We start from the raw sequence: 144179 nt of genomic DNA, 5'->3' as shown, positions 1-144179 counted from the left end.
AGACAGGACGTGTCAGTTACAGAAACATAATATGAAAAGAATAACCAGAAATATGCCAAAGGTTCAGAACCAGATGAACTACACAGTAAAGAATGAGAACCGAAGAAAAGAATAGATACTAGGTGGAGATGAAATCAAGAGAGAGTCAGGTCGTCAAGAAAACCGCACAGCATGATGGGAGTTGTAGTTGTGCTCCAACTGGGGAGACAAACATTGGGGAAATTGGCACAGTCATCTCTCCTGTCTCCTATGCCTGACCAGAGCAGAATGATGCAAGCAACATAAATCACTTTGTCTGCATCATAGGGGAAGGCAGAGTGTTTTCTCACCTTGGCCATAACTTCAGTAATCAGTTGTATTGGTATCTTAAAGAAACATCTGAATCCAGGGAGAGCCCGCCGGAGTTGGTGGGGGCCATAAGGTGCACCACTGCTGCACCTTCTGTAATTTAGGGCATGGGCCCTGGACCTCCACCTTTCTACCAGGACTACGTGCTCCCCCCCCCCCCCCATTTTTTTCTCTTGGATATGTCATGACAGTAACACTTTAATAACAGTGACATATTGAGGTGGTGGAGATACGTTCTCGTTACTTCCTTACTTCCGTCGGCTGCGGGGAGCATCCAAATCTGGCCCACATGTAGACAACATAGAGGTGGCCTATTACTGTGAGTACAACCATACAACGTGTCATGTAAAGTCAGCGTTTTAACTACTATAGTTAGCTTTTGCTCAATTTGTAGCCACTTCTTGTGGACGTTGCCATAACTATCCAAACACATGTATTGTTACTCTTGAAGAAGTAATTGTGAAGGAAACGTGTCGGTTATGGCTGGGGTTCCTTTTCTCTTTATCTTAGACACCTGCACTTTATAGTTTTTTTGGTCTCAGGTTGGAATTCGTAGTTTATATTTGAGGTTTTTCATTGCTGTTTACTTATTGTGGCTAGGTTTGGGACATTGAGGTAAACCACCAACTTTGGTTTACATATATCTGCCCATATTACTTGTTGTGCTCTATTATGCAGGCCATATAGACAAGAGGGCCCCAATCCTTTTCTGTTGCTACCAGGCTTCCACTATATATGTTTGTTGTATTTTTTTTTTTTTTTTTATGTATGATTCAATACATATATTACTTTTCTCCTATGTTTTATATCAAAACAGCTGGAGGCAAATTTCCTTTAATCTCCATCAAGAATAAAATAATAGAAATCTAAATAATAAATTATATCAGCCTATTTCCAACACGGCAATGACTGTATAATTGCATTGGGCCGTATAGTATGATATATAACAAAACTTCTTAAAAAGTGATGTCGTTGTAATTACATTAAATAAATATAAAATGTGGCTTTAGATTATTATCGCTGATACGCATTACCTTACTCCAACATTGGAATTTAATACTCTTGGAAGTAAAACTTCAAAAATAAATTGAATTTGCAGATTTACATAGATTGTCTTTTTGAAGTATTCTCTATGATTTTCCAAGATATATGTGAGAAACCTGCCGGTAAAATGAAAAGGCCTGTAGATTAAAAACAAATCTTTCCCCCGTTTCAGCCTTTGAGGAAGTTGCTAGGAAGAGAATGTAATACATTTGCATGAAGCATGGAAATATAATTAAATTTTAAATATTTTAGAACTTGTCAAATGCTGAGCTGATAATAAAATGAGAAAGCAAGTCGAGCAAAGACTCCAAATCAAAGAAAGGTTAATATATTGTAATATTTGATAGTAGTATACTCACCCTACTGTATTCCTGCTGCTTCCCCCAGTCCAGATGGCACCATATGTGTGCAGCATTTTAGCCAATTGTGGAGGTTGTCAAACAATCAATAGGCAGATCTGGCTGGCAACCAATCAGGAGGCTTGGTCAGTGGTCAGGGGTTTGGTTAGCACAGCCAATCTGTGAGCTGCCTCTATTTGAATCTGCTCTGATCTTCTCTCCTTTCCAGTTATATGTTTAGAATAGGATTTATTAGAACTACTCATTAGATTGATGTAGTAGCCCAAATATGTTTGGTTCATATCTTATAAAAAAAGATAGATAGATAGATATCTCATAAAGCTTTTCATATTATATGTTGTACAAGTGACAGGTTTTCTGAAAGACTTCTCTTCACTACTCCCTGCAACCATAGACATTTGGCTATAGAGACTAAGAGACCTTTTAGACTGGCTGTCCCATTCTCTTAAAAGAATTCTGTTCTTCTATATTGGCGCATGATACAAGAGCCTGTAAGAAGCTCCACTATCAACAAAACACTTGTGGCATCGTTCATGCAGCTACTTCCATTATTTTATGGGTCGCATTAGACGGCCTGATATTTCAGAGCATGCAAGCGTCAACCTGTTAGGTCAGTGTTCACTTACTCCTCGTTCCCTGCTAGCTGTCAGTGCTATTACACACACTGACAGCAAGTGGAGAGGAGCTGGAAAGGGGGTGCGGGGCTGCCTGGATGATCCTTAGATTGTCCAAGTGGCCCATAGGAGAGAGTGGCAGTCTGTTGCTGCCGCACTATCGCTATTGGGATTTTAGGTTATGCTTTAAATCAATGATCAGCCAACATAACCTATTACACAAAAAGATTATGGTCCGGAACGACTCGTAATCAGCAAAATATGGCCTATAATCCCTCCGTGTAATAGTACCCTATGGCTTCACATACACTATTATATGGGGAGATTTGTAGCCAAACAATTATGGCTTTTTACCCACTAAAAGGATGAATGAACATTGCCTTGTTCACTGGCTGATCACTGCACTTGGGCTTATTATACAGGGCAATAACAGCCTTATTGGTCGATAACTGTCCCATGTAACAGGGTCCTGAAATCTGTCCCTATTAATTGTGTGGGGTATCCCTGTATATAAGAATGGTAGTTTACCTCTTGATACATGTGAATCCTGCCTGATATAGGGCTATGTATATATGGACAGTAATATAATGCATATTTAATAGTGATGAGCGAACATGCTCGTCCTAGCCTGGTACTCGTTCGAGTATTATGGTACTCGATGGTACTTGTTAGTCGGACGAGCATCTCGCAATACTCGAGAAAATCTCATCATCCATTTCCTGTAAGTTTTGGTGCTTTTTATCAGTCAATAAACATGCAGAAGATTTTTTGGTACATCTGGCGATCACGTGGGACCCATACATGTCGATAGGTTGGCCAGATCAGATGACCTTGCCATATAAAAATCACGGCCGCCGAGGCTCGGCTCACATGCATGCTGGAAGAGATCAGGAACAGAGCTGCTGCTGGTCAGGGAGAGCGTTTGGGAGGGAATTAGCGTTCCAGTAGGCAGGGAATACTAGCGAAACAACCAAACAGCCCTTGTAAGGGCTTCAAATTGTTTTAAAATTGTATTACTACATACTGCTGGCTGGGACTTGCAGTGCAGCTACCATGATTTTAGCAGCACACTGTGGTGATCAGCTGCTGGCAGAAAGGGGACATTAGGTGTTGCATACAGACCCCTAAGAAGTGCTTAGTACTATTTTATTGGGACCTCTACTATATTTTCTGATTTCTGTATTTCTTTCACAAGGCATATCTAAGTTCACTACTGCTTGCTCAGTGTAAAGGGGGTGTCACAGAGTGTATAAAGGTGCAGCCACCAACAGATTGTAACCCACAGCCCCCTAAAAACTAGTGGGCCCTCTACTATATTTTCTGATTTCTGTATTTCTTAAGCAAGGCATATCTAAGTTCACCACTGCTTGCACAGTGTAAAGGGGGTGTCACAGAGTGTGTAAAGGTGCAGCCACCAACAGATTGTATACCACAGCCCGCCAAAAACAGTGGGACATGACCACCAGTAAATTTTCTTATTTCTGTATTTCTTATTGTGGGCATATCCAAGCTCACTGCTAATTGCCCTGTGTAAGTGCTGCTATACACCATATAGCAGCACTTACACACAGACTCAATACGACTACCTACAAAAGTAGTCTGAGTAATATATTTCCTTGGCTTGCTGTGATCTGTAGAGCAGCTATTTCAGTCTTGACTGTGCAGTGTCCATAAAATGGTGAAGCCCAGGGGTAAGGGTCGAGGGCGTGGGGTTCCAAGAGATGCAGTGGCAAGAGGCCGTGATTCTGGGCAGGGTGACACATTATGCAGGGAATGTTACCCCAACTACTACAGTCAAATTCAAAGTCAAATTTAATTTAGCATTCTTGTCTTGTCCAATTTCGAACCATATTATCTGTGGATGTCATCTTACGGGTGTCCTCTGCTGTCCTTTCACCAGTACCTTCTACCTTTTTTCGATGTTGTAGCCGTTTTTAAGGCAGGATTGACCAGGCCTTTTACCAGTAGCTTCTATCCTTCCTTGGATGTTGTTGTAGCCTTTTTGAAGGCAGGATTTACCAGGCCTTTCACCAGTAGCTTCTATCCTTCCTTTGATGTTGTATTAGCCGTTTTGAAGGCAGGATTGACCAGGTTTTTCAATAGTAGCTTCTATCCTTCCTTGGATGTTTTAGCCTTTTTGAAGGCAGGATTGACCAGGCCTTTTAACAGTAGCTTCTATCTTTCCTTGGATATTGTATTAGCCGTTTTGAAAGTAGGATTGACCAGGCCTTTCACCAGTAGCTTCTATCCTTCCTTGGATGTTGTATTAGCCTTTTTGAAGGCAGGATTGACCAGACCTTTTAACCCCTTAAGGACAGAGCCAATTTCGATTTTTGCGTTTTCGGTTTTTCCTCCTTGTGCTTAAAAGGCCATAGCACTTGCATTTTTCCATCTAGAGACCCACATGAGCCCTTATTTTTTGCGTCACTAATTGTACTTTGCAATGACAGGCTGAATTTTTGCATAAAGTACACTGCGAAACCAGAAAAAAATTCAAAGTGTGGTGAAATTGAAAAAAAAAACGCATTTTGTTTATTTGGGGGAAATGTGTTTTTACGCCATTCGCCCTGGGGTAAAACTGACTTGTTATATATGTTCCTCAAGTCGTTACGATTAAAACGATATGTAACATGTATAACTTATATTGTATCTGATGGCCTGTAAAAAAATTAAACCTGTAAAAAAATTAAAATTAAAATTCAACAAATATACGACACTTAAAACCGCTCCATTCCCAGGCTTATAGCGCTTTTATCCTTTGGTCAATGGGGCTGTGTCAGGTGTAATTTTTTGCGCCATGATATGTTCTTTCTATCGGTACCTTGATTGCGCATATACGACTTTTTGATCGCTTTTTATTACAATTTTTCTGGATTTGATGCGACCAAAAATGCGCAATTTTGCACTTTGGGATTTTTTTGCGCTTACACTGTTTACCGTGCGAGATCAGGAATGTGATTAATTAATAGTTTAGGCGATTACGCACGCGGCGATAGCAAACATGTTTATTTATTTATTTATTTACTTTTATTTATAACCTGGGAAAAGGGGGGTGATTCAGACTTTTATTAGGGGAGGGGGCTTTTTACTAATAATGACACTTTTTTTTTTAACTTTTACACTTATTCTAGAAGCCCCCCTGGGGGACTTCTAGTATAAGTGCTTTGATCTCTCATTGAGATCTCTGCAGCATAGATATGCTGCAGAGATCTATGAGATAGGCACTCGTTTACTTCCGGCTGCTGCAGCCAGAAGTAAACGAGTGCCGAGCCGGGGACGGCGCCATCTTGGAGCGGTCCCCGGCCGGCTTCAGTTACGGAGATCGCTCCTCCGGGATAACATCCCGGAGGAGCGATCTCCCCACTAGACACCAGGGATGACGCTGCGTCCGGTAATCGGATGCAGCTGTCATGTTTGACAGCTGCATCTGATTACTGTATTAGCGGCCACGGCGATCGGACCGTGCCCGCTAATACCAGCGGTCCCGGGCTACAAGCGGCACCCGGGACCGCCGCGGTTCACAGCGGGGTCCCCGCGCGGCCCCGCTCTGAACTCCCTTACCGGCATCAGGGCGTAAATTTACGCCCGATGTCGTTAAGGGGTTAACAGTAGCTTCTATCTTTCCATGGATGATGTAACAGCCTTTTTGAAGACAGGATTGACCAGGCTTTTTAAGAGTAGCTTTTATCCTTCCTTGGATGTTGTATTAGCCTTTTTGAAGGCAGGATTGACCAGGCCTTTCACCAGTACCGTCTACCTTCCTTGGATGTTGTAGCCTTTTGAAGGCAGGATTGACCAGGTCTTTTTAATAGACAGGCTACCGCACTTTCCCTCTCTTAGAGACTCTTTAAAGGATTGAAAGTGTATTCATTCGATCAAATCAAATTCTGGGGACTCTTAAGAAGACTGTATTGTTATTCTTCGTCCCTACCTCCAAAGATATGCCTGTCACGCACAACTGAATGAGGGTGTGAGGCTAAATCTAGCCATAATCCGGCTATTTTTATTGGATGATTGTATTGTCCATCTTGATCTGGGTCTGTGGTGTCAGGCTAAGTTTTTGGGTGCTTCATATGCTACCTGTGTTTGCATGGTTCCCTGTGTCCTTACCGCCATGCTGTGTCAGGCTAAATTTTGAGGTGGTTCATACGCTACCTCTGTTTTTAATGGTTCTCTGTGTCCTCACCGCCATGCTGTCTCAGGCTAAATTTTGGGGTGGTTACTATTCCACCTCTGTTTTTAATGGTTCTCTGTGTCCTCACCACCATGCTGTGTTAGGCAAAGTTTTCGGGTAGTTCATCATATGCTTCCTCTGTTTTAATGGTTCCCTGTGTTCTCACTGCCATGCTGTGTCATGCTGTGTGCTCTGTTTTAACGAGTCTGTTGCCCAGAATTTGGCATAATGGTGCAATTAGGCAGCCTCAGAGGCATCCATATATGCTGCCTCTGCTGTTTCCTGTCTATTTCCGTGGTGTTTCCATCATTTTCTGAGGTTGACAGGTTTTCACACGACCTTTCCTCTATCGAACTTAGGTCCCCTGCAAAAATTGCTCTAGTTTTCCATTGACTTTAATGGGGTTCGTTACTCGAAACGAGCACTTGAGTATCGGGAGATATTCATCTCGATTAACAAGCACCCCGAGCATTTTAGTACTCGCTTATCACTAATATTTAGCAATGAATAGGCTATACCACAGGTGTCAAACTCATGGCCCCCCAGCTATTGCAACTACAATTCCAATTATGCCTGGACAGGTATGACGGGATTTGTAGTTTTGCCACAACTGGAGGACCACAAGTTTGACCCCCCTAGTCTACACTGTGCAATGTTCAAAAAGAAAAATAAGAAAAAGAAAAAAAAGAAATCAAGATCAAAAAACGGACACAGTAAATTTAGCCTATTTGATACTGGGTTTATACGGGGTAAAATATATAAAGATGTGAAATCCAACGAAAATATGTGGCCATTTTTAGAGAACATCCTTCATTTCTACTGTACAAGAGGATTACAATCATGTTATTTGGATTGATCAGGGCAGCGGAGTGAGCGGTGTTTGCTGAGACCTCAGCTGGCTGCATTTGACACAAAAAAGGGTTTTGTCACATACCTAGTGGAAAGAGCCTTATCAGAAAATGCTGTAATTGCTTTGAGTTAAGTCCTCGGTTCAAAAGTGCTTTACACAAGAAGATTAATTTGAAATAAGCATTTTTTGGTGTTTGTTTTTTCAAGCCCAGCTGTTTCAGGGCTCAAAATGCCTTCCAGCTGCCGCTCTCATGGGGCTGGCTATTAGCCTAATTGTTAGGCATGGAGAGATGTTCTAAAGACAGATTAATAGGGTAAATTACCATGTACTATGGTGTGTAATTTTAAGGAAGCTTTAGCTGTCTGTGCTGGCGTGTGTATGTACGAGTGCTCTTTCTTCTTGGAACTAGTACTGTATATCCTTTTCAGTATTTCAGTGGCAAATAAAAGTCTGTCGTCAGTTATCGCCCTACGTAAAAAAAAAAAACACAAAGATACGTGGCTGAAATAAATGTATCTGATTAGGGGAGGAAACGTCTGCTGTGCTTCACCATGGGCTATGTCTGGTACTGTTTCTTTTAATGTAAAACAGTCTAAGGATATGTTCACACAACTTATGTTTTGTATAAATCACGGCCATTGTTGCAATCAGGGGCAGATTAACTTGACCATAGGCCCGGCTGTTCATCAAGCCTGGGTCCCCCACCAGACAGGCTAAGAATGTGCCATATTTAGTCTATGTTATGATCAGTTACAATAAATGTTACTTTTGTGTAGGAAAAGTCATCAGTTTCAACCAATGGAAGTCATCCTTTTTCTTTAGCAGTTAATGGTACAATTATAGAGTTTAGTTATAGATCTTACATGAGATCAAAATAAAATCTTTCTACATAAAAAGAAATGGTGTTCATATTGTAACATTCAAATGTATTTCCTATTGTACTAGCTTTCAAATGTATTGTTTTATTTTATACTTTAAAGTGTCCCTGTCATTTAGAAAAAAAACAAACTTTGGCATGTTGTAGAGATTTAACCAAACAATAGAAACAGCACCAAGGACTGTGGTCCAAAGCAACTCAAAGACCATAGTGAGTGGATGCATGCCGGAGAACCTCATATCCCAGAGTAGGTAAGAAGTAGAGTTGAGAAATGTGCTTTATAAAGACCCTTGCGGTTAAAACGTTGTATTCTTTGTACCAGATCATGTAAAATAAACATCAGTTAATGATTCACAAGGGATGCTGATGGATTCTGCTCTTTCTTATGTTGTAAAGGCTAAAGTTTAGTTGGTTGGTGTCCAACTTTCGCCCAATCGCACGATTAACGATTTTGAATGAACAATGTTTTTTTTATAACGATCAGCGTTTAGACGGAACGTTAGATCGTATGGAAAAATCGTTATGCGATCGTTTTGCGATCGCTTAAGCCTATCTCAAAATTAACGATTTCTCGCTCGTCACTTGATCGTACATGTACGATTATCGTTCGAATTCGATCGTTATCGTGCAAATTCGAACGATAAATCGTTCTGTGTAAAACCACCATTACATGCCATCCGCCCAAAGAATTGACATGTCAATTCCTCACTAATTCCGTAGTGTGAACGGACTTTAATAGCCTGTTACTTGGTGGAGTGCCATCTTTGAGACCCTGAGCAATCCAGAAAACGAAAGGTAAACAGTATTAGATTAAAAGAACCAAAGACGCAGAAAAAGATGTGCCATATAGTAAATTAGCACACCAAATGTCATGAATAAATTTAAATATGTAAGTACTTTATTCCAACAGGTACAAAAAATGATACATTAAGACAGTCCCGAGATTAAAACCACAGATATATCATGCACCCTGTTCCAATACAAAGCGGGTACAAAACAATAGTAATGAAAATCCTGTGACTATAAACTCAAATAAGTAATGTGTAGCAGTTACCGAACATATAAAGTGAAACCCAAATATATGTAAAGTTATCACCAAAATCAGCTGGAAACAGGAACAAGACGGGGTGTCAACTGTAGTGCCTCACGTGTTCCGTTCACCCAAACGGACTTCCTTAGTATTAGATCAAAAGTCGAACACTTAACGGCATCGGGTCTACTAATATATATTTTTTTCAAATCATGGGGAATCCAAAATACATTTTAACAAAATCATAATTTAAAGGTCATAAGGACCCAAAACACATCATAGGTAATGTTAGTTTGAGTAAGCTTTATTTCTGGATTGATTTATCAGGTATTTGTTAACATCAGTCGTGAATTGATGAATGTCATTGGTTCATGCAGAGTTCATCTGATAATGCTGCTAAGTGGAGCATAGCAAGGAACCTTCAGAAGTCTTAAAAGTCTCAGGCTGTGGCATTTCTATTAATTAAGAACAAAACGGAACAATCAATTCCAGTAATGTTACCTACAACATCTATGTTCACACAAAGTATTTTGCTCAGTACTGTGGTCAGTATTTTTTCAACCAAAACCAGTAGTGGGTATAACCTTTCAATTATATTTTTTCTGTTAGTTCCACTCCTGATTATGGCTTCAGATACTGACCAAAACACAGACACATATACTGACCAAAATACAATGTGTGAACATAGCCCAAAAGGTAATTACTAGAATCTTTTGTATATTTTTTGTGTGCATTTTACAACCACAGAATTTTCTTTAGTTTTCTGCCCTATCCACTTTAGGTTATGTTTGCACACAGTATTTTTGCTCAGTATTTTGGTCACTATTTTGCAACCAAAGCCAGGAGTGGCTTGAAAACACAGAAAGGCTTTGTTCACACACTGTTAAAATTTAGTGGATGGCTGTCATTTAATGGCAAATAAAATCTGTTATTTTAAAACGAAGGCCATTGATTTGAAATAACATCTGTTATTTGCCATTAAATGGCGGCCATTCACTAAATATCAATAGTGTGTAAACATAGCCTTCCTGTGTTTTTAAGCCACTCCCGATTTTTGTTTCAAAATATTGAGCAAAAATACTGTGTGGGACCATAGCCTTAAAGGGGTATTCCCCCCCCAATTTTTTTTTGCATTAATACGTTGCCGACCCGTAGCTTTCCATCTTTCCAATATCAATTTATTATGGATTCTGCACAGTTTTGCTGTTATCTAGGTGCCCCCACCCCCACGGATTGCATAGAATCATCAGCTCTCAGTCCAACCCGACACTACTCCCTGCTCCTGGCCCGCACCCTCCGAGGCGGCATCACGTGTCCTCCATCTCTTCAATGGGCTGGCTTCTAACCCTGCCTATTGAAGTGAGGGAGGACACTGACAGCTGCTGCTGTCTCCCGGCTGCCTCCACGCAGGTCACCTGTATGCCCCCTTGCCCCTGAGCTCACCTGTGGCCCCCACACTGTGCCCCCTGACGTTGCTGCCCCCCCCCCCCAGATCACCTCGGCACCCCCCCCCCCTCTGGGAATCACCTCGGTACCCCCCCCTTCCGTATCACCCGCAGCACATCGGCAAGCCCCCCCCCCCCCCCGTCTCACCTGCGGCACCTCGGGACAGCTGACAGGGAGCAGCGGTACCAACCCCTCCCAGACCCCACACAGTTCAGCTATGCAGTGTTCAGTAATCGATCTGGGGGGGTGCTATACTGAACTGTGTGTGGTCCGGGAGGGGTTGGTACCGCCGCTCCCTGTCAGCTGTGTGGTCTCTCCCAGCGGCCGGGAGCCGCTGGGAGAGTTTGTACTGTGTCTCACCCCCTCCTTACCCCCCAGGCCTTCACCTCCTCTCCCCCCCTTCACATCTCTCCCCCCCTTCACCTCCTCTCTCCCTTCTCAATCTCCCCCTTATCACCTACTCTCTCCCTCCCTCCTCCATCTCCCCCTTCACATCTCTCCCCCTTCACCTCTTTCATCTCCCCCATCACCTCCCCTCTCCCTCCCTCCTCCATCTCCCACCTTCACATCTCTCCATCTCCCTCCATCACCTCCTCTCTCCTTCATCTTCACCTCCTCTCTCCCTCCCTCCCTCCTCCATATAGATATATAAGATCATTGTACTTCGCAACCCACCAGCTGCACTACACGCAACCCCCCCAGCCTCCCCCCGCAACTTAACCCGCGGCAACCAAACCCCCCCCCCGGATGGCTCACCGGTTGACCTGCGGCCCCCCTCACTCAACTAACTCAACTCTGCTATGCAACACTCTCAACTCTGCTATGCTATGCTCTCAACTCTGCTATGCTACGCACTCGACTCTGCTATGCAAAACACTCAACTCTGCTATTCAACACACTCAACTCTGCTATATCTAGTGGATATCAGCTCTGCTACATCATGGGCCAATCAGATGTAAGCATTGCATGATGGGAGATGTAGTTTTCTGGCCGGTGCCATTTTGGATATAGTTTGGCTTTCTAAAAAACTTGTAACTCAGGAATGGAAGCAGCTAGAAAGACGGGAGACAGCTCAAAATACTCAGGGGGACTTGGTGAGGAAGACCAGCTAGGTTTGGGAGCATTTTATTTTTTTACCTCTTGGGGGGAATACCCCTTTAAGTACAATCTGTTAAATGACACAAATCTAGTTTCTATACATTTTAAATGACGTTCAGCCGCCTGCCATCTCCGGTGATCCACCTCTAGTGGTATCTTGTATATCTGAAAATAAAGGAATCGGGCATCCTAAAATCCAATATCTGCTGTCCGAAAGTTATAAGATGACTATATGCCCTTGCTGAATATGAAAAATTATTGTTTATTTATAAAGTAGGACAGATAGGAAGATTACAAGATCAAAAACACATTACATAAAGGTGCAAACTGGTACATGGGGAAAGAGGACTGACAGACTGGTACATGGGGGAAGAGGGCTAACAATCTACGAGGTAAGGTTAGAGAGACACAAGGTAAAGTGCAGCCAGTCAGTGTGATGCAGAACTGTTGTAGCTTGTAGCTTTGTTTAAAGAGATGGTTTTCAGGTCACTTTTAATGGTCTGAATGGTGAATGAGAGCCGGATGTGTCAGGGTAGCAAAGTACGAAAAAGAAGGGAGCGCAAAAGGAGGTCATTGGAGGAACAGAGGTTGCGTGAGGGACGGTAGTGGGATATCAGGTCCGAGATGTACGGAAAGGAGAGGTTGTGGACGGCCTTGTATGTCATGGTCAACAATTTAAAATGAATACGTTGGGGCCAGTGAAGGGATTGTCAGAGGGGAGAGGCAGGGGTGAAGTGAGAGGAAAATAGAATGATATTTATTTTATTTTCTTCATCATTTAAACCCTGTAATTGACATAATACATGCATTTAAATAATAAAACTAATACCGACATATAACCTAAAACACACATTTACAGTTTACACCTACAGTACATAACACTAACACAATCTCAGGTTTAGAACACTGAACGATTACATTCTATTCTCCAGCTTGTATACCGCCTTTGAAAACAGAAATGTCTTAGCATCTGTTTGCTTGCTTTACTAAAAACAATTGTTTTGCTTGAAAGGCTTCCTATGGGGTAAGCAATTGGAAGCAATGTGAGCTCTCTAAAATAACAGATTAAGGAAAATAACTGGAAGTGACTTGTGGAGCAATGAGCTGAATCATTTTCACAGGTCAGCCATGGGTCTTTGGGATTGCACATGACTGTTGGAACCATGTTGTTAGCTCAGAGAAATAATTTCCTCATATTCCTTAATTGGAGAATATATGTGTCTCCTGCACTCTATACAACCCTGATAGAAGTGTGTACATCCTTAAAGGGGGTTTTCAGGCAGACAAATAGTTTCAGAATAGTGTGTGTGGGAGCTTTCAAAAAAGAGACCATACTCACAGATCTCCACAGCTTCCATTCAGACAGCTCTTAGTTCCTGCTGTGACGCTTCATTCCTGCAGGAAATGCCTACACTGTTTCTTACAGGAACAAAATACTATACCCATGTGCTTTGCCTGGCATCCAACGGCCCATCCCTGCTTTCTTGCTATAGTGTATTATCACTTACATGGAGAAGAGGAGGGTCAAGGCATACAAGGTACAGGAAGAAGAAAAGCCCCCTGTTCCTCTTCCTCTCTTAGTATATACTACTACTAGACCTGCCATGGACCATATGATGATAAAATGCCGATGTACGGGATGTATGCTGTGAATGGAGTGACATACTGATAAAGGGGTGCATAGTGTGAATGGAGACTTGCTAATGGGGGAGTTACAGGGTGTGGATGAGGGACTGCTGTAAATGAGGTGACATGCTGATGAGTATATATGGTGGATGGGGGAATATACTGATGAGGTAGGTGCATGCTGAGGATGGGGGACATGTTAATGAGGGAGGTACAGAGGTGGATGGGAGACATGTTGATATGGAGGGCACATCATAAGGATGGAGGACATGCTAATAGGTTGATAAATATTACAGATGCGGGATATGCTGTGGTGGATGGAGAACATACCGTAGTGAAGGGGGCACATGCTGATCAGGTTACATGATGAGGATAGGTGCATAGTATGGATGGGAGCAATGCTGAGAATTGGGGACAGTCTGTGAATGGGTTGATACATGCTGATGAGGGGGATGCATGCTGTGGATAGAGGACATGCTGATAAATGGAGGTACATGGTGTACATGGAAATTGTGGTTTTGTTGTTAGCAACAATGTGTGGGAATGGGTGGATGATCCAGTTGACTTTAACTAAGGGTCCTATTAGTTGGCCCAATAAAGGAATGACGATCTGCTAGATCGGTGCTCGTTTACTAGTATTATTACACGGCCCGATGATCGTTTAGCAAGGGATGCACAGACATTGTTAGTAACATCTGTGCAGCGCTTCCCCAAACAGTTAATATATTACCCATCTACATTCCTGGTCTTCATGCGGCATGCATGCGTCTGAGCTGGTAGGCAGTTCAGCCAATCACTGGCCACGACAGCCAGTGATTGGCTCAGCGGCCTGTCAGCTCAGACAGGCCGCTCTGAAGCTGCAGCGTTCCATGGCGTGATGCATGCAGAGCGCAGGAGAAGGCTGGGAACATGGATGGGTAACGTATCAACTGTAGTTAATTTGTCAGCCGTTGGCCACACATCACTATTACAAGTAGTGATGCGCAGTTGGAAGCCAATGATTTTACATCTGCACCTTAACAAATGATCAGCCAATGATCGTTTAATCAGCTGATCATTGTCTCTATTTCACAGAGTGATTATCGCTCCATGTAGTAGGGCCCTAAGCCTATAACTATATGGTGCGGGATTGGCTGCTATGGTCAAAAAAAGAGATAGCAATAAGAATAAAGGAGGACAGGAGTGGTCCGCAGCCATCAGCTGTATATAGCTTTATTGTAATAGTTTACATCCACTGGAGAAAAGTCTCAAGGACATGACCAACACAGTGTCTCAAGAATTTAACTGCCTGGCACTGAAATATTACAATACAGCCATTTACAGCTAATGGCTAAGTGTTCAGAAGCATTCGTTTGTCCTTTGGATAGAGATGGGCCTCTGGTTTGGCTGATAAGTCATGTTTCAAGGCTCTTTGAGGGGTAAGAATATGTAGAATTGTGTTCCCATCCTGCACAGCACAGATAAATGACTGCACTTTGTCATTATGGCATATACAGTATCCTACTTGTCATTCTAAGTACACATTTAGAGTGTGCTGTAATAGTTCCCCATTGCTTGAAATGCATTATCAGCCAAGCGACACTTCCAATACAATCCATACATCAATAGAGATGGAGCACAGCCATGTCATCTATGGTGTTTTACATTGCTTTTCCCTGGCAATTAATGGGCATTGTTGCTTAGATGAATTGTTTGAAATGTCGCCTATTATCAGTCTTGTGTGAATACTCTGCTCCATTTTATGGGGTCAATAGACTCATTAGCAGACAGCAGCTTATAATTTTACTAAAAATCAATGTGTACATAAAAGATTGACATTAAGCCACTAAATGTAACAATTCTGAACGTAAATGACTCCAGTAATGGAACTCTTAGCTTATGACTCCGGCAACTATAAATTCCTCTAGGACTTAATGTTGTGACAGGTGGTGAAAGGGTAGAAAATACCCCCCCCCTCCCTCCAAAGGGATGCAGACTTAGAACAAGAGGTCAAGAAAAGTCCACAGCGTTACAGTAGTCAAGAGCGAAACAGTAGGTAGGTGCTGTATTGTTCATAGACCATCTAAGACAGGGGTACTCAACAACTTTTAGTGAAGGTCCACTTACCGGGGTCTTTTGTCAGTTGGAGGTCCAAGCTGAACATCAGTAGTACACGTGTTGTTTTGTTAACGTTTCACAAACGTTGTTGTACTATTTACATACAAAATTGATGCTTATTAATGGCATTTTTCTCTATCACCAGCCCTTATATAGTGCTCATGTGCGCTCTCCCAGTAGTATATAGCCCCCCTGTGCGCTCCCCCAGTAGTATATAGTCCCCCTGTGTGCTCCCCCAGTAGTATATAATCCCCTGTGTGCTCCCCCAGTAGTGTATAGCCCCCTGTGCTCTCCCCCAGTAGTATATAGACCCCTGTGTGCTCCCCCAGTAGTATGTAGCCCCACTGTGCGCTCCCCCAGTAGTACATAGCCCCCCTGTGCGCTCCCCCAGTAGCATATAGCCTCCCTGTGCACTCCCCCAGTTGTATATAGCCCCCCAGTGTGCTCCCTCAGTAGTATATAGCCCCCCAGTGTGCTCCCTCAGTAGTATATAGCCCCTCTGTGCGCTCCCCCAGTAGTATATAGCCCCCCTTTGCGCTCCCCCAGTAGTATATAGCTCCCATGTGGGCTCCCCCAGTAGTATATAGTCGCCTGCTTTGTGCTCCTTAGTAGTATATAGCCCCCTGTGTGCTCCCCCTCCCATATAGTCCCCCTGTGCGCTCCCCCAGTAGTATATAGACCCCCTGTGTGCTCCCCCAGTAGTATATAGACCCCATTTGTGCTCCCGGTTTGTATAGAGACCCCCTGTGTGCTCCCCCTGTTTGTATAGAGACCCCCTGTGTGATCCCCCTGTTTGTATAGATACCCCCTGTGTGCTCCCCTGTTTGTATAGAGACCCCCTGTGTGCTCCCCCCATTTGTATAGATATTCCCCTGTGCTCCCCTCTTTTGTATAGAGACCCTCCTGTGTGCTCCCCCGTTTATAAAGACCCACGCTGTGTGCTTCCCAGTAGTATATAGCCCCCCTATGTTCCCCCTCCCGTATAGCATATAACATAAACAAAACAAACACTTATACTCACCTGAATCCGGGCGTCTCCTCTTCTTTTCACTCTTGTGGCCGCACTGTAGCGGACACAAGAGGCCACTCTCCCCATGTCCTGGCGCCGGCGTGGGGACTTCTCTCGAGCGCCGGCACCAGAGGCAAAGTGCGGCCTCTTGTGACCGCTGCAACCAGTGAGGGGTGACTGACAGGGAGGTGCTTTGCCTGAACATTAGGGAAGCAGTCAGGGCGGTCTGTCAGTGTTGGGCTGCCATGTCTGCATAATATAAGACACGTGCACTTTTTAGCAAGTTGATTTCTTGCTAAAAAGTGTGTCTTACAAAGCCAAAAATATGGAATATATGTATAGATTTTTTTTATGTATTTTTATCACTACCATAGGCTGTATGCAGATGGTTAACCTGTAAACCCAGGTATCCCTCCATACATGCCTACACCTGCCTAACTGCACAGTCTACATACTATATACATGCTAATATATATCAAAGAAAATGGGGGGTTCTTTTCCCTATTTGTAGCAGATGGCTGTTCTTTTGTCGCTTTCTGGGTCATAGTTAAAGGAAATCTGTCAGATGTAATTCAATTTTCAAACTGCTGACACTGTTAGATATGTTAAGTCAAGGAGACCCATGGTACCTTCCCCATATCTGTCTTCTTCCATAACATAGAAGAATGCATTCATTTTCTGGTGCAGAGTGTCAGAAACTTTGCAAAGCCCCTGAAGTGCTGAGGGCTGTAACATCTCCCCATGCCCTATCCTATACCTGACCCTGCTTGGGGGTCAGGTTTCAGTTGACTGTCAATGAAGCATGGATGGGGATGGGAGAAGGAGCGAGAAAGCCTCTTTGACACTTTGCACCAGGGAATAAAAACATTTTTCTATGTTATGAAGGCGCAGCTGGATATATAAAAGATACTATGTGTCTCCTTGCCCTAACAGCAATCTAAAAGTGTCAGCAGTTTGGAACGTGAACTGAAACTACGGGCGTGGGAAAAATCGACATGTGGCCGGATGCGTACGCACCGCAAACATACGCCCGCAGTACAGTTATGCTTCCCTAGCTTGTTTCGAAGCGATCTGAGGCAGGTCATTTACTTGGAAATCTTCGCCCAGCCCCGTAAACCACACAGAACCTTTTGGATCGAAAAATCAAGTTCAATTTGGCTGAAATAAGTACTTCGTACGGGACTGCATGGAAATCCACGGCCGTGAGTTTCAACATTTCCGTCCTCAAACAATGGTCTTGTTAATTTTTCACGGCGCCGTATACGATTCGGCCGTAAGCTCATATGTAGTGTGCATTGTGCGGGTGTATATCGTATACTTTCAAGCAAACGCATCAACCTCAAAACTACGTGCGTATATTCGCGGTTCGCACTACGGACGGATTCATACGCAGTGTGAACATAGCCTTAAATTGATTCTTTAGTGTGGCCACCAAACAGTGGTGAGGGCCAATTCCAAGATCCCGTACTGTGGTAGGATTAACCTAATTTTATTTATTTTGGATTTATCACATTTTACTTTACTACTACTTTACTTTTACTTTACTTTACTATAATTTATAGCTAATGTACCCCTTAGTGAAAGTTTTTTTTTAATTCACTATTTGGTCGTCGCCAGTACGAAGATCCTGCAATTTCTGCAATTTTTTGCAGTTTCTGCATTTTGTGCCAGTTCCTTCATGTGCACCGGCCCTCTTTATGCAGTGGAGAGAGGCCCAGCACCCCCTAGTGTAATGACGCAGCCAGAGTGGATTCTAATGGAGATGCATCACCAAGGAGAATTAATATCAATACACTTGGGTCACCGGGCTGCCTCCAGTGCATAGAGCGGGCAGGTGCCGATTGCTAGAATTTGGTGGTGTTTTGAAAAAAGGACCGCAACAACCGGGATCTCTGCGCCAGCACAGACCAGGTAGTGGGGAAAAAAAATGTAGTAAGCGAACTGGTACATTCGCTTTAATTTAATGTAAATTAGAAGAACCTATCTGAACACTAAAATGGTATCAAAGGAACATACAACCATAAACAATAAGACTTCATACAGCTACATGGCACAAAAATAGAAATGTTATGACCACTGGAGTGTCAAGAGTTGAAGACAAGACAATTTTTGTATATGTTTTTTGGCTTGGTGTTCATAGGGTTAACAACTGAGTATTGACAAACAAGTTACTTTTGCAGGAAACACAACCGAGAGGATTAGGATTGTATGTGTTTTTGTTGGGGTAGCATTAGTTTCATGCAGTTTTTGGAAAAAAAATAAAGCACTCGGCATGATGCTTGTTATGACTATAGACAAAAAAATTAGAAACAATATTTATGTTTCCAAAATGTTCTCAAAAAGAAAAACACTGGACCAGCTAAACCAGTGTATTGTGAGAGTGCGCTTTAGCAATCACAGTCAGCATGACCTGGGGCATGGAAAGTGCTTTGTACAATCCCAGCATGGCCAGTTGTATTTCCAGTGTTACACTTTGTTCGGAGTACAGTACTTATTGAACAGAAAGGTTTACCTTGGGCTGATGTCTTGTCGCTTTTCCTTTTTTTAGTCTTTCCAGTGTTTTTTATGAGCAGAAAGCTTGCATTAGAAGTTTTTGCACCTAAGTGCGGAGGCGGGCCTGAAATTGCAGCTGCCTGTTTGAAAAGCCTCAGAAGGGTGATGATTAAAGAAGGAGTCAAGGAGGTCAGATGCTGCTCTTTAAATTTTGCCAGAAATCTTGTATCCTGCTGCTCAGTCCTTTAATATCCCACATGTGACAAATGAAATAGGAAAGGTATGTTCAAGTCATCAAAAATTAAACAAAAACAAGGTTAATTATTTTTGACTCTGCCCTGGAAAACTCTCATTTATAACAGCAACAATTAGCATCAAACGACAGAAAGACAAGATGTATAAAATTACAATATTAGGCCAGGTCATGCTATGTTAAAACAACGGTTGTATTTCATAACATCCGTTTGTGAAACAACAGCCATTGTTTGCATAACAATGGCCACTGTTATGAAATACATAGGTTTTTACATAGTGTAAACCTGGCCTTAAAGAGTTAATAAATTATGAATTAGAGTATGTTCACACTGAGTAAATATGATGGAATTCCACCTGTCTCAGTGTCCCATAGTTTGTCTATGGGAGGGCTCGCCTGCCGACGCTCTCCGTGCAGAGAATTGACATGTCAATTCTTTGTGGGGAGAGAGGCTGGACCGGCGGCGCGCAAGTCCTCTCATAGACAAACTATTGGACACTGAGACAGGCGGGATTCCGCAACATTTACTCAGTGTGAACATACCCTTAGGGGATGCTTTATTGCTGTAAATATAGAAAGTCCTTTCTTATTGTCAGATTAGATCACCAAACAATTGATCATCACTTTTAATTTCCATAAATGGGGTTGTATCAACTGGAAGCTTGAGGTAGTGGATGTGATTCAGCACTTGAGTATACAGATTTAGACCCCGTTCACACAGCGTAATTTAACAATAAACAACGGCCGTTTTTGTATGGAACAACAGCTGTAGTGTAGATACACTGTATACACTACGGCCATTGTTTTCTGACAGGTCTATTATGTGCGACCGTTATTCAGTGAACAGCAGCCGTACAAGATCCTGTGCTCACAATGTAAAGTACTGATGCTTTTTCATGTGCATCCTACAATGTGATCTTAATAATAAAGTGTACACGATGCCCCACAGGAATCTACCTTGGGGAAACAAGACAAATTACAGACTAGAATGAATTTACATAGACATACAATAAAAAGAAGTCTCAACACCCCTGTAGGCCAACATTTTTCAGGACTGGACACCGGAATAACATATTTTAAGGTTATTGTACTCGAAGGTCACTTACAGAGTGACAGAGAGAGGAAAGTGTGGGAACTCAAATTGATAAAAACCTTCCAGTCTTTACCACATGGACTAAACTTGGCCCCTGGATTTATGACCCACTACATGGACACACTCCACACATCAGACTGAACTGACCAAGAATCTTGGATTTCTAAATAAGCTTTTATTTACAACAAGTCCTTTTTATTGCCCTGGCTTATCTATGTGATGCAAAAGGACGCTGGTTGACCTCAGGCAGATCAACCAAAAACACCACAGAAACACCATCACATGTCTCAATGTTAGTGTATTCTAGGACATTGCCCCCTGTGAAATTAAATCCTTTTGCATGCACTTACTAGCATCGCAGCCACTAGCCAGGATCCTACTCCACACTGATGAGGGGCAAATACCCCGAAACAGCTGTCTGTGGATGGATACCTTGCTTGGGTGGTTTCCTTGACTGGAAAAATTCCCTGGCTTGGTTGTTCCTTCCTGGAGGAAGGTCTGGCTAGCTCACTACGTTGAGACGTTAATGATGTCTCTGGAGTTTTTTTTTTTGCATTATCTATGTGATGTATATCCATTCCAGCGGATGAAAACTGAAGTTTCCTATTAAAGAGATACTCCAGTGATTCCCCCCCCCCCTTTCAAATAAACTAGTGTCAAAAAGTTATATTGCTTTGTTAATTACTTCTATTTGAAAATCTCCAGTCTTTCGGGGGGTTTGCCCCTCATCAGTGTGGAGTAGGTGTCTGTCTAGTGGGATCAATGACTAGTAAGTGCTTGCAAAAGGACGCAGGTTGACCTCAGGGAGATCAAGCAAAACACTGCAACGACACCATCACGTGTCTCAACGTCAGTGTATTCTAGAACATTGCCCCCTGGGAAATCAAATATGCAAAAGAACACTGCAGAGACACAATTACGTGTCTAGACATCAGTGAACTAGCCATATTTGATTTCCCAGGGGGCAATGTTCTAGAATACACTGATGTTGAGACACATGATGGTGTTTCTGCGGTGTTTCGGTTGATCTCCCTGAGGTCAACCAGCGTCCTTTTGCATGAACTTACTAGTCATTGCTCCCACTAGACAGAAACCTACTCCACACTGATGAGGGGCAAAAACCCCAAAACAGCTGTCTGTGGATGGATACCTTGCTTAGGTGGTTTCCTTATTCGGAGACATTCCTTGGCTTGGTTGTTCCTTTCTGGAGGAAGGTCTGGCTAGTTCACTGATCTCGAGACACGTGATGGTGTCTCTGCAGTGTTCTTTTGCATATTTGATTTCCCAGGGGACAATGTTCTAGAATACACTGATGTTGAGACACATGATGGTGTCTCTGCGGTGTTTTGGTTGATTTTCCTGAGGTCAACCAGCGTCCTTTTGCATGCACTTACTAGTCATTGCTCCCACTAGACAGAAATTTACTCCACACTGACAAGGGGGAAAAACCCCGAAACAGCTGTCTGTGGATAGATACCTTGCTTAGGTGGTTTCCTTAATTGGAGACATTCCTTGGCTTCCTTCCCGGAGGAAGGTCTGGCTAGTTCACTGATGTTGAGACACATGATGGTGTCTCTGCAATGTTCTTTTGCATATTTCAGTACTCATCAGCTGCTGTATATCCTGCAGGAGGTGGTGGCTTCTTTCTAGTGCTCTCTGCTTATATCTCTGTCTGCGAGGGGAACTTTCCAGAGCAGTATCCGCATATAAAACCTCTCCTTCTCTGGACAGTTCCTGACACGGACAGAGGTGGCAGCAGAGAGCACTTGGTTAGACTGAAAAGCACTTCCTGCAGAACATACCGCAGCTGATAAGTACAGAAAGATGAGATTTTTACATAGAAGTAAAGTAGAAATCTGTATAACTTTCTGAAACCAGTTGATTTAAGAGAAAAATATTTTCTCCGCAGTTTCGCCTAGCAGACATTGTGTAAACCCTAAAGAATTTAATCAGAGAGTAAATTGTAAAATTTTATACAAAATATAACATTTACTTCCTTCAACTGAAATAACCGCTTAACAACAACTGAATAGAATGTTTTATTCAGCAAGGCCAATGCTTTGCTCTGATAAGTTTTACTACTTTTGTAATTATTATACTCAAAGAGCGATTTTATCCTGAAATATCTATGCTAGTTAATAATGAAAATGGAACATTTCGAGACTGGTACATTCATCTAACCTTAGTATACTGATATAAATTATATGGCTGGGTTATAACTGTGATGTATCTGAACCTCTGAGAGAAGCATAACATTTCTTAATGCTTCTTTCGATATTACTGAGAATACATTTGATGAAACATTCAATAAATATTATACCTATTATATGAAATAAAAAAAACACACACTAATGGACAGTATTAGGGATGGTCCGAACCTGCCGAGGTTCGGGTTCATACGAACCTGGACTCTCAGCAATGATTCCAGCTGTCTTAAACCTCTGTGGAGAGGGTGGATAAAGCGGGAAGACCCCCTCATGGCTGTGGCTGTATCCCGGTTTTCCAGGAGGTCCTCCCACTTTATCCACCCTCTGCACTGAGGTTTAGGACAGCAGGAATCATTGCCGAGAGTCCGGGTTTGTACGAACCCGAACCTCTGCAGGTTCGGACTATCCCTAGACAGTATGTCTAATGCATTAAACAGGTTATCTTAGGATGACTGAGAACATTCAACAATCAACTACTATTGTGGGTGTTGTTGGGGGAGGGGGGAGTGATGAGTTTTGTTTCCCTGCTGTGGCTGCTGCATGGGAAATTACATTTTACATGCTGGTTATTCAAGTGGATCAGCTCAGTCCTGTAGTTAGAAATTTACCTAAAAGTTAGGAACTTAGTTACTAGAGATAAGCAAACCAAAATTCCAACAAAGAGATTTGCTAGGAACTTATTTATTGAAAAGCGTGTAACAAGTTTTTAAAGTTGGCGGCCACTCATGTTGCTGTACTTAACAGGGAAGTGATTAACCATAACCCCCCTGCAGCCGGCAAATCAACTGCAAGTCACCCCCCTGTGACATCACATATTTGCTTTCAGTATATATACAGGAGCGCCATTCAGCTCGTGGACAATAAACAGAACACACATACAGTATTCAGAAAGTAAAGGAGCGAGACAGAGTCAGGGGGGCTCTTCATTCCTTTAATAAAAACGTGTCTGGCAGTATAATAACTGTGATTGTGCGTTAGTGATCCTCCATTGATGGTTTGATTTAACCCTTTTGATCACTGTCCAAGTTATATCTTCATTCATTTAATAAAACCGGATCTGGCAGCATAATAACTCACATTATATGTCAGTGATCCACCAATGTCCTACTGCTTCCACCATTAACTGGCTGTTCTAGGCCCAACTGGGTTGACAAGATTGCTGCCACTGCTACTGTGTCCACCTTCAACTTTTTGACACTGTAGCTCATGCGGCCAAACCTTTTATGGGGCAAGTAAGGGTAAATGAATCTCACGCCTGTTTGGCCCTGTGAGGTCACTGACACCGCTGTTACCACTACTTACTGCTTTCTGTAGTTTGTAAGGATTTGTTCACAAGGTTAAGAAAAACACACTTTTTTGGTGTATTTTTGGTATTTTTTTCCACAAAAGCACTTTTTAATACCTGGAATAGGCAGAACCACTCCTAACAAGTGACATGTCACATTATTAACGCTTTTCCCATTTAAATAAATGGGACAGAAACACTTGAGTATTTGTTGTAAAAAAAAAAGCATTTTTGACATGGTTTTAATGGCAAAAGGGCCCCTATAGTCCCACTATTGTAGTTGCAATCAGTTATATCTTTTAGTGCGGTTCGTTTAAGGTTTGGTTCAGATGGACTTAAACTTTATGTCAAAGTTTGGTAAATCTACAAATCCAAACGTTTGAAAAGTTACTTCATCTCTATTAGTTACCCTCTCCACGACTCAAATAAAAAAGTTGTGAGTGGGGACCCACATCCATATGTTCTTTTACAGCACAAGATTTATCAAGCAGTCTTTCAGGGAAAAAAAAGAGCTTTGGTGACCATAGCAAGCAATCACAGATCGGCTTTTATTTTACCAGAACTCATTAATATTTGATAGCTGAGCTGCGATTGGTTGCTATGGACAACAGAAACCCATTCCTACTTTAAGAATGCTTGATAGAGTTTAAAGAAACAAATATAATTGCAACAGTCGGCAGTTTTTGCCCTCTAGTTGGAAATAGTTGGGAAAGAGAAACGGCATAAAATAGTAAAAAAAAAACATTGACTGTAAATGTCAGGAACCAGACAGCAAGGACAAGACAAGACAGTGAGCCCTGACGCTGAACCCACCAACTGTCCCTACCTTTTTGCCTCAAACGGCCCTAGGCAGCCGTGGACAACCACAAAGACGTTCCCTATACTAGTATAGGTGCGCACAGAATAAGACAGACAAACAAACACGATAAAGAATAGTAAACAGTCTGGGTCACAACAATCGGGCAGCAAAAGTACAAGATCAGAATCCAAAAGGCGTAGTCAAAGTCCAGCCAATATGGTCAGGGGCAAGCGGCAAGCAAGGGAGGTCAAAGATACAAAGGCAAAGATCAGGAGATGCAAATACACAGAAGACAGTAACAGGCAGAGACAAGCTCAATAACCAGCAATGAGTGCACAGACTGGGGTTAGTTATATAAGAGGCCAGGGTTCTGATCCAGAACGTAATTGGACCATCCCCCTGATCTCCAAGCACAGACAGCTGAAAACAAAACAGATCACTGGCAGGATGACCTGTCAGTCCCAGCAGAACCAAAACACAGATTAACCATGACATGGCCAGACAGAAATTAGCAGGTGAAGTCGGGTGTGTCCACCAAACAAAGTGAAGAGATAAACCAGTGTTCAGACACTGCAAAACAAAACAGAGAAACAGAATACAAGAAATCAGCGCCTTCTCGGCCGCACAGCACGAGCCTAGGGGCGCATAACACTCCGCAGAGATACAGTCCTGACAGTATAACATAAAAAATGCTGTTTTTCACACTGATTTGTATGCAATTTCTCTTTGCAAACATTGCAGATTTTTCTACTGCTAAAAAACTGGGAAAAAAACAATATATCATTAGATTATCAGTACAACCTACAGTATGATAAAAAACACTAAAAGAATATTTTTTTATCCATTATAAATAATTCAGTGCTGCATTCTCACAGTATCATATGCATGTAAATTCTGCAAATTTACCCCATTGCTCATACGACCACAGCTGCCAGGCTCAGTGACAGAGGTCAGGAAACGGTAATTGCGGCAGACAGGGAAATAGACAGGTGCTTAATGATTTCTGTGAAGGTTGATGAAATTGGCCTTTTTAGGTCCTTCTCCATCATCTCAGGGTCCCACTTCACAATTCTTATTGCTCATTAGCCAGTATATCGGTTTATTTCATTACACAAGCGAGTATCACATGTGACGTCTGTCAGTAAAATTGTAAATGGGCTTTTTTAAATTGTAAATTTAAAATCATATATCAAGATTACAGATCATCCCCTAGTTTATTATAGGGCGAGATTTATCAATAATGTCCCGAAATGCATTAAAATTGCACTGAATTTTTCAAAATAGCAAATATAGTATGATAAAATGATGCAACTAGCTAGACACATTAGATTTTTTTTTTTCCATATGCCATCTCATGACCGACATACAGTAGTTTACATGTGTAGCTTGGGTCAAACTGACAGTTTGCAGGATTATTAATCCCCTCATCCATCCCATTATTTGTGATCATGATCACCCATGGGCAACCGTGGTCACAGCCATTTTTTATTTTTAGGCTTTGTTTTTTCCCTGGTCCCATTCTAATAGCCATAACTCTTTCATTCCCATCTACAGACCCATATGAGAGTTCATTTTTTGTGGAACTAATTTAAATTTGTAAGGACACCTTTAAAAAAATTATTTGGGTGATGTTGAAAACCTTTTTTTTTTTTTGGAGGACCCTAATATACTATATATGTATAAATAATTCATGGTATAATATTTCACCAATAGTACCAAATGTGTTTACTTTTTTTTCACGTTCATTAATTTAAAAAATTGGAAAAGGGGGATGATTTAAATTTTTATAAGGGGGGGGGGGGGTAAAAATATTTTTAAAAACTTTTTCAAAAGTTTTCTTTCTAGTTTCCCAAGGGGAGTTGTGTGTCAGGCCACCATGACAGTGGATTAGCTACCTGAGATTGCAGGATCCAATCTTTCTGCCATACCGCTAAGTATTAAACCAAATTACACTCAAAACAATATTTGAAGTTTTTGATTTTTGTTGCTATTAATAGTAACAATAGTCATGTCACATTTACACGATTGGCCATGACCACACGTCTTTTTCTTTTTGGCTGTTTCATGGTTGCCTTTTTGAAATAATGTCGGTTATTTCAAAATAACGTCATTATTTGGCCTAAAAAAGACGTCCATTAAACAGCCCAAACAGTCCTATGATCACTGCCTAAAGCTGACTGTTACCTACTTTTAGTCATACTTTATAAACTCCTAAAAGCCTTCACCTTTATATTATTACATCAGAAACCCATAATTTGCCTTAATGTAAAACATGCATCAGGATAATGGCAGAAACACTCTATATATGGGACCAAAGGGTAATGTTTCCTCATGAGGTGAGTGCCAAAAAGACGTATAGACACTTATTGGTCAGTCATGCTACTTTGTGATTTCTGGGAACAAAAGTACAGTAGGTAGAGCAGCTCTCTGATACCACCTTTTGGGGGAAATGTTGCCTTCAACTCAATGTTTGACTCCTTGAAGAAGACATTACTGGAAGACTTCTGGGGGAGTTCCTGATTTAGCTTATTAAATATTAAATCCCCAGTCATGTTCTAAAGATCCTTTAGGAGTCATGCACTGATGGCATACCCAATGGTGTTCTTTTTACCCAGCATCTCCACGCCATATACTACAGCTGTTCATATTTTGACTGTTAAGGCTGGGTTCATACTATTTTTTATGTACATTTCATGTTTTTTCTTTCAATTTTTTTGTATACAAAAGGATAGCATACAATAGCATTTGTTTTTAGCATCTTTTTAACATGTACATTTTTAGCCTTATCAACAGAATAAAACCTATATGTTAAAAATACACAAAACCGTAGTATAAACCCAGCCTAAGATTTTATTTTTCCTTCTGTTCCACTGAAGATTCTAGTACAGCAGTCAGATTAAATGCATAGAGACAGGCTTTTAAGGACAGACACGTGTCAAGATGTTCTTTACATAGCAATAACTCTGGATTAAGCTGGATAGAAAAATTAACCTCACCCAGAGATACAGTAGAATATAAAGCAGTCAGCATCTTCTGCTATTTCCCAAAATACCATTAATATTGGGGTGTCTCATTAAGCCTATCCATTGAATTGCCACTGTTTTCTTTTGACTTATACTAAATCTAGGTCCTAGTACACATTAGTTACGTGTTGGCTGCACCTGCTGGCTTTAGCAGGATTAGTTGGCTTTCTAATGTGTATGTGGTCATTCCGACTCTCCCTTGATAGATGATAATGTGGAAGAGAAGGATAGGTTATATTGGATTTCAGCATGTCTGCCCTTTTTTATTAGAAAGATAAGCCTCCGCAAAAGGAGTATGAATGTTCATTCTGTTTTTTTACTGTCTGCAATAAAAAATAAAAGGGGTACACCCATCTGCAACACATATGGCATAAATGTCCCCAAGATGTGTGTCCTACCTGTTCCCAGCTGCTGGAGGTAGATTGGAAGTTAAAAATAGCTAAAGCTAGTGAATTATGCAATTTTTATAACCCCTATTGACTTTAAGGAGAGTTTCAGGAATGGCATAACCCAACAGCTACACTGTTTAAATAATTCTGAGAGTTATGTAAAGACAATGGGAGTTAAAAAAAATTGTGTAACTCCCAAGCTTCTGCTGATTCTGCCTTCTCAACCACCTATGGGAGCCAGGGAGGCTTTAATTTAAAGATAAGTGCTGTGCCGGAGCTAGGACCCTCATCTAGGGAACACTTATGACATTAGCGTCTCAGATGGGTATACCGTATTTAGTTTTTATTTCATTTCATATTAATTTTATATGTATCTTTGTATATATTTTATCTATACATTCTCTAAATTGTCAGCATGGGTATCAATGGCTATGAACCAAGCTGGGATGAAAATGGACGTGACCTCCATTCTGACCCAATAGAGGTTGCATGCGTTTTAGTTACGGTGTGGGTCGTAGCTAGAGATGAGCGAACCTCGAGCATGCTCGAGTCCATCTGAACCCGATCACTCAGCATTTGATTAGCGGTGGCTGATGAAGTTGGATAAAGCCCTAAGGCTATGTGGAAAACATGGATATAATCATTGGCTGTATCCATGTTTTCCAGAAAACCTTAGAGCTTTATCCAAGTTCAGCAGCCCCCACTAATCAAATGCTGAACGATCGGGTTCGGATGGACTCGAGCATGCTCGAGCTTCGCTCATCTCTATTCGTAGCCATGGCACCAGCTATCGTGAAGCTATAGGTGCAGCTAAAGAACCTCTCTATCTTTCTGTTCAAAGAAATTTAGGACTGATGTAAAAAGAAAAAAAACCTTAAACACACACACACACACATATATATATATATATATATATATATATATATATATATGCAAAGAAGGGGTCCATGGAGTCTCAGTTACGAGTCTCAAAACACGGGAATAGCCTGATATCCCTCTCTCTAGAGAAGGAAGGTCATTGCCAAGGGGTGCCTCCTAGTGGCGAGAGCACCAAACCACCCTGATACGTAGTCCCTCAGGTCCTCACTCTGTTGCGAGCTTTGGGACCTAAATAGGGAAACACCAGGGTGGCCCCTGTAAGTCAAAGTCTAACTCTGTGGTGAGTATAACGACATAAGACAAGGGTTACCAAGGCTAGGCATCCACCCACAGACTACAGTTTCGGGGTATTTGCCCCTCGTGGATGGAGGGGCTAATACCCCTTCTTTGCATTTTCAAATTTTGTAGGGGGTAATCAGTGGAGACTCGTAAATGAGTACTCCATTAGATTTTTTTTGCTGTTCTCCCTGAGTTCAGTGATTATTGTGTTTTGTTGGTATGTATATATATATATATATATATATATATATATATATATATATTTATATATTTATTTATTTTGACCAGAATTCTTTCAAAATGAACCTGTTGGCACAGGTTCTGAAAAAGTATTACAAATTGGTTGAAAAGGCGTATGAAATAACATGCTGCAAAAAAAAAAAGGAAAAAGTAAACAAAAAGGCACAATGGGGATCTGCAATCCATTAGCTGCAATAAGTGGTAGCTATTGAATTTTCTTTAGGAGTTCCTTAAATGGAACCTGTTCGGGCTATGTTTTTAATAATATGTGGTTGTACGTAAAATATGCAATTACTAAACAGTTTGAAGCTGATCCAAAGGACTAGCTGATGAAATACACAAGATTCGGGAGGCTCACAATAGACGTGTCATTTTCTTAATGGTTAAGCTGTCAAAACCTTTCAAAAATAAATGCTTAAAGAGACTTTAGCTTTTTCTTGCAAATTTCCAACCCATCTTGACAGAAGACAACTCCGCACACACTTTAGTTGTAATATATCCTTTATTTGATTTCTAAATTCATAAACGTACATGACAACCGTGCTTTTCTTGCAGATAGACACCATTAAAAGACATTTAAAATGTATCTTATATTACATTTGGTCCATAGAACAGGTTGCAAGATACTAAATATAAAGGATATTTAATTATTATTTTTTTTTATTCTGTTAACAAGCTCTGTATATAGTTTTACTATGTATATGTTACATTACATATATACTTTATATATAGAGATAACTTTATTTGAGTCTTGACATAATATCTTATTGCGGGTAAGCTTATTGGATGATAGAATATATTTTCTTTAAGGGAAGATACTACAAAAAGATACAGATATTCACAATTGAAACACAGTAGTTCCTACATCACTATTCTGCTAAAGTAGATATTTTGTATATAAGATTGCTAGAAAGCATATCTGTCCATTTTCTTCTGTATGTATGTGTGGTATACAATCAAACATTTAAATACTGAATTTTTTTTTTTTAGAACAACATTGGACTGTAGTACATATGTTAAGCAGCAGCCAGGTGCCAATGGCCCATCGGCTCCGACGCTGCATGAACTCCACAAAGAATGATAGGAGACATTGTATACAAAATAAAGTTTCAACAAGACATTTTGCCTGGTTGCACTACAGACATACATCATTATAATTTCGAATATGTTACAATTGATGTGAGACATTTCAGGATCTACGAAACGATACGGTCGTACAAATTCCGTTAAAATATTTGTATATATTTTTCTACAATAGATGTGCTTGACATTCTTAGAATATTAATTTATTGCAATAACATATATAGATAATTTTTTTTTTCACTCTTTGGACAAAAATGACAAACCAAACTAACATCCACGAGAAACATATCACCTAATAGTTCTAAAGTATGCGCTATAGAACATTTTTTTCCTTTAAAAAGCACAAGACTTTGCTAAAGAGAAAGTTCATTGTGCAACACAGTCATCTATCACCAATGTAGGCGTTTTTATGTTGTGCCTTAAATAGACCAAATGCAATCAGGCGACAAGTATTTGTTTCTTTTCCTTTGTTATGTTATATTATGGAACATTGGAACACTTTTACCATTTACAAGGTGTGGTAAATCCAACCAGGTGTGTTGCGTGGCATAAGGGTGTATCAGTGTCCTTTATCCCTAACACATTGGAAATTGTAATTTCTTCTAACATATCATCTTACATTTTTAAAGAGTATCTGTAATTGAAAAGAACTTCTGACATGTCATCAAGAACATCAAAAGTTATTGATTGCAGCAGGTCTCACTGCTGAGACCTGTTGTGATCAGGAGATATAACCAGGGAAAGAGCACAGTGTTATATACTCGCTAATTCCGACAATGTAGCCTCATAGACTTACATTGTCAGAATTAGCCTATGAGGAGATACAATCAAAGAGTAAATGGCATAGCTACTGTGCTCTCTTCCCGGCTATATCTCCTGAGCACAGCAAGTCTCATCAGTGAGACCCGCTGCAATAAATTACTTTTGACATACATGATGACACGTCAAAAGTTATTTTTACTAACAGTGACTCTTTAACAATTTATGTGAATTCCCCTTGTTTTTAGGAAAAAAACTGACATGTAATTATTTAAAAGATTTAAAATACTTTAAATCTAATTAATAATTGATTAATTAAATGTGAAAAATACATTTCTAACAAGACGTACACCGAATCGTATAATATTTTTTTTTTTTAAGAAAAGGCTGGTATCCGGCTTATAAATGAGTACTCTTTACTTAAATATCTCTGCCATAAATGTATATGTAAATTTGGTCCCATGAACTTAATTTGTGCTTTCATTTCTTTAATAAAAAAAATAAAAAAAAACCTTTGAAAAAAAAAAATAGACAATTTTCTACAATAATTGAAAAACTGAAAATCCTTTAAACATTTGTGCTATCCGTCCTTGTTCTGTAAAAATGCTAAGAAAAAAAAAAAAGAGAGAAAATAAGCGTTTTATGGAATTTATTCAAAGTCTCGGGAGCTGCCTCTAAGAAATATTTCACAATTAAAAATCAATCACGCAAAACCTCTGATCTTCGTTGCCAAATATAGCTTTAAAAATGGTGATTTTTTTTTTTTTTTTCGGTTAAAAATTTAACTTTTTGCAGTAACAATAAAAACATTAACAGTCTGAATTGCCTGAACACGCAAACCATTCATGATATTCCACAAGACAGTAAGAAAATAACCTAGTTGATTTCCTTGTGCTCTACTGGTGATGGTCCCCTTTTTGCCACTGGAGGTAGGTAAATTCTTTATTCCAGATGTAATTATGTGGTCATGTCAACCATTTTGTGTTTAGAAATTCAAAACATCTGCACTTCCTTAGTACAGTGTTTTTATATATAGGCTTCCTTGTTGGCAGAGTTACTCTTTGACAACTGTTCGGGCCCATTTTCATTGTGAACAACGTCATCACTTGGCTGAATCATGACTTGAAGACGCTGAAGAAAAATTAAATATAATATTATTTTACTGTAATAAAATATATCTGTATGTGATTTGAAAATGTATAGCAACTTGATTATCATGGAATCCTTTTGCCCTCTTGAAAGCTTTACTTTTACTAAATACACCAAGCATTAGGCTATGTTCCAACAATGGGAACGGCATGATCATTATTTGGATATTTTAGCACTTTTGTTTCTGTCCGTTTTAACCCTTTAAGGACATGGCCCATTTTCGTTTTTACGTTTTCGGTTTTTCCTCCTTGTGTTTAAAAGGTCATAGCACTTGCATTTTTCCACCTAGAAACCCACATGACCCCTTATTTCTTGCGTCACTAATTGTACTTTGCAATTACAGGCTGAATTTTTGCATAAAGTACACTGCGAAACCAGAAAAAAATTCAAAGTGTGGTGAAATTGAAAAAAAAAACGCATTTCTTTTATTTGGGGGAAATGTGTTTTTACGCCATTCGCCCTGGGGTAAAACTGACTTGTTATGCATGTTCCTCAAGTCGTTACGATTAAAACGATATATAACATGTATAACTTATATTGTATCTGATGGCCTGTAAAAAATTCAAACCGTTGTTAACCAATATACATTCCTTAAAATCGCTCCATTCCCAGGCTTATAGCGCTTTTATCCTTTGGTCTATGGGGCTGTGCGAGGTGTCATTTTTTGCGCCATGATGTGATCTTTCTATCGGTACCTTGATTGCGCATATACGACTTTTTGATCGCTTTTTATTACATTTTTTCTGGATTTGATGCGACCAAAAATGCGCAATTTTGCACTTTGGGATTTTTTTGCGCTGACGCCGTTTACCGTACGAGATCAGGAATGTGATTAATTAATAGTTCGGGCGATTACGCACGCGGCGATACCAAACATGTTTATTTATTTATTTATTTGTTTACTTTTATTTAAAACCTGGGGAAAGGGGGGTGATTCAGACTTTTATTAGGGGAGGGGGCTTTTTACTATTAACAACACTTTTTTTTTTTTTTTACACATATACTAGAAGCCCCCCTGGGGGACTTCTAGTATATACACTGTGATCTCTCATTGAGATCTCTGCAGCATAGATATGCTGCAGAGATCCATGAGATCGGCACTCGTTTGCTTTCGGCTGCTGCAGCCGGAAACAAACGAGTGCCGAGCCGAGGACGGCGCCATCTTGGACGCGTCCCCGGCCGGCATCAGTAACGGAGATCGCTCCTCCGGGACAAGGTCCCGGAGGAGCGATCTCCCCCACTAGACACCAGGGAAACGTTGCCTCCGGTAATCGGAGGCAGCTGTCAACTTTGACAGCTGCCTCCGATTAGCTAATTAGCGGGCACGGCGATCGGACCGTGCCCGCTAATAGCGGCGGTCCCGGGCTACACGCGGCACCCGGGATCGCGGCACTTCAAAGCGGGGCCGCCGCGCGGCCCCGCTTTGAAGTGCTAATGAGGACATAGGACGTACCGGTACGTCCTATGTCCTTAAGAGGTTAAATGACCTCCGTTATTTTGAGGTTAAAATGACACCCGTTTGGCCTATCCATCAGTGCAATAACAGCTGCTGGTACATTATTTTAGTTTAGGTGGACTGATTGGCCTTTGGTTGTGTCCTAAATTGAAAAGTCAATTGAATTTAATAGTAAAGACAATAAAAAGACGGTGAGAAAAGAAGAACTGTGTACAACTAAAAAATAATATCCGCTGTTTGCAAAAAAAGCCCGAATAAATCGTCATGATCATTATTTTGACGTCCGTGCAGACAGCGTCCATCATTTTATACACTGTGTGCATTAGACGCACTTAGTTTGTACATAGCCACTATCTGTAAAATTGAGTGAAAACAAATAAACGAAAACAAAAAAGGCAGTTTTCCCAATTTAATAATGTTTTCTATTAAAGGCTATGTTCACACAACATCAAAAATAGAGTGAGGGAGGCTGATTTTGATACTTAAAAAAATTTCCGTTTTTGCCATGATTCAACTGACCGCAATAGCAATATATTGAAGTCAATGGAAAGATGGAAGTCCAATGCACACAATGTAGTGAATAAGAGAAGTTTTTACCGGGGACGTCAAAATAATAAACATGATGATTTTTTTCGGACGTCTTTTGCAAACTGCTGACGTTTTTTATTAGTAGTTCACACAGTATTTCTTTTTTCACAGTTTTTTCTCAGTTTTTTACTATTAAATTCAATGGACTTTTCAATTAAGCCCCACCCAAAGGCCAATTAGTAAACGCAAAATAATGTATTAACAGCCGTCATTGCACTAAGGGAAGGCTAGACAGCTAAATGACGTCCGTTATTTTAGACTCAAAATAACAGACATCATTTTAAACAGAGCTGAAAAAACGTTGTGTGAACATAGCCATAGGCTGTAAAAATTACCATTAGTGCACACAGTACTGAAAAAAAGGCCATAACTGAGTACAGGAGTTCTGTCGAGGAGGAAGGTAAGAGACATATGTTTCTCCTCCGCATCCCGAGCACTATAGGGGGCTATCAGCAGGTTATATTTGTTTAAACTACTTATAGTTCCTCTTTAAGACTAATTGTAAAAGTAGGTGAAAAAAATTAAAGGGGTATTCCCCCCAAAATCATTTTTGCATTAATACATTGCCCACCCGTAGCTTTCCATCTTTCAAATATAAATTTATTACAGATTCTGCACAGTTCTGCTGTTATCTAGGTGCCCCCACCCCCACGGATTGCATAGAATCATCAGCTCTCAGTCCACTCCGCTCAGACACCGCTCCCTGCTCCTGGCCCCGACCCTCCGAGCCGGCATCATGTGTCCTCCATCTCTTCAATGGGCTGGGTTAGCGCTTCTAACCCAGTCCACTGAAGTGAGGGAGGACAGTGAGACGCTGCAGCTGTCTGCCTCTCTGACAGCAGCACCGCCCACTGTGTGCCCCTCGCCCTGGAGCTCACCAGCTCTATGTAACCTCCCCACCCTGAGCGTACCCACAGTCTGTGCCCCCCCCCCCCCGTCTCCCGGTGGCCACTGGCAGCCTCCGATAAGTGCAACTGTGTAGCGGCGCCCCCCACAGAGATCACCCATATCATGCATCTCTCCCCCACACACACACTGTGTGCACAACCCCTTCACTTCTTCCCTCTCCATCAGGCTGTGCATTTACCCCCGCTCACCCGGTGGCTGCCTGCAGCGCTCCTGTGCCTGCAGCCCCAACTATGTGATGCCCCCAGCCCCCTCATCCGCCCGCAGCCGTCTCATCCGCGGCCGCCCACAGCCATCTCATCCGCGGCCGCCCGCAGCCCTCTTGCCTGCAGCCTTCTCACCCCTGGACATCTCAGCTCTGCTACATCGTTCTCACTATCTCAGCTCTGCTACATCGTTTTCCCTATCTCAGCTCTGCTACATCGTTTTCACTATCTCAGTTCTGCTACATCCCCTTCACATCTCAGCTCTGCTACATGGCCATCACCTTCTCAGCTCTGGTACATCATCATTATTATCATCATCAGGCATAAGCATTGCATGATGGGAAATGTAGTTTCCTATCTTGGATATAGACCATCTTTTAGAAAAACTTGTAACTCAGGAACGGAAGCAGCTAGAAAGACGGGAGATGGCTCAAAATTCTCAGGGGGACTTCGTGAGTAAGACTAGCTAGGTTTGGAGGCATTTCATTTTTTTTTTAGCTCTTGGGGGGAATACCCCTTCAAATCCCATTGAAAATGAATGGGAGACTCAAGCATTTAACCTGGTGTTTCCTGCTCAGCATATAACCAGGTGCCCCGTGGAGGTTTTATAGTGGATAATCACAGTCCTTACCTGTTTTAAAGACCCTTTAAGAGAGAGGAACAAATAGATCATGTAACCGGGAATCAGCACCATTGAAGACAAGGCCATGAACCAGCCAACTCCTTGTCCCCAAGAAGGGAAAACATAGCTGCCCATGGTAAGTGGAGTCATTTGGATAGCACTGAAAAGGAACACTCCCTGCAACAACAAAAAAAAAACACAAAAACATTTATGATTCATAGGTTTTTTTTTAGTTGCTCCAAAAAGTCTTGCACAGTAAAGCTGCTCAAGTCAGAAATGAATTAGTGTTGAAAAGGTCACAAAGTCAACATCAAGAAAATTAATGCAAAGTACTTTCAGTCTGGCGTCAAAAGGGACAGAAATAGAAGCGGCTGTAAAGCTATTTCCTAAGGGAAACTTGTTGACATTTCATTAATCAGTGTATTACAAAGTGGTTAGTGAAAGAACAGTCAAGTTTATTTTATATTTGTCAAATCATGTGGGTTTAAAAAGAATATAGAGTTAAATTTTTTTGCACATTTTTTAGTTATGAACAATTGAGATGCATTTCCTATTAATTTTTTTTTATTTATACAGCTAAATAAGCAGTGCAACAATGCATAAGAGATCGCTGTTTGTGAATATATATATATATATGTATATATATATATATATATTCACAAAATCCACACTGCTCCTTGTCACAAAAGCACAAATCAGCTCACCGCGTAATAAAGTCCCACAGTCCCACCAGGTGTATGGAAGAATAAGTGGGGAGAGGTGGGCACTGGCTTACACTCATCTTTTGATTTCAATGACACCTGGACAGTCCCATACTTGCACTGGTAGTCAGACCAGGTCATGTGAGTTGGGAGAGAATAAGCTAAGCTTGTACTACTTCTTCTAGCTTCTTCTCTTGATTGGACGAGATCTGAACACTGAGACACTGGACGATCTCCGTACATATGGCTCTGTCATATAAATGAGCCCTAAAATGGACTGTAAACTCATGTAACAAATTATTTGACATCTGATCCTTATATCATTTGCTTATATACTGTTTTTCTAGCTTTCTTTCATTTTAAAACAAAGCCAAAATATTAAGTACTGTGTAACAATAGTTTGTCTCTTTACATTATACATTATGAAATAGTTATTATATGTAACTTACCGCTACAACAATGGGTGTAAAGAATGACCAACAGAGTTTCCACCAAAGACAAGGTCTGTAACCAACCATTTCTTCTATGTTGTCATAAAATCTGTTAACACCTGCGTAAATATAAATGTTTAAGATTCAAATACTTCAAATCTGAAGCATACCCGTCATGATGTACTCAATCAATGTGCAATCCATTCTGCCGCTGGAAGTGTGGGTATCCGTAAATATATAACCACACCGGTTGGTACTGTGCCCGAGTCCCATTCTGATCCAAGAAAGCTGAAGCAGAGAACTTACCACGTGTAGTCATATCTATGGATACCTGAACTCCTGACGGCAGAATGGATTGTGTGCCAATATGATCAGCGTACATTGAAGCAGTTTTTCTAACTATATTTATATATGTTTTATGAGACTATATACTGCATATAGCATTTTAAAAGGTCTTACTGTATGGAAATAAATGTTAAACAGAAAAACATTTCACAGTTTCTATTGTATTTTTTTTGTGAAAAGCATTATACTTTTAGTTTTCTTTCTTAGGTGTCCTCAAGTATGACTTACAATTAAGAACAATGGCCCAGATTTCTCAATCTGGGAGAAAAATGTGGAAAGCAACCAATCAAAGCTCAGCTTTCATTTCTGTAAATGAGCTGTGTTGGTTGGTATCCATCTGAAACAAAAGTCAGACCAGAGATTTTTAAAATTAAAGGGTATTCAGCTAATTTTAAACTTTCAATGTGTTGCTGCCCTGCCGGAGAACATAACAAACAGGCTATTTTTACCTTTTCGCGCTCCCTAGGTGTCCTCCTGCATCATCTTTGGGTCCCCTGCTGAACGATGCTTTCTCCGCTTCTGAGACAGACTAGTCTTGGCAGGGACAGCCCTCTCAGCCAATCACTTACTCAGACATGACAGTGCCACGGCCAGTGATTGGCTGAACGGGTTGTCACTGCCGAGAGGAGTCGAAAGTGAAAGGGGTATCATTCAGCCTGGGACCTGAATGTGATGCAGGAGGACACCGGAGGAGAACAGAAAGGTGAGAATAGGTTGTTTATGTTCTCTACCGAATTAGCAACATATTAAAAGTTTGAAATCAACAGAATACCCCTTTAAACAGTTAATTTCTGTGGCCTCAACAATTCTCAACACTTTTTCTTATATTTTCAACCAAAACCATGCCAATAGGCTCCTGGGCCATCAGCTGGTTTATGTGTCATCCATGAAGATGTCACATGATATTACAGCACTTGCCAGTCATCATACATGACATATCATGCGATTGCAGTTGCCAATTGTAATATTCAAGTTGAGTCGTTCATGTTTGACTAGTGCTATATTACCAAGTGACATCTTAACATGATGGGGAATTCCTATCCCAAGAAGTTATCCTGCGGATAGGGGCTAACAAGATGGCTGATGGGGATGTAACTGCTGCGACTCCCACTGATCATTTTAATAGAGGTGAAATATCCCTGGAATGAACAGAGCGTACAATACATATATGGCCAAGCACTCTATGAGGCCTTAAAAAATTGATTAGCATTGGAAGCTCCAAAGTGAATGAATGGAGCTTTGGCTCTACCTATCATGGTACTTAAGTGTCCTAAAGTCTTGGGCAAATAAAAGCACCTTTAAAGCGGTCATACAAAAGTGACAAAGTGCTATACTTACACCTGTGAGTACAAATAAATAATAATAATAATAATAATAATAATAATAATAATAATAATAATAATAATAATTTAATTAAATATTCGTTTAACTAGTAAGTGGACCTTGAAGAGTTACACCAATAATTTATATTGTTTCATGAAATAACTCTATAACATCTTTCTTAAAATTCTTTCTTTTAATTTGTTATTCCTTTATAAAAAATTATAAAAAAATTTAAATAAATAAACTAGGTATTACCTATTGAGAGGCGTCCCTGCACTCTCTGATACAAAACAGTGCTGATGATGCCTGACTATGCAGGAACACTCAAGGGCAAGGGGAATGGTAACACCTTGTTGTCATATTGTTCATAAATGATCACAAATTATAAGGGGGATCAGGGAGACGGTGCCTTAGCATTGTAATTTCTTGGGGATTACACTACTAAATAAGACAAATCAGGAGACCTTACTTGTTTGTTTTACCAGTTTGAGACAAATCTATTTTTCCTAAGATTTCTTACCATAACACCATGATATTGAGATGCACTCAAAGAACACGAGGAACAAAAGGCTCATTCCACTGGCTGAATAATAATCAAAAAGTTTGAACACATAAATTCCACCCTGTAAAAAAGAGTAACATTTAGGTTATATGCGTAATCTTTTAAACCATGACAAATAAATGATGTACCAGGTGTTGTTTAAAACATGACATACCAGAAGTGCAAAAAACTACAAATCATGTAAATGTTCTATAGATTGCTTGGATTGATGATCTAGGTATGGAACACTTTACCCACAGTAGACCATAAGCACAATGTGCGACCAAGCTTTTTTGGTATTATATTAGACAGGGATTACTGTAAGAGCGTAGAGACCTCTGGAGCTCTTCACCAGAGAGCATAGGGCCCAAATGACTTTCTCGAGTGTAATAATATTACATGTATACTGTAGATATTAGCTTCTGGAGAAGAGTCATTGTTCTAGGGGGTCTATTCTTTTTGGCACATAGAGGGTAGGGAAGCTTTATGTAGTTTTTCTTGCTTTACCCTGGATCAACATTGCAGTATAATAGGTTGGATTAGCTTTCTTTTGAGCCTTATGATCTATGCTACTATTAGAGATGAGCACAACTCGAGCATGCTCGAGTCCACTCATTCGGCATTTGAATACTTGTGGCTGAACAAGTTGGATGCAACCCTAGGGAGTCCTGGAAAACATGGAATAATTGGACTCGACTCTAGTTACTATGTTTGGATGTTTTGATGGCCGATTTTTTTTTTTTTTTTTAAAGTTTGTGATTAGCCTTTGTCTTTTTGTGGGTTAACACAAGAAGAGTTTTCATTTGATGGACTTGTGTTTCTTTCTACCTTACTACATTATTAGACATGTTTCATTCTGCTAGTATACAATCTCATACAAGTATGCTTACCTGAGTTATGTTGGACAAACCAATGAGATATGAAATAACGCACACGACTGCAATAAATATCTCTCTTCTGGTACGTAACAGTTTGGGAAATTCATCCACAAGAGCCGTTATAAACCCTTCAACTGTGCAGAACTGCAAAAGAAGAAAGAACATTATACCAATTACTGTATGTTCGTAAAATCTTCGAAATTATCTATTTAGGAACAATATACTCTAAGAACAAATAGATGGCATACTTATCAGAAAATGACTACCACATTCAAGTGTCTCATAAGTATTCAAAGCAGCATTTTATTTTCCATCTGCCGTCTGCTGGAATTTCTTATACCACGTTAAGAAATGTGCATTCAAATTGGTGTGATTGTAGGTGAGATCTGTCAACGTTTCATAGCTGGAACCACATCAGACTTTATTGCTTTATCTGTTGTGGTTTGTCTATTTATATAGTGCATCTATATCTCCTCCTGATGGGATCAAAGATTAAAAGAACCTGAAGTGACTGCTCTGTGCATTGGCATGTAAATTCAAGCTTCAATGACAGCACATTGAAATCCCTTTATTATGGCTGCACATACTAAAGAAACCCCTGGAAGAAGTGGATCACATGTCAGTGGGAAGGGCAATAATAGGGTTAGCTCAGCACAGATAAGCAGGACCGATATGTCATTGTAATAGAAGGATTGGTGACTCGAAAGGAAGATTTTATAGTTTTTGTAGTGTAATGAGTGTAAGAAAGATGTCTTTCTGAAATGGCATGGCACAGGTAAAAAAAAAAATCTTATCCATATATCCCTTATATTTGGGTAGTGTTATGGGTAGTGTTATTTTCTTTTTATTTTTTTGCACCACGTTTTGCACTGTGATCTTTTCTTTTTTTTTTTTTAAGTTGAATTTTGGTGGGAGGAGGATGGTTCTCCGTGGTCTGGCAGATTTACTAGAACTTTCTCTGTATATTGTACATAAATGAGTGCTGAAAGCTCCTAGCTGACATAGATTTTGGTTCACCACCACACAAACTTTTGGTTTTGGTAAAAAATTCTGAAATAGTTTAAAACAACTAATAGACAATCTAACCTGAGCTACTTTGACAAATCTGGTGCACTTAAGGACCATGGGGGGAGGGGGGATTTATCAAGACTGACCTACCTGTTACACCTCTTAGTAAATCTGGCGGATCAGTGACTGCTGCGTGACACGCACAGAAAACTACACCTGCTGTGGAGCAAGCATAGGTTTCTGCCATAACTTACACCTACTAGCAAAAACCTGAGCTTAATCCTTGGCATGCGCTAGGCATATTATTAATAGATTCCCCCCATCTGTCTAAGTTTGCACTAAGGCAGGCATTTGGCGTTTGCACTAAGGCAGGCATTTGGGCAGTAGTAGTAAATTTCTTCCAAAATACATTTTGGCAAAGATTTATGACAGCTGTTCCTGTGGTGTACGCCAGGGAGAATGCGCAGATGCGTCCCTTAACCCCTTTAAAACCATTCATATGGCTATATATTTTCCTACTGCTAATACTTGCAGTAGGAATTTATAAATCAGTTTCTGACATGAAGTGTAAGCAGTCCCCACAGACATTAATGTACCAGGAGCTGGGCATAATGACAGGCAGCAGCGATCACACTACTGCTTGTCATTAACTCCTTAAAGGGGTATTCCACCCAAAAAGATGCAAAAAGACAGCTAGACAGAGTCCTCTCTGTCTCATTCCTTTCTCCTGGCCCCCACCGTCCAAGGCATGGGATGGTTTAGCGTGATAGAGGACATTTGACCCACTGACATCACCTTCAGTGGGCCATGCCTATAGTATGCTGAGCAGAGTAAAGCCTCCCCCCTTCTGTTACCACTTTTCCCCACCCCCGGCAGCACTCTTTTACAGCAATCCCCAGACAGCAGCACCATAGACGATCCCCCCACCTGGCATTAACACAAGTCCACACCAACGTCTCAAGTCATGCCCCCCTGAATGCCACAGGGCAAACCCTCTGGGGCTTGCATAGGCATAGTCATAGTCACCGGCCTAGTCCCCCTTTCAAAAATTCCCATGTATGCAAATATGATACCAATAAAATGAACCTCCAACCAGTCCTGTAGATGAAAAAATTAAAGCATTATGGCTTTTAGAAGGAGAAGAGGAAGAAGGTTTCAGTGTGACCTGGAAATCCGTCCATTAGCAACCTTTGATTGTGAAGGGGTTAAAAATATATTTGGTTAAATCTTACAAATTATTTAATAAAATCCAACTTTATTCTTCAGCATCTGGATCTGTTTTCAGTTAAAGTCTATGAATACCCTGTCAACATTTAATATAAGAAAAGCATCTTGATAACATAAGCTTGCTGCTGGGATACAACACAGCTTATTCTTACTATGAATTTCCTCTACTATTTTAAAACTGAAGCAACATCTCCATCCTCTCCCCTCCTGCATTGTCAGTGCCGCAGGCACATAGCCCGAGGACAATCTTTGACTGTTTTATGATTGCTCGTCCCTGCATCCATCTAAAATAGTAACAGAGAGACAATGCCTTCCATATAGTACTATTTAAATGTGAAAGGTGCATTGAGCTGAAAGACATTTTGTATGAGCAAATATTGTATGAAGCAGTAACTGCTTGCAAAGCACTATAGAAGAATAGAGGCAATATGGACATGTCTACAATGTAGCATTATGCATTGAGTTGGGCAGGCAAAGCCATGGTTCCTTAAGGGATGGGTATATATACATCTAAGCTATTATGAGGATATTCAAAGTTTACACATTTATGGCACAGACACAGAATGTCCAATATAATTAAAAAATAAGGCATGCTTACACGTACTGGCTATATATGGTGGATATATTTGTGAAATCTAATAAAAAAAAGTGGTGTGAACTGTATTACCAGTTCTGCTGGTTACTACAGGAAGCAGTCAACAACTGGCAGATTGTCAGGATATATGGGACCAGCAAGACAAAGAACAGGTGCAGCCCAAACACTGGCACCCGCCCCGCTGTCCCTGCCTACTTGCCCCAACAGCCCAGACAACCGGACAGCAGACAACTGGTGGGCGGTCCCCATCCTATATAGTGAGAACAAGGGAGATTTATGAAGGTACTTGTGTATGTCAGTAAGTTCCTATTACATGGAAAGATAATTGGGCAAAAAGTTGTTATACAAATTTAAAGAGTCACTGTTGTTAAATTTTTCTGCAGAAATCAATAGTCCAGGCGATTTTAAGAAACTTTGTAATGGGTTTATTAGACAAATATGCTTTTATCTGCATTTAACTCTTTGTTTTCCTGTTTTGGTGTCTACTTCCCCTCTCTCCATAGGAGAACAATGAAGACAGGGGGAGAGTTTCAAACTGCTTTTTTATGATAAAAATTCATTTTTTCGGCTAACAAACCCAATTACAAAGTTTCTTAAAATCGCCTGTACTATTGATTTCTGCAAAAAAATTTTTTAATAACAGTGACACTTAAGCGATAATCTTTCTGTGTGTAAGTAAGCGATAATCTTTCTGTGTGTAAGTATGCAACGATCAAAAGACTGACAAAAATTTGTTGGTATGTCATAGATTGCATCTTTAGGGCTATGTTCACACTACGTATTAGACCAGCCGTTCAGTGACCCCAGCCGGGTAACGGAACGGCCGGTCCCTGGCTGGATCATCTTGGCCGGTACTTAAGTACCGGTCGGGTCATCTTTCCGGCCGCGGAGCTCTGATGCGGGCGCATCAGCGCGCGCCCGCATCAGAGCTTACCATAGCCCACAGTGAAGCAAGCGGCCGGAGCCGGTCACTTCACTGTGTGAACTGACAGGTCTTTCTGGGGCCGGAATTCACTGAGTTCCGCCCGCAGAAAACTGACCTATCAGTTTTTTTTTTCGGCGCTGCATAGGATCCTGGCCGGAGCGTATACAATGTGTGTACGCTCCGGCCGTGATCCCATTGCACATAAGGGTATGTCACACACCACAAAACTGCCATAGTTCTGCGGCGAGAACTACGGCCGTAGTTTTATGTAGTGTGAACATAGCCTAAAGCTGAATATAAAATCAATCAATTGTTCTCTAATTATTCACAAATCTCAAATTATGCAGTGATTTACACTGGGAGTAAAGTGCAGACAGAACCAGGGCCAATGATGCCCTAACTCACCAGTGTGACATTTTGAGTCTCTTGCTTGACTTACAAGCAGTAGGCCAGGTTGTAATACTGGTGTAAGGGCGGATTCACACTACGGAATTCTCGGGGACAATGTCTGCGGAATTCCATCAGCTGTCCGCCTGCACGGGCAAGCGCTTTTCCGCCGGCTCCATAGACACCATTCTATGGGCCGGCGTATTCCGCGATCCGCTAAAAGAAGTGACATGACACTTCTTTCAGCGTATGGCAGAATACGCCGGCCCATAGAATGGTGTCTATGGGGCCGGCGGAAAGGCGCCCAGATGTGCGGCCGGACAGCTGGCGGAATTCTGCGGACATTGTCCGCGAGAATTCCGTACTGTGAACCCGCCCTAAGAATGTGAACATTTGCTTTACTTGACATTGGATAATTCCATAAACAAAGAGCACTTCTGCTCTGGTATTAGAGGTGGTCAAGGGTCTATTTGGTCTACTTGTTGCTGTTCTACTTTTCATTGCCCCCGTTAGCCAGAATCCTGCTCCACACTGACGAGGGGCAAATACCCCAAAACAGCTGTCTGTAGATGAATGCCTGGTTTTGGTAAACCCTTTACATGTTGCAATACTCGCAACAGAGTTAGATTTTGACGCAAAAGGGGTCACTCTGGTATTTCCCTATTTATATTCCAATACTCACAACTGAGTGGAACTTAAGGGGTTACATATAAGTGTAGTTTCGTAATCTTCCCACTGGGAGGCGCCCCTTGGCAACAGGTTTTTCTTCCCTGGAGGGATATCTGGCTATTTAGTGTTTTTAAACTTGCAGCTGAGGCTCCACAGACCCCTTTTTTGCATACTTTTATAAGGGGCAATGTATTAATGAAGACTCTTGAGTGAGTATGTAATTTTTTTTTTCACTGAGTTCAGTGATTGCTGTGTTTTGGTGGTCAAGGGTCCAGAGGACATAAATATTATGCATGGCACATGGTAAATTCAATATTTCTATGTGGAACATGCAGAAACTTAAATACATATATGATGATGTGGATGAACACTGTAATCTTCCAAGGACAACATGTGCAATCACTAATATGATTGATGAGACTTGTCATAGTGTATTTAGTTGCTGTTGGGCATATACTGAAATCTACTTTTACTTGGTTTGTTATACTTAGATCTTACCATCGGTAAGCAGCAACAAATGTACAATGTATAATACAACTTTATCTACTGTTGAGTCATTTACAAATAGTCCACATTCCATAAAGACCTAGGACTTCAAAAGACTTTGGATAATATTTACTGCAGACATTATCATTGAAATATTTTTCTCACTGATCGTTTCTCAGTCCCTGAGGCGTATAGCGACCTACTTTCCTCGTATGACTTGACAACTATTCAGAAAATGACCGCAGCACTTGTCAAGACTGTGCACTCATATGTAAAGCAGTGGCATGGTCACTTTGGAGCACCGGGAATCGTGATATTACAATCATTTTGATACCTTAAATCTTAATAGCAGTTTTTTTAACCTCTTCATGATGTCAAGGGGGATATAAAGTGGGTTCAAAGTGTGGGTATAAAGTGTTATTTACAGCTGGCAGTCACTGCTAATGACCTATCAGCTATCAGCGATCAGCGATCAGGCTCATGTCCGTCATTTAACTATTTAATTGTCAACTGACAGCAGCTTTTAAACTGTACAGCTGCGCATTATTGGTGTTATTAAAGGCAAGTAAAAAAAAAGAAAAACACCTGCATACTCACTTTCCTTGCTTTCCGGCCACTGTCACTGAGCTCCAGTCCTTAATGCACCACACATCCAGGAGCAGGGTCAGCATGAGCCATTACCCACGTAGCCAATCAGTGATGTCCCACCTCACCACGGATTGGCTGAGAAAGCAATGGCTCTTGCCACCTTTATCATGGAAGTGTGGTACAGTATATTGGAGACTGGGGCTTCATGACAGCTGCAGCAGTAAACAAATTAGTAAAAAAAAAAGTTGATAGTAGAATAATCCATTTAAAGTGACAGGGGACAAAAGGCCAGAGGGTTGCTAAAGTGGAAGTAAGCCAGCAACACATAAATAGTAGAGATGAGCAACGCAGACAGAAATTTGTTTCGTGAGCTTCGCAAATTTTGGGCCAAATTTGTTACTATGCACAAATCGAATCTTAACAAATTTAAGCCATACTATAGTAGTTACAGTACAGGGAGTATTACAGAAGTAGGACTTTAAAGTATATTCTTGTAAAGGTGTCAAACATTGGAAAATCACAGTTTTAAATCCAGCCAATCATCCAATCTAATGAAACACGGTAGGAGTGGAGTGCGAGCACTTATTATGGTCCCAGTGAATTCCTATAGGCACCCTGTTACTTGATAAACTGGAAAATTGGTTGGCAGCTACAACAACAACAAAAAACAACAAAAAATCACCCACAATCAGCCCTCCTGTCCTCTCCTCTTAGTCTCTCCCTGCTCTGCTGTAACTTCCTGCAGCCATCCTGCTCTCTCCTCCACACACAGCCGACTGGCCACTTCAGTTAGCGAACCGCCTTATATAGAAGGGGAGGTGCTGACATCACAGAGGGGCCTGCAGCTAATTGGACGGGGGCTAGGGATTATGGTTAATTTCTTTCTCCCGTCCAGTGATGCTCCAGACAGGATGTGCGGCCGCTATTTTGTTTTTTTTGTGAATTTGGTTTTTGATTAGCCGGATTTGCTTCACTCAACTCTAATAACTAGTATAACAGAGCTGACATGCTTAATAAGACTACCTGGAACATGCAAGGTAGCATATAGGGTTAGGGTTACAACAATTCATATCTTCCTTTTTTTTTATTGCTCAAGAAAAACGGCTGTTTTATAACATTTAGGACATTTTGCATACAGTACATTGTGGCAGCTACTATTGTGCTTGGACCTTTTTGGAATGCCTTTCCTTTCCAGCATACAAGTTTAGGGTCAGTTCATACTTGCCATCTGGTTTATGTTTATTATAGAAACTACTATGTATAGCCATATTTATTGCATCATACATAATACCATCATCCAGGGGACTATACAATGTCCGTTTGTTTGTTCAATCTAGGTATCATAGCAGATCTTAGGAGCGAGACCTACTGGTCATTTAAATACTTCACATTAAAACTTCACATTTTAATGCTTAATAGATACTAGATAGTTACTAGAAGACAAATCTTCTTTTTTTTTTTTGCATTCTGTTGTAATATACTGTACAGTGTCGGACTGGGGTATCTGGGGCCCACCAGAGGAATTGATCCTAGGGGCCCACCAATGAAGAACTAGTAAGAAACAACATGTCAGTCAATGTTACTGCAGGTTCTAAAGCTGGGGGCCCACCGAAGGATCCTCTTGTCCTCTGGTGGGCCAGCCTGACACTGGTAATATGTATTTTGAGACGTCATACCTGGCTGTCAATTCCAAGCATCAGCAACATGGAGAAGAAGAGAATAGCCCAGAGAGGTGAAATGGGCAGCTGGGTAACTGCTTCTGGATAAGCTAAAAATGCCAGTCCAGGTCCTGAAAAAACATAATAGTTAATTATTATAAATGTTACACTAAACTAGAAGCACCATTTAAGGAATTAATTTTGGTTAGAATTTATATCATATCTCCAGTAGCCATAAAATAATCCATACATCAAATGTAACAACATAATCAGCAACATACTGAACTGTTGAAGTGCACACACATACATATACAGTCAATAACAAGGGAGACAAATGTGGTTTGGCACTACCGCTCAGTTCATACACTATAGAGCACGCTCAAGCCAAGACCCAGAGGTAGATAGTATATAGCATGACACTGATGGTGCTCAGCTGAAATAGTCGCAATCCAAACAATATATCAGCATAGAAAATAGAAGCGGCACTCACCAGCAACTGTTGTCTTGCTTTATTGTAGAAACAACAGGAAATTCATGATGGGAACAAGTTTAGGTGAGGGAAGACAAAAACACAACGCATACCAGCGACGGCCGTTTCGGTACCTAGCCGTAACGAAGTTTGCAAGCGCGCGAAACGGCCGTCGCTGGTATGTGTGATGTGTTTGTCCTCCCTCACCTAAACTTGTTCCCATCATGAATTTCATGTTGTTTCTACAATAAAGCAAGAAGATGACAGTTGCTGGTGAGTGCTGCTTCTATTTATGCTAGATATATTGTTTGGACCCATACATATACACATTTCTGCTATATACACACATTATCCACCTTAGTCTGGTACACTGTTAAGCCATGTATTATAGGTTGTTTTATTTTTAGTAGTCCTTAAAATGTATTATATCTACAAGACCCTCTCTCACGCTCTCTCTTACTCCCTCTCTCTCTCTCTCTCTCTCTCTCTGAGAGAAATAAACACTAAACACACACACACACAAACACACATATATCTTTGCAAACAATACACATACTTAGGGTCCTATTACACAGGCCAATGGGGGCCCGATAATAACTGTAAACTAGCACCAATCTGCTAGATCGGCACTCATTTACTGGGCCTATTACACGGCCTGATAATCATTTAAGAAGGGCTGCAGGGACATCGTAACCGATGTCCTTGCAACCCTTGCTTAAACTCTATACATTACCTATCCATGCTGCAGGGCTCCTTTTGCGGGCTTCTTCTCCCCGGGTCCTGCATGCTGGAGCTTCAGAACGGCCTGTCTAAGCTTAAAGGCCACTGGCTTATTACAGCTACTGTAATTTAGTGTAGCAAGCGATAGGAATACAGTATCGGGTTCTGCCAGTGATTTAGGGATGATGTGTTCATGCATATGTCACTGTGTGGTGCTTTATAATATACTATGGTGAGTAGACCAGCATGGTCTTTCTCAGAGGGGAGGAATAGCAGTCAAGGGCACCGCAGGAGAGAAATAACAACCATAAAACCAGGGGCTGTATTAAAGGAGTTATCCCAAGGTTTATACTTATTAACCCCTTCAACAATCAACCAGGGAGCCTCTGAGGCTTTAAGCAGTGCAAGGTCTCATTTTGATTATAGGAATCCACTTTTTATTGCTCTAAAGCTATTAAAGTATAGACAGGGCCCAAATAGAAGTGAGTGTAAGGCCAATTGAAAGATCCCCCTTTCCTGTGGGTCACTCTGACATTGACAAGAAGTCATTGGTAGGGGTAAAGGAGACCATTACAACAAGCAGAAGAGAGTGTTTAACGTATGGCAACGTATTGTTTTGTTATCAGGATCAGAAAATAATTCAGTCCTTGTAGTCATGTAAAGATAATAGAACAACAAATATACAACCAGAAATAATAATCGTACCTGAAGCTGCAACTTGTGCTATTGATCTTTTAGTCACGTGTGCCATAAATCCAACAATGGAAAAGATGACAAAACCTGCAAACATACTTGTGCCAGAATTGATGCAACAGACAATAATCGAGTCTCTAAAAAAGAGAAATCACAACATTCACAACATGTTACAAAACATAGTACGACACATGACTTTTAATCATTTATGGGGTTATCCGTTTTGCTACTGCTCTGGACAGGTCCCGTCATGGACAGAGGTGGCAGCATAAAGCATAATGGCAGACTGGAAAGAATACACCACTTCCTGCAGTGCATAGAGCAGATGATAAGTACTGGAAGACATGAGATTTTTTTTAAAATAGAATTTACAAATCTTCATAATTTTTTGACACATCGATTTATGAACTCTCTGGAGTACCCATGCTTTTTAATTTTCGGTAGATGCCAATTTGGCAGATGTTTATTTGTTGCCTATTTTATCTATATATGAAAGCTTAAAACATAAAAATCTCCTTAACATTTTTTTTTCCCCAAAATAGACTAATGAGCTTATGAGTCACTGATGGGAGACTGCCAACACCTGGCACCCATGCCAATCAGCTGCTCAGAGCCCGCACTGCACAGTGATCAAGGCCGGAGGCAGTTGTCTCCATTCACTGTGTAGTGGGCATGACCTGAAACTGCAGCTCAGCTCCTGTTCAAGTGAATGGCTGATCGGCACAGGTGACAAGTGTTGGCCCCCTGATCAGGGACTGATGGGGTATCCTGTGGATTGCTCATCAGTTTATTTTGGCCAGAATACCCATTAATGTCACAAAGCATTTTTGACAATACATATTTCATACAAACAATAAACAATTTAAACAATCTAAAAAAAAATCTGAATATTTTACTTGCCTGTAAACATTGTTGTGGAATGGATTGTAACTTCCAAGGGCAATTAAGGACCCAAGTCCCAAACCATATGAAAAAAAGATTTGAGTTGCAGCGTCCAACCACACCTGTGCCAGTGATGAGAATTGCATCAATTAATTGCAAAGATATTGCGCTGATTCGTATCTAAGAAATTAATACATGTTGCTTTTTTTTACCTCTGAATCTGAGAGTTTACTAAAATCTGGGGTGATGTAAAATAAAATTCCATCCACGGCTCCAGGGAGAGTAACACCTCGGAAGAATAAGATAATCAGCATAATGTAGGGGTATGTCGCAGAAAAGTAGACCACCTAAAAAGGAACAGATAAACAGATATTTTTGTAATCAGAATAAAGGATAATTTTAAATAAAAAGAGACCTTGTCTTCTATTGACAACAGTAATACAATAAGCTGCTCAAATTGTCACTTTCTAACAGTTTCCCTCTATTTGATAGCCTACATGATTCCCAACATATTTTTTAAATAGTAATTTACAAAACGTGATTCCTTACCCCTGCTCTAAAGTCTTGGCCACTAGAAACCTCAGTTCTGTGCGATCTGCGATTCATGGCCTTCTATTAGGCTCAGTCCATCTCTAGTAATAGAGAGACCAAGATGGAACACAGAAAGTGGGAGTTGGCTTAGCTAAAGCTAGGTATATGTAGGAGGGTGAAGGGGAGCCTGGGCTGTCTATCTGCAATCTGTGAGCTTGTCTCTATCCTCCAGAAGATGTGCACCGTGAATGAAAAGTAAATCAAGGCTTCTTTCTCATGTCAGCAGCAGTTACTTCTTTTATTTCTGTTCACATAGAACCTTGCAAAGCCAGTGCATGAGAAACTCATTCTTCCTTCGCATGCCATCTATACCAATATACTGTAAATCATTTTCCCAGTACAATGCCAGCCTGTTCAGTTCATTCATGGCATAACAATAAGAGATAGACAAATAATGGAAAGGAAGTCCATATATATATAATTATTATTATTTATTTATTATTTTTTTTTTTTTGAGACAAAACAATCTGTACTTAGAACAAACCTTACAAATGCCTTATGGTATTAATGGTGCATTCACACGTACGAAGTTCGCAACAGATTTCACAGTGCAAGTTTTGTAGTAAAATCTGCTGCTTTACTCGGTACCGCTAGAGCTATTTTATTTCCACTGCAAGAATTTAGTAACCCACGTGGGTAGGTAAGCATGGGCTATTTTTATTTTTTATTTTAAGCAGCAGCTAACTAGTTAAATAAGGCTGTTACTATATTCTTGCAGTGGATTGAAAATCTGTTGCGAGAATGCAGGGCCATAGGCTACAAAGTTACTGAGTGTCGCAGCCGATTTCTCTGTGAAAGTTAGCAAGCAATTACATAACAAATATATTAAAACATATATTTTTGCAACCTCATGCATCACAGACCTACATATGAAATAGAATAACACTTTATCCAAGATTAGAAAAAGCAATTACTTTCCTGCAAAAACAGAACCACCCCTGTCCTCAGGTTGTGTGTGGTATTACAATTCATCTCAATTCACTTTAACGCGTCACAATCATTATAACTTTTGAAGTCTAAATCAACAGTACTGTATATGCTGTAAAACAAAGCTATACTTACCAGAAATCTAAGTCCAGTGTCTTAAAGGCAGATTTTTATTCTTGTGCTGGTTGCAAAAAAGAAACTAAACACATGAAGTCTTATCCAGTACAGAATGTCACAGCTCCATGCATTCATCTATCAAATTACTGCTTTCTCTGTGAGAAAGCAGACGACCAGGACTTCCTGCATTTAGTCTTTTTTAACCAGCACAAGACTTCAAAGCTACCTTCAGGAGACTGGACCTGGATTTCAAGTAATTATAGCTTTGTTTTAAAGCATAATAACTAAAAACAAATAATTCATGTAAATTGCAAATGCTTTATTTCACTTTCTCTGTTGATTTAGAATTTGGAATTTATAACTAGAGATGAACAAGCCGAGCCTCCCGAAACCAGATGAGTTCCGAATACTTCAAAAAGTTCAGTTCACTACTGAACCAAACTTTTCGCAAAGTTCGAAACAAATTCGGGAAGATGCTGGCCGCACATCTAAAAAACAACAAAAAAAAGTAATTTTTACCTGTCTGCGCTCCCCAGTGTCCTCTTGTTGGTCATGTTGGTGATGTTGAATGATGACCCACTCAGCCAATCACTGGCCTTGGTGCTTTCCCTTCCCAGTTAATCAGTGATTGGCTGAGCGAGCTATCACCAGAGAAGACAGGACCAGAAAAGGACACCAGGGGAGCACCACCAGGTATGTATGATGAGTGAACTTCTGGAACTGCCTGCAATCGTTTAGCTGTTTAAGTGCAGTTTGTTTAAAGTTTGGTTCGGACGAACCTGAACTTTACATTAAAGTTCGGCGAACCTGCCGAACTGAACTTTTAAAAAGTTCACTCATCTCTCGTTATATCGACAATGAGACTTTAATGAAACTCAACTGCAAAACCATGCCCAAACTGAAGACAAGAGTGGTACTGTTTCTGGAAGAAAGTGGCCATGTTTTTCTAGGCCTGGATAACCCCTTTAATTAAATTTTTAAAATATACATAACATTTATTCAATTAAAAAAAAAAAAAAAAAAAACTGCCAGTAAACAACCCAAACTAGTAAATTACCTTTCCAGTCCAGCCAACTCCTTTCCAAATGCAAAAATAGACCAGCACCCATGCAATGGCTAAGGTGATTGCTAGTGGCCATCTAATTTGACCTGGCTTCTCCAAGCCATCTGTCATTTGATGCATGTTACGTCTGAAATATAACAACACAATGGTTAACCACAATGGAATAGCTTTGTTTTTCTATACTTAGAAAGCAAACAACAGAAAGAAAGAGATTACAATATGGATCTCCTACCTCTGATATCTTAAACTGTTCTTGTTCTTTCTTTGTGAAAATAAGCATTTAATGAACAATAATACTGTCCACCTTATTCATTTTTTTTACTGATTGTACACTTTTTTTTTTTTTTTTGAGGGGGTTAGGGTGGGGATCCATATGCAATACAGCACACCCCATTGGAATAGCCATAGTTGATTGAAAAAAGACCAATTGACTTCTATGGGAGAGTTTTCTGGACATGCTCTGTGACCTGTTCAGGGAGCGGATAGGGCTAGACTCTGACAAATACATGATTGTGACTAGTCTTGTCCTAATTTATATATTGGTGCCATTTTTCAATGTAATCCTGTCTGTCGAATTATTAGACATCTATAAAGTGTTCTCCAGCAAGAAGTGTCAGTTTGCCACTATGCTTAGTGGTCAAAATGGATAATTAGAAATCACATCATCCAAAAAACCATCCAAATAATAGAACAATCATAACAAACTTGATTTAAATAATAGGCCATTTTTTAAAAAACACTTAGGGGAGATTTATCCAACATGGTATAAAGTAGAAGTGGCTCAGTCGCCCCTACCAACCAATCAGATTCCAAGTTTCATTCCTCGCAGATTCTTTGAAAAATGAAAGGTGGAATCTGATTGGTTGCTAGGGGCAACTGAGCCAATTCTACTTTACACTGATTTGATAAATCTCCCCCATCTGTAACTCTGTTTTTAGTAAACCTAATACTAGTTCTACTGTATTAGTGTATATTTTGAATATAGAAGGAAAACAGAGTATCCAGAAAAAAAATTCATGCAAACACAGATGTTGTGTAGGTTCACATAACCCCATCACTCCAAATCTAGTTAAAAGGTGAATTCTTTATTTCATAAAAAGCTAAAAGTTCATATTGCTGCAAGCCAGCGGTCACTTGCAGCAACATGGACTTTTAAATGTTCCTTTTTGATATGAAATAAACAGAGATGAGCGAATACTATTCGATCGAACAGCTATTCGATTGAATAGTGCGCTATTTGAGGTATTCGACCGCAGTCGAATATTTGTGCTAAAACGCAGTAAAAATTCACCCTCCTTCATCCCCTGGCGCTTTTTTCCAGCCAATAAACATGCAGGGGGTAGGGACAGGCACTAGGAGTAGGCAGGACTTTAAAAAAAAAAACTCTAACTGTGATTGGCTGGCTAAACCATGTGACCTCTTGAATAAAAGAATAGTGATTTGAGATTTGCGTCACTTGCTGGTTGGAACTAGAGAGGGACAGTCTGTAAAGCAGGGAGAGGAAGGTTTTAGGTGAAGTTAGGTAGGAAGGGACCCACAAAAGCCCTTGTTAGGGCTGAAACTATATAAAAACAGACATTTGCAAGCTGTTGTGAGACAGGCAGTGTGTCTACACTGTATAAGCTGTTGTAAGACAGGCAGTGTATACACACACTGTATAAGCAGTTGTGAGACAGGCAGTGTGTCTACACTGTATAAGCTATTGTGAGACAGGCAGTGTATACACAAACTGTAGAAGCATTTGTGAGACAGGCAGTGTGTATCCACTGTATAAGCTGTTGTGAGACAGGCATTGTGTATACAGAGTGTGTATACCCACTGATAGTGTATACAGCTGTAAACTCTAATTGTGGGATAATATCTTTTATCTTGCTACCACAAATTTGTGCAGTCTGCGTCCAGTAAAGGTGCTGACCAGCCCTTTATTTCTATTGTTGTAAAAACAATTCTATATCCAATATACGGCTGTATATTAAATAAGTTGTCCGAGTATTTTTTCCATTATACAAAGCGGTTATATTGTGTTTGGAGTCTATAGTTGATAGTCTGTGATAGTGGCGTAATACTGAAAGTGGATATATCTATATCATAAAAATAAAAGTCTGTCTGTCCCATATAGACTTCCAAACGCCTGAACCGTTTGACCCCAAATTTAGCCCACAGATACATTGGGTGCCCGGGAAGGTTAGAGCGAAGGTCCCGTCCTTGCCAGATGTACAGGAGAGGAGGGGGATGCGGAAGACCGCTCCATAGAAATGAATGGGAGAATGTCCACACTGCACACATAGGTGACATAATTAGCTGCAGCTCTGCCCAGCAGTAAATGGCAGTTGGGAGCCTTAGCAACCAATAGGATTACTACTTTCATTTTCACAGGAAGCTATGGTTGCTAGGGCAGCTGCCTCACAACATCTGCAGAAATAACTGGTAGACTCCATACTCCATCTATACAGTACAGGTATACAGGACACTACAGGTATGCAGGACCCCCTACTCCATCTATACAGTACATGTATACAGAGCAGTATTACTAGCTGCTGCTGCCCTTAGCACTAAACCTGAGGATGCCCCATCTTCACTCACTAATTAGCATCATGATAGATTGGTAGGTAATAGCTCCAGAGGTCACATTTAACACCACCATATCAGACCTGACCAATACGGCCACACTGACTGCCATACCAGACCTGACCAATACCGCCACACTGTGACTGGATAACACTGCAATACCAGACCTGACCAATTTCGCCACACTGTGACTGGATAACACCGCCATATCAGACCTGACCAATACCACATACTGTGACTGGATAACACCGCCACACCAGACCTGACCAATACCGCCATACTGTGACTGGATAACACCGCTATACCAGACCTGACCAATACCGCCACACTGTGTCTGGATAACACCACCATAGCAGACCTGACCAATATAGATGATATTTTCTGGCTGTTTACTCACACAAAGGTGAACTGTTTACAGCCCTGTTTTGGTTGTGTAGTTTGGTTCAACCCTAGGACCGTAGCTCTTACAACTAATTCACATTGCTATAATTTTTGTTTAAGAGTATGTGCACACTATGCAAACCGTGCGATCACCTGCTCGCGCTTATGCGCATCTCCGCACGTGGAATAGACTCTGTGTTACCTCTGTCTATCGCTCAGTGACTGAAGGCATCCTGCATGCACTTGTCTCGCTACAAGTGGGTCATTCATCCCTCCTCTTTCTGGTGCCTGCTGACAGTTTTATCTAAGCGGTTTGTCCCGCTACTTAATCATATGCTTGAAGTCCAGACACTGTTAACACTTTGACTTATGAGCATTTTATATTTACTTGTAAAATGAACATCCAAGTGCTGCACAGAACAGCGACAAAGTTGTATACAGAATGTATACACTGCGGCCATTGTTCCATAGGAAATATTGTTATGTCAGACTTTCAATAAATAGTGGCCAGTGTTGCAATCTGCAATAATGGCCGTTATTTATAAAAAAAATAAATAAAAAAAAAGTTGTGTGAACAGAGCCCAAAGGTGTATTCTCATGAAAAAACATTACATCTCATTCTATACCCTGAGGCGCTCTTGAGTGAGATACTTTTATTTTGATGGCACATCTGCCCTTTTGCAAAATATAAGTATCTTGAGGTGTGAGTGCTATGTTTAGGGGGATGTGAGCCTGATACATACCCCCTCAGCCCCATATATTTACATGCTGAGCCCACTTAATACTTCCCCAGCCTTATATTCACCCTCCTCAGCCTTATATTCGAACACTAAACCGATTCATACCTCCCCAGCCTTATTTTCACCCCTCTCAGCCTCATATTCACACCCTTAGCCCAAGTCACACCTCCCCAGCCTAATATTCATTCCCTGAGCCTGATTCACCCCCCACTGGCCTCATATTCACACTCTGGGCTTGATTCACCCACCACCACCACCACCACCGGCCTCATATTCACACTCTGGGCTTGATTCACACCCCTTTATTCAACTTCACCCAACAGAGTTTCCAAATATTTCCAATGTTTATCTATGCCTGGGGCAAGGGACGGAAAAAAAAGAAAAAAAGAAAACGTATACTCATGTCTCACTTGCAATCCAGTGCCACCATGTCTCAGGAGTACCTGAAGGATGTGACAATTTGACAGTCTGAACACTTGCAAAGGGTTCTGCAGTGTTTAAGGATCTGTACGACCAGGTTTGCTGTGCAACTACTAATCGTATTTTATGGCTATTTTTCATCAAGCTTTTTAGTTAAGGTTGTGAATAGGAAAAAATCCATCTGTTTAATTGTTGCAATTATTCTTCTAGAAGACCACAGCAAGCCCCTTACAAGTAAATATAAAATGCTCATAAGTCAAAGTGTTAACTGAGTCTGAACTTCAAGCATATAATTAAGTAGCGGGACAAACCGCTTAGATAAAACTGTCAGCAGGCACCAGAAAGAGGAGGGATGAATGACCCACTTGTAGCGAGACAAGTGCACACAGGATGCCTTCAGTCACTGTGCGATAGAGGTAACACAGATAAAGGAGCTGGGTACAGCCGAGGGACTAAGAGGATCATTCTGTTTAATTCATAGATGAAAAGAACTCATTCTGTCAGATATCATACAAAGTAGGAGCCCTGCAACTCTAAAAACTAAAGCCTATTAGGACTGTCACCTGAATTTATGCCAGTTTCTATCTCTCAAGGAGGACTCATGCAAACGTATTGCTGCATTTTAATTGAACAATCTATTGGCAGTTAACTATAACAATAACCTTAAAGGCATATGTATTCTCATCACACAGAGAGTGATAGCATATATAGTAGCTGTCATTTACTATTTCTTTTCAAGATTGGACAGGAACAAAAGGAGATGCCATCTGACTCTATGATTGACCTATGATTGAGGGGGCCACAGCACCGCTCTATCACTGCAGTCTCTGAATAGTAGTGGCCGCAGCCCCCAGCTGTACAGTATATGGAACTGTAGCATGGACCGTGTAAGGAAAAACTATAAAGGGATCAACTAAAGCTGTGCTGTCACCTTTTAGATGCATTTGGTATTACACCAGGGGCATAATTGGAAAGGGTGGGGCCCCATAGCAAATTTTTGATTGGGCCCCCTGACTGACCACTAAGCCGTAAAGTGTAGTCATAACTACATAACTGCAAGCGCTGGTCAGGAGTGCAGGGACATTTGCAAAACCCGGGAGGCCAGCAGGGCCACCTGGTGCTGCAAATAATGATGGCTGAGGGGCCCCAGTGTATTGCAGGAGCATGTCATGGGGCCCCCTGATGTGGCGGGCCCCATAGCAGCCGCTATGGCTGCTATAGTGGTAGTTACGCCCTTGTATTACACCAATCACAAAGTAAGGCTGAGTCCACACGCTGTAAGACAGTGGCCGTTCTGTGACATGGCCATGTCACAGAACAGCCGCTGTTTGGGATGTTCACCTAGGCCGGTACTGCCGATAAAATTCACTTTGTGTTAATTGTAATGCAGGCACATTCGGGTGTGCCCGCGCTCCAATTATCCATAGCAAACAACGCAAGTACGGCAGTTAGGCAAGTTTTTCGTGCGGCTGCACAGAACAGGGACCAAGGTGTATATACTGCGGCCATTGTTCCATAAGAAATATTGTTATGTCAGACTTTTAATAAATAGTGGCCAGTGTTGCAATTTGTAATAATGGCCTTTATTTATCTTGTTTTGTGAACAGAGGCCAAAGGTGTATTCTCATGAAAAGACATTACTTCTCATTCTGTAGCCTGAGGCGCCCTTGAGTGAGAGGCTTTTATTTTGACGGCACATCTGCCCTTTCCCAAGATATTTTGGGATGTGAGCCTGATTCATACCTCCTCAGCCTCATATTTACACCCAGTGTCGGACTGGCCCACCAGAGGACCGGAGGATCCTCCGGTGGGCCCCCAGCTTTAGAACCTGCACAAACACTGATTGACATGGCGTGTCTCACTGGTTGTTCATTGGTGGGCCCCCAGGATCATTTCCTCTGGTGGGCCCCAGATACCCCAGTCCGACACTGTTCACACCGTGAGCCTGCTTAGCACCTCCCCAGCCTTATATTCACCCCCCTCAGCCTCATATTCACACCGTAAACTGATTCACGCCTCCCTAGTCTTATATTAACCCCCTTGAGCCTCATATTCACACCCTTAGCCTAAGTCACACCTCCTCAGCCTAATATTCACACCCTGAGCCTGATTCAAACCCCCTCCCCCCACTGGTCTCATATTCACTCCCTGGTCCTGATTCACCCCCCCCCCCCCCCACACACACACACACACACACACACACACACTCACTGGTCTCATATTCACACGCTGGGCCTGATTCACACCCCTTTATTCAACTTGACACAATAGAGTTTCCAAATATTCAGCATACTCATACATTTGCCAGAAGTCAGAAATGCTTAGAAGGGAATAAATTTGATTTATTCAACCCTCAAAACATCATGTAGCTCCCCTGCTGGTTTGTACAGCGCCTGGTCTTCTCCATAGTCCTCTTCTTTACTAGTTCTATTAATGTCCTGTGTGGGCAGGAAATGCCCCGTCAGTGCCTGATCCCTGTGCTGTCAAATATAATCTTGATTTTAATACAGAGGTACCTTGGTTTAAGAGTAACTTGGATTACGAGCGTTTTGCAGACGAGCTTAGTTTTTCAAAATTGTAACTTGGTTTAAGAGCATTGCTTTGGTTTAAGAGCTCCCTGTACTGGGTGGAAGCAGGATCGGGGGTAGAGGCATTGCCTGCACAGGGTAGTCTACAGCCCTGTATGTACTCTGACCCAGGAAGTCTCCCTCATCTTCCAAATCATGGCAGATCTACTTCAAGCTGGGGCTTACATTAGGTGACGGGACTGTGGAGGTAATCTCTTTATAGCTTTAACCCCCCTCTCCCTGGACAGTAAGCACTGCATTTATGTGCCTACATTTGCCCTGCTAATTCCCTCTACTCCCTGCAGTCTCTGTCAGCACTTGTGTTTCCTATTCCTTCCATTCCTGCTATAATGTGCCTGCGCTCACACTCAGCTATACACACTGCTGCTATAAAGTGCCTACACTTATACTCAGCTATACACAATGCTGTATAGAGAAGTTTCTGTCACTGTCCTCCTGCACAGCTCTGTGATTCTTACTTCCTGATTGGTCCATGCTGAACACACACCCCTTCCCCAATGCTCTATTCTAGCCTATTGTACTTCGCTACTGCATTATGGAGATCTACATGTCTATCCTGTATCCACAAACTGCGGCAGTTTTTTCAGGTTTATGCAGTTACTATACATTTATACTCCACATGCTGATTGCTATACTGTACAGTAACTTATATCACATATTCAGATGGTTCTAAATGTTTGTTACATCTGTTCTTGTTATTCAGAATAAAAAAAAAATCATTATTTTTGGGGTGCAGAACAAGTTGTCTGAACTTCAATTATTTCTTATGGGAAAATTTTCTTTGGCTTAAGAGTGGATTTGGATTACAAGCACGGTCACGGAACAAATTATGCTTGTAATCCAAGGCACCACTGTATATATCAGAAATTCCTCTTGTTATACATTTACAATCAAAAAGTTTGCACTTTAAACAATGCATAAAAAAACAATGGGAACATTATCCTCAGTTCAGATCATACCGATCATGTGAGCATATGTAAAAGACACAGTGTGGTGCCTGGTGTTTATAACCCAGTCCATTTTGTCCATGGAACTATACAGTACATTCAGCTTTTAAGTAAATGTATTGAAAGCTGCTGCTGGAATAACAAGCTCACAGGAAGACATGATTGAAAAAAGACATTACAATCTTCAGTGTCTGAAAGAGCAATCAAGTGGTAATTATTCCATTGATACTGAGATTTATAGATATTTGTGCACAAGGCTGCAGACATATATCTGAATGAGCTGCAGTGCAACTCGAAGAATGAAACAGATGCTGAATAGAGATGAGCGAACCGGGTTCGGGTTCGAGTCGATCCGAACCCGAACAATCGGCATTTGATTAGCGGTGGCTGCTGAACTTGGATAAAGCTCTAAGGTTGTCTGGAAAACATGGATACAGCCAACGACTATATCCATGTTTTCCACATAGCCTTAGGGCTTTATCCAACTTCAGCAGCCACCGCTAATCAAATGCCGAAAGTTCGGGTTCGGATCGACTCGAGCATGCTCCAGGTTCGCTCATCTCTAATGCTAAACCTTTATATAAAATAAAAAATCAGACTGGATTATAGGATTAGCCTGGTTTATAAACATTATATGAGATATGTGCTTAATAAGATATGTTTTATTTAATTTATTATTAATTGCTCATAACCAGATGTATCCACTCTTACCTTGCCTCGGATTTAGGTACAGAAGAAGTCCAGCGGGGAAGTAAAAAATCATTATGGCCAGGGGGTGGCAAAAAAATAAAAGACATACTATGCTTACGGCCCCCGGAGCCTGCGTTCCACCAGCTGACATTCTCTCTCTGCTTCCAGGTACGTCATGACAAGAGATCCACGACAGACTGGTGGGATTTAGCTAGCTAAGTCAATCAGTGACCGCAGTGGTGTCCCACCCCAGTCACTGACTGGTTAAGTGGGGTATTCATCAGCTGGATGGGAGCTCAGAAGAAAGCTGGTGGGGTCCAGGAGGTGGCTGTGTGTGGGAGCTGGGACAGATGACTATAATTTGACCAGACAGGTGACTATAATGGATGCCTTGCTTAGCCAGTCACTGACTGGGGCGGGACACCACTGCAGTCACTGATTGACTATATCCCACCAGTCTGTGATTCCTAGTCGTGACATACCCGGCAACAGAGAGAAAATGACAACTGGTAGAGCACAGGCTCCAAGAGCGGTAAGCATAACATGTTTTTTATTTTCTTCCAATCCCCTGGCCTTAGTGATTTTTTACTTCCCCGCTGGACTTCTCCTTTAAAGGGACTTTCAAATGTGAAGAAGCTAGATAAGTCAAATCTCACCTGAGGCAGGTTCCTGGCATCCCATAAACACTTCAGTAACCCAAACTCTTGTGCTAGCTGTTAATCTCACCTGAGTGTGCTAAGTGTACCCTGTATCTATATCTAAGAATCTCTATAGCTGGTTATCTGATCTCGTCTTTGTACCTCTGATTACTCTTTGGATTCTGATTCTGTACCAAGTTTTCATTAGGTTTGACCCCAGCCCTTACCACCATCCCTTGATGTTTTGTATGTCTTGTCTAAGCTTTGTGTTTTACACCTTAGGAACAGGTTAGGGGATGTTGCACAGTTGCCCACAGTCACCTAGGGCTGTGTTGAAACAAGTAGGTAGGGACAACTGGGGGGGGGGGGGCAAGTCCAGGGCTCACTGGCCTTGCCCTCCCTGTATCTTTCCTGGTGGTCCTGTGGCAACCTAGCTGACAATACCTGATCACAATGAGGGGTTAAATGTAAAAATCCCTGTCTGAATCTAAATGTGAAGTTTAAGGCATAATGTTCTGGAGCTTTTTGCCCTGGTGTCTCTGTATTATCAGAGAATCCTAATTCTTGTGGTATACCTTGTTTCCATGGTCTATAAACCAGTTTGATCCTTTTAAACACCATTGATATAAATATGTAAGCCAATCCTTAGTGGTAAACATCAGTGTCTAAACTCACAAATGGTGTAGGATAAAATTATCTAAAACGGCAGATAGACCTATCAGAAAGATGAGTAGAAAAATAGAAAGTAAGTTTGATAATAATTGTCATGATATTGTTATATGATACACAACAACATTATGTCAATGGACTTAAAGGGATTATCTAGAGATTAAAAATTATCCTCTATCCACAGGAGAAGAGATAGCTAGCTGGTCAGCGGAAGTTCATTTGCTGAGACCCCCACTGTTCAGAAGAACATTGCCGAGCACTGAACCTCAAAAGTCCCATTAACATTGTATGGACTGGGGGTTGAGCATGTGAGCCACCACTCCATTAATTTGGGGGATTTCTGACCTCTGTTTTTATGACTGTTGGAGGATCTCTACTGATCAGCTGTGGATAGAGAATAACTTCTAATCTTGGAAAAACCCCAATAAAGGGGTACTCTGGAGAAAAATTCGAATCAACTGGTGCCAGAAAGTTATACAGATTTGGAAGTTATATCTTCCAAATTTTCAAAAGTTTGTTTGGATCGGACTTGCAGATTTTTATGAAAAGTTCAGTTCGATCAAATTTCAGATTTCTTCGGATTTCATAGTTTAAGGCATCTATATGATATGGGGATAGTGTATTTGGTTGAATTTAGGGCTCTGCATGTCAGTAACATCATAATCTTTTCAATATCTCAAAGTCCATTTTTTTTTTTACTTCAATATTCACCATTACAGAGTCTATGCAGGAAATTCACCATTACAGGGTCTATGCATGAAAAAGGTTTTATTCTACACACATGTACGAGGTATATATTTGTGCCTCAGGAAAACACCTACGTCATATACACTCTTTCAAGGGTCCAACTATAGTACCTGTATATCTGTATAGCACTTTTTTTAGCGTTTTATTCTACACACATGCACAAGGTATATATTTGTGCCTCAGGAAAATACATATGTCATATACACTGTCGCAAGAGGGGAAGTATAGTACTTGTATATCTGTATAGCACGTTTTGTTCTGTGCACCCTTTGCTCTCCTATGCCTAATCTATCTACCTATCTATCTTTCGCCCTCTCTATTTTTCTCTCTCAATCGCTATATGTTTCTCCTCTCCGCTTTCCTAATAATCTTTTTGTTTTTGCTTTTGTACAATGTCTTCTCAGTGCAGCAGCGTTTTGTCACTGACGAGCTCTGTGCATTGCTATCAGTCTCCTTCCTCTCTCTGTGCAGACTGTGTTGTGCGGTCATGTGACCGCTCCTCTTAAAGCAATACCGACGTCACACAGGGGGTGGACTAGTGCAACTAGTGCTGATTGGATGTGTTCTGGGCATCATGGGAAAGAGCTTTTCCCGCCCAGAACACTTCCTGCTTTCTAAGATTCGGAGCGGACTTCCAAAAGTCCGGTCGGATTCGGATTTTTGGAAGTCCGCTCCGAATTTTAGAAAGCAGGAAAATAAATCCGAACCGGATCCCATACCAGCCGAACTAGTTCACTCATCTCTAGTTATATCTATTTTAAAAAAAGGCATCCAGTACTTATCAGCTGCTGTACAAGAAGGCTTGAGATTTTTTAATAAAATTAATTTACAAATCTATATAACTTTCTGACACCAGTCAATTTAAAATAATTTTTCCCCCTCCTGAGTACCCCTTTAAGAGAATAAAAAAAGAAATGTGGTCACTTAAAGAAGTATTTCCATTTGGACAAGTTATGTCCTACAGTATCTACAGTATCCACAAGATAGGGCATAACTAACAGATGGGGGGTATCCAACCGCTGGAACCCCTGTACAGGGATCCCGAAACCCTGGTTGAAGAAAGCTGCAGGCCGCCAGAGATAGATGATTGAGGCCAGAGATAGATGATTGAGATATAAGGATTTTACACATAATGTGGTTTCCTAACAATACACAAATGCTGCCTGTAATCATTACTAGATTGTCTGATATGCCTGCTTTACTTGGTGCTGTGACTAACTAAAAAAACCAAAAACCACTCGATATAAAAAGTAAATGTATGATATCTGAAGAACAGCAAGGGATTTCACAACTAATTTATAGGCCTCTTTACACTTTAATTTTACTGGCCTCCTGCCGACATAAATAATGTGAGCAGCATCGGCAGATACTCTTTATGGCAGAGTTGGTGCCGAACTAGTGATTAGTTAACTGAACTTTATTACAGCGCTTCATTTGTCTGCCTGTTCTGACCTTCTTTTCACAAGATACTTTATACGGAACCTTGAAGCTATAAATTCCGTTTAATAAGGTGTCTGTCGACTGCTTTGCCTTCTCCACGAGTCATTTCCCACGATTCTCTTTGCTGTTTTTTTTTTTCTTTTGGGATTCCTACACAGACTAATTCATAAAAGAAATACCCATACATTGTGACCCATATATCAATTTAGCACAGTGAAATGTGTGAGCTCTGGGCTTATTACGTAGAACCCATGAAAGAGCTGAGACTGTTGGAGTGCCTATTATAGTCAGTCTGATATTGTCTACTCTAGATGTTAATACCTACTGCAGGTACTGTAAACCATAGGAAATGTAACTACGATTTACGAATATATATATATATATATCAGTAAACTAAAAAGATTTCAGTATCGATAGTTGACGGACTATGGTACTGTAGTATACACTTTAAGGCCAGGTTCAGACTATGTAACTTTGCGGCTGTATTTGCGGCTGTAATTGTGCGGCGGTATTTTTGGTGGTTCATGCGTACGCTGGAAAGTATAGGATATACGGCTGCACAGTGCACACTATGTATGAATCTACGGCCCGATCGTAAACGGACCCGTAAAAAAATGAACAAGACCATTGTTTGCGGCTGGACATGCGGCCGAGGATTGACAGGCGGTCCGTACGGAGTACTTCAAAAATAGCCGGCAATGATGCCGAATGCCGATGCCTCTAATAGTTAATATTTTAAATTAATAAAACAGATTTTCTTTGTAATAAAGTCCCTTTCGTTGGTCAATAATTTAATTCTAACGAATCCATCATTTGGCAATTAAATATACTGTCAAAAAATAAATATATATATAAATATACATTTATTTATATATCTATTTATTTTATCAGTATATTTAATTGCAAAATGATGGATTAGTTTAAATTTAATTAGTGAACAACGAAAGGCACTTTATTACAACGAAAATGTGTTTTATTATTTTAATAGATTAACCATGAGAGACATCGGCATACTGCAGAGGATCGCAAACCCCGGTAATAGCAATTCATGTAAACTGTGTTCCCTGCTTTCCCAGATGCATCCAGAGGTGTTTGCATCACTTTCTTAAGATTTTATTTGTTATTTTTAGTTGAACCAGATTTCCAAGTAAATGACCGTATGTTTTGAGCCGCATGTCTATTTTTTCCCACGGCCGGAGTTTCATCCGCACATTTACAGCCGCATAAAAAATACAGCCGCACAGTTACATAGTGTGAACCTAGCCAAAGGGATTATCTGGGCTCATAACATTTTTGATATTTTGCTGGGGGCAAAACAAAAATAAAAAAGGAAATCCCTACCCTGGTCCCCTACATCATCCTGTCCCCACTTTTATCTCCTTTTTCTGCTTCTGAGTTAGCGTAGTCTCAGCAGGAATTGCCCGCTTAGCCAAGCACTGGACTGGATGACGTCTCACTAGGGGAATATAACTTTTTTTTAATTATTATTTTTATTGTGCCCCCATCAAAATACCATACATTTTATGCACCAGAATAACCTTTCTAAAAGGGATTTCTAGGATTAGAAAAACATGCCTACTCCTTCTATATTTTACTCCAGAGACACGCTACAATCCAAAGATACAGCAGGTGGGAAGTTCATGACAGCGCACATCTCTCCATGGCTGTCAAACTTCACTTTATTATAGTCTATGGAATGAATGATTTGGATGTCCTGCCGATGCACTGACACTCACTCCTTCCGGCAGTGGGTCTCAGAAGTGAGTCCTGGTGCGACCAGTAATTTTTAACGTGTCTGTGGACATGTCAAAACAACTGCAAATTACAGTAATGCTTTAAAGGAAATCTATTAGTAGGTTAGAAGCATCTTTGGTGCACTAGGGAGGGGGCTACCATTGCCTTGTCCTGGCTGGCCCGCTCTGCTGATATTCATTAGAAAGGTTGGGCCAGCCAGGGCGGATCAGTGCACTGAGGGCAGTAGTCCCGCCCCCAGTGCACCAAAACACCTCATTAGCATATTAAAAGAATGGCTAATATCCTGAAAATGGATCCAAAGATGTACATTAGAAACTTACTTTCATTTTCAGAGCCCCGTGCAATATATGGACATATCAACAGGTTAGATGCTTCTAACCAGCCGATTGTTTCCCTTTTAAGATTCTGGTTTCAACATCACAGATTTCATGCGTTTTGAGCACAGATAAACTCTTTTTAATGGGGCTAATCTGGCAAAGTTGAAATTCTAAAATAATGCAGTTTTCAGTCTGGCCAGTCAGCCATCTCAATAGGCTGAAACTTCCTGCTTCAAAAAATACAGGATTAGACTATGTTCTATGTTCACCATTTTTCTTTAAGTGAGGAGGCCTGCTGTTTTTTTTTTTTTTTAACTTTAAAAAAATCACGTGTGAACATGTATACATTTCTATCAAAAAATAAGTTCCAGGATTACCCTGTCCTTGGTATAAGGTGAGAATATTTTTTATTCAACAATTAAAAAAATGTAAGCCCTTTTTCCTTCAATGTTCTGCCCCATGATTCTGCATGGGTTGAGCAATGGATAGTGTGACAAATTCTCTATAGAATTTAGCAAACAATATAAATAACATGCATTCGCCTATAGCAACCAGTTATTAAGTCTATGCTATTGTGTGATGCTTAGAGAGAAAGCGTCTGACTGGTTGTTCTCTGTTACAGCACAATTATACTTTTCACCCTGCTATTAGAGGAGCCCGATGCTGAAGGCTGTAATTACTCGAGATGGAAGTCTGTTTTGCTGATGATCTATTATAGGTACATTCACATGTAATCTCACCATTATATAACAGGTGCTAGAATCTGAATCAGATTATATATATATATATATATATATATATATATATATATATATATATACTCCATGTAGTAATAAAAGAGGCACTTACTCCCAAAACTCAACCACAGCACTGGTCATGTTTGTTGTGTTCGCTATAGAATAATTGGAGAAGCAACGTTCTGTGTTCCATGAATTGTCGCAACTTTTCCAAGGCAAATTCTACAAGGTAGGGAAAAAATGCGAAAACAATGTTTTTTTTTCTACTTTAACAAGTTTTTTTAGTATAGACGCTAAATAATGGCACACTGAGTCCCTATGGGATCATTAAAGGGAACCTGTCATATTTAAAATCTGCAGACAGCATGTTACAGATCAAGAGGAGCGGATCAGATTGATATATAGTTTTATGGAAAAAGAATAACCTGTCATCCATGTAAATCTCTGCTTGCTCTGGTCTAAGTAGTCAAGTGGGTGGTGCTACACAGTGATTGGAAGCTCTCTCTCTATGCCAGGTGAGTAGGCATGGGGGTGGAGCCACAGCAGCATATGGTCACACGCCCACTTCTAAGGTACTCATGCTTGCTTATTATGCTATGTGCATTCATTTCCCAGCACTTTGGATGCCAATCAAGCCTGAATAGCTGGAAGGAGGGTGGAGGCAGTGTGACTATATGTGACTATACTGTGGCCCCGCCTCCATGACTACCGGGAGGTGGGATTTTCCGGGAGGCATCGGGAGGTGGGATTTACTGGCAGAACCATTTTGAGCACATCACATTTAGTAAATGCAGGGTCTATAAAACGGGTCCTAGAATACGGAACATTATGGGTTATATGACCTACAAGTGAATATATAGAAATACTTACAGTTGTGAATGAGTTATATAGATAATATATAGCCCAGGCTATGATAACAATATAGTATATATTTAACCAGAAAGAAAGAACAGCAGCTGCAAGTCCAACTCCTGCAGGTAAAAGAGAAAAAAATTATGTGTGCAATAATGTATCCGACAAGTAATAACAATATAACAATACAACTAAATAGATACAATCACAAGGGGCACATATATTAAAGTCTGCGCCTACCACAAATGGTCAGTAAGTCACTCATTTTTGCGCAAAGCCCTGGCATTGTACAAGGGGAAGCGTGTCCACCCCGTGCAGAGAGGCGTCAATTATGCCTTAAATCTATGCCAGCTCGGAGCCATGAGGCAGCCTCAGATGTGCAGGATTTATTAGAGTAAATTAAAGGATTTTACATGCTGGAAAAATGACCGGCAAATAACGACCGTTATTTTAGAATTACAGCCGTATTTTACTATTATTTTACTGTCTTTAAACATGCATGTTTTAGGCAATCTTAGCCTATGCTACTACAATTACCCCCCCCCCCACACACACACACACACACATACATTTTTATTATACTGGATTTATCAGCAATATTCATTGTTAAATGACAGCCATCCAATAAAAAAGTCAGTCATTTTAAAGGTGTGTGAACATGGCCCTACTAGTGTTTTTCGGTACACTTTTTTTTCAGTTCCCTTTTTCGTTTTACAAGTCATGATTTGTGCATGATGTAGTTTAGGCATTTCTTATAAAAAAAAAATGTAAAAAATATCACAAAGTATGCAACAAAATAAAAAGTACATTTACATCTGTGTTTTTTTTAGCTGATAAAAAACAGCAGTTTTCTTGAGACAAAGCAAGAATTGGATTCAACAGTTGGATTGTTAGATATAAAGGAAGGACCTAAGGCAGTGGCGTAGCTAGCATGGAGGCAGACCACGCAGCTGCTTTGGGGCCCCATGAATTCTAGGTATGCCCCTGACCTAAGGTAAGCTCAAATGGGAAAAGAGAAGTGCCTTGGTGAATAGTCATTAGGCAGGGTAGGAAGACCAGCCATGATGTTCCCAATGACTTCAGTAGGATCCTCAGCTTTGACATATGACATATATTTTCAGTGTGTTTCCCTGCTTCCAGAATTAGAAAAGTCAAAGTTACTGTTTTTTCCCCCGAAACCAGCCCCACCCCTGTCCTCAAGTTGTTTGTAGTATTACAATTCAGCTTCATTTACTTTAATTCAACTGAGCTGCAATACCACATGTGAACTGATGACTACAGCGGTGCTGTTTCTGGGAGAAGGCAACTATGTTTTTCTAAGCCTGGACAACCCATTTAATTAGTTAGAATGTTTTGTTTCTGCTGCATAAAAAAACAAACCTTCCATATCAAAAGCTGTTCCCTCTCTTATATGAATGTATTCATAGCCTTACACTTTTTGCTGGATCCACTTTTGACTTTGACTTAAAGCAGTAGGTTCAGGGCCATAAGTAGTGCAACAGAGCATTGTCTTTGGAAATCAGTGGTGGTCCAAGCTTGCAGAAAACAATGATGTTTTACACATACCTTTAAACATTGGTGCAAGTCTCCAAACTCCAAGACCTCCAATAGATGTGTATTGTCCCAGAGCACACTCCAAGAGGAATAGTGGAACCCCCGCAAAAAACAGGGTTAAGAAATATGGGATAAGGAATGCCCCTAGAAGAAAACAATGGATGTATATAATTGTAAATTACAAAGACATTTAACAATGGGGGAGCTAAATAAAACAGTGTGCACCAGAATTTTAGTGCAAAAACTTTGCAAAAAAGAATAAATTTGAAAATGAATTGAGTTGTGTGCCACAGTCAATGAAGGGACATGAGGGGGAAAAGAAACCATAACCTTTATATACCTATACCGAAAAAGTGATATACTATATCTACTGTATCAATCAAGGCTGGTGGGATGAAGAAAAGGCACTAGAAAAGCCACTGGGGACCACCCCAATCACCACCGGTTAAGGGCATGTGCACACTACAAAATCCGGGCAGATCACACACGGCGGATTCCACAGCTCGCCCCTGTTCACGGTTGCGCACATTTCCGTCTGTGCCATAGACTCCATTCTATGGTCAGGCGGATTCCGCTGTCCGTCCAAAGAATGAACAGAAGAATGAAAGAAAAAGCACATGGCCGTTAGTGGGGGCGAGCTGCGGAATTCGCCGCAGGTGATCCTCATTGATTCCGCAGTGTGCATAAACCCTTAGGTAGCATAAAAGTGATGAAAGGTTCACTTTAGGAGAGGTGGATACCCTTTTCAGAATTTTTACCTCTTGACCACAGTGGAGATCAACTACAAAGAGTATCTCTCACTCTGAAGGACATTTCCTGTCCTGCATTACACAGCTATGGAGCCTAAGTAAACACTATTACCCCAAATGATAAGATTATATCAAATTTGATTCCCTTATGTAGATGATTGTGAAAGACACTAATAATAAGAGTTTTTTTATCGACTTAACAGGAGTTGCAATAATTTGAGATGAGCTAACCAAACTTCCTGAACCACAATTCGTTGTGAACTTTGCAAAAGTTGGGAACAAGTTCTTAAAGATAATGGCTGCACATCTTAAAAACATAACAATGGTTTTCTCACCTGTCTGGGCCCTCCCTCCCCCAGAGTCCTCCTCTGGGTCTCTGGTATATCCAGCTGCTTCAAGCCCATTCAGCCAATTGCTGACTGAGACGAGAGAACGCCTTGACAGTGATTGGGTGGGTGAGCCGTCACTCTTGTCTTAACCAACTCATCCAGTCACTGGCCACAACACTGTTAGTCAGTAATTGGCTGAATGGGATTTTGGCGACTGCAGGGGACACCAGGCACCGGAGAAGAACGACACCGGGGGAGCGCGGACAGGTAATTATAGATGAGCAAATTTTTTGAACCGCACTAAAACAACTAAATGGAAATCACCATAGAAACTACAACTAAATCACCATAGAAAATGGTGATTTAGTCTTCTATGTGGTTCAGACCTAGTTTAGGTCGAGACATTTGGAACTTATTGACACTTTGGGCCATGGGGGCAGTGCCACTATGGTCAGTCCACACCTATGCAATAATGTTATGACAGATAAGTTGACAGTTTAGCTACTTTCAGTGGTTCCACTAATTTTACTAAGTAGTATAGGGCAACAAAATAGGGGCATGACCAATCAATGATCAAAAATTAAATTTTTCACTCGAATCTAGGATTTACTTATTGTTCATCAGTTATTTATACTATTTGTTTTAACAAAGAAAACAAATAGAGAAGGGGAAAAAAAAACAAAAAAACAAGTAAAGACAAAGGAACACCTAAATCAAGCAGGTACAAACCATACCAAACATGAACTAGTTAAAAGTCCTGAGCTGTCTCATGCCCAGTTGGGGAGCTTATGGGATAAACTGGAATAACAGCAACTACTGCTTGATGCATAGGGTCACCGGTTGAGGGACCGTGATAAACAACTAGCCAAGTATCCATACGCCATACACACACTCTCACTCCGCCGCTCCGGACCCCCTCCCAGCAAAGCCACCAGGAGAAAACTGTAATCTGGGGCGTGCCCGTATCAGGCACCCAATCCATAGACCATATTTTATCAAACTTTCAGGGGCAGTTTCTCTTTTGATAAAGGACTTTATATAAATGGAAGATCCGGGTTAACAAGTTAATCCATTGAGTAAGGGAAGACGTAACTGTTGTTTGTAGGTGCTGAACACTAGTGTATCTATAATTCCAAATATACAGACTTGGGGAGGGAGAATTCTCGGAAAATCAAAATGCTGCATGAATAACAACACTGATGACCAGAGAGGTTACAAGAAGACTGAGTGTAGAAAGGTGCCTGTGTCACGTTTAATATCGAAACAAGTATAATCCGAGGACATACCAAGTAGCTTTAGACGAGCTAGATAAGGAGCACCTAAAACTGAGGACAGGAAGTCATTGATGACAACCTCCCAGTCATCTGCTGACAGTTCAGGAATACCCCCCAGCCATTTAGATTGAGCTCATCACAGGTCCAACATCCCATTACACAAAATCTTGTGACGGTTCATGCCAAAGAGGGGTCTTGGGTGACCAATAAGGAGGAAAATTATTTAGTCATCTCTGAGCCAAGCACACGCCACCACCCTCACTGGAAGGAAAGGAGCGTCTCCAAGTCTCCTAAAGAAGTGTTAGCTAGACCCTCATAAGAGCCGATAAGTGCCCCATATAGAGAAGATGCCGCATTGCTGTAATCAACATCAAGCCACCAATGGGTAGTTTGTCCATCACTTCACATATGTTAACAAGGATAAAGTTATATCCAGCTCATATCCTACATTTAATCTTAGTCATTAGGATAGTCTTGGTGACTAATAATGCTGTAATTCTCAGATTACTGCTTTCCCACAGTGACAACATTGAGGAGGCAGTAGTCTAAGAAGCTCCTTACATTGTGCTGACACCAGTAATTTGTCTGTTAACTGTTCAGAAAAACAACACAGTTAGGAGAAGATCCAGTTGGAAAGGGGAAGGCAGACCGCAGAATGGGCAACTCCTCAATGATTTCCAAGCAAACCTTTCATAGTACCAGACAATGGCCTGATACTTGTTTCCCCCTATACATTACACAATGGATATATGAGACACACCATGCCTTATACTATATAAATATATATATTTTAAAAGGAATATATTGTCAACAAATGATCTGTTTAAATCAAATTATATTGAACTTTTTTTTGTGATGTTATTCTCTAATTTTTAATTTTACCATTTATAATTTGGTAATGCAGTCAACTCACTGTGTTAGTATACACCGTGTGTTCATATGCTCACTAGCGCTGTATACAAAAATATATAAATGCTGCTAGGTGTGTGGGGGACACCCTATATTCCCCCAATTATACCGATCATAAACTAAACATATAGATACACCCAGCGCAGATAATTAGTGGGTCAGTCAGAATAAGGAGGATTATATAGGTGACAAATACCTGTATAGAAATCCAGCTGGAAAGGTGAATATGTCACTTGCCCAAATGCCGATATCAATGGAGTTCAGTCGAAGTCCACATCCAGCTTTTATGCAGTGTAGAGAAGTTAATCAATGGGAAGAAATCTTCTGAACTCGGCAGATGCTCCGGTCGGTAGTACTGCACGTAAGTTCACACAGTCCAGTTTTCTGTGGCAAAAAAGTGGGATCCTGAGTGATGTCACTCTCCTTAGGTGTGGATCCTAGTGTAAGCCAGAAGTTATCCTATGCATTTCAGTGTACACGGACACCTTCATCAGGGATAGGGATTTTCCTTGGATCCTTTCCAGCCCACTTATTGCCAGGGTTTATTTACATTATGGAGAGCACTGTTCAGATTCCTTCATGTTTTATAAAACACATACGTGTAATGTGTATTTGAAAGTCCACATCAAATAGTTTGTTGTAAATAATGACCCTTTGCTTATACTTGTGATGTAGATCTAGAACTGTTTGCCTTTTTGTGAAATGATACAAAACAAAAACAGGCAGTGAAAAAACAGCACTGACACATTGTAGCAAAAAAAAAGGGGTGGGGATATGTAAATGATCTGATGAAATACCATACAATCAATGCAGATTGAGAGAAGAAACACAAGTATAAGCAAAGGGTCATTATTTACAACAAACTATTTGATGTGGACTTTCAAATACACATTACACGTATGTGTTTTATAAAACATGAAGGAATCTGAACAGTGCTCTCCATAATGTAAATAAACCCTGGCAATAGGTGGGCTGGAAAGGATCCAAGGAAAAGCCCTATCCCTGATGAAGGTGTCCGTGTACACTGAAATGCATAGGATAACTTCTGGCTTACACTAGGATCCACATCTAAGGAGAGTAACGTCACTCAGGATCCCACTTTTTTTGCCACGGAAAACTGGACTGTGTGAACTTATGTGCAGTGCTACCGGCCGGAGCATTTGCTGAGTTCAGAAGATTTCTTCGTATTGATTAACTTCTCTACACTGCATAAAAGCTGGATGTGGGCTTCGGCTGAACTCCATTGATATCGGCATTTAGGCAAGTGACATATTCACCTTTCCAGCTGGATTTCTATACAGGTATTTGTCACCTATATAATCCGCCTTATTCTGACTGACCCACTAATTATCTGCGCTGGGTGTATCTATATGTTTAGTTTACCATTTATAATATAAAACAATCTTGAAATCCTGCTGGTTTTATGTTTGCCTCTAGACCTAATAATAAGCGGATACCTCTTATTCTATAGAGAATAGCAGTCTCATCACTATCGTCACAGACAGGATTACATTGTAAGATGACACAGTTTATAGATAAGACAGGATCAGGCTATTTATAAAAGGTAATGGTCATGGCCCCCTTCCTCCATCTGCAAAATGACCCCTACCCAGGTCACAAAGCATGCCTAGAAAATTTTTCTATGGATGTCATTAAGTCTCCTTTAGCCTATGTCCATGCAGCTGCTGTAAAGCATAGCTCTGAAGGCTGTAAAAAAAGAAGACGTTTAGGGTCCCTTCACACACACAGATATCTGACAAATTTTTTAAGCCAAAGCCAGGAAGAGACTATAAACAGAGAACAGGTCATAAAGGAAAGAGATTTTCTCCTCATTTCAAATCCATTCCTGGTTTTGGCTTCAAAAAAGCTGTCAGATAATATGTGTGTGTATTATAGGACCTTTGGCTAATAGGGTTGTGACCACCTTTCAACTTGGAATTGATGTTCAAAGGGGGGTGGGGACGGGTGGGGGCAGTATTCACTAGAATGATTGATAGTTGGGGGTGCAACATTCCAGTTCTGCTGACCTTGTGCCCTGCTCGGTGCCAAATCTTTGTATATAAGTATCAATACTTACTCATCGCTGCTTACTTACATTTTACATTTTAAGCACCATGGGCAGAGCATATAGAAAAAGGGACTTATGTCCTCCTCTATGTGTTGCCCCCCCTTTTTGTGTGACCTAATGAAGTTAAGCAGTGATGCTGTGTATTGGCACTTACATTCCTTAAAGTGTACCTGTCATGAAGTCTGGATGGGGTGCAGCGGAACAATCCATTTGCAGACTGAACTTAGGCACAGCCACACTGGGTCAGTACTGTGCGCAACCCCCATTCTAATCCAATTGGGATCACATGCATTAATGACCCTGTTTGGTCATCTCCATGGATACCTGGACTTCCAGAGGCAAATGGATTGCCCACCACTTCGCCGCCACACATTTCGTGACAAGTGTGCTTTAAATACACTTGGCTTGACGCTCTGTACCTGGCCCACAAGGTTATCTCCCTAAGGACAAAATAATTGGGCAAGTAATTTTCAACAAGCCTGCTCCTACTCTTTCTTGACATTCGATGGTAGAAGGCTGCCATACACATTAGGGGGAACTAGACTCGTACGCAGATCTCAAATTAGGCCCCGCCCCAATTGCTCTGCCAAAATGCTTGCCCCACCTGAACATCTTAGTGAATCCAGCCTGACCTGTGTCTCCTGTACTGCAGGCTCTGGGATCTTTACTTCTCCTGAGCAGATGCTGCACCCCCTGCCCTCCTGATGGACAAGCGGGGGATATGCCTGGTTCATGCCAGGGAGAAGGGGCAAATCTGCTCCTTCTCTCTGGCATACACCAGTGGCACAGCTTTCATAAATTACCCCCTAGATGTTTAGCTGGTCCTGCATCAGCAGATTCAGACAACTTTTATGTGATTTGTATGGTCAGCTTTATTGTACAGCAACTCATGTGTGGATTACGGTATATGTGCTTTTGTATACTATATACAATCACTGCATACGTTGAAATATCTGCATTTGGCTCATTTCCTCCACATGCTGTATACTGTTTCGTTTAGGACTAAAAAGTACTTTAGATCATGCTTTTCAGTCTGACACAGAAGCAGAATACATTCAGGAAATGAACCAAACATTAGTAGTCATTAGTAGTCTACATTCAGTCCCTGAGTTGTGCAAATTTGACAAGTTTACTTGTGCAGACAAAAGGAAATTATAGTAGTCAGACCAATAAGCTGAAAAGAAATCTTCATCATGAGCATCAGGGGCTATGTCATCTCACTACCCCTGTGGTAGAGGTGGTTACATTTTTTCTGTACTACGTCAGTAGTGAATGAATGCAGGTGTGCACACCTTACATATGTCTTAGGGGTGCATTCGGCAGTGATTATCTGTGGAATACAGACATTGTTCCGTGTAATAAAGACAACCATCAGCCAAGGAACCGATCACCGGCTGATCGTTCTCTTGCAACATATTTAAAAATCAGTGGCCGCTGGCTGCTTATCGCTACGTGTAATATTGATGCATGGCTGATGGCTGATGGTAGATAGCTGATGAAAGTGTAAAGTAAAATAATAAAGTTCATACTTACCTGTTTTCTGCTCCCTGCAGCCACCATTGACACTTCTGGCCCCAGCTCATCAGTGACAGGCAAAACAGTAGCCAGACTGTCCAGTTTCGGTCAGTAATTGGCTAAGCGGCCTGTAACTGAAGAGACAAGGCCAGAAGTGTCATCGGTGGTATGCAGGGAATATTGGGAAGAAACTGCATGTCACAGGGGGAGCGTGGGTAAGTATTAACTTTATTATTTTCTATGTAAAAAGCAAGGGCTGCACGGACATTGCTCTCGATGTGTGTGCAGCCTTCATGCATAATTATTGAACAGTGTATAAGCTTGGTAAGAAAGTGACGATCTAACAGAGTGGATATATTATGGCTAGTGATGAGCGAATAGTGAAATATTCGAATGTTCGATATTTGTTCGAATATGTCCCCGATATTTGAATATTCGATCGAATATTCGATCCCATTAAAGTCTATTGAAAAACATCTATTCGACCACTTGGAGGTTTACCAAGTCCACAATGACACTTCAGGAAATGATACCAACACCACTGAAATACAACTGGGACAGCAGGGGAAGCATCTAACACACCAAAATCGCAGTATAAACCGGCTAACATTCGCTAATGCGTGCGTATAAACGTACGGTATGTGTACGAGTTTTGGCCTCCTAGTGTTGCGTACGAAGCGTACGCAGTATACGTAGCGCACGAAGTTCGTGCGACGCCTTCCTGACATTCATGCGACCATCACACAGCATCATACAGGAAACATGGCAGAGAGAGTAGCAGCCTTTACTAGGCCTGAGTTAAAGGTCATGGTGAAAATTTTTGATGCTGGGGACTATGATTTGTGGCGGGGAAGGGTAAGAAACCCCAACCAGCACAAATCTAAAATTATTAATAAAGTGCAGCGGGCCCTTCATAGAAAGCTGAACGTGGAGAAGACCAGAGGCCAAATACAACGTAAATGGTCGGATTTGAAGCTAAAGAGCCCTGATATCCTGACCGAGGTTTGGAGAGAAATACGTTGCGGTGAGTAATATGACTGTATACCTCACAACTTTCTGCATGGTCAAAGAGGGACACTTTGGCTAAGTTCACACCTAGTGATGAGCGAGTACTAAAATGCTCGGGTGCTCGATACTCGAGACGAATAGTATACTTGGGTGCTCGTTTCAAGTAACAAACCCCATTGAAGTCAATAGGAGACTCGAGCATTTTTGCAGGGGACCCGAGTTTGGTAGAGGGAAGATCGTGTGAAAACCTGTCAACCTCAGAAAATGAGGGAAACACCACGAAAATGGACAGGAAACAGCACGGGCAGCATGTATGCATGCCTCTGAGGCTGCTAAAGGCACCATTATGCCTAATTTTGTGCAACAGCCTGGTTAAAACAGAGGTAGGCATAGGGACCACCCAAAAACTCAGCCTGACACAGCATGGCAATGAGAACACAGAGGTAACCCATTAAAACAGAGGTAGCATATCATGAACCACCCAAAAATTTAGCCTGACACAGCATGGCGGTGAGGACACAGGAACCCATGAAAACACAGGTAGCATATGAACCCCCCCCCCCCCCAAAAAAAAAAAAAAAAAAAAAAAAATGGTGACAGCAAGCAAGTTTACTGGGTGTTTGCATTCAGTGACAGCAAACTAGGTTACTGGGTGTTTTGCCAGTGACACCAAACTAGGTTACTGGGTATTTGCATTCAGCGACAGCAAACAAGGTTGCTGGGTGTTTGCATTCACTGACAGCAAACAAGGTTACTGTGTGTTTCCATTCAGTGACAGCAAACAAGAGAACTGGGTGTTTGCATTCAGTGACAGCAAACATGGTTACTGGGTGTTTGCATTCATTGACAGCAAACATGGTGACTGGGTGTTTGCATTCATTGACAGCAAACAAGGTTACTAGGTGTTTGCATTAAGTGACAGCAAACAAGGCCACTGAATGTTTGCATTCAGTGACAGCAAACTAGGTTACTGGGTGTTTGCATTCATCAACAGCAAACAAGGTTACTGGGTTTTTGCATTCATTGACAGCAAACAAGGTTACTGGGTGTTTGCATTCAGTGACAGCAAACAAGGTTACTGGGTGTTTGCATTCAGTGACAGCAAACAAGAGAACTGGATGTTTGCATTCAGTGACAGCAAACAAGAGAACTGGATGTTTGCATTCAGTGACAGGAAACAAGAGAACTGGGTGTTTGCATTCAGTGACAGCAAACAAGGCCACTGGGTGTTTGCATTCAGTAACAGCAAACTAGGTTACTGGGTGTTTGCATTCATTGACAGCAAACAAGGTTACTGGGTGTTTGCATTCAGTGACAGCAAACAAGGTTACTGGGTGTTTGCATTCAGTGACAGCAAACAAGAGAACTGGGTGTTTCCATTCATTGACAGCAAACTAGGTTACTGGGTGTTTGCATTCAGTGACAGCTGCTATCGACATGTATGGGTCCCACGTGATCGCAGGATGTACCAAAGAGTCTCCTGCATTTTTATTGGCTGAGAAATAGCGCCCAAACTTACAGGAAACGGATGATGAGATTTTCTCGAGTATCGACAGATGCTCGTCCAAGTAACGAGTACCATCGAGTACCCTAATACTCGATCGAGTACCAAGCTCGGACCAGCATGCTCGCTCTTCACTATTCACACTGTGTTTATTGCATCCATTTAACATACCATGATATTTGCTTTAAAGGGTACCTGTCATTTGGATAGTTTTCATTCTTCCAGCCAGAGTTAGCAACAGCAAGGGAATGTCCTAACACTGGCCTGTAAGAACAGGGAACTGTTAAAATGACATATAACCTTTAATGTACAGTTTGGATCGAGACCGAATTTCTGGAGCAATGTAAAACCGTTATTGATACGAATAAATTTCACAGGTCAAAGAGAGTGAAATTTAATGAACAAAGGGTGACATGGGTCAATAGAAGGGACTGTCCAAAAAAAAGACACTTGTGAGTCCGTATACTGGGATGTTTTATTTTCTGGGGACGTTTCTGGGCCCAAAATATGAGCACCCCTTTCAAATATAAACCACATATATCACATGTTCCCTCCACTAGACATGTGAGCAGACACCATATGACCCTCTTCTCATAGTATAAATATTGTACTTTATAGGAATAAAACCGCTTATAGTGACATGTAAACTGAATTTTTTTCTAGAGCGACGTCGGGACAAGAGGGAAAGGGAGAGAGAGAGACAACAGGAGCCTCTGCCTGCAGATACTGAGGAATCTCAACCCTCTAGTAAGTGTAACCATTTATATGTATACCTGTATGTATATGTATACCATTTATAGTATTGCTCCACGTAAATCACAAGATCACTCCACATATAACCAAGTCTGTGTAGTTTCCCAAGGACCTCTGCACAAAAATAAACTTTTAAACACTCTGATTATTATCTCTACTGCCTAAATGCAATAAACAGTCTTTCTTTGTTATTGCATTGAAATTATTCATCGTATATCCAAATTTTCTGTATTTTTAGTCAACCTATCTACATATATTATCTATAGCTGCACCTCCACCAGGGCCTGGTGGGATTGGTAAACATTTTATTTGATTCCTTGATTTATGCTTTTATTTCAGATTTTTTGATTACTGTATTGTATGATGTATATAGATTTATTTATTATTTAAAATAAATTGAGTAATATTTTTCAAATTAAATGTCTATGTCATTAAAACAGGTCCAACTTGCCCCCTTGTAGTCCATCCACACCTTTTTTCTGATTTATGTTACATTTTGTACACTAGGTATAGAGTGTTTTTGTTAGGCTTGGACTCAGGAGTAAGGATTTTGTATTCAGGGAGCTCCGCTCCAAACTTATGCTGCGTTTACACGGAACGATAATTCGCCCGATCGTACGATTAACGATTTCGAAAGAACGATGTGTTTTTTATAACGATCAGTGTTTAGACGGAACGTAATACTGTTTTCAATTATCTCTTAGTGAAGATGACTGTGCTCAGAAAATGAGCTGAGAAGAATGGAGGTTGGAGGCTGGAGAATGAGTTTCAGTACATAGGAGACCTATTTTACTAATATTTAATATAAACAATAATAACCAAGAGGTGGAGGTTCAAACATGAGAAAGAAGTTATGAATTTATGTTTTTATTGTTTTTTCTTAAAGCTGCTGCACCACAGAGGAGCCCACCACCTCCCCAGTTGGATCCTGTGAGGAGCCTACCAAGCTCTCCCACAGGATCTCCACAGAGGAGCCCAGTTCCTCCAAGGCCATTAATGACCTTGTCACCGGGAACATCCAGTGAACCTCAGTTCTCTGCCCCTAATTGTAGGTCAAATACAATGTGTTAAGGATGGACCCTCTTTATACAAAATACACGTTAATTTGTTGTAATATTTTTTTCAGATCCAACCCTCATGGAGTCTCCAGGGGAAATCCCCACGGACTTAGTAGAAGTGGTGGTCATGAACTCTGGTAAGAACAATACCCTAATCCACAAAACTTTTATGCGTCAAAGCTTTAGTGATCATGGCACCTGTGTGTACACATTATGGTCTAAGGCAGCTTAACCCCTTCCCCCAATATGACGTCCAGGGACGTCATGAAAAGCAGTGCCAGAACGCATCATGACGTCCCTGGATGTCATGCTTTCCCTGCCTCCCCCCACTGTCCCTATCCGAGATCGGGAAGCAGGAGGAGGCTGTGTCACACAGCCTCCCCCTGCTGCCACTGCCCGGAGGGGAGCCGTGCTTCCCCCTGGACAGTTAACCCCATAAACGCTGCGGTCATTGCGACCGCAGCGTCTATGGGGAGATTCTGTGCAGCAGAGATCAGGTGGCGGGAGGAGGCTGCAGCATGTTGCCTCCTCCCGCTATCACTGCTGTAATGCTCCCCCAGGCACCCCTTCCTTCTCCCTGTGTCCGGCCGTGCTCCCCCCACCCAGATTCAGTCCCTCCCATGCTCTCCCCACTCCGATCCAGCTTCCCCCGTCCTCCGATCTGTGCTCTCACTCCCCTTGTCCCCCGTCCCCCGATCTGTGCTCTCACTCCCCTTGTCCCCCGTCCCCCGATCTGTGCTCTCACTCCCCTTGTCCCCCGATCTGTGCTCTCCCTCCCCGTGTCCCCCGTCCTCCGATCCGTTCCCCCCCCTCCCCCCGAATTCAGCACACTCACCCTATGCTGCTGATCGATCGGGTCCCTGCACTGATCGTTTGAATCAGCTGCAGGGACCTGATCGTTTGAGTGTCAGTGTGTGACACTGACACTCATTCACTCTATAATGCATTACAGCACTGAATATGTGCTGTAATGCATTATAGATGTACCTGCAAAAGTAAAAAAAAACAACACACACACAAATACACAAATAAATAAATAATAATAATAATAATAAAAAGAAGAAATAACAAATAAATTGAATAAATCAATCAATAAATAAATAAATTAAAATAAATATACACATTCCCCATCCCCCTTTATAAATGATCCCCTAGAAATAAGATGCACATATTTGGTATCGCCTTGTCCGTAATGACCCCGTCTATTAATCTGTTACATTAATTATACCGCCCGATTAACGCCATTAAAAAAAAAAAAACTAACCAAAATGAAATTTTTTTAATCCCGCCCCTAAAAAATATAGAAAAAAGCTATCAATACAACACATGTACCCAAAAGGTGTACCACTAAAAACGTCAGCTAATGCCGCAAAAAAAAAGCCCTCACATAACTCCATTGGCGAAAAAATTAAAATATTACAGCTGTTACAATTTGCAAGACACAAACAGTGTTTATAGTATAAACGCCATAAACTATAACAAAAGTTATATAAAATGGATACCACTGTAATCGTACCGACCTGACGGATAACGATAACATGTCATACGTAATGTATGGTAAACGGTGTACAATAAAATGGTGAAAAACAGCTGCTAAATTGTGTTTTTTATTCGTACCACCTCATAAAAAATTTAATAAATATTGATCAGGGTGTCACATGTCCCTCAGAATGGTACCAATGGAAACGCCAACTTGTCTTACACAAATATTTTGGCACCACAAGTCCTCTGTGACATGGTATTATGGCTGTAAAAAAGCTGAAATAAAAAAAGACCCCGAAATTTCCCAGGTCTCTGTCATGTCTGCGGCCTGTGGTTGAGTCAGGTGATGCACTGCGGCCACATATGGGGGATTTCTAGAAACATTGAAACATGGGGAATAAATAGTGAGTTCCATTTCTCAGTTAGTATTTGCTGTGTTAGAGGAAAAAAATGGATTAAAATCTGCTAAAAAAATGTAAATTTAAAATTTCCCCTCCAACTTGCTTACATTTCTGCAAAACACCTAAAGGGTTAATAAACTTATGAAATGTTACTTTGAATACTTTGAGGGGTTTAGTTTTTACAATAGAGAGATTTATGGGGGTAACTAACATACAGGCCCCACAAATCCACTTCAGAACTGAACTGGTCCCTAAATAAATCTGAATTTGAAATTTTCCTGAAAATTTTAAAAATCGCTGCAAAATTTTGAAGCCCTCTAACATCCTTACAAGTAAAAGGACGTTCACCAAATGACGTCACCATAAAGTAGACATGTTGTAGATGTTGCATTAATGATTAGTTCATGTGGCATGACTATTTTTCTCAGTAAATGAGAATTTTGAATATAAAGGATTGTAAATTTTTCTAATTTTTGCACAAATGTTGTGGTTTTTTTACATAAAACCATTGAGTGTATCAACCAAAGTATACCACTAACATAAAGAGGAATATGTCACAAAAAAACAATCTCAGAATAACCACGATAGTTAAAAGCATCGCAGAGTTATTACTACATAAAGAGAGACAGGTCAGATTTGCAAAATAGGCCCTGGTCATTAAGGCCAAAACAGGCTGCGGAGGCAAGGGGTTAAACACGAGCGCTGTAAGGCAGCGTGTTTTAGCCCGCACTGGGCGATGCGCGTTTTGTTTAGAATGGTGTCTATGGAAACGAAGTGTGTTTTATGTTAGTGTTGAAAAGATAGAACATGCGCTATCTTTTCAATGTTCACAGAAACAACGCATCGCTTCCATAGAGCCCATTATAAAGAAAACACACATTGGCGCGCGTCGGCCAGTGCGGGTTAAAACACGCCTGCTGCACACGCTCGTGTGTAAGCAGCCTGAGTGCTTAGTGAAGCTCACATGTAGTGTAGGACTAGGGATCATTCTTAAAGTGTAACTCCAGAAATATTTTTTTTTCCATAAATAAGTAGTACTTGTAATAACTCACTCACTCACTTAATTGTTGTAATAATTCACTTTTTTGTTGTCCTGCAGTGCCATTATAATGCTTTCTCCCACTAGTGAGCCTCCGAAGTTGCCGCCCGCCATCCAGTTGTAAGGACTAAAAATCTGGCTTTTTTTTAAAACGCCTGACAAATTCACTTGTCGGCACGACACGCGCCTAGCGCCGCTCCAGAGTTCCTACCCAGGTAAGCATCTGCCAGGATACATCCCTTTACTGCGCATGCGCTGCTGTTCCAATACAACAGTCAAGTCCGTGGGCAATGCGTGTGAACGCGCATTGCGCAAGGAATTATGGGCAGGAACTCGGGAGTGGCACTAGGCAGTGCGGCTGTGCGCCGACAAGTGAATTTGTCAGGCGTTTTGAAAAAAGCCTGATTTTTAGCCCTGACTTCGGAGGCTCACTAGTGAGAGAAAGCATTGTAATGGCACTGCAGGACAAAATAAAATTGTACTATTTAAAATTGTACTAAATAAAATAAAAAGTACTATTTATTTATGGAAAAAAAATTTTTTCTGGAGTTACGCTTTAAACAGCAGCAGTCTTTTGATTGACGTTAAATTAATCAAAAAACATTGTTTATAGAAAACATAACTCTAGGTTGATAATTTGTGCACAAACAGTGAAATCAACTGTGTACCTTTTAAAAGGTACCTGTCTTTTGAAAATTTTTCGTTATTCCGGACAGTGTTATAACATTCTCTTTATGTTGGGCGGTCATTGTTGTTATGGTTCCGACTAATGCCCACCGGCCGTGAGTCGTGGGCATAGCAACAGCGACTGCCCACGGTGGACAGAATGTCCTATCAATGGGCAGAAGAATGGAAAAGTGTCTAAATTAAATGAACCCTTTAGTTGTCTCTTTCTCAGCAGCAGTGGTCAGTGTGAACACATACCAAAATTTATCTGTAGTCTCTGGTCATATCATATGACTTTTAAGCAGACCACAGTTCACTTCATACAGGTACACAAAAGTCAACACTGTGAAAAAAAGGGAACCACACCCTCTGGGTTCACTTGACCTTGATGGCTTATATTTCCCAGTTAAGTCCTGGCCTGGACTGTGGGAGCAGTCATCCCACCCTGCACTTTGACTGCTCCAGTAAAAGCCGTCCCGTAATAACTGCTTGCAGCAGTTATAATTGGAGATGAGCGAACTTTTTGGACTTTTGGTCCGAAGCCCATGTTTATCCTTGCGTTCCCAGGAATATGTGGCCAGGATATTCCAGGGAATGGATCAATTCCTTGGAATATCCAGGCCACATATTCCCGGGAATGGCAGGATGCATCCGGGCTCGCAGGATTATAAATTAAGCGCAGATGCTGTCGGACCAAAAGTCTGACGGTGCGCTCATCTCTAGTTATAATAACTATAAATGAGTGTCAGCATCTAATTGCTGCTGACACCACATTTAAGTGGCTTTTACTTTACCGAATGCAGGTACTTCGGTGACACGTAACTCATGTCAATCACCATCCCGCATGGCCTCTTACAGTAGTCATTATTATCTGATATTCACATTCTCCTGCTTTCAAAACAATACTTAGAGAAAGTTAAATCACATCCGTCTTTTGTTATCGGCTTAATAAAGGAAGTGAAAGGAGATGAACATTTTAGCTGTTCATGGAAAAAAATCATATAACTCCTTTCTACCTCAACAGAAACCAACACCAAGGCCCAGCTCCAAAAACAGATAAGGGACCTGAGGAGAACGCTATACGCTGCCTCCAGGCTGATACGAAATGCCCACTTGGAACTGTCATCTATCCAGGAGAGAGTCGACAGCCTCCCTTAATTTTTTATTTCTTTTATGTTTTATATTTTTGTATACATTTTATATTTTCCTTTTCTTTAAAAAAAAAAAAAAAAGTTATATATGTATGCAATGTTTCTAGTCTTTATTTATTGCATTTTATTAATCCACCTGCTACATGTGTTTCTCACATAGCCTAAATGATCCAATCACATGTGATGTTGTTAAGTTGAGTAAAATCTATTAAAAGGCCCCCAAAAATTGCATGTAGGTAGGCCCTAGAGGTGAGCCCCCCCAAAAATTGCATGTAGGTAGGCCCTAGAGGTGAGCCCCCCAAAAAATTGCATGTAGGTAGGCCCTAGAGGTGAGCCCCCCAAAAATTGCATGTAGGTAGGCCCTAGAGGTGAGCCCCCCAAAAAATTGCATGTAGGTAGGCCCTAATGGTGAGTCCTCCAAAAAATTGCATGTAGGTAGGCCCTAGAGGTGAGCCCCCAAAAGTTAGCATGTAGGTAGGCCCTAGAGGTGAGACCCCCCAAAAAATAATGCACTTACGTAGGCCCTAGAGGTGAGCCACCCCCAAAAAAATTATATGTAGGTAGGTCCGAGGTGATCCCCCAAAAATTGCATGTAGGTAGACCCTAGAGGTGAGCCCCCCCAAAAAATAGTATGTAGGTAGGCCCTAGAGGTGAGCCCCCCAAAAAAATTGCATGTAGGTAGGCCCTAATGATGAGCCCCCCCAAAAAAATTGCATGTAGGTAGGCCCTAGAGGTGAGCCCGCCAAAAATTTGCATGTAGGTAGGCCCTAGAGGTGAGCCCCCCCAAAAAATTGCATGTAGGTAGGTCCTAGAGGTGAGCCCCCAAAAAATTTGCATGTAGGTAGGCCCTAGAGGTGAGCCCCCCCAAAAAATGCATGTAGGTAGGCCCTAATGCTGAGCCCCCCAAAAATTGCATGTAGGTAGGCCCTAGAAGTGAGCCCCCCCCCCAAAAAAAAAAATTGCATGTATGTAGGCCCTAATGGTGAGCCCCCAAAAAATTGCATGTAGGTAGGCCCTAGAGGTGAGCCCACAAAAAATTGCATGTAGATAGGCCCTAGAGGTGAGCCCCCCAAAAAATTGCATGTAGGTAGGCCCTAATGGTGAGCCCCCCAAAAAATTGCATGTAGGTAGGCCCTAATGATGAGCCCCCCCAAAAAAATTGCATGTAGGTAGGCCCTAGAGGTGAGCCCGCCAAAAATTTGCATGTAGGTAGGCCCTAGAGGTGAGCCCCCCCAAAAATTGCATGTAGGTAGGTCCTAGAGGTGAGCCCCCAAAAAATTTGCATGTAGGTAGGCCCTAGAGGTGAGCCCCCCCAAAAAATGCATGTAGGTAGGCCCTAATGCTGAGCCCCCCAAAAATTGCATGTAGGTAGGCCCTAGAAGTGAGCCCCCCCCCAAAAAAAAAAATTGCATGTATGTAGGCCCTAATGGTGAGCCCCCCAAAAATTGCATGTAGGTAGGCCCTAGAGGTGAGCCCACAAAAAATTGCATGTAGATAGGCCCTAGAGGTGAGCCCCCCCAAAAAATTGCATGTAGGTAGGCCCTAATGGTGAGCCCCCCAAAAAATTGCATGTAGGTAGGCCCTAATGGTGAGCCCCCCCAAAAAATTGCATGTAGGTAGGCCCTAGAGGTGAGCACCCCACAAAAATTGCATGTAGGTAGGCCCTACAGGTGAGCCCCCACAAAAAAAAAACTCTTTTTATTGAAAGGCCCCTTTTTACAGTGGTTTAGGAGGAAGAGGAGGAGAAAATTGTGTATCAGAGTTACATGGCATTACTTCACATTTGGCTGCTTTCCACAGGTGGAGATGCAAATTCTGGATCAATCCAGCTCCTGTTCATTTTAATGATCGTCAGTCGGTCTGCACAGTGGATGCCCCCGTCTGCACTAAAAACTCACTCAGAAATAACACTGGCGGCAGGGCATGCCAGGACCTCCATGGCATACAGGGACAATTCATGCCATGTGTCCAGCTTGGACACCCAATAGGTAAAGGGCTGTGAGGGATCAGGGAGGACAGGGTTCCGGTCAGCCAGGTACTCCCGCAACATCCGTCGATATTTGTCCCTCCTGCTGGTAATAGTAGCCCCCGCAGTGGTGGATGTTTCCATAGGGGGTGACATAAAATTGTCCCACATCTTTGAAAGTGTTCCCCTGTTGGACTTGGAACTTACGGCTGTTGTCACACTCCTGCGTGTACTCTCTTTTCTAACAGCAGGGATGGTCGGTGGGAAGATCTCCATCATATTTTGAATGAGTTGCCTGTGGTATTCCCCAAGTCTACTGGTCCGCTCCTCTGCTGAAATAAAGGAGGAAACCCTATCCTTATACTGGGGGTCGAGTAGTGCATAAATCCAGTACTGTTTGCTCTCCATAATTTTAACAATACGTTGGTCTCCTACTAAACAGCCCAACATAAAGTCTGCCATGTGTGCAATACTCTGATTCGGCATGACCTCGCTGCCCCCTCCGGAAGAATCACGCTCAATTTCCTCCTCCTCCTCATCTCCCTATCCCCGCAAAATCAAAGGGAGGCATGCAACTTAAGTGCTCCCCTCATGAGTATAGGCGCTAGCCTCCTCCATGTCCTCATCCTCCTCTTCCTCCTGCATTACATGCTGAGAAGCTGCCCCAACTGTGGAAGGAGTGTCCACCTCACTTAAGTCTCCCTCTATTCCAGCCTCCTCTGCATTTAAAGCATTATCCCTTGTGGAGATTAGAGACTCTTTGATGATACACAGTAGTGGGATGGTAAGGCTTATAATGGCGTCACCACTGCTGACTCTTTTGGTGGATTCCTCCAAAATTCTCAGCACCTCACATATGTCGGCCATCCATGGCCAGTCCTGGTTGGCAAACTGAGGGAGCTGAGTTTGCGGCACCCTTGGATTTTGCAGCTGGTACTCCATTAATGCTCACACAGCCTGTCCAACATATAATACGTGGAATTCCACCTAGTGCTGACATCGCACAACAGCCGGTGTTGGGGCAAGTTCAGGCGTTGCTGCAGTTTTGTGAGGCAAGCAGAGGCTGTAGGTGACTTGCGAAAGTGGGCACACAAGCGCCGCTAGGAAATCAGCTAAATCTGGGTAACTCTTTAAAAATTTTTGTACCACCAGATTAAATACATGGGCCAGGCATGGTACGTGTGTGAGTTCACCCAGCTCCAGAGCCGCAACAAGGTTACGTCCATTGTCACACACGACCATTCCTGGTCCTAGTTGCAGTCGTGACAGCCAAACATTTTGTCTGCTGGATTATGGCGTCCAGCACTTCTCTGGCGGTGTGCCTTTTATCCCCCAAGCTTAGGAGCTTCAGCACAGCCTGCTGACGCTTCGCCACGCCAGTGCTGCAGCGTTTCCAGCCATCTGCAGGGGATGATGTTGCGGCAGAGGAGGAGGAGGGGTTGCCAGAAGCCGTGTCAGAATTCTTGGGTGGGGCTAAAAGGTGGGCTGTCCCTGTTTGCAACCCTTTCCCCGCTTCTACGACATTCACCCAATGTGCTGTTATGGTAATGTATCGTCCCTGCCCGCAGGCACTTGTCCACGAGTCAGTGGTTAGTTGAATCTTTTTACTAACCGCCTGACTCAGTGCCTGTACAATATTACGGGACACATGCTGGTGCAAGGCAGGCACAGCACACCTGGAAAAATAGTGGCGGCTAGGGACAGAATAACGGGGTTTCGCAGCCGCCATCAGGTCCCGCAAGGCCTGTGACTCCACAAGGTTGAACGGCAGCATCTCTAGTGTCAGAAATTTAGAGATGTGGCAATTCAAGGTTTGTGCATGTGGGTGTGTAGAGGCATACTTCCTCTTTCTTTCAAATGCCTGAGAGATAGACATTTGATGGCCACTTGGTACAGGCGATGGGGCAGAGACAGGCAAAGCGGAAGCTAACAGAGGAGACCCCAAAGCAGAGGTGGAGGTGTCATGGCTGGTGGTCTGCACTACACTGCACACAGACATATGAGCGGAAGAGGCTGCGGGGGCATCGCCGGAGGATTGCAGGCCACTCTGCCCGGTGCTTGGCTTCCATGTGTCAGCGCAGAGCTGTAGTGGTCAGGTTGCTCTTCTCTGATCCCCGACTCAATCTGGAATGGCAGATTGTGTATATGGCACTATATTTATTATCTGCGCACACTTTAAAATAATGCCAGACCAATGAGGTACTTGACCTGGATGGGTGAGCATTGCTCGGGGGGCTGCTACTGGCTTCAGCTCTGCTGGGTCTCGCCTGCCTTCTCTTATCCCTGCCTCTGGCCATCCCTCTTCCCACATTTGGCAGTGCTGCGCAGACCTGAACTTCGGGACTGCTTTCCCTGCTGGAAATCACCCCTGCCCAGGTCGGGTCGCACACCTCATCGTCCAGCACCTCCTCACTCTGCTCCTGCTCAATGCCACTGGACATAACAACATCCTCCCTTGATAAGATCTGTGTGGAATCATCATCATCATCGCTTAATTGTGATGGGGGATGCTCCAGTGGTTGTGAATCCTCACACAAGATATCCTCTGGGAGCTCCTTATAGTCTTCCAGGCCTGGATAAGGGCCAGAAAACAGTTCTTCAGAGTGGCCAATCTGAGGAACTACTATCTGTCCAGAGTCTTGTGTAGCGTCTGTGGACTGTGAGGATGACTGGGTGGTGGGCGCTTGAGTGGAAGCACTCTGTGCAAGCCATGTCACCACCTCTTCCTGCTGCTCTGGCCTAGCAAGTTTTGTACCCTGCCCCCTGCTTATGCGGCTCAAAAAAGCAGGGATTTTTGCTGAACTTTTTCCTTGCTGACCCCCAGCAGCAGGCATTTTTTGTCTGTTCCACATCTGCGGCCCTGTCCTCGTCCCTTTCCGCCAGCTTTATACATTGTGTAACCTTTATTTACCAGCCGGTAATAAAGTCAAGAGTCGAGAGTGCCTTATTAAGTAGCACAGCAGACTGCTTGCGTGTATTCATGTATATCAGGAGCACAAAGCACTTGGTGTACAGAGTGCCTTACAGTAGCAATAGCCTGCACTACTCTTTCACAAAGAGTCTTTCACAGAGAGTGCCTTATTAAGTAGCACAGCATCCTGCTTGTACCACCCTGTGTATTTATGTACTAGTCTCTTCTTTTAGATCTAGCACTCTATCAAATATCAGGAGCACATAGCACTTGGTGTACAGAGTGCCGTACAGTAGCACAGCCTGCACTACTCTTTCACAAAGAGTTGTTGTATTAAATTGAATATTAATTCTTAAGCCCTCAGCAGCCTGCTGAACTGACCTGTTTGATGAGCCCTGAAAAGGACTGTTGTGGGTTAATTAACTCCTGCCTAAGCAAAAGCTAAATCACTATCTCTAAAAGTTATCTCAAAGTTCTCTCCCTCGTTCTCTCCCCCAGAACCAAATCGCATCTGAGGGCAAAACAGCAGGGGCTATGTATATATGTTTAAGGGCCATGTGATTATGCCATCCAATCATTGTTATTCTCGTTTCTCGTGATGCTACGCACACCAAGGGACTGTGGCAGCCTCCCTGCATGTTGATTGGCTAAAAAAAAGAGGGAAGGGAGAATTGAACGCTCATCGAATACCTTACTATTCGATCGAATATCTATTCCAGGGGTGGGGAACCTTTTCCACGTCGAGGGCCGGTCGGGCCTTAATAAAATCATTCGAGGGCCGCACTCAATGTTATACCGTGCGCGGCAGTTAGTAGCGGGGGTTTGCAGCACCCGAACAAGGCAAAGTATTGTTCCCCTAATGCCCCTGCTATTGTAGTTAACCCTCTGTGATGCCCCTTGTACCTGATTTGAATCCTTAGTGATGCCCCTGGTAGCCTAGTTAACCCCCCAGTCATGTCCCTGGTGGCCTAGTTAACTCCTCAGTCATGTCCCTGGTAGCCTAGTTAACCCCCCAGTCATGTCCCTGGTGGCCTAGTTAACCCCCCAGTCATGTCCCTGGTGGCCTAGTTAACTCCTCAGTCATGTCCCTGGTAGCCTAGTTAACTCCTCAGTCATGTCCCTGGTGGCCTAGTTAACTCCTCAGTCATGTCCCTGGTGGCCTAGTTAACTCCTCAGTCATGTCCCTGGTAGCCTAGTTAACTCCTCAGTCATGTCCCTGGTGGCCTAGTTAACCCCTCAGTCATGTCCCTGGTAGCCTAGTTAACTCCTCAGTCATGTCCCTGGTAGCCTAGTTAACCCCCCCCCCCAGTCATGTCCCTGGTGGCCTAGTTAACCTCCAGTGTCTGCCCCAAATGAAAAAAATAAACATCCCACTCACCTTTCCTCCGCTCCCACGCTGTCCAGGTCCTCTTCTCCCTCCTCTCTTCTGTGCCGGTCTTCTCCTGCAGGCGGCGCGCGATGAAATGACGTCATCGCGCGCGGCCCGCAGGAGTCAGAAGACGTGCGCCGCGCTGGTGAGGCAGGAGCCGGCATACAACACATCTTCCTGTGTCTGTGCCAGCTCCTGCCTCACCAGCGCGGCGCACGTCACAGGAGGGCAGGAGACAGAAGATGTGCACCGCTCTGAGGGGAAGGAGCCGGCGCTCACAGCATCCTCCTGGCAGCTGTCACAGACACAGGAGGATGCCGTGTGTGTCGGCTCCTTCTCCTCCAGAGCGGCGCATGTCACAGGGGAGCCGCGGGCCACATCCGGAGGTGTCAGGGGCCGGATGCGGCCCGCGGGCCGGAGGTTCCCCACCCCTGATCTATTCGATCGAACGGTATTCGCTCATCACTAATTATGGCCCTTACATTACTTTCATTTAATACTGCTGGTGCAAATTAAATACTGGCACCAGCATCCAAATAGTAATACGGGCTTGGACGGTGATTTAACATCTGGTTGGCACTCCTAGTTACGTTCTTATAATAGCAGTTTTAATACTTGGCCTGTTAAGCAAAGGCTTCCGACTGATGCTAATAACCTTTAAGGACCACTCTCTATAGGGGTATTGTATATTCAGGCAAGTTTACAGGATATAATTGGTTTCTGGATGAGAGAGAGGTGGACACCAAAAATAAATGATCCCTCTCTCTTCTCGGCACCATAAGAGGAAGGCAGTTTTGATCTTTGTTCTTTACACTGCTTGACAGATTATTCAGGTCTTTGGGTAAAGGAAAACTACTGAGGGCAGAAATAAGTCATGGAGTTTCAGCAGCTATTGAAATGTGCTTTTTTTCCCAGTAAAATAACATTACCATGTTGTCCATAGTGACTTCACTGCTGTGGCCGGCAATTGGCCTTTGCAGTTTTGCGTCTGGAAACAAAATTAATCCCATTGTGAAGACAATGAATGCAGCAGCGGATGCCAGAACTGATAGCATGAGGAGGGCATGGCATAAAGCATGGAAGATTACCATGTTTTTTAACATAAAAATATTTTCGACACTAATTTAAAAGATACTCTGTCAGCAGATTTAGGCTGCCCTATCTCAGGGTAGCATGAACTAGTGACAGAGGAGCTGAATAGAATGATGTATCTCTTACATTGTTTTGTGCAGCTGATTCAGAGATATCCTTCTGAATATCATGGACAATAAGTAGTCCTCTCCATTATGTGCTTGAGCCCAGTAGTCCTGGATATTCATGAGAAGCAGCAAACTCCACCCACCAGCTGCTGATTGGCAGTTATCTATCTATGCTGTGTATAGGCAGTCAACTGTCAATCAGCAGCTGGATGGTAATAGTGGCAACAATCCTATTCTCTTACATATTAGAACAGCTTAACAGAATCAGGTAAGTAATACACTGATTTCTTCAGCTGTCTTCATTTAAGAAATATATTTAAAAAAAAAATAATTAAAAAGAAGAACCATGCATTAAAAACCAGGCATTATCACCGCGGGATGAAGGTTAGGAAACACATGTCGGGGTGGTGGCGTCTCGGAAAAAAAGCCTACAAAATATTTTTATAAGTAACAACTAGACCTAATCCTAAACCATGTAACCAACTAGACCTAATCCCAAACATTTAGTTAGGACTATTTTGGGTCCAATAAGGATATGAAACAACATTACCTTTTGCATTTTAAGGCCAGTTTCTTTTTACAATGGCCATTGTTTAATGACATTGGCCAATCGCTTTAATTACTATGGAATTCAGGCTGAAGTGTATACACACTGTATACCCTTCAGTCGTGATTTCAATAGCCGCGCACAAAGTTGACTGTGCAGACAATGTAAAGTGCGGCTCCGGCCGCACTTTACATTGTCTGCAATGGCTAATTGAAATGCAGGCACATCCAAATGCACCTGTATTCTAATTTTAAAAAGTTATGTTCATCCGGGGTTAACTTCACAGACAGCGGCAGTTCTGTGACACAGCCATGTCAGAAAATGGCCGCTGTTATACAGTGTCTGAATGTGGCCTATATCTGCAATTAATATCTGGACCTTTAGTAATAAGTTAATGTTTGTGTATGGGATATATATCTATTGTAGGGATCTTCCCGGGGGAGGGTGTGTTTGGACACAGTTCAGTCAGCAAAACTTGGACTTATAAAAAACAGCTTGGTGTTTATTTGTATCATAAACAGTCCATAACAGAAAATAGCGATACCGTGCTTTTCAGAACAAACAAAACAAAAGGTCCTGCCCGTCCGGGCACTTACTAACAACCGGTCACCTATCTGGCACTTGGAAAGCAGAGTCGCTGAGTAAGCCCCCCAGCAGCGACAGTATCCTTTGCTCGCAGCAAACCCAGCCTGCAGGCTGTTCACTCCTGACTGAGAGCAATCCCTTTCAGACTGACTAGAGCTTTTGCCTTCTCAGGCTGATTGGGATCAGAGCTCACCTGATCCCAAAACCCACACTGGATCGAGGGGGAGGGAATGGCAGGTCCCACTACCAACCTACCCACCATTCCAGTAAATCCGGCCCGGAAAATTTAAAGAACAACTCAGCAGCATATCACTGCTGAGTGACAGGTCTCTTCCAGATTTACCATCTCCCCATAAGCAGTAGTCTGGGTGAGATGTACCTCCCCTCGAGCACTTTTCCTGTGACATGTCCACATATCCCCCCCCTCTTTTTCAGACCGGAGGGCTGAGCATTCTGTCCCCACAGACAGTGTACCCTTGATAGGGCGTCAGCATTTGCCTGTAATTTCCCTGGCCGGTGTTCCACTGTAAAATTAAAGTTTTGGAGGGATAGAAACCATCTAGTCACCCTCGCATTTTTCTCCTTGTTCAGCTTCATCCATGTTAGGGGGGCATGGTCTGTAACTAACTTGAATTTTCTACCCAGCAAGTAGTACCTTAGGGACTCTAGGGCCCATTTCACTGCCAGACACTCTCGCTCAACAATGGCGTAGTTTTTTTCGGCCGGGGATAGCTTTCTACTCAAGTACATCACCGGGTGTTCCTCGCCATTCACGACCTGCGAGAGGACGGCACCTAACCCTGTATTAGAGGCATCTGTCTGGACCAGAAATTCTTGCCTAAAGTCAGGGGTAACTAGCACAGGTTGTTGACACAAGGCAGATTTAAGGCTTTGAAAAGCCTTCTCGGCCTCTGGAGTCCATGTCACCATTGCGGACTTCGCACCCTTTGTCAGGTCAGTTAGCGGGGCTGCAACTGTGGCAAAGTTTGGCACAAACCTACGGTAATAGCCCGTAATACCCAGGAAAGCTCTGACCTGTTTCTTTGTGAGGGGTTTGGGCCAATTCTGTATTGCCTCAATTTTATTTAGTTGTGGTTTCACTAACCCCCTCCCAATAATGTATCCCAGGTATTTGGCCTCCTCTAAGGCTAGTGCACACTTCTCTGCATTGATGGTTAACCCCGCACCACTTATGGCCTCTAACACCGCCTGGACCTTACAGAGGTGACTTTCCCAATCAGGGCTAAAAATGACCACATCATCGAGGTAGGCAGCAGAGTAATCCCGATGTGGTCGCAGGATCAAGTCCATCAACCTCTGAAAAGTGGCAGGGGCTCCATGTAACCCGAATGGCATCACTACGTATTGGAAGAGCCCATCAGGGGTGGAGAATGCAGTCTTCTCTCTAGCCTCAGGAGTGAGGGGGATCTGCCAGTAGCCCTTTGTGAGATCGAGGGTGGTTATGTACCTGGCACTACCCATTCTCTCAATCAACTCATCCACCCTGGGCATGGGGTACGCATCGAACTTGGAGATCTCATTTAACTTTCTAAAGTCATTACAGAACCTCCAAGTTCCATTGGGCTTTGGGATTAACACAATCGGGCTGGACCACTCGCTCTGGGACACCTCAATGACTCCTAGATCAAGCATACGTTTTACCTCGGCTGACACCGCCTCCCTCCGTGCTTCTGGTATCCTATAGGGCTTAAGGTTTACTCTGCTTCTAGGCTCAGTTTCAATGTGATGGTGAATGAGATGCGTACGCCCTGGGAGGTCAGAAAACTTGTCTTTATTTTTCTGCAAAAACTCTTTAGTCTCCTGCTTCTGTGACACTGATAGAGTATCACCAATCTTGACCGGAGGGATTGGTTGTGACAAATGATTAACAAAGTTTGTCGCCACCAAGGATTCCCTGTCTTTCCAGGGTTTGATCAAGTTGATGTGATAAACTTGAAAAGGCTTCCTTCTACCTGGTTGGTGTACCTTGTAGTTGACCTCACTGATCTTCTCTACAATTTCATAGGGACCCTGCCACTTTGCTAAGAATTTACTTTCTACAGTGGGAACAAGAATGAGTACCCGGTCACCTGGGCTAAATGTCCTGATTCTTGCAGAACGATTGTAAATTCTGCTTTGGCTCTCTTGCGCCCTCTGGAGGTGTTCCCTTACTAGGGGCATTACAGTGGCTATACGGTCCTGCATTTGTGCTACATGCTCTATAACACTCTTGTATGGGGTGGACTCACTTTCCCATGTCTCTTTCGCTATATCCAACAAACCCCTAGGGTGACGACCATAGACCAACTCGAAGGGAGAGAACCCTGTGGATGCTTGGGGCACTTCCCTAATAGCAAACATCAGGTAAGGTAGTAAGTGATCCCAATCCCGACCATCTTTTTCCACTACTTTCTTTAACATATGTTTTAGGGTTTTATTAAACCTCTCCACTAATCCATCTGTCTGGGGATGATATACAGAGGTACGAAGGTGTGAGATTTTAAACAGTTTGCATACATCCTGCATCACCTTTGACATAAACGGAGTACCTTGGTCGGTCAAGATTTCTTTGGGGATCCCCACCCTGGAAAACATATAAAACAACTCACGGGCAATTGTCTTAGATGCAGTGTTTCTTAGGGGTACAGCCTCAGGATAGCGGGTTGCGTAGTCTAAGACCACCAAAATGTACTGGTGTCCCCTTGCCGACTTTACAATGGGACCCACCAAGTCCATTGCAATGCGGTCAAAAGGTACCTCTATGATGGGGAGCGAAACCAAAGGACTGCGGAAATGCGACACTGGGGCGCTAAGCTGACATGTGGGGCACGACTCGCAGTAATTTTTTATGTCAGCATAAATCGCAGGCCAAAAAAACCTCTGGAGGACTCTCTCCTGTGTTTTATCTGTCCCCAAGTGGCCCCCAAGGACATGATTATGGGCCATGTCGAGTACCTGACGCCGGTACGACTTAGGCACCAGAAGCTGTTCCACAACCTCATCATTAATCTTAGTGACTCTATAGAAGAGATCATTAGTCACAGAAAAATGTGGAAATTTTTTCTCAGCTTCTGGTTCCTGAGGTACCCCATTCATAACAGTGACCTGCTCTCTAGCATTTTTGAGAGTGGGGTCCTGTAATTGTGCAGTACCAAAATTATCCCTAGACACCTCTAAGTCTGGAACATTCTGCTCAGTGGGAGGAGACTCTTCCTCACCAGCCAGGACCTGCAAAGGAAAAGCATCATATTCCTCCTGTACATTTTTATCATTTACCGTGGGTAATGCAATAGACTTAGGGGTCTCCTCACTCCTTTCAGGGGATTGTTGTTTTCCCCATAGAGCCCAGAACAATGGAAAATCACGCCCCAATATCACATTATGCATAAGGTTTTTAACCACACCCACTTCATATTGTACAGCGCCTAGTTCAGTCCCGACATTAGCCAGTACTATAGGGTAAACCTTTGTATCACCATGTATGCACACAACGCTCATATGTCTTGCTGGCACAAAGTCCCCAGTCACCAGGCTGGCATGCACCAGGGTGACAAGGCTTCCTGAGTCCAGCAACGCCTTAACAGGGAAGTCATTGACAGTAATGTTGCAGACTTGTGGTTCAGTCTCTAGTCCAGGAACTGCAACACATGACGGCTCCGCAAATAGCGACTGACGCCGGCTAGCGTCACACTCCATGGGCTCAGTGGTAAGAGGGCAATGGGCAGACACATGTCCCGTCTCATGGCATCTCCAGCACTGGATAGGGCCTGGTCTCCTTGGCAGGGAGTCCTTTTTAGGGCCACTTAGCCACCGGGGACCATCACCAGTCTTTTGCCCCTGAGACACCTCCTGAGCGCTTTTCCCTCTATCAGCACCCCTCCACACTCCCCCAATAGATGGAAGTCTCTTACCAGATGATGGCACAGATCTGGCACTCCGGGGAGGTGACGGTGCTGCAGGAACATCACGGAGGTAGTCCTCGGTCGCCTGGAACCTCTCCACAAGGCTGACGAGTTCGTCGGCACTCCTAGGGTCGCCTTGTCCCACCCAGCGTTGTAGATCAGCAGGAAGGGCACGGAGGTAGCGATCCATCACGACCCTCTCTAGGATCTGGGCAGGAGTAGAGGTGTCTGGCTCCAACCACTTTCTTGCCAAATGGATCAGGTCGTACATCTGGGACCTCGCTGATTTGTCGAGACGGTAGCTCCAGTTGCGGACCCTCCGGGCACGGACAGCAGCAGTAACTCCTAGTCGGGCAAGTATCTCCGCTCTTAGCCGAGGATAGTCTTTGACCTCTTGCTCACTGAGGTCATAATAGGCCTTTTGAGGTTCGCCTGTTAAATAGGGCGCAATCACTTCTGCCCACTCAGTGGAGGGTAACTTCTCTCGCTCAGCCACCCGCTCAAAGACAGTTAAGTAGGCCTCAATATCATCATCAGCAGTCATCTTTTGCAGCGCTCGCTGCACGGCTCTTTTCACAGACAAGGTCTCTGGTGCGGCTGCGGCCACCAGCTGGGGATTAGCACCTGCAGACGCCTCCTGCTTTGCGATTAGGTGCTCAATAAGTTTCTGTTGTTGAGCCATCGCTTGCTGATGTGCAGCCATTGTCTGTTCATGGCGCAGGTTAGCGGCTGCCTGATCCTGTTTAGCGGCGGCCAATGCCTGTTGTTGTGCGGCCAATGCCTGTTGTTGTTGCAAACTCACTTGCATTAACTGCTTCATCATCTCCTCCATGTTGCTTGGCTGCTTTTGGAGTGAAGCCGCAGCCTTCACCCAGGACATACGCAGCTGTAGCCAAGTTGATGCACACCGTTGCCCCTAGCAACCGTTTTGCCCGCTCCGCAGCACCAATTGTAGGGATCTTCCCGGGGGAGGGTGTGTTTGGACACAGTTCAGTCAGCAAAACTTGGACTTATAAAAAACAGCTTGGTGTTTATTTGTATCATAAACAGTCCATAACAGAAAATAGCGATACCGTGCTTTTCAGAACAAACAAAACAAAAGGTCCTGCCCGTCCGGGCACTTACTAACAACCGGTCACCTATCTGGCACTTGGAAAGCAGAGTCGCTGAGTAAGCCCCCCAGCAGCGACAGTATCCTTTGCTCGCAGCAAACCCAGCCTGCAGGCTGTTCACTCCTGACTGAGAGCAATCCCTTTCAGACTGACTAGAGCTTTTGCCTTCTCAGGCTGATTGGGATCAGAGCTCACCTGATCCCAAAACCCACACTGGATCGAGGGGGAGGGAATGGCAGGTCCCACTACCAACCTACCCACCATTCCAGTAAATCCGGCCCGGAAAATTTAAAGAACAACTCAGCAGCATATCACTGCTGAGTGACAGGTCTCTTCCAGATTTACCATCTCCCCATAAGCAGTAGTCTGGGTGAGATGTACCTCCCCTCGAGCACTTTTCCTGTGACATGTCCACACTATATATATATATATATATATATATATATATATATATATATATCTCCTAATGAATACTATTTTTGGAGGGATTATAGTCATGTAATCAAAAAATAGTTAAATACATCATCCGGGACTGTCACTGTCTTTTTAATGTATGGTTCTTCTTTTTAATGATTTTCTATATATTTGCTCAATAAATTTTGTTATTTTGCTAAGGAAACTCTGCATTTTATTTTTGTATGGCTATTTGAATTATAGCTGAGGTAGCATTACAAATTATGCACATTTTTATAGCATTGGCTGATTAATGGATAACTTAACGGTGCACGTAGACAAATTGGCGCAATGTTTTCATTTAAGGCAGAATTAACCTAGTGAAAGATTCCCTTTAAGGATTTGAAGAACCCCTTTGACTAAAAAAAAATCAACTTATACTGTACATTTGCTATACGGATAAAAAACAAAAGATATACATTAAAAAAAACAACAACAAGTGGTACCTCTGTTCCCAAGCTTAAGTGATTCAGTCTTTTTGCAGTTACCTGGGGTTGCTAGGTGTTGTTAGCAGTAGACTAGGTGTGTACCGACTAAACACTTGTCACGGTGGTCGAGGGTGGTATGCCCACCCCCCAGGTATACTAACACTAGGCTTTAAAAGAGTAGAATCAGGTGTGTGTGGGTGCAGATGCAGGTGCATAAATAAGAGCAGAGTCCAGCACTTAACCAGGATAATACCTAAGGGTAGCTTCACACGTACTGGATCCGCAGCGCATTTCACGCAGCGATTTGCATCAAAATCTGCTGTGGATCCTGGTATAGTGAAGTTCTATGGGGTTACATATCCACAGCGGAATTTTCATCCCACTGCAGATATGTGACTCGGCCCCTTTAACCCCCGGCCGCCCGCAGTTCCGGCCCGGAGCATACATTACCTGTGAGGGGAGCCAGGAGCTTCACACAGTAGCGGTGCCGACCTGGAAATGTTTGCTTCGGGCCGGGTCTTCGGGCAGCGGGGGGTTAAAGGGGCCAGGTCACATATCCGCAGTGGAATGAAAATTCCGCTGCAGGGATGTGACCCCATAGAACTTCACTATACCTGCAAACTCACAGCATGCAATCTGCTGCGGAACCGGTATGTGTGAAGCTACCCTAAAGGGGTTAACCAGTGCTACAAAAACATGGCCAAGTTTGCAACACTCTTGTCTCCAGTTTGTGTTGGGTTTTGAAACTCAGTTTCTTTCAAGAAAATGGAGCTTAATTGCAAACCTGCAAACCACTCCTGAACTGGAGACAAAAGTGGTGTTGTTTTTGCAGAGCTGGATAATCCCTTTAAATAGTGGAATGTGCAGAAGATAATCACAAAAATAGGAAACCAATGTTCTTTCTCTTGATGGACAACACAGAACTCTTGGCTTGGGTATTTGTAGTTTAGGTAGTAGGTGTTACTTGAATAGTGTTAGGTTAAAGGACTCAGGTTCCCTGAGTAGGTCGAGCAGCAATCAATGGAGTTCGTCGGCTTACTGGCACTTTGCTTCACTGTAGACTAATCCCTTGTTGCTGGATTGTCCTGATATCTGGTATCTGATGGCGTAGGCAAGGTTTTCCGAGGTGACAATTACCCCACCTTTGGATTTAACACTGCATACTTGCTACTAGAGTATCAGTAAGAATCAGTAAACTGTGGTCCCTGCCAAAGGCCATGGCCTCGGGCCAGGCCAAGTTGTAAACTTTAGCAGTATCACTATATCTGTCTTTTTCTCTCCAACTCTAACTAGAAGACTAGGAAAAGATCCTAGGTACAGTAGATAGGAAGAGAAGTGTAAGACACCCAAGTAACTGATTGGACAACATAAAGCAACATAAAAGCATAGTTAACCCTTCTAGACCTTCAACTGTGTAGTGAGAGTAGAAGACTGTGGCACCTGACAGTGATACTTTAAAACAGGTGGAAAACAAAGTGCACCTGTGCTAAGGCAATACATTTTAGTCAGTCTTTTAATTAAAATCAGTTGAGGAACTGACAGGGCAAAATTATAATGCAAAGATTTGCACAGTTTTCGTGTTTTCAACACACTCCTGGTTTTGGTTGAAAAAAGACTGACGAAAATACTATTTGTGAACATAGTCAAAACAAGAAATGTTCAACAACACCAGCAACTATAGTACAGTAGTGCACCAAATCCTTACTCATTCTTTACTGTATAGTGCACCTCCACCCAGAACTGTAAATGATGGAATATGGTGGTGCACTCACTGTACTACTGCTGTACTGTACATGAACTCCTGCAACTTCCTACTGTACTCTATGTGAAGCCTTAATGGTGCTAAACTCATCACATACAACACACGATCTACACCCGCAAAAATGTTCAGATACCAAGCGAAGTTCAAGTTCTAAATGTTGCTACCTGGTAAACTTTCATTTGAATACTAAATAGTTAGAACTCCATTAGAACTGAAATATTTAGAACACCGAAGTACCACTGTACTTGACTTCTTTTTCTTCTGTAAAATAAATTCTGACAACTTTGCAATAAGTAGCCACTATTAACAGTAACGTTTATACTTTGTATATATGTCCCTGATTTAATGGATTGCTTAAATAGCTCTTTTTTTTTTTTTTTTTTTATTTAATTCTTTTGGTTTTGTATTTTTAATTACTAGTGATGTTGTAAAACCATGATTATCAAAATATATCTAAAATACACAGGTTATATAGTAACCGCAGTAGTACATGTAAATCTATTTCAAGGTCGTGCTGGATGAATACATCAAATAAAGAAAATAAAGCGTATCTCCATGAATTAGGAGGATGGGCCAATATATGATTGTGCTTCTAGCAACCTATGGTTTGGCTTTCCTGCCTTCACATTAGTTTCATCTATAAAAAATTTTAAAAATTCTTCAGACACCAAAAAAGTTAAAGTTTACATCTCTTCTTTAGTGTTCATAAAATGCTGTGAAAGGAGACGCAACATGACTCAACATTGAACTTTCATCATGAAAAACTGGAGTCCTCAGTTTTAAACTTAAGGTAAGATAAGGATAGACACATCTGTATCTGTTAGCTTTGCAAGATAATTTAAAGGATGAAGAAACAAAAAAAACTAAAATCTTTTTTTTTTTTTTTTTTTTTTAATTTGCCTTAAGGCCAAGCATGAAATCATATAAGAGTTTTATGTTTACATTAAAATTTACATGTGTACATTTCATTGAATAAAGAGATACATAGAATTATAAAAAGTGATCAATACGTCCGATCTACACAAATGCTATACTAATAAAAACTAGAGATTCTGACGCAAAAAATGACACCCCATACAGGCTGGTAGGTGCCAAAATAAAAGGGCTCATTGCAATCACACCTATTTGCAAGAAAAAAGTTTTACTGTTAATAAAAATAGTAAAACATTAGAAAAGCTATGTAAACATGCATATCACTGTATTGAGACTGACCTACAGAATATTATAAGATATTATGTCAGTTTTACTGTAAAGTGCATTTCGCAAACACGGACCCCCCCCCCGGATAAAAATAAATAAATAAACCACACCAAAAATTATATTTTTCGGGTTCCCTCATTCATTTTGTGGTGGATTGAAGGGTGCCATTACAATGTACACCTGTTTCTGAAAAACAAAAAAATCTCACATAGCTCCTATAGCTCTTAGAATGTGAGGAGGAAAAGGCGAAAACGCAAAAGTGAAAATTGGCACGGTCCTTAAAGGGAACCTGTCACCCCCCCGTGCCGGGGTGACAGGCTCTCGACCCCCTGTTAGAGCCCCCTATACTCACCTAATCCCGCCGGGTCCCGCTTCTGGAGGTGGTCGGGTGATGAAGATCTCAGCCGCTGCAGCCCGGCGCGCGCGCTGAGAGATGAGTCCAACACCCATAGAGAATGACAGGAGAGTCCAGCGCTCCGTCATTCTCTATGAGCGTTGGACTCATCTCTCAGCGCGCGCGCCGGGCTGCAGCGGCTGAGATCTTCATCACCCGACCACCTCCAGAAGCGGGACCCGGCAGGATTAGGTGAGTATAGGGGGCTCTAACGGGGTCGGGAGCCTGTCGCCCCGGCACGGGGGGTGACAGGTTCCCTTTAAGGCCATTTTAGGCTCTGTCCTCAAGAGGTTAATATACTGCTGCTAGTGTTAAAAATAAATGAATAAATAATAAACAGCCTATGCTTACCTATCTGAGCTCACTTGGTATCCTCCTGGGGTGTTGCAGAACCTCCACTTCCAAAACAAATTCCTCTCAGGAGTGACTGCCTGCACAGCCAATCACTGTCTGAAGGGCTGTCCCATCTCAATCAGTGATTGGCCGAACAGGCTGTCACTCCCGAGACGAGTTTGTCTCGAAAGTGGAGACTCAACAGTCAGTGGGGGACACTAGCGACACCACAAGAGGACACCGGGGAAGCACAGAAAGGTAAGCATAGGGTGTTTGTTGTTTTATATACAGCAGCGGCAGTATTTTAAAAAAAAAACTTAACGCCAGATAACCTTTTTATGGGGCAAGTATCACCAAGATTTTCTTTTACTGATTAGAGTCAGATACTAAAAGTTGCTCTTATTTAAAAAAAATTTTTTCTAACTGTCATTTTTTCTTTTTTTTACATTTTTTGTGCATTGTTATAGGGGCTGCCATCTTGCCTGAGCTGTTCTAAACAGCATTTAGTGACACACTTTACGGCAAGACGCAGAGATAGACAATAATAAAGTCTGTCCTCTTGAGATGAATGTGAAACATTACTGAGCGTACTTTGCTATGCTGAGCTGCTATTGTTTTTTCCTATGTTGCTGCAATGCTGTTCAGATCACGTTACAGCAGCCTGCTATTATTACCACAAACGGAACAGGAAAACTGAATGAATGAAAATGAAAAAGATTTAAGGATTATTTTATAATATGTCCGCTTAGAAAAATGCATAGTAGATAGTAAAATGGAAAATTTGTAAAATTGTCCACTTGATTTAATCAGTGTACATTATTAGTAACTGTTCTCACTGTATATACTGACAGCAGCTGAAGTGTGACTCATAGAACTAAAATCAGACTGCCCTTGAGTCTGTCCATAAGATGGCCAACATGGAGGAGCATATGACCATGCCCCACCTTCCAGTGTCCACTATAGGCATTTACAGGCTCAGTGGTGGACACTTCGGGGGTGGGGCATGGTCATATGCTCCTCTATATCAGCCATCTTATGGACAGACTCACCTTAGAGCAGGGCAGCACAGCCAGTAGGAGGGGAGTCTGATTGTTGCTTAATGAAATACACAGAAGCTGCTGTCAGTATATACAATAAGTACACTTACTAAGGCTATATTAACACATCGTAAGAGACCGGCCATTCCGTGACCCGGCCGGGTCACAGAACGTCCGGTCTTTGAAAAGATCATCTTGGCCGGTACTGCAGTACCGGAAGGATGATCTTTGCAGCCACAGAGTTCTGATGCGGGCGCATCTGTGCGCACCTGCATCAGAACTCTCCACTGCACACTATGGAACGTACTGCCGGAGCAGCACGCTCCATAGTGTGCGCTAACAGAGTTTTCTGCGGCCACTATTCACTTAATAGCGTCTGCAGAAAACTGACATGTCAGTTTTCTACGGTGCCGCAAGAGATCCCGGACGGAGCGTAAACTATGTGTATATCCTTCGGCCGGGATTCCATAGAAGACTAGACAACTTATCTTTTCGTAAAAAGTACGGCCGTTGTTGCCAATTGCAACAACAGCTGTACTTTTACGAAAAGATACGTTGTGTGAACATAGCCTAATACTGTACATTGAAAAATGTTACTATAAAGTGGCCAACCCCTTTAAATTCAGTTTATATTTACCTACCACATCTGCTGGAAGTTCATTCCAGGCATCTACTTTTCTTTCAGTAATATTTTATTGTGCTGCTTTTGACCTTTTCCCCCAACTAACCTTAGATTATGTCCCCTTGTTCTTGTTTTCAATTAAAGGAAAAGTCTTAGGGATTATAAAATCTTGCAGCCAGCGGGAGTAGGGGGAAAACTAATTACAAATACTAGCTTACCTTTCCCCGTGCCCGTGGTGAGCTGTGGGAGTGACTGCGGGACCCTGAAAGGCATTTTCCCCTGAGTTGTGAGTTGTGATGACGTCGGGGAAAAAGTCTTACCTGGATGATGGATTGGCCATTCAGCCAATCAGTGACTGGAGCGGCGCCCCGCTCCATTCTGTGACTGGCTAAGCATCCAGTCCATCAGCCGGATCGTGATGTGTCAGCTCCAAACATCCCAGGGCCCGGTGGGGGCCCTGCAGCCAGCCTGGCCGCTCCCCGGTGGCATGGGTAGAGGTAAGTTATTACTTGTTATCAGTTTTCCCCCTGCCCCTGCAGGCTTTTATAATCCGACGGACTTCTCCTTTAACAACTCTTCCCTCCTAAACCTTATTAAGACCTTTAACTTATGTAAAGGTTCCTATCATACACCACCCTTCCCTTATTTCCTCCAGACAATAGAGATTTAGATGCTTAAGTCTTTCCTGATAAGTTTTTAACTTTAGACCATCTTTTGTAGCCTGACACGGGACCCATTGTGTTTGATCAATATCTTTTTGTAGGTGAGGTCTCCTGAACTGGACACAGTATTCCAGATGTGGTGCCACTGGTCACTCATTTTAGGGCTGTCAGAAATCACTTTCCCTAAATCCTTCTCTCCAGAAGTCTTCACTAAGACAGAACTGGCAATATGATACTCAGATAAAGGATTCCTTCTCCCCAAGTGCATTATTTTACATTCGGAAAAAGTTTTCATTGTTTTTAACACAATTGTTAACAATAGCATTGCACACTGTAATTGCAAGCTAAATAGAGTATATATTAAAGAACATATTTTTCTCTTGTAAACCCCCCGCCCCTTCCCCCCGGAGGAAAAAAACAAACAAACCTCACCCTTCAATGGCATAGACCAATTCTCCAGATTATAAATTCAACTGCAACCCTCTAAAAATCGCTGGATGAACATTCTAGACTGGTAATATCTAAGGGTAGGTTCACACTTACCCTATAACAGTACTTTTTAAATGTTTTGATAGTTATCCAACGTTGTCCCCATAGACTTGAATTGAGGAAACAATCTAAAGTATGGCACTATGTTTTGTCTTCTATATGTTGATAATTTTTTAATGATATAGAAAAGTCCTGCTCACCACTCTTTTCTGTACCATAAAAAGTATACAAAGTATACACCTTTTTTGCATTAAAATCTATTACAGATGTGTTTTAATAGCTCTGCTACCCTTCCATTAACTCTGGGACCAAAACAGTGGGAGCAAAGGAAGAAACTTTCTGACAGACATTTACAAGTCAGATGTTGTCCAGCAGGTTTTAAAGCTTTTTTTCCCCCTACTTGCTCTTTTCCTTCTTGCTGTTCCTCAACTATTTATTCTTTTTCCCCCTTTTTTCACCTCTCCAACTCCATCTCTCTGTTTTCTGTTCTTCCCCAATTATGTGTATATCTGTCTCTATTTGCTGGCTTGAGTGTTTTAAATAGAAATTGAAGAGACTGAGGACACGTGATCCCGACACGAAGGGTGGAGGCCAGGAGCAGGGAGCGGTGTCGGGTTGGACAGAGATTTGATGATGCTATGCAATCGGTGGGGGTAAATGCATCTAGATAACAGCAAAACTGTGCAGAATCCATAATAACTTTATATTGAAAAGATAGAAAGCTATGGGTTGGCAGCGTATTAATGCAAAAATAATTTTGGGGGGAATACCTCTTTAAGGACAGAGCCTGAAATGGCCATAAGGACCGGGCCAATTGTCACTTTTGTGAATTCAATTTTCCCTCCTCCCAGGTCGTATGGGGTGTCATTTGGGTTTTCCCGGGTAGTATGGAGTGTCATTTTTTGCCCCATGATCTGTAGTTTTTATTAGTAACATTAATTTCTAGATCAGACATATTGATTGCTTCAGGCCATGCGAACGGGACCCCTGCAGACAAGCTGCGGGGGTCCCGATCGGTAAGTGACCGGAGATGCTCTGGTCACTCACACTTAAATGCCGTGTCGTAATTGCGGCGTTTAAGGGGTTAACGGTCCTTACCCGCTATGGGGGGAGCTCAGCTTGTAAGCCTGCTCCACAGCCCGGTATCCCGGTGGGGCGTACGTTTGCGCCAAGGCCCAGGGTGCGGGGGCATAAATGTACACCCCATGTCGTTAAGGGGTTAAGCCTGTGGATATTTGATTGGAGTGAGATTTGAAATTGGTGTCGATATAGCAAAAAAAATGCTTTTTGTTAAGATCACTATACATGTTCCATGGGGTATGTCATTGTGTTTCTACCTTATTTGGCTTAAGGTTAAAGAAAAAAAAAGTTGTAATAAGTTGGAAACATTTTCTCCCTACTCCCAGCCATTGTAAAAAAACACCATGTGACAGTCTCCCCTGTATAAAAGAGGTGTGAAAAAGGTGTCTTACAGCTCCTTTCTCAGCCACCCCCATTGTAATAAACACCACGTGTCAGTCTTGAGGTACAAAAAATATGTCATAGCTTTATTAAAAATAATTATTCATTAGATAAAGTTACTTAAACTTACTGTTGGCACTTATTATGATTTGCTTAAAGTGGATCTGTATTGCCCAAACACCTACCCCAAACTCCCAGTACCGTTCGTTAGCTATTCTTAACTCATATCTCACCCAGGGGTTTATCTGTCTCCTAGGGACAGTGTTTGGGTAAAAAACTTCTTTTATTCAGGTGATGCGGTGCAGCATTGTGTCAAAGGGGCAGGGTCTAGAGCATCTGTGTCCTAGGCCTGCAGCACCTCCCTCTGTCTCTGGGCTGAATCTTCATGTTCTTTCAGCAAAGCAAAAACTTTGCTTAAAGGAATGGTTTATTTCCCAGATTAGACTCCAGTAATAACCGCTTTCTGGAGGACAGGCTAGGATACTTTACTTGGTAGGTAAAACAGGGTCATAGAGACACTACTGAATAGTCATTAGTGGATCTGAGAGTCTGATTGGCATTTGAATACAGGTGGCTGAAGAAGTTGGGAAAGAAAGACATGTTGGGAGGGCAAAAATGTTTAATTTTAAAAGGGCCAATTTTCCTAGGTTAAGGGCAGAATTTCAGGGCATAGACTGGGAGCGTCTGCTGTCACATACTGATACAGCTAATAAATGGGAAATCTTTAAATCCACATTAAATAACTGTACTGCCAAATATATTCCTATGGGTAACAAATATAAACAGTTAAAATCAAATCCTGCATGGCTTACAATCGAGGTTAGAAGGGCTATAAATGAGAAAAAAGGGGTTTTCAAAAAATACAAATCAGAGGGGTCAGCTGTAGCCTTTAAACATTACAAAGAAGTCAACAAAACCTGTAAAAATTTAATAAAAGCAGCAAAAATTCACAATGAAAGGCAGGTAGCCATAGATAGCAAAAGAAACCCCCCCAAAAATCTTCAAATATATAAATGCAAAAAAACCAAGGTCAGAGCATGTAGGACCCCTAAATAATGGTGAATTAATAACTGGGGATCGGGAGAAAGCTGAGTTACTTAATGGGTTCTTCAGCTCTGTATATACAAAAGAAGAGGATGGAGCTGCGGTGGGCGGGGCCAGTGCTGAGGTGGGTGGAATTTACTGAACTGGTTTACTATAGATATGGTCCAAGATAAATTAAATAAACTCAATGTAACCAAAGCTCCAGGGCCTGATGGATTACACCCCAGAGTTCTTAGAGAACTCAGTTCTGTAATTTCTTTACCCTTGTATGAAATATTCAGTGATTCTTTGCTTACTGGTATTGTGCCGAGGGACTGGCGTAAGGCAAATGTAGTGCCGATCTTCAAAAAAGGGCTCTCGAACTTCCCTAGGTAACTATAGACCCGTAAGCTTAACGTCCATTGTGGGGAAACTATTTGAGGGGCTTATAAGGGACTACATCCTGGAATATGTAGTGGCTAATAGTATTATAAGTGATAACCAGCATGGTTTTACTAAGGATAGAAGCTGTCAAACCAACCTAATATGTTTCTATGAAGAGGTAAGTAGAAGCCTGGATGGCGGCGTGGCTCTGGATATCGTGTACCTGGATTTTGCAAAAGCGTTTGACACAGTTCCTCATGGACGTCTGATGGGTAAGTTAAAGTCTGGAAAGTTTAATGTGTAACTGGATTGAAAATTGGCTTAATAATCGTACCCAAAGAGTGGTGGTCAATGATTCCTACTCCGAATGGTCCCCGGTAGTAAGTGGTGTACCCCAAGGGTCAGTACTGGGCCCCCTTTTGTTTAACTTGTTTATTAATGATATTGAGAATGGAATTAACAGCAATGTTTCTGTCTTTGGAGATGACACCAAGCTTTGTAGTACAGTACAGTCTATGGAGGATGTGCAGATGTTACAGGATGACTTAGACACACTGAGTGTTTGGGCGTCCACTTGGCAAATGAGGTTCAATGTGGATAAATGTAAAGTTATGCACCTGGGTACTAATAACCCGCATGCATCATATGTCCTGGGGGGAGTTACTCTGGGAGAGTCGCTTATGGAGAAGGATCTGGGTGTACTTGTAGATAATAGGCTACAGAACAGTACACAATGTCAGTCAGCTGCTTCTAAGGCCAGCAGGATATTGTCATGCATTAAAACAGGCATGGACTCACGGGACAGGGATATAATATTACCGCTTTATAAAGCTTTGATGCGGCCTCATCTGGAGTATGCCGTCCAGTTTTGGAATCCGATTCATAAAAAGGATGTTCTAGAGCTGGAGAGGGTACAAAGACGGGCACCTAAACTAATAAAGGGAATAGAGCATCTTAGTTATGAGGAGAGATTAAAAGAATTAAATATGTTTAGTCTGGAGAAGAGACGTTTAAGGGGAGATATGATTAATTTATTTAAATATATAAATGGCCCCTACAAGAAATATGGGGAAAAGATGTTCCAGGTAAAACCCCCTCAAAGGACAAGGGGGCACTGCCTCCGCCTGGAGAAAAAAAGGTTCAATCTCCGGAGGCGACAAGCCTTCTTTACCATGAGAACTGTGAATCTGTGGAACAGTCTACCACAGGATCTGGTCACAACAAAAACAGTAGAGGGCTTCAAAACAGGACTAGACAATTTCTTAGACCAAAATAACTTAAATGCATATGTATAGAACCTATCACCCCTCCCCCTTCCCAGTATCCATCCCCTCCTTGGTTGAACTTGATGGACATGTGTCTTTTTTCAACAGTATTAACTATGTTACTATGTAACTATGTAAACATTAAACTACATCCAATGGAAAAGAACAAAATATGTGCATTGTGCATTAAAAAAAAAAAAGGGGGAAAAAAAGGAAGATACCGATAACTTAATTTGTGGATCTTGTGCCTTTTGTTAATGAAGGAATCATACAATGTCTTTTTATATCTTATATTTTCACAGCTATAATATTTTGGGCTTAATTATTTATAGGGATAATATTTAGGCTATGTTCATACAATGTCCTTTTTAAGCAAAATAGCGAACATTGCTTGATATTGACATCCGCAAGTAATGATTATAAACATTATTAACGGGCGTCATTTAAAAAAAAAAACTGTTATTTTCAAAACAACGGATGTTACTTTGCCTAAAAAGACTTTGTGGGAACATTGCCTCAGTTTTATGGCTCATGAGACATTCAGTGTCCCCATTATTACTCTTCTCACAAGCTCCAGTCATTTTCTACATAGAAGTGTATGCTTCTTAAAGAGAGGCAGAACATGTCTTTATTTCCTTCATCCCTCCAGCTTAGAATATCCTGGGGCTAGTTAAAAAAATTTTTAATGGGTATATTGCCATTATACTTCATTGTATACAGACTCTCTAGGCTGGCTTGGGTTTTCATATTTGAAAAAGGATATCACAGTTCATCCAGGGCTAAGGCTGTTTATGGAAAAAGGAGGAAAAACCCTCATAAGGAATCAAGTAAAAGTTACAGTGACCTGAGTAACAGAACATGGTCTTAAAGTAAACCTGTCAACTGTATTTGATGCAAAAAACTGCTGACACTGTTGGATAGCTGTTGGAGATAAAAGAAAACTGTACTTATTCTGTAACAGATGTTATTTGCCGAACTGATAAAATTTCATTTAATTTTCTCAGCCAAGTGTCAAGGAGGTGGAGATGAGCGTCTCAGGTGCCACAGCCTTCTCACTCCCCCTAACTTTCCAGAGCCTTCTTCTTTGATGGATTGAGGGATAGCGCTATGTACATCATTCAAGAATGGCCTGGGAAGTGAGTACAAGTGAGAAGGTTTGCCAGGCTATGAATTTTTGAAGCTTAGTCCCACCTCCTTGACACATGACTGAGAAATACAAAGCCAATTGTTTACGTTTGGAAACCACCATCAGCTCCAGTAAAAATACAGGTTGCCTTTTCCCCTAACAGTTATCCAACGGTATCTGCAGCTAGTAGACGCAAATATAAATGACAGATTCCCTTTAAGCCATCTACTTTTTCTTCTTGGATACTTGTACTTTTCTTCCACTATATTAGTTTTTTATGCCTCTCATAGAAAGCACATAACACTAAACCCTGATGACACTGTGTTTTAGTGTAAATTTCTTCAGGAGGGACTAATCTTAGAAGGGTGCACATTTACCATGCACATAACATACCCATAATCCAACGTTGCAGAAAATGATGAGTAGCCCCATATTCTTGGTAAACACCTCCAGCTTTATTATACTATCCAAAATCCAGGTCTTGACAGACTTTAAAGCACAAAAAGCGTCTCTGACTCTTTTCAGGCTATTGTGCAGCCCTAAATCATAGACATGATGCAATAATCCAATGTTGCCCCCTTTCCATACTTGCACAGAAATCACACAAGCTTTTGAATTGGTAATAGTATTAAACTCCCAATCGGCCTTAATAGTTGATGTTTTGGTAAAATAAAGAAGGTGACATTTTACTGAAAAGTGGGTTATTCTGATAATCCTTTCAGTCTGAAGATTAAGCGCAGTACTTCAGAGCTGTTGGGTAATTAGAACAGTATGAACTTCTTAGTCCTCCGATTGCATATCTGATAATACTGCCAGCTAACAACTTAAACTTTCTGTTACAAATTAAAATATATTACACTAAATTAGAGTCAGTCTGTCTCTAAAACAGCCCTACTCTAGCCCATACTTTACCTTAAATGTTTGATTATTGGGAGAGGAAGCTGGGAACTCTCAGTCTGATGGACTTGACACTTAAGGGATGGAAGGTGGTGCGTCAAGTGGTGACGAATGACACATTTTAAAATTTTACACTATGCCACATATGGGTTTTCCCTGCCGAAATCTCCTTCTAATCCTGACAGGATGATGCCATGCCCGAAATGTCCCCAGGTACGGACCTTCAACACGGGTTGTTGACATGTCCTAAGATTAAATTGTTCTGGGAATCACTGGCTAGTGTCATGAAGCAGAAATTCTAGCAGTTGGTTCTAGACCCTCAAGTTATAATACTGCATATATCTCCCGAGGATAAACCTATGACACATCTAACTCATGTATTTATATTGGTGGCAAAGAGGTGCCTTCTGGCCAAATGGTTACAGCCCTCACTTCTGTCAGTGCCGGAGGCTCTGGGTCAAATAAAATACTTTCTTAAGATGGACCAAATTGAAGCTGAGCACCAGAAGGACAAGAGCGTAAAACTATCAGTAAATCGAAGACATTTATAAAGGCCTTCTTGGAACCATCTGAGATATTTAGGGTAGTAAAGTCCTTCCAGGGCACAAAAATGTACTTAAAGGGTGCTTTGGCAGATACATTGGGCAAGTTGCAACTATCAGAACAATCTAGATAAGCTGCAATTATGGTATAGTGTCTCTGTTTGGCGCACCCTCTGCGAGACCTGGGGAGGGGGGAGGGATGGAGTTTTTTTCTTTAGTATTTGCCCTTACAAGACTCTCTTTGTAAAGGATATCAATCATCTGTAATACTTACCTGTGTGCGAACCGGGGGATTGTAAGCTGTCATATTTTTTATATTATGTAACCGCTGTTCGCCTTTGAGTAGATGCTTGTATTTTTTGGGTGGTGGCACAGTCATACTCGTGTCATTTTGAGTACTTTTGTTTGATGCTCTGATTTGACAAGGGTTGTTTGAGTTTTGTGTTTGTTTTGTGTAATGTGTTTTGTAAAAACATTATTGAAAATGAATAAAAATATATAAAAAAGAAAAAGAAAGAAAGCAATCCAATGAGATTTCATGCAAGTATGTATGCCCACTACATTAACTGACTGCCCCACTTGGCTGCTTGGCTGGCTCAGGGGCTAATCCTAACATCAGGGGGTAAGATTGCCATTTTAGAGGGATACAGGTAAAGAGGTATTCTGGGCAAAACATACTGATGAGCTATCTATAGCTGATCCATTGCTAGCTTATCCATCAATGATTTGCTATTGGGTGCCTAAACTACACAGTAAATGTGTCAGGAAGCAGTTGGCTGTGTAACAATGGCCTTACGTAACTGCAGCTAAACTCTCATTCAAGTTAAACTTAGTGCTAAACTGCAGTCACCAGTTCTGCCCAGGACACAGAGACAATGAACGGAGACAATTAATTCCGTCATTATGAATGTCCATCATTTTGAAACAATGGATGTGATTTGGCCTCAAATAAAACATTGTGGGAACCTAGCCTAAAGGCCTTACTACATCAAAAGATGTCTGACAGATTATCTTACAAATTTTTTTCAGCCAAAGCCAGGAATGGTTTTGAAAAGAGGAGAAATCTCAGTCTTATCTTTACAACCTGTTCTCTGTTTATAGTCCGTTCCTGACTTTGGCTGAAAAAATATTTCAGATAATCTGTCAGACATCTTTTGGTGTTATAGGGCCCTAAGGCTACGTTCACACAATGATTTTCAAGAGCCAATATTTGATACTCAAAACCATGGCCACTATTTTGAGAATCAAATAACGGCTGTTGTTTAACATACTAGGGTGGCCGCTGATTATATTATTTTAGGTTGGGTTCGACATGGCCTCTTTATCACACCCTTTTGGGTGTGGCTATTTTACAGTTCTATACAAAATTGTGCGAACTACGGTGAAAGGACGGTGAAAAAAATATCTATGTGTGAACAACAGAAAACAACGGTTGCTGTTTACTAAATAACAGCCGCAAATTAATGACACAAAGAACAGACGTTATTTTATACATTGTTTGAACCAATGACTGTTGTTTTAATAGACTTCAATGAAAATCATTAAAGACTGAAAACGACGCCCGCTATTTTTAATTAAATTGGCGGGAATTATTTTAGCAAAAAAGACAGCGTGTGAACATAACTTTCATCTAATGGCTACGTTCACACTACGTAAGTTTCCGGCCGTAGCGCGTTCCGTGAATAATCGGCCGGAAGCTTACGTAGTTTGCGTACAATGGAAAGTATACGATCTACGGGCGCACAGTTCACACTACGTACGAACTTACGCCCGGATCGTATGCGGCGCCGTAAAAAATGAACCAGACCATTGTTTCCGGACGGAAATGCCGTAACTTACGCCCGTAGCGTAACATGCGGTCCCGTATGTAGTGGTGATTTCTTCATTTTGCCAGCTTTTTGTTCCGATCCAAAAGGTTCTGTGGGGTTTTTGGGGGCTAGGCGAAGATTTCCAAGTAAAAGACCGCTGTCAGATCGCTACGAAGAGCGCTCGGGAAGCGTAAGTACGCTACGGGCGTAAGCTCGCGGTCCGTACGTATCCGGCCGCAACTTGCGTAAAGTCCCGGCCGGAGTTTCATACGTATATGTCCGGCCGCGAAAAATATGCGGTCGGACATATACGTAGTGTGAACCTAGCCATAGACTGTAAAGATAACAGCCATAAAATTAAGTGCAATTAACCTTTTTGGGCTATATATGTTTCAAATAGAGGCTATGTTTACACTATGTAAAAATAACATTTTTTTAATAATAACAGCTGTCATTGTGCAAGTACCATCCATTGTTTTTTTAAATGAAAGATGTTATTTGCACAATGACAGGCATTGCTATGAAAGACAGCCATCATTTTTACATAGTTTAAACCTAACCAATGTCTGTATTTTGTCTCTTTCTTGGCAAACAATTTTGCCATAGCTCTCCCAAAGTGGATTTTTAAAGGGCATTACAATGGTTTTTTGTATGCTACTCAGGAAGGTATGTAAAAAAAACAACTTACTTCTCTCACTTTCCCTGCTGTCCTCAGAATTCCAAAACTTCACAAAATATCACAAGCACACTCAGCCAATCAGTGGCTAAGGTGAGACATCAGGGAGGATTTAATAAAAATCCCCCCCAAAAAAGGCTCATAAAATGGTCAAAATGCATTAAAATTGTCCTGTCAAACTGTTTATTTAAGCTTCAGAATATTCTGTGGGAACATAGCCTTAAATAAGTGTTACCTTCTGAAGACACCGCCTGATGTAGAAATAATTTTTTTTCTGAACCTTTTTAATGTACTTACTAGAAAAATCTCTACAATCCACTGTATGATAATAGACCAAAATGACCCAAAATGTATCAGTGAGCTACGAGATACATAAAAAAAATGTATTTGACAGATTGGACGAAAAACAACATGCCCTCTATTATCATGTTCTTTTTCTAGTTAATAAACTTCAGGTTATGTTCCCACTATGAAAATGTGCCATCTGTTGGCTGTCTATTGATAATGACGGTCACTAATAATGATTATGATCATTATTTGCTGCCGTCAATATTAACAGATGGCTGCCTTTCCCTGCGATGATCTTGTAGTGGGACCATAGTCTTAAAGTGAATCTGTCAGCCGTAATTCACGTTCCAAACTGCTGACAATGTTAGATAGCTGTTACGTCCAAAAAATATATCGTACTTTTCACATATCTGTCTGTCCTTCCAGGACATAGAACAATGCCTTATTATCTGATACAAAGAGTTAAAGATGCTTTTTCAAGCTCCAGAAAAGCTGCAAGCTAGAGTGTCTTCTCTCTACCCCTTCCTGCTTGATTGACACCTGGAGTCCCCTGGAGTCCCCTGGAGTCCCAGGGATGGGAAGGGGGGGGGGGGTAAAGAGATGTTAAAGCTTGCGACACTTCAGGAGCTCGGGGAATACTCTATACTATAGAATAAAAGCATTTTCTATGTTCTGGAAGAACAGATAAATATATGAAAGGTACCATGTGTCTCCTTGCTCTACTAGCTATTTCCTCCAGACAGATTTAGGCTATGTTCACACGTCGTATCAGACCGGCCATTCCGTGACGGCCGGTCTTTGCCCGGATCATCGCGGCCGGTACTTAAGTACAGGCCGGATGATCCGGCCGCCTGCAGGGCTCTTATGCTGGCGCATCAGCGCGCGCCCGAATCAGAGCTTCCCATGGCCAGAGCTGCTCGCTTCACTGTGTGCACTGACAGGGCTTTCTGCGCCCGGAATTAACTGAATTCCGCCCGCAGAAAACTGACATGTCAGTTTTTTTCCGGCGCCGCATGGGATCCCGGCTGGAGCGCAAACGATGTGTGTACACTCCGGCCGGGATCCCATTGCACATACGGCTATGTTCAACTCCTCAAAACTACGGCCGTAGTTCTATGGCGAGAACTACGGCTGTAGTTTTACGTTGTGTGAACATAGCCTTAGATCTTTAAGTTTTTCCTTATATGCTTTATGCCTCATACCCCCCATCATTTTTGTTGCTCATCTTTAGACACGTTCTATTTTGGCAATATCTCTTTGTAGGTGAGGTCTCCAGAACTGGACACAATGGGGGACATTTACTAAGGAGTCTAATATGTGCAACTATTCTAATAGAGATTGGTGTGTATTTTGTTCCTACAGCTTATGACTGATTCATTAAAATGTAGCACTGCCATAGTAAATGTATCTAATTAAAAAGGCGCAAAAAAGGCGCAAATATGAAAAAAAATTGTACAGTTTTATTCACCTGGTACTAACCAGACGTAAGCCTGCGCCTTTTTAAAAAGTCGCAAATGACTGCTAATCCTAGATTATGCAAACTTTTGGGCAAATTCTTAAAACAGGCAGATTAAAAAAAGTTGCATCTAAAAAATATTCACCTGTCGAATACTGGTTCATAAATAGAACTTAGACCAAAAATGGGTGAAAAATGCAATTAGGCGCAAAACCCTTGATAAATGCCCTCCAATATTCCAAATGTGGTGTCACTAGCTCTGTACAGTGGGATCACAACCCCCCTCTTCCTATTGGGTATACTTCTAGCTATACAGCCCAGCATATGATTAGCTTTCCAAACCGCCTGACTAGTGACTCATTTTAAGGCTGTCAGAAATCACTATTCCTAAATCCCTCTCTTCTGAAGTCTTTGCTAACACAGAACATCCAAAACAGGTTCCATTGTTTTGACAACTTATTTAGTAAAGCAAAATCATTTTCCGTATTACTGACACTTCCAGGAATATCAACCCTATTGCACATTTTTGTGTAATCAGCAAAAAGACAAACCTTACCTATCGAACATTCTCCTATGTCACTTGCAAACATATTTTTTTTAAAAAAAACAGGACCCAGAACAGACCCTTGTAGCACACCACTTGCTGTGACCAATACACTGTAAATTTTTCAGCGCTAAAATATCTTCACACATACAGTATGTGACATATAGCTGAGATCAACATATCCGTCTCGGAGAGGACATCAAAAACGGCATAATGTTCCTTTAAGGGTAATTTTTTTCTTTCTTTTTTTTAAATGTCTCTGCAATTTTGATGCAGTTTTTTTAAGCCAAAGCCTAAGGGTGTTTTTGTTGTCATTGTTGTTGCCAATATCCATCTACGTAAAGTCTGAAGTGAATTCAGTAAGAATGGGAAATAAAAATCCTTCTTTTTTATTTTCGACTTTCATTCATTTTTAATATAATTCAAGCTTTGGCTCAAAAAAAAAAAAAAAAAAACCAGCATCAAAATTTGCAGTGGCAATTTTCCAGAAACTACTGTGAATAAAAACCATCACTAAAAAAATTATAGAACAGAATGCTTTAAATTTGTCTGACTTTTCCACAAATGCAAAACTCAAACAACAAACACCATAGCACCAGCTCAACTGGCAACTAATTATAATGTTCCACTTTAACCCTTTACACTAAATGCAATCATTGCATAGTGTTTTTAAAGGAATTACAGGATTACACATATTAGTATTATTTATGTACTTGCAACTATGAATCGTCTCAAAATGTTATATCTTGTACCTAGATTTCCTTTCCTAAGAGATTTACCAGCCTGGAGTGCAAAGCAACACCATTTTGTGGCCAGGTTCACACAATGTAAGATATCGGCCCTTCTGTGTCACAGAACGGCCGGTGTCAGTGAAGTTCATACTGGCCGGATGAACTTCATTTCTTTAGAATTGGGAATGTGGGCACATTCAGGTGTGCCCGCATTCTAATTAACCATAGCAGACAATGTAATGTGAAGCCGGAGTCGCACTTTACCTTGTCTGCTTTGTCAGCCTTGTGCGGCCACTATTCAATGGATAAAAGGCCCACACAAAACTGACATTGCACAAGGATTCCTGGCTGGAGTGTATACAGTACACTCGGGCTGGAAGTCCATTACAATCAGAGCAATGTATTTTTTCATTTAATAACGGACAGTGTTACAAGGTGTATTAATACATATCATTAGAGCTCTGGGAGAATATTACTAGCTGCAGCAAGAAACTTGGAAAGGAAGGGGGAGACAAGGACAGTGAGCCCTAATGCTAGACCCACACAACAGTCCCTACCTACTTGCCTCAGCTTTGCGATGTCCCCTTCTTGCTCCAAAAATGAAAACACAAAATGCAGACAAGACAAACAAACAAATAAATATGGGAGGTAAATAAGCCAGGGGTCAGAACCAATCAGGCAATACAGAATCAGAACCAGGAGAATAGTCAAGTACCAACAGCAGAGATTTAGCATAACAAGATAAGAAAGACAGTAAGAAATGCTATCACGCTCAACAGAGACTAATAGCAAGCAATAGAGTTTAAGCTACAGAACTGATTTTGAGATGTCAAGTCCCAGTCCAGAGGGTGTTTTGACCAGACACAGAACACAGAGTGACAAGGAAAGGGATGAGTGGCAAAGGCAACTGTCCATCACTACTCAGACTAAACTATCTGAAGCCCAGGACAAGGCTTGCAGAAACCTAGATGGGTGTGGTGGAAACCTGTCAGTCACTACACAGTAAATACTGGGATATGACAGAGTTCAGACTGGTGCAAATAAAAAAACATAGATTTCAAGCACAGAATCGTGGCAAAAAGTACAGTTTCAGATGTATTTTACAATCAGAAGACTGCCACATTACAGCCTGAGCCATTGTCAGTGGTTGTATTTGAAATGAAAGAAATGGTGAAGGAGTTTATTAAACCTTTTGTAAAGGAATAGAAACCAAGCAGGATAATTTTCATTTTAAATAACAATTATATTATTTTATGTGATGGTAAATACTTTTGTGTCAAAGTAACAAAGTAATATTTTAGGAGTAGTACCCTTGTTTGCTAAAAAAAATATATATATTACTTTGACACTTTTGACAGAAAAGTATTTACCATCACATGAATTTTTCTGGCTAACATGGTACAGCATTATCTGTTATATATCACAAGAGCACTATAAAGCGAAAGTGATTTTTTTTTATTTTTATGTTTAGTGTGTATGCCAAGAGAACCAATTTTATAGTTTATGCAAAGAGCTGGGACAACTGTTTTTGACAGAGGTCCTTGCTCCACCTAAGTACTATCTATGGAAACAGGGACAGCCACAAAGTCTTACTGTCAGAAGCCAGCCATCATGCTTGGCTCCCGACACCAACAAAGTGTACGTCTGGCCTGCCGCAGGTGCAGACAGACTACGGAGCATACAGCCGTCCTCCCGCCGGTTCCAACACCGGAACATAAGGCCAGTTGAGGGGAGCACGCTGATAGCATTTCTGACAACCAGCTAGGCCGATTGGCACAGGGGTCAAGTGTAATGTTATGTTCACTGGCGGCCGGCACCGCCAGTCAGCTCTGTGTGTTGTTGAAGGCTGGAGTTTCTGCCCCAATCACGACTGGAGCTGGGACTCCAGCCTCCATATAACTACTACCCCCATCATGCTTCCTTGCCTGTGATAGAGCCTCTTTTGAGTGTGACTGAGCTAGTGTAGTCTGATTTTGTATTCCCTGGTTTCCTGATTTTGGCTTGGCTTATTTGGCTTTTGACTATTCTCCCCATCTTCTGTTTTTGAACCAGAGCTGACTTATAGTTACCAATGCAGCTGGTTTATCCTGAGTTTATTGTGTTGGTTTGTTTTGTCTTCGTCTTTGTTTTTTCACTTATCCAGGCTAGGGTCTGTCACCCAGTTACCTGCTGCCTCCTAGGGCAGATAGTGGTAAGTAGGCAGGAACAGCGGGGCGGGTGCCAGCAATAGGGCATTACTTGTCCTGTGTTCCTGAATTTCAACCTGACACTTACCTCCTGTTATCTCCCCCACAGTGTATAAGATTAAATCTTTTAAGGAGGACTTAAAGGAGGAAAGGAGCCAATGTAGACACCTTGATGTACTGTAATATCTATTCTACAACTTTTATAGTAACTTGCTAATTAACATTAAAGAAAGTTCATCCTATTGGTAGGGATCACTGTACATTTCTTTTTAGATTTTTAGCCTCTGATATTAAAGTCACAAATTGCAGTCTCTGCCTATGTGGTGGCATGTTAACTCTGTGGGTATGTCCAGCTCTGGTCATTATAAAGCTAGTATAAAGCTAATAATTAGAAGTCATTGGGGGCAATAATTACATCTTAAAAACATATGAACACATCATGAAATTTTACATTTAATAGACATGAAGTATTAGCCTTGCCATTATTACTTTTATCCTACTCTGTATGCTGATGGGGTATGGTAAAAAAAAACATAATTATTTGGGATTAATTAGATACCACAATCAGTTGGGGATACATCACGTTGTGTGTTAGCTAAAGTTTCATGGTTGTGTCTGTGGTTTCTTTCCTATTACCTGCTATGTAGTTCTATATAAATCATTTGAACCCAAAGTCAAGTTCTGCTTTGTATTATCTTCGAGGCCAACTGATTGCAACAGAGTTGTTAATATACCAAGTAAAACTCTATAAAACTTGTCTTCACACCATGTATAAGAAAAAAAGAAAAAAAAAGTATTTGCATAAAGGACAACAGGGTCATGTAGGCCATGTTTAATCGCAAGGCATTATATGCGGTCTTCCTAATTCTACAGCTTAGACGTGTAATCTGGTACCTTAAAAATTGTCTCTCACCATCCTAGCAAGCTCTGTATGCTATCTTCCTTTGGCTTTATTCAATGTGTAATATTTTCTTTAATGTAGGGTATTTACCACACAAGAGCATGTGAGCAAATTAATATCGATCGAATAACATATAACACATTATTTCTAACACACAGCAAATAAGCAAACCCAAATGGGTAGTGCCGTTATGCAAATAAATTATACTATATCTATGGAATATTTTCAAGAAAACTGTTACCTAAAAAAAATAAATAACAATAAAATAATAAATAAAAAAAAAATCATTTTTCTCTTGCTGTATATAAGTGCACTTTTTGCTAGAAGCCCTCCTGTTCCTCTTTTTCCAATTATAGGTGCTATTAATTTCAGTGACTGATATGATAGTGAACACATGGACTGTAAAAACACGCAATTATCATGGCTAAGCTCTCAACAGAGGACTGAGCAGTGATGGCCATCCCATTTATAATCCAAATACTACAATTTCTAATGAAACCAAGTCAATATAATACAACAACATGTAAAGATAACGTTTGAATTGCTTCATTTACAGGACTATCACTGGTTGTAAAAATACAACACATACAGTACATCTCCTAATGGAATGTCCTAAAATGATGGTGTTGTGAAAAGTTAATAATTTAATTACCGTATTTTTCGCTTTATAGGACACGCCTTTTGATAAGACGCACCCCTGATTTTAGGGGGGAAAAATATAAAAAAAAATATTTTGCTCATTGTCACAGTTTGGAGATAGCAGCAGTGTTATTGGTGCCAATCCCCCCATATAGTGCCCCACATAGTAGCCAATGCCCCCATATAGTGCCCCACATAGTAGCCAATGCCCCCATACAGTGCCCCACATAGTAGCCAATGCCCCCATACAGTGCCCCATATAGTAGCCAGTGCCCCACATAGTAGGCAATGCCCCCATATAGTAGCCAATGCCCCCATACAGTGCCCCCATATAGTAGCCAATGCCCCCATACAGTGCCCCCATATAGTAGCCAATGCCCCCATACAGTGCCCCCATATAGTAGCCAATGCCCCCATACAGTGCCCCCATATAGTAGCCAATGCCCCCATACAGTGCCCCCATATAGTAGCCAATGCCCCCATACAGTGCCCCCATATAGTAGCCAGTGCCCCCATATAGTAGCCAATGCCCCCATACAGTGCCCCCATACAGTAGCCAATGCCCCCATACAGTGCCCCCATATAGTAGCCAATGCCCCCATACAGTGCCCCCATATAGTAGCCAATGCCCCCATACAGTGCCCCCATATAGTAGCCAGTGCCCCCATATATTAGCCAATGCCCCCATACAATGCCCCCCATGGTAGCCAATGCCCCCATACAGTGCCCCCATAGTAGCCATTCCCCCTGCGACCAGAAAAACAACAAACAGGCTACTCACCTGTCCGCCGGCCCCAGCAGCTCCTCTCCCGACACTCCGGTCTCCCGTCATCCTCCGGTCTCCCGTCATCCTCCGGCACAGGCAGCGGGGGACAGAGAGACTGCAGCTGCAGAACACTTCAGGGACACAGGCAGCTTCTCTGTACCCCGCTGCCTGTGCCTGGAGGATGACGGGAGGCCGGAGGATGACGGGAGACCGGAGTATCGGGAGAGGAGCTGCTTATCCGATCAGGAGCCCAGGAAAGTGCTGCTCATTGCACTTTTCCGGGCTTCTGATTGGCTCAGCTGAGCGGGGATAGAAGGGGCGGGCTAGACGGTCGGAGGGGATCGCTCAGGGCCGCTTACTATGCATATGCATAGTGAGCGGCAATACAGGGGGCGGGCGGGATGGCTTCCTTGTGGTGCTCAGCACTGCTTGGGAGCCGTCTTCGCTTTATAGGACGCACTTAGTTTTTCCTCCCACTTTGGGAGGAAAAAAAGTGCGTCTTATAAAGCGAAAAATACGGTATATTCTTTAACTGTCCAATGTGCTCTTATTGGATACCCCTCCCCCATTCTAAAGCCCCTTCTGCTCTCAGATCATCAGTGTCATACATAAACCGCAGCAGAGAAACAGCAGCTGCATCCCCCTTCTACCAGTCTATTACAGTATTTACTGTATTGCTCTAGATAGAGACTTTTAAGTGATATTGTCACCCCCTTTCTATATACAGAGTTCTCAGCACCATTCTTAAGCTTATATTCTGTACATTTCACATTTTACTGTATAAAGGATTTCTTGGTGCTTTTTCCAGTCAAAACTGCATGTTATTCTTGATTTACAATGCCATGTGGGTGGGGCTTCACTGCCATCATTCCCCACCTACATCGGCACCGCAGTACTTGCCCCGTTCTTGACGTCATTGGAGGGGTGGGGACTATGTCTCCAGATCGGCCCATTCTGATGACATCATGTAGGGTGCACTATGGCAACAATGTAGTCGGGGACAGGAGGTGCAATAATTGTGAAGCCCTACCCAGATGGCACTGTCCACCAGCAATAACATGCATTTTTGACTGCAAAGCATACCAAGAAATCCTTTATACAGTAAAATCCAGTAATATAAGCTTAAAGGGGTTGTCCGGCGATAAAAAATTATTCACAGAATAACACACATTACAAAGTTATACAACTTTGTAATGTATGTTATGTCTGTGAATGGCCCCCTTCCCCGTGTCCCACCACCCCCACCCGTGTACCCGGAAGTGTGGTGCGCTATACATTACCTGTCGCGTGCCGACCACGGTCTCCGATCGTCAGCAGTGACGTCTTCTTCGGGAGCTTGGCGGATCTTCCCGAGTGCCGGCCGCCCTCTGCAGCGTCATCCGAAGCTCAGCCGCGATTGGCTGAGCATAACTGTGCTCAGCCAATCGCGGCTGAGCAGCTGATGACGTGGCCGCGTCATCAGCCGCTCAGCCGCGATTGGCTGAGCACAGTTATGCTCAGCCAATCGCGGCTGAGCTTCGGATGACGCTGCAGAGGGCGGCCGGCACTCGGGAAGATCCGCCGGACTCACGAAGAAGACGTCACTGCTGACGATCGGAGACCGTGGACGACACGACATGCGGTGAGTATAATGCACCACACTTCCGGGTCTAGCGTGGGTGGGGGGAAACACGGGGAAGGGGGCCATTCACAGACATAACATACATTACAAAGTTGTATAACTTTGTAATGTGTGTTATTCTGTGAATAATTTTTTATCGCCGGACAACCCCTTTAAGAATGGTGCTGAGAACTCTTTATATGGAAAGGAGGGGGACAATATTACTTTAAGGACTTTAGAGCTTTGGAAACATTCATAAAGATTTACAGTTATGCAATAGGAAAAAAATGTAACTTTCCCATAATAGCATAAACAAAAGTTTCTTAAAGTGACATATATTACTGATTTATCTGAAAAGGTTAAAATTACATTGTAAATATATATTAGCACTAAGGGTATGTCTATGACATTTGCTGCCCCCATCACAACTACTTAAACAATGACTTAAATTCTGTCATTTTGAGTACAATGAAATACTGAATCCAATTATTTATTAATATCACAATTGACAAAATAGTATGATGCTAATAAATTAATGTAAAAGGGTCTTACCTCCTCCATTCTTTCCACACAGATATGGGAATCTCCATACATTTCCTAAACCAATGGCATAACCCACACAGGACATAAGGAAGTCAAATCTTCCTTTCCATGTATCTCTCTCGGGATCTTCTTTTCTTGTTTTCTGTACCTTAACAACCAAGGTCTTGGGCTTATCATTTGTGATTGGTGCCTCGCTGACCTCAGTAGAAATTTGTCCATCTGCGACCTTAGTTCCATTTGTTGCCATGTCTCGTGGCTTGGAATGGCAGTGCCTGGTACCCAGACGAGAAATTTCAGCACCAGTCCACGTGGACAGCAGTTTCGCGGCTCCCTTTTACTTCACTAGGGTTACAAAGATGATTATAAAATCCTCTGTTTGTGATTGCAGATCCACACCAGATTATAAGATTAGAAGTTGAGCTGAAAAACAACAAAAATGTTTAAATAAAGACATGATAACAATGGTTGATTTATTATTTTCTGTAGTTTTAAGATAAGAACACTACTTCATCAATGCTATTTCTTTTGCAGGTAAAGTACCATGGAAAGCTGCACAATATTTATGATTATCAATGTTCTTAAATAAACACTACAGGCTAAACTTAGCCACTGCATGGCCCAGGTAGTCTCTTTTTGGTATTCTTTGAATTCCTGTATCATACACAGCCCCCTCTGGCTACATAGTGGGCATAACACAGGGTACCAGCTTTATCTGGAGTGGTCCTATAAATTGTTTGTATAGTAAATAGTACAATTTATCAGAATGATTAACATATATAAAAACTGTAAAAATGAATTATCTGAACAAACTAATAAAGCAAATACATAAAATATCGGAATCTTATACTATTCAGCTTTTACAGTTTTTTGATGGATGTAAAAGTTGAACAACAAAGAGTTAAGCTATGGTCACACTGTATAAAAAAAAATGTCCGCTTAAAAAAAAAAAACAGACAAACAATGGAATGACGGCTGTCTAATACACATAGAGGGACATTTATGAAGACTGTGGTACTCGTATGCCGCTCTTAAATTAGGCCCCACCCCAATTGCCCCACCAAATTCACCAAGAGGCACACGCCCCTTAATGAATCCGTAATGACCTGAACCTCCTGTACGGCGGGCACAGAAACCTACACCTGCTCTTGAGCAGGTGCAGATTTCTGCCATGATTTACGCCTGCGAGCAGGCCTTCTCCCGGTCTTACCGCCCAATGGGCACCCTGGAGATATGGCTGGCGTACAACAGGGAGAAGGGAGAATCTGCGCCTTTTCCCTAGCTTACCACAGTGGTGAAGCCATCATAAATGGCTTCATAATTTATTAAATAACGGACCTTGTGTGCATCAAATTATTGTTTATGACAACTAATCATGGACATTGTTTTGCTGACAACAAATGTCATATTTAATTTTGCACACACACATACACACACACGCAGTATTTTTTATTCTTTATTTTTTTACACTGTCATTTCACCATCTTTACTACTAAATTCAATGGACCTTGGAGAATTAAATATTTTAACAGCCATTGTTTTGAGTATGAAATAACGGCTAATGGCAAAAAAGGTAATGGTAACATTTCAAAGAATTTTAAGAGAATTATCAAGTAAAGGCAAACACACAATATTAAAGAAAAACTTCTACTTCAAGCAAAAGAAGGACAATGACTACTACATAAAGAAACCATCACAAAAATAAAAATAAAGCAAACCAAAGGGCATGCTGTAGAAACTATTTAGATAGCTGACAGACACAGGGTTGAAACAGAGTTAACAACATGAACTGCCCATAGCAGGAGAGGTTATCTATGGGGATTTGCTACTGCTCTGGATGGTTCCTGTCTTAAGCAGAGAGCACTGTGTCAGACTAGAAAGAATACACCACTTGCTGCAGGACATACAGCAGCTAATAAGTACTAGAAGACTGAAGATTTTTTTTAACTTTCTGACACCAGTTTATATGAAAGAAAAAGGGTTTTGATGAAGTACTCCTTTAAGATCTTCCTTAAGTTGAGACTTTAATTTTTCTCCCATCTGATATAGTAATAAGCCAAAGATACTGAGTATTCTATTGTAACAGTAAGAAACCTAGAAGCTGCCTGTACTAATGGTGACAGACAGTTTAAGTACTTTAACAGAAATCTTTCTGTGAAGATAATGTACTGTGGGTGATAAACTGTAATCACCGTAGAGATCATTACCTTATCTTAGTATTGATTCAGGCCCATGGTAATAGTTTGCATGAACACTACAAGATGACTTAATCAATGCAGTTTCTTAAACTAAAAAAGAAATAGAACTTCCTTCCTTTTTTTTTTTTTTTTTTTTTTTAGGAAAAAACATAACAGCTGTGAAAGACGAATGTATAAAGTCAGTATGCAATTAGACTCCACTGAAGAGTTCAGATTACTGTGCAAGAAATGCTACCAGACAAAGATGCCTTCGGGAACCCCATGTGATTGGTGGCCCGTTAGTGGGATTGAGTTTCTGCCATGCAAACTCCGAAAGCAGATCCATTGTAGAGGTAAACAAAGGCCTCTGCTAGGCCTTAAATGCTGCTGTGGATCAAAGCTTTCTACAGGTTGCTTTCAGAAGCTTGTAGAGTGCCAAGAACATTGATTAATGCAGTACATATGTACTGCATTGATCTCTATGAGCAATCATGGTCCTCTAGGGCAGTGATTTTCAAGCTTTTTTGAGCCGCGGCACACTTTTTATACCTAAAAATCCTGGGGCACACCACCAACCAAAATGGCACAAAATGACACTAAAACAGTACATTATACAAATAGTTAACAATATAGATTCTAAATGTATTTATACTCACTTAGTGTGAAACCTGGGCCTGTTTCCTTCTCCCCCCTGTGCTTCTTTCCACCATACTTTTTCCCCCTACTTCTTTCCTGTGCTTCTCTCCACCATACTTCTCCCCCCTGCTTCTCTCCTGTGCTTCTCTCCCCCATGCTTCTCTCCTGTGCTTCTCTCCCCCATGCTTCTCTCCACCATACTTCTCCCCCCTACTTCTCTCCTGTGCTTCTCTCCCCCATGCTTCTCTGCTGTGCTTCTCTCCACCATACTTCTCCCCCCTTCTTCTCTCCTGTGCTTCTCTCCCCCATGCTTCTCTCCTGTGCTTCTCTCCACCATACTTCTCTCCCCCCTGCTTCTCTCCACCAAACTTCTCCCCCCCCTGCTTCTCTCCGCTGTTTCTCTCCCCCATCCCCAGGTTTCTCTCCCCCCCCCTTCCTCCTCACCTCCTCCGAGATGGTCGCCGCTGCTGTCCGCCTCACCTACTGGCCGCCCATAGGGCTCGGACGTGCTCCTCCAATCAGCGGAGAACGGGAGTGTGGAGCGCAATGCACCACGCAACCGCACACATTATAATCCGCCACTGATCGCTTCGCATTGCTGGGGAACAAAACACAGGGGCACCATAGTTTGGGGAACTTTCCCCGCGGCACACCCGACCATGTGTTCCGGCACACTAGTGTTCCGAGGCACACTGGTTGAAAATCACTGCTCTAGGGGGACCACAGAAGTGTAATAATTATTTATAATATCAATATAATTATTGATTAATATCAAAATAGGCCAATGGCAGTGGTGGTGGTGGAGGAGAGTTGGAGATCAAGGAACATAAGATCATAGGATGGGTGCCCTGCGGGTTTTAACCACACAAGATTCTGAAGTATTAATGTATTTGTAAATTTAGATAGATTACTATGGGTTACTATAAGCAACAATGTAATTCTTGACTGGGGGGAGGGGGTTTGGGAGGGAATTAGTTTTTTTTATGTTTACTGCTGTATGAGGAATTGATTTCCTTTTGTTATTTTTTTTTACAAGGATATAAAATAAAAATTTAATTTAAAAAAAAAAAAGGCCTCTGCTAGGCCTTGAATGCTGCTGTGGATCAAAGATTTCTACAGGTTGCTTTCAGAAGCTTGTAGAGTGCCAAGAACATTGATTAATGCAGTACATACTGTATGTACTGCATTGATCTCTATGAGCAATCATGGTCCTCTAGGGGGACCACAGAAGTGTAATAATTATGTATTTATTTATTTTTTTTAAATATAATTAAATCCATCCTATAATAAAAGTTGATATCATCCCACTTTTCCTATTTTTTTAAATAAAAAAATCTAAAAAAATATAGATAAATAAACATATCTGGTATCGCCACCTGCAGAATCGCCCAAAATATTAAATTATTACATTCCTGATCTCGTACGGTAAACAGTACAAGCACAAAAACACACCAAAGTACAAAAATGCTGATTTTTTTTCCATTACACCCCAGAAAACATGTAATAAACAGTGATCAAAAAGTCACATACAAGTAGGTGTGGTAAAGATAAAAAGTACAGAATAGATCAATTTTAACTCCTTAAGGTCTAAGTCAATTTTCATTTTTGCACTTTAGTTTTTTTCTCCTCGTATTTAAAAGGCCATAGCGCTTGTATTTTTTCACCTACAGACCCACATTGGCGCTTATTTTTTGCGTCACTAATTGTACTTTGCAATGTCAGACTTAATTTTTGTACAAAATCAAGCTGCGGAAAAAAATTATATGTGCGGTAAAATTGAACATAAAATACCTTTTCTATGGGGGGGGGGGGTTTACGCCATCTTCCCTATTGTAAAACTGACATGTTATATACGTTTCTCCAATTGTTACGATTACAACAATATGTTACTTTCATAAGTTTTATTTCATTTGATGGCTTTTGAAATTTTAGTTTTTGCGTTTTCGTTTTTTCCTCCTTGTGCTTAAAAGGCCATAGCACGTGCATTTTTACACCAACAGACCCACATGAGCCCTTATTTTTTGCGTCACTAATTGTCCTTTGCAATGACAGGCTGAACTTTTGCATAAAATATGCTGCGAAACCAGAAAAAAATTATATGCACAGTGAAATTGAAAAAAAAAAACAATTACGCCGTGTGTCCTATGGAAAAACTGACATGTTTTATATATTCCTCAAGTCGTTACGATTAAAATGATATGTAATATGTATAACTTTTATTGTATCTGATGGCCTGTAAAAAATTCAAACCATTGTTAACAAATATATGTCCCTTAAAATCACTCCCTTCCCAGGCTTATCACGCTTTTATCCTTTGGTCTATGGGGCTGTATGAGGTTTTTTGTGCCATGATGTTTACTTTCCATCGCTACCTTGATTGCGCATATGCAACTTTTTGATCGCTTTTTATTACAATTTTTCTGGATTTGATGCGACCAAAAATGCACAATTTTGCACTTTGGGATATTTTTGCGCTTACGCCGTTTACCGTGCGAGATCATGAATGTGATTATTTAATAGTTCGGGCGATTACGCACGCGGCAATACTAAACATGTTTGTTTATTTATTTACTTTTATTTATAACCTGGGAAATTGATTTATAACCTGGTGATTCAGACTTTTATTAGGGGAGGGGGCTTTTTATTGATAGCAACACTTTATTTATTTTTTTTACACATATACTAGAAGCCCCCCTGGGGGACTTCTAGTATATACACTTTATATAGTTATACAGCAAAGATCAATGAGATCGGCACTCGTTTGCTTTCGGCTGCTGCAGCCGAAAACAAACGAGTGCCAAGCCGGGGAAGGCGCCATCTTGGAGAGGTCCCCGGCCGGCTTCAGTAACGGAGATCGCTCTTCCGGTACAACGTCCCGGAGGAGCAATCTCCCCGACTAGACACCAGGGAACGGCTGAATCCGGTAATCGGAGGCAGCTGTCATCTCTGACAGCTGCCTCCGATTATCTAATTAGCGGGAACGGTGATCGGACCGTGGCCGCTAATAGCTGCAATCCCGGGCTACATGAGTCACCCGGGATTTCGGCGGTTCAGAGCGGGGTCGCTGCGGGGCCCCGCTCTGAACGCCCGCACCCGCACGAGGACGTATAGTTACGTCCTTGTGCGGGAAAGGGTTAAAAGAACTAAATGTTCTTTAGAATTGCTTTATTGCCATTATCCTTTGGTCTATGGGGCTATGTGAGGTGTCATTTGTTGCGCCGTGATCTGTTCTTTATATCAAAAATGCGCAATTTTGCAATTTTTTTCGCGCTTACGTTTACAGTGCGAGATCTGGAATGGGATAACGTAATAGTTGAATGAATAACGGCCACAGAAAACTGACATGTCAGTTGTTTGCGACGCCACTAGGGATCCCAGCCGGAGCGTATACCATGTGTATATGCTCCGGCCAGGATCCAATAGACAGCATGGTAATGTATACAACGCCCGTGGTTTTACAAAAATATACGTTGTGTGAACATAGCCTTAATCTGAATAATTTAGAAATGACCTCCCTTGGTCATTATAAGCAAATTCCGTACATAGCCATATATTGTACTTCATATACCTATATAGAGTACCTAATCCTATTTTACCATAGCAAAATAATCTTTAACCATAAAATGATGGATCTGGTTCTTTGGTAATAAATACATTAGACCCAAGACTTAGTGTAATCTCTCAAACTGTGCTCAGATCATAACACATGGCTTTCAGTTTCTATTAAGTGATTTGTTACATTTGGGTCTCAATACAACTTAGTTAAACTAAAACCTTAAAGGAAATGTTCATAGAGATAACAGTTTGGTAAATATTACTGCTCACATTCTGTCACAGCTTGTGACCGCTGAAGCCGATAGAAACACAGTGGGAGTTTAATTAAATGTGTTTTCTACATATTTTACTGAAAATGATGTTTGCAATGGGGAAATAATTCTGCAGTGAGAGATGTTGGTTCCACCTTTTATTTAGCATATAAGTCTCTGTATTTTAACTATAATAAAGCAATTATATAAACTCCTTTGTAGTATATGGTCATTGTGATTTGTCTTCTAACTGTTGAAGTAATGACAATATTCCACTTATTATACTGTCGATAGTAATTCAGAGTTATTATAAGGCTAGGTTCACACTATGTAAAAATAACGTCCGTATAGGTTCGTTGGTTTATAATTTTGTGACAATTTAAAGGGGTACTCCGGCTAGAACCCCTGTTTCGGCAATTCTCGGGGAGGGGGTGCGTGAAAACAAAAAAATCAACCTCCCTAGCTCCAGTCCTGCTGCCCATATTCTAAAGCTCTATTTTTCTGATGTCCGGCCGCTTCCTGATCTTGCCAGGCCCACTCAGCCATTCAGCAGCAGAGACGGGGTACCCCTACAGCCTCTGAATGGCTGAGCGGGCCTGTCATGTCCGATCTAAGGTCCCAACTCAAGATCAGGAAGTGGCTGGACACCGGAGGAACAGCAGAATGTGAGCAGCAGGACTGGAGCCAGGGAGGTAAGTGGATGATATTGTTTTCACCCCCCGCTCCATGTGTTGACAAAAAAGGTCCTGACCAGAGTACCCCTTTAGTTAATAGGTGGGCATAAACCTAAATTATAATAATGGCATTAAGTGTCAGCTGATGGGTGGGATTAATTGTCAATCAATATGTCCACACACTTCAGCGAGGAAATGGCATATCATTAAACTGTAAAAGGATTTCTTATCAGGGTACCCTAAAATATTTATTGACAGTATGATCTCATTTTGTAGGTTGGCTGGGAGGGTAAAATTATATTATCGCTGGACTGGAATTCTTCTTTAATATAAATTCTTTCAGCAAGGGTATGTGCACACTACAGAATCCGCGCTATAACGTCCAGAGAAACGTCTAACACCCAAACCCTGCTCCCCCCGCATCCTCAGGCAGATTCCGCCGTCAACCTAAAGAATTAACATGGGACGACCGGAACTTCAAGCAGGATCACGCACAATAACCTCTGGAAGGTATCCGTGCAGATTACGTAGTGTGCACTTAGAGATTTATAAAATAGTAAACAGTTACTTATGTGAAATCAATCTAAAATAAAAAATATTACTTTTCTAATAGAGCCTAAACTAGATAAATCCTTAATACAATTTTTAGAGGAAAAAAACACATTTTACTGTATAGTTGACTATTTACAGGGAAAAGTAGATCTCTGCTTTAAATTGGATAATATACCAAAGATATTATAGAAAATGAGAAAAAGAACATATTGACTTGTTTGTTGCTAAAATATTAAAACATTTTTTTTTTTATTCATTTTTTCTTTCAAAAAGGCAAGGTCTCACCTTATTTAATCTTTGCTGGGATTACCTAGTTTTTGCTGCTTAATGTCAATTTTATCATGCTTTGTGCGATATTGCTTGAAGAACAAACTGTGCTTACAGACATCAACAATGAAACTTCTGTCTTGTAAAATACTATGACTTTTTCTGCTATGTTTAAACTATTTTGACTTAGAAGGGCACTTTTATCGCTATCCTTGTCTCCGGCTCCATTCATGCATGGTCTTCAGTGTCGAAGCCAATCTAACTCAAATTTAGAGCTGAAAATAATTATATTGCAGAAACTCTCATAAATAATGCCACCTGGTTAGTTATTGGCACACCGTGTAGATTTCTTTTTTTTTTGGCCTTTAGATTTGCTGAAGTCTTTGTAGATGGAATTTTTATCAAAAATATCATAACTGACTGGCTACTGTTTTGTGCTGAGACATCCACATTGGCCAGGATTTATTCTGTCCATAAATAAGCTAAACCCAAAAATGAACATTGTCTTTTGTGCAAGGTTTCAATTTGACAGTCACACCATTTTTTTTAGTTAAATATGGTTGTTATTGTCTTTTATAACGACGGCTGTTAAAAATGATCATGGTCATTTTAAAATAAAACTTTATAACTGTAGAAAGGTGAATGAGAATGTGTATGTGTGTATATATATATATATATATATATATATATATATATATACATATATATATATATATATATATATATATATATATATATTTCTTATTAATTCATCCTAATTTTTTTTTTAGTTTTTCTTCATCACTGCCAAATATGTAAGGGTTCACCAATAAGTAAAATGAAGTGCTACCACAATCAGGGTTTGCCATATGAGGAAGAGGCTAGAGCATCATAATGTCTAAAAAAAACAAACAACTAATTTCTGTTTTGTGTTTACCAGATGGACTGTGGGCTAACAGCACACTGAGGGATCAGGTAACATGCTGATGGAAATGGAAAAAGAGAAGGATTGAAGATCATGAAGCAAACAGACTGCAAATAAAAAAAAAAACAAGAACCCAAGAGCTTACAGAGAATATTAGATCTCACCCCAGGGATTAAGTCATAGTTTACACTGTTCAGTACTCATATATAATGTCTTTCATGCTGCTTCATAGAGTGTACTAAAAAGAGTTAAAAGAGCAGTGTACCCTCGTGTGTGTGGGGGGGGGGAGGGTCAGTGTACTTACACTCACCAGATTAGGAACACCTGAAAACTAGAGATGACCGCATTTAGTGAAAATGTTATATACAATTTATTTAATGGTCTGAAATAGTGCAACCCACATATGCTGCATACACAGGACAACCTATCCTAAAAATGTACCTGAAATTATAGGTCCATTTGAAGTGAGACTGTGACAATTTACTTTATGGGGCACTATTTAAGGGCTGACTACTATATGGAGCACTATTGGAAGGGCTGCCTATTATGTGGGACATTACTGAGAGGGCTACACGCTGCTCTGATGGTGCCAGGAACACAGCATGGGCGCTTAAATAAATATTAAGGTTGGTCAACGACTTTTTTCAATTTTGGCCCACTGTGTATTTGTTTGTGTAATGAGTTTGACACCCCCGTTAGAGAATCAAAATTTCTACAAATTTAGAATTTAAGTATTTTATCATTTGTGCTCAGCCAATCAAGCTCATGAGCAGACATTTTTCCTGTACACAGCTCATGAGCAGACATTTTTCCTGTACACTGAGTGTTGAGGTATACACTGGCATAGAAATATGGCAGTTATATGTGTCAGGCTGCCTGGAGGTAAGTAGCGATGTTGTATGCATCGATGCTTGCTCACATTCTCTGGGCCGGATACTCTGTGCTGAATCCAGAGCTTATATGAGATTACATCATCTCTAAAAATACAGTGACTGTAGATATGGATGGGAAAAAGATCTTACAAATTAGTGATCTCTAAAGTACTGCAAGATCCATATGAAACAAACAATCCCGAGGCTGTTTGGGGAACTAAATACGTAGCTGTGTAAGGTGCAAGGAAAATATTTCTACATTTTACTGCACTGTGTTGACTTTGCATTAAGATTCAAGTCTAATGTATGAAATTCTTTAAATATGAAAGAGCAGACTGGATTTTTTTACACACTTTTAAACTTTTCAGCTGTAGCTAAATCTGTGTATTAATTTTCACAAAAATCACCATTTGTTCAAATTTTTTAATCTTCAATTGCCAAATCCATTCTCTCGTTTCTAACTGAACAGATATTTCTCGAGAGGTAGATGATCTGCTGGTTTGTAAAGAATGTTCCCTGGAGGATGGAGAAGCTCTCCAAAGACTTTAAAGCTGCAGATGCACGTTTCTTGAGAAATTCTGTAAGCATTTTTATATGCTTTTTTTCAGAGCTAATTGAGATATTCATGAGCAATGTTCACTCTCTGCCACCTGATCCATTATCTTAATTATGTCTCCATAAATGTAAGCTAATTTTATCCACTGGGGTTATATTTTTAACTATATCTTGCCGTATATAGTGTTATTTAAAAATTTGAGCTAATTTTTTATTTTATTATTTTTTGTACTCTGGTCTTAAAACTTAAAAAGATATTTTTCTTTATTCCTGGATCTGTGTATAGTTTTAATTTGGTTCCAATAGTACAAAGAGTTCAAAGGATGTAATACAGCTGAATAAATTGACTTTTACACCCCCATTACCTTATATCCAGCTGTTTTTCAAAAAACTTTTGCAACTTCGAGCAGCATAAACCTTCTTAGAATCATTATGTACTTTTTGCAGCTGTGTAAATGTTCTTAATAACTACAGATATACAGACATTTGATAGTAAAGGACCTGGATGCTGATCGAGTAGCATGCTAGTAGTAAAAACATTCTTTTTTACTTATGTTTATATCATTGTATTACTATAACTGTAGTTGTGATAACAATAGGGTGTGTAGGTAAGAAAACAAACAGTTCTGTCTGCACACTGTATATTACACATTTAGTTTTCCTGTTTCACCTATAAAACTTACCTATCTAGTATACTAAAGATCTCTGTCGTTATTGAATATGACTTTTGTTTACTTCCAGAGGGAAATAAATTGCCAGGATAAAATTATTGTTTTATATATGATAGCCCTAGTTTACGAATACTGTCAAATTTCCTAATTCCTAGACAGCAAAAGGATATTTGCTGTTATTTGGGTGTAAAATGATGGCTGTCCAAAAATATGGCAGCCAAGCGGCCAAAAAAAGATGTTGTGTGGCCCTAGTGGATTTAAGATTTGGTTCATAGACTGTCACTGACTGATATTTTTATTGGACGACCGTCATTTACCAGAAAATAGAGGGCACTTTTTTTTTCCTATTATAAGGGGCGTTATTGGTATTATAATGTTTTAAAATAACAGCCGTTATTTGTCAGCCGTTCAATGCACAATGCAATGCATTGTGTGAAAACAATGGCTGTTGTTCTATTGACCTCTTCTATTGTATATTATTGCTGTCAAAATGGTATCTTTGCGGAGCGTTATGCGTCTCTCTGTTCGTGCTGTGTGGCCGAGAAGGTGCTGATGTTCTCTTATTCTGTTCTGTGTTTTGTTTTGCTGTGTCTGAACACTGGTTTATTTGCTCTCTTTGGGAGACACACCCAACTTCACCTGCTGAGTTCTGTCTGGCCATGTCAGGGTTAATCTGTGTTCTGGTTCTGCTGTTACTGACAGGTCTTCCTGCCAGTGGATCTGTCTTGTTGTCAGGTGTCTGTGCTTGGAGATCAGGGGGATGGTCCAATTACATTCTGGACCAGAATCCTGGCCTCCTATATAACTAACCCAGTCTGTGCACTCATTGCTGGTTATTGACTTAGTCTCTGCCTGCTTGTATCTTCTGTGTATTTGCTATCCCTGATTTTTGCTTTATTCCTTGACCTCCCTTGCTTGCCGCCTGCCCTTGACCATATTGCCTGGACTTTGACTATGTTTATTGGATTGTGATCTTGTACTTTTGCTGCCCAATTGTTGTGACCCGGACTGTTTACTATTCTTATTGTGTTTGTCTGTCTGTCTTGTATTTGTGTTCCACCTAGCCAGTGTAGGGACCGCTGCCAAGTTGCTCGCCGCCATCTTAGGGCGGATTGTGGCAAATAGGTAGAGACAGTGGGCGGGGCTGAGCTTAGGGCTCACTGTCTTGTTTTGTCCTGCTGTCCGGTTCCTAACAATTGCAGTATAAAAAGAACAGATGTTGTTTCAAAAATAGTACATTGTGGGAACATAGTCTAAATTTGTGCCAGAATTTGCACCAGAGTTTGGTGCAATATTTGGTGCACCAAAAGCCATCTCTTTTTACCAAAGCCATGCCCACTTTTTACACATATAAGACGAGGCAGAAGTCTGTTAAGATGGAATGTGGCACAACTACTCTAAAATTGAACATTTTTTTTTTACCTTAAAGGAAACCTTTCGCTCCGGATACTTTCCAAGTCCAGCTCCAGAGGCCGGTCCCGCCACAGAAAAATCGCCGCCCGACGGTCTGCATGCAATATGTAAATGACAAGAGATGAGTCCAACGCCCATAGGAAATCACAGGAGCAGTGATTTCCTATCGACGTCGGACACATCTCTTGTCATTTACATATCGCGCACACAGACTTTTAAAAAAAAGGGGATTTTGGGAAAACAGTAAAGGCTTTTCAGTATAAGACCTTATTCTGTGATTTTTTAGGTACGTAAATAGGTCCACTATTTTTAGTCTGTGATCTGTGAAATATGGTCTATAATTGCATCTGGAGTACGTCCATATTCCCATCTGCAAAAAAATGTTGAACTGTTAAAAAAATTACTAGTTGGCTTAAATTTGATCCACTTTTCAACGGATATGACATCTGTGAAGTCCGTGAAAAGCACAGACCCCGAAGAGTTCTATTGGATAATCTGTGGCGCAATTTCAATCTGCACAAGGCCATGTCCTGTTTTTTAACGACATTTACGGATCAGTAAAATGTGTGAATAGCACAATAGAAATCAATGGGTAATAAGTTGCGGATCCACAGTTATGTACAACGTTACTGAACGTGTGATGAAGCGCGCATGCGTAGTTTGATGTCTGCTAAAGAGTGACATGTATCATTGAATTTGAACTACATTTTGCAATAAAGTACATCACAACTGATTGGTGAGTGCCCTCAAATTTCTACCTTGTTTGCTGTTTAACCACAGAATTGGCATTCTATCCCTTACATTATTACTACCTCTTACTGGACCAACTCACTTCACACTGATTTTGATTCCACAGAAGTAATATATAATAAAGGAACTAAAATGTGCAAATATTTCAGTAGGAACAAGCAATGACTCCTTATGTGGCTTCTACGATGATATTGGGGCCAGAATAATGGACTTTAATGTTGTCATCAGATGTAATTACCATAAAAACCTCTCCATAAGACGTTATAGCCATTGCTTTTTATAATGTGCCCCCTTTTGCTTTTCTGCAGAAAGTCATCTCAGTGTAATGTTTATAGGTTAATTCTATTTTATGTCATTTGAAGATAATTAAAAAGCCTCAGGACGGAGTCATATAGTGCAGTCTATTGTGTGTGAAAAATTATGTCATTAGCAAATTGCATTTGATGAACACAACAAATTTTCCAGAAAACTGTCAGATTTTTGCCTTTGGCATTCTTTATTAAATAATTTATTCTAATATTAATAAATAATTCTGATCTTTTTAAGATTTTAAGTTAGTGATGAGATTTCTGTTGGAGATTATTTATGTATTACGTCGTATAATAGGCCTCTCTTTGTCTGTGCAGCTGACTGTACTATATCATTCTCTTCTATTTTATATGACTTATAGGAGTATTAGAGACCAAGAGCATCTGTACAATAAAGAAAGACAACTTGGTTGCTATATGTATAGTAGAGGTATATCATATTTTTTATCCCAATAAATTATTTGATATAGTTTCCATGGCTGGAATGTATATGGAAGGGTTAAAGTGTCACTGCTATTTGTAAAAACTTTTGACATGTCATAGAGACATCCAGAAATGACGTTATCTGACAGCATCCAGTAGTGAAAATAGGGCTAAATTGGTTCAAACATACACATTAGCAAAATTTTGACCTCTCTGGGACTTTTTCAAGCCTATTTCTCAGGGAAAGACCCAGAAGGATCCAAAAGTTGCCACCGTGTATGTTGCTTGAATAAATTTCATCTCATTTGCACTACTGCATGCTGTCGGATAACTTCATTTCTGGATGTTAGACGGTCTCCGTTTGGGATTGGAGACCCTCTGGCGTGCGTTTCACATCTACTGAGCAGAAGGCTACTCTCTACACTTTGTGACTGCTGCTGTATGGGAGTGGTTGGTCCTATTTTTGCAAATTTTTACAGCAATTTCCATTGTGTTCTTATGTAGTAGATGCCACACACTGTCTTATCCTTCCATGTCCTTTACTCATATATACTGTTCACCTGGACAATGGCTCTATGATGTTGCATTGTACACAGCCCTTACTTCATAGGCAACATACAGTCAGCTAGGCTATAGTATGTGAGAGTGGAAGACACCATCAAGTGCTGCTTCCATGGCAATAGGGCTGTTACTTCTGTTGGAGGCTCTTTAATCACCACCACCACCACTTCCCAACACTGCCACTGGCTGCTTTTGAACAAAAGGCGGTAGAAGACAAGATAACTACAAGTACAGCAGGACAAGATAAACGCAAACAGGACATTCTGTACAAACAAGAGGGGTAGTCCTCTATGCCAATAAACAAAGCATCTATATCTAAAGGTGGCCATACACTGTAGACTTATGTTGGTCGAACCCGACCATATATGTAATTTGCACAGAGATAAACAGAGATAAGCAAATAGATTTGTCACAAAATCAATTCGATTTTAAAAAATAAATTGGGATTTGATAGATTAAAAATTTTGTGATTCTTTTTGTATTTTTTTTTGTCTCTGTTCCTGTACACTTATTGGCCCAATGGTAAGCTCTCACCAGGCCCAACTGTTTAATGTACAGGAGCAGGAACCTTTGCCTCTGCTTGTTTCCATACTTTGTGGGCAATCACAGGGCAATTGATAAAGCATATCCTTACCTTACCGACTCCTGCAGTGTTCTCCTATCTCCTGTGTCATCTATGCGTCCCAGCCGAGACAATCCCACCTGCATTTCTGAGAAGGACTGATTCTCAGACAATCACTGTCAGCGGCACCCCCGATACTTAACTAATCATTGAAGCCCTTACAATTCTGATTATTAGGGGGAAAAGGGGTATCCCGCCCAAATTTAACTTTTAATATGTTGCTGCCCTTGGGGATAGCATAATAAAGAACCTAATCTTACCTTTCCGTGCTCCCCCAGTGTTCTGTCATCTTCAGGGATTTAAATATGCAAAGAAGGAGTCAGTGGAGCCTCGGTTGCGAGTCTCAAAACACGGGATAGCCAGATATCTCTAGCCTGTTGCCACAGGGTGCCTCGGGGTGCCTGTCAATGTCTAACTCAAGGTGCGAGTATTGCGATCATGACAAGGGCTTGCCAAGGCAGACTCCCATCCACAGACAGCCATTTTGGGGTTTTTGCCCCTCGTCAGTGTGGAGTAGGGTTCTGGCTAGTTGGGGCAATAGCAAATCGACCAACAAAACAGAGTTATCACTGAACTCAAGGAGAACAGTGAAAAAAATTCCAATGAAGTACTCAATCAAGAGTCTCCACTGATGCCCCCAAAAATTTAAATATGCAAAACAGGAGTCGGTGGAGCCTCGGTTGCGAGTCTCAAAACACGGGATAGCCAGATATCTCTAGCCTGTTCCCACGGGGTGCCTCCATGATAGGGAGAGCACCACACCACCCTGATAAATAGCCCCTTAAATCCCACTCGATTGCGAGTATTGGAACATAAATAGGGAAACACCAGGGTGGCCCCTTTTTGTCAATGTCTAACTCAAGGTGCGAGTATTGCGATCATGGCTCAGGGCCCTGCCTGTGCGATCCTGCCCAACTTTTGAGACGGACTGGTCTTAGCAGTGACAGCCCGCTTAGTCAATCACTGACTGAGAAGAGACAGCACTACAGCCAGTGATTGGCTGAGCGGGCTGTCGGACCGAAAGATGATGTAGGAGAAAACTGGGGGAGCATGGAAAGTTAAAAATATGCTGTTTGTTATGTTATCCCTATGGGTAGCAACATATCAAAAGTAATTTTAGAGCAAATTACTCCCTTTAGGGTGCCTTCACAAGTACTGGATCTGCAGCAGATTTCCCACTGCGAGTTTGCAGCAAAATATCCATTGCGAATGTATAAGCCAGCCCCTTTACCCCCCCCCCCCCCCTTCACCGTCCGAAGCCCCTGGCTCAGAGCATACATTGCTTGCTTGACGCTGCGGCTGTGTGTGAGCGAGGGGAGCCGGGAGCCTCACACACAGCCACGGCGCCGAACAGGCAATGTATGCTCCGGGTCGGGGGCTGCGGGCAGCGGGGGGTTAAAGGGGCCGGGTCACATACTGGCAGTGGAATGAAAATTCTGCTGCGGGTATGTGACCCATTCAACTCGCAACGTGAAATCCACTGCTAATCTGGATCAGTGTCAGGAGTGAAGGGGCAGCTAACATCTCATAAAAACATCAGACGCCTGCCTCACAGCTCCTGCAGCATGATATAGCTATAGGGCTGTTTACAGCTAATATTTACAGAATTTAGGCCGGCAGCATGTCTTTCATTACTATATGCGGCCCTCAGACAAACAGTATAATCCTGGAGACAGACTCCCTTCAAACTAACATACAAAAAGGTAATACTGTAATGATGATGATGGGCAGAATGCACTACTGCTTAAGCTAGACAAGATTTTTGTAATAATATACAGGGCTTTTTCTTTTTTTTTTTTATCACCATGCAACCAATAGCTAGGGGGCTCTGTTAGCTCCCTTCGGAGCTATGATTGATAGCACATACAACACCCCCCGGATCTCAGCTGTTTTTTTTTTCTTTTGCTTTTTTTATTTGCCCCATTGCAACAGTGATCTAGAAACTGCCTGACTGTATGCTTGCCACTGCAGTTAAATGTTAGTGACTAGATAGTATACAAAGTTAAATGTTTTAGGATTTTTTATTGGACCATATATAGCTAAAAATTCACCCAAACAAGAAAAAAATGCCATAGATACATAGATAATAGATTAATAGAGATAGGAGATAGACAGATAATAGAATCATAGATAGATAGATAGATAGATACACACAAAAAAACAGGTTTCTCGATAATTATTTAAAAATTATAATTATAAATAAAAAAGAGAAATGTTCACTGTTCTAAAACATCATTTACTAGTTTATTACAAACCTCTCATTTCCCATTAATTTCTAAAAACAATATTAGCGCTGAGGATCGTTTATCATAATTCTATTTGCATTTCAAAAATATTACTCAATTACTAAGTAATGAGGTGACATTTCATTGTTAATAATGGAAATTCATCATATTTAATATTAATTAGTATTCACTAACCACAGAGGTAACAATAAGAAAAAACCTATGCTGCTGATTACAATAAAATGACCTTATTGGATGGAGAGACACAATACCCACATTTATCTAACTTCAGCTATTGCATCTATTTGCTGTGCACTTAAATACGTTTCTATTTTCCATAGATAGGAATTTTGGATATCCGACCACTGCCAAATGTTGGCTGAGGTGGTTCACCTATACAGCCAATTTTCTTTGTATTAAGATCAAGGTAACAGACCCATGGAGAATGGTGGGTTATTGTCTGTGGGTTATGTCTACTAGAAACCCCAGTAGGGGATTCAAGGGG

At 41.5% G+C, this 144179-nt stretch overlaps 1 protein-coding gene across 1 annotated transcript; it reads right to left on the bottom strand.

Annotated features, from left to right (window-relative positions):
* Positions 1–32380: 32380 nt before the first annotated feature.
* SLC6A1 (solute carrier family 6 member 1) lies at positions 32381–126508 on the bottom strand. Its single transcript, XM_069967074.1, has 14 exons — positions 126271–126508; positions 70561–70692; positions 69013–69113; positions 68255–68364; positions 53500–53632; positions 51020–51154; positions 50826–50929; positions 49938–50062; positions 48062–48174; positions 40513–40644; positions 39602–39704; positions 37432–37532; positions 36291–36458; positions 32381–32485 (listed from the first exon to the last, which is right to left on the bottom strand). Exons 1-14 carry the CDS (start codon positions 126506–126508, stop codon positions 32381–32383), a joined length of 1800 nt encoding a protein of 599 aa, XP_069823175.1.
* Between the last annotated feature and the right edge of the window lie 17671 nt (positions 126509–144179).

Source organism: Dendropsophus ebraccatus, chromosome 4 (assembly GCF_027789765.1).
Source record: "Dendropsophus ebraccatus isolate aDenEbr1 chromosome 4, aDenEbr1.pat, whole genome shotgun sequence".
In the NCBI taxonomy this organism is placed as follows: domain Eukaryota; kingdom Metazoa; phylum Chordata; class Amphibia; order Anura; family Hylidae; genus Dendropsophus; species Dendropsophus ebraccatus.
Note: the sequence above shows the minus strand (reverse complement) of the source record. Positions and strands in the feature narration are given on the sequence as shown.

Bases quoted from the DNA above. Each gene is read 5' to 3' on its own strand.
- SLC6A1 (XM_069967074.1), bottom strand. From the start codon at position 126,508: ATGGCAACAAATGGAACTAAGGTCGCAGATGGACAAATTTCTACTGAG. The intron at 53,633-68,254 runs GTAAGTGCCTCT...GTTATATTTCAG, and splicing joins GCTGTGGTTGAGTTTTGGGA to ACGTAACATGCATCAAATGA. The intron at 36,459-37,431 runs GTAAGTTACATA...TTGTTGTTGCAG, and splicing joins TTACACCCATTGTTGTAGCG to GGAGTGTTCCTTTTCAGTGC.